This window comes from Gastrolobium bilobum, unplaced genomic scaffold, assembly GCF_033153095.1.
Source record: "Gastrolobium bilobum isolate Gb01-03AN ecotype WA unplaced genomic scaffold, APGP_CSIRO_Gbil_v1 utg24917, whole genome shotgun sequence".
Taxonomy (NCBI): domain Eukaryota; kingdom Viridiplantae; phylum Streptophyta; class Magnoliopsida; order Fabales; family Fabaceae; genus Gastrolobium; species Gastrolobium bilobum.
In genome coordinates, this window is record NW_026895125.1 from 1 (window position 1) to 139993 (window position 139993).

The 139993-nt window shown below is 34.9% G+C and overlaps 14 protein-coding genes and 2 non-coding genes across 36 annotated transcripts; 6 read left to right on the top strand and 10 right to left on the bottom strand.

Annotated features, from left to right (window-relative positions):
• The first annotated feature begins 14350 nt into the window (after positions 1-14350).
• On the top strand, positions 14351-16707 carry LOC133318093 (probable rRNA-processing protein EBP2 homolog). 2 transcript variants are annotated; one of them, XM_061520073.1, is made up of 2 exons: positions 14351-14632; positions 15565-16707. In XM_061520073.1, the coding sequence occupies exon 2, from the start codon at positions 15570-15572 to the stop codon at positions 16437-16439; it is 870 nt and encodes a 289-aa protein (XP_061376057.1). In that variant the 5' UTR covers positions 14351-14632; positions 15565-15569; the 3' UTR covers positions 16440-16707. The 2 variants fall into 2 exon arrangements, with proteins under 2 accessions (XP_061376057.1, XP_061376128.1); XM_061520144.1 differs by having other exon boundaries at positions 14351-14566.
• A 368-nt stretch (positions 16708-17075) lies between these two features.
• Positions 17076-21240, bottom strand: LOC133317793 (cysteine synthase-like). 5 transcript variants are annotated; one of them, XM_061519967.1, is made up of 11 exons: positions 21114-21240; positions 20692-20755; positions 20439-20548; positions 20278-20335; positions 19786-20049; positions 19579-19716; positions 19417-19468; positions 18654-18733; positions 18044-18095; positions 17823-17903; positions 17076-17416 (listed from the first exon to the last, which is right to left on the bottom strand). In XM_061519967.1, exons 2-11 carry the CDS (start codon positions 20728-20730, stop codon positions 17367-17369), a joined length of 924 nt encoding a protein of 307 aa, XP_061375951.1. In that variant the 5' UTR covers positions 20731-20755; positions 21114-21240; the 3' UTR covers positions 17076-17366. The 5 variants fall into 5 exon arrangements, with proteins under 5 accessions (XP_061375951.1, XP_061375821.1, XP_061375893.1 ...); XM_061519837.1 differs by having other exon boundaries at positions 18036-18095; XM_061519909.1 differs by having other exon boundaries at positions 18044-18110.
• A 672-nt stretch (positions 21241-21912) lies between these two features.
• Positions 21913-22073, top strand: LOC133284195 (U1 spliceosomal RNA). The gene has a single exon (XR_009747878.1). It is a non-coding gene; the product is annotated as a U1 spliceosomal RNA (small nuclear RNA).
• Positions 22074-24744: 2671 nt separating this feature from the next.
• LOC133283959 (cysteine synthase-like) lies at positions 24745-28808 on the bottom strand. Of its 3 annotated transcripts, none has more exons than XM_061480993.1 (10): positions 28684-28808; positions 28420-28529; positions 28258-28315; positions 27647-27910; positions 27430-27567; positions 27271-27322; positions 26396-26475; positions 25347-25406; positions 25124-25204; positions 24745-25008 (listed from the first exon to the last, which is right to left on the bottom strand). In XM_061480993.1, exons 1-10 carry the CDS (start codon positions 28720-28722, stop codon positions 24919-24921), a joined length of 972 nt encoding a protein of 323 aa, XP_061336977.1. In that variant the 5' UTR covers positions 28723-28808; the 3' UTR covers positions 24745-24918. The 3 variants fall into 3 exon arrangements, 2 of the variants coding, with proteins under 2 accessions (XP_061336977.1, XP_061336909.1); XM_061480925.1 differs by having other exon boundaries at positions 28243-28315; XR_009747856.1 differs by lacking the exons at positions 24745-25008; positions 25124-25204; positions 25347-25406 and adding an exon at positions 26747-27099 and having other exon boundaries at positions 26395-26475; positions 28243-28315.
• Positions 28809-31646: 2838 nt separating this feature from the next.
• Positions 31647-31805, bottom strand: LOC133284256 (U1 spliceosomal RNA). The gene has a single exon (XR_009747885.1). It is a non-coding gene; the product is annotated as a U1 spliceosomal RNA (small nuclear RNA).
• A 1717-nt stretch (positions 31806-33522) lies between these two features.
• On the bottom strand, positions 33523-38664 carry LOC133284114 (cysteine synthase-like). The gene is made up of 11 exons (XM_061481129.1): positions 38554-38664; positions 38046-38100; positions 37854-37963; positions 37508-37565; positions 36905-37168; positions 36681-36818; positions 36504-36555; positions 35453-35532; positions 34731-34790; positions 34499-34579; positions 33523-33935 (listed from the first exon to the last, which is right to left on the bottom strand). Exons 2-11 carry the CDS (start codon positions 38085-38087, stop codon positions 33843-33845), a joined length of 978 nt encoding a protein of 325 aa, XP_061337113.1. The 5' UTR covers positions 38088-38100; positions 38554-38664; the 3' UTR covers positions 33523-33842.
• An 11461-nt stretch (positions 38665-50125) lies between these two features.
• LOC133317114 (5'-3' exoribonuclease 4-like) lies at positions 50126-64862 on the top strand. Of its 3 annotated transcripts, none has more exons than XM_061519037.1 (22): positions 50126-50435; positions 50729-50831; positions 56420-56496; positions 56586-56777; positions 56955-57074; positions 57172-57234; positions 57322-57468; positions 57574-57738; positions 57938-58015; positions 58225-58311; positions 58424-58504; positions 58775-58870; positions 59407-59477; positions 61130-61258; positions 61335-61411; positions 61498-61538; positions 61629-61703; positions 62296-62447; positions 62542-62646; positions 62726-62805; positions 63059-63137; positions 63515-64862. In XM_061519037.1, the coding sequence occupies exons 1-22, from the start codon at positions 50229-50231 to the stop codon at positions 64131-64133; spliced, it is 2844 nt and encodes a 947-aa protein (XP_061375021.1). In that variant the 5' UTR covers positions 50126-50228; the 3' UTR covers positions 64134-64862. The 3 variants fall into 3 exon arrangements, with proteins under 3 accessions (XP_061375021.1, XP_061374957.1, XP_061375077.1); XM_061518973.1 differs by having other exon boundaries at positions 62726-62801; positions 63055-63137; XM_061519093.1 differs by lacking the exon at positions 50126-50435 and having other exon boundaries at positions 50770-50831; positions 56420-56777; positions 62726-62801; positions 63055-63137.
• A 4229-nt stretch (positions 64863-69091) lies between these two features.
• LOC133318500 (probable transcription factor At5g28040) lies at positions 69092-70548 on the bottom strand. The gene has a single exon (XM_061520530.1). The coding sequence runs from the start codon at positions 70447-70449 to the stop codon at positions 69295-69297; it is 1155 nt and encodes a 384-aa protein (XP_061376514.1). The 5' UTR covers positions 70450-70548; the 3' UTR covers positions 69092-69294.
• A 2708-nt stretch (positions 70549-73256) lies between these two features.
• LOC133317387 (probable transcription factor At3g04930) lies at positions 73257-74354 on the top strand. The gene has a single exon (XM_061519271.1). The coding sequence runs from the start codon at positions 73257-73259 to the stop codon at positions 74352-74354; it is 1098 nt and encodes a 365-aa protein (XP_061375255.1).
• On the bottom strand, positions 74348-76950 carry LOC133318296 (guanosine deaminase-like). 3 transcript variants are annotated; one of them, XM_061520316.1, is made up of 5 exons: positions 76778-76950; positions 76372-76431; positions 75985-76175; positions 75102-75206; positions 74348-74998 (listed from the first exon to the last, which is right to left on the bottom strand). In XM_061520316.1, exons 1-5 carry the CDS (start codon positions 76812-76814, stop codon positions 74810-74812), a joined length of 582 nt encoding a protein of 193 aa, XP_061376300.1. In that variant the 5' UTR covers positions 76815-76950; the 3' UTR covers positions 74348-74809. The 3 variants fall into 3 exon arrangements, with proteins under 3 accessions (XP_061376300.1, XP_061376353.1, XP_061376423.1); XM_061520369.1 differs by lacking the exon at positions 76778-76950 and adding an exon at positions 76575-76596 and having other exon boundaries at positions 76372-76422; XM_061520439.1 differs by lacking the exon at positions 76372-76431.
• A 2052-nt stretch (positions 76951-79002) lies between these two features.
• Positions 79003-80731, bottom strand: LOC133318216 (small ribosomal subunit protein eS24z). The gene is made up of 5 exons (XM_061520236.1): positions 80583-80731; positions 80443-80484; positions 80129-80299; positions 79378-79464; positions 79003-79281 (listed from the first exon to the last, which is right to left on the bottom strand). The coding sequence occupies exons 1-5, from the start codon at positions 80652-80654 to the stop codon at positions 79240-79242; spliced, it is 414 nt and encodes a 137-aa protein (XP_061376220.1). The 5' UTR covers positions 80655-80731; the 3' UTR covers positions 79003-79239.
• Positions 80732-89303: 8572 nt separating this feature from the next.
• Positions 89304-93034, bottom strand: LOC133318589 (probable serine/threonine-protein kinase WNK9). Of its 10 annotated transcripts, XM_061480782.1 has the most exons (9): positions 92719-93034; positions 92599-92636; positions 92125-92352; positions 91771-91991; positions 91196-91353; positions 90946-91111; positions 90682-90885; positions 89796-90579; positions 89304-89684 (listed from the first exon to the last, which is right to left on the bottom strand). In XM_061480782.1, exons 1-9 carry the CDS (start codon positions 92791-92793, stop codon positions 89501-89503), a joined length of 2058 nt encoding a protein of 685 aa, XP_061336766.1. In that variant the 5' UTR covers positions 92794-93034; the 3' UTR covers positions 89304-89500. The 10 variants fall into 10 exon arrangements, with proteins under 10 accessions (XP_061336766.1, XP_061336709.1, XP_061336595.1 ...); XM_061480725.1 differs by having other exon boundaries at positions 89306-90579; positions 90682-90759; positions 90928-91111; positions 92719-93021; XM_061480611.1 differs by having other exon boundaries at positions 89306-90579; positions 90682-90759; positions 90883-91111; positions 92719-93021.
• A 24990-nt stretch (positions 93035-118024) lies between these two features.
• On the top strand, positions 118025-123909 carry LOC133317303 (zeta-carotene desaturase, chloroplastic/chromoplastic). Its single transcript, XM_061519197.1, has 14 exons — positions 118025-118579; positions 119052-119176; positions 119622-119756; positions 119914-119986; positions 120125-120198; positions 120373-120477; positions 120814-121058; positions 121141-121228; positions 121330-121372; positions 121462-121618; positions 121754-121882; positions 122368-122440; positions 122777-122941; positions 123447-123909. The coding sequence occupies exons 1-14, from the start codon at positions 118423-118425 to the stop codon at positions 123609-123611; spliced, it is 1734 nt and encodes a 577-aa protein (XP_061375181.1). The 5' UTR covers positions 118025-118422; the 3' UTR covers positions 123612-123909.
• A 700-nt stretch (positions 123910-124609) lies between these two features.
• Positions 124610-127654, top strand: LOC133317468 (uncharacterized). Its single transcript, XM_061519359.1, has 8 exons — positions 124610-124666; positions 124768-124946; positions 125045-125154; positions 125567-125632; positions 125891-125973; positions 127004-127050; positions 127385-127463; positions 127565-127654. Exons 1-8 carry the CDS (start codon positions 124610-124612, stop codon positions 127652-127654), a joined length of 711 nt encoding a protein of 236 aa, XP_061375343.1.
• A 2156-nt stretch (positions 127655-129810) lies between these two features.
• On the bottom strand, positions 129811-130800 carry LOC133317540 (uncharacterized). The gene has a single exon (XM_061519426.1). The coding sequence runs from the start codon at positions 130798-130800 to the stop codon at positions 129811-129813; it is 990 nt and encodes a 329-aa protein (XP_061375410.1).
• A 2415-nt stretch (positions 130801-133215) lies between these two features.
• On the bottom strand, positions 133216-133620 carry LOC133317625 (respiratory burst oxidase homolog protein C-like). The gene has a single exon (XM_061519516.1). The coding sequence runs from the start codon at positions 133618-133620 to the stop codon at positions 133216-133218; it is 405 nt and encodes a 134-aa protein (XP_061375500.1).
• Positions 133621-139993: the final 6373 nt, after the last annotated feature.

Here is a 139993-nt window from a genome sequence, read left to right on the forward strand (position 1 = left end):
TGAGAACGGTGTTGCAAATTCTCAGAGAGAAATAGTTATATGCAAAGCCTTCTAAATGTGAATTTTGGCTTTCTCAAGTGCAATTTCTGGGTCACGTTATCTCTTCTGATGGAGTGGCGGTTGATCCTAGCAAGATAAAGGCAGTTGTTGATTGGGAGAGACCCAAGACAGTAACAGAAATAAGAAGTTTTCTGGGTTTGGCTGGTTATTACCGGAGATTCATTAAAGAATTTTCGGCCATGGTGTTGCCATTGACCCGTTTGACCCGAAAGGATACTCCATTTATTTGGACGCAGGAATGTGAAGAATGCTTCCAGAGCCTTAAGGAGAAGTTGACGACTGCTCCGGTGTTAGTACTTCCCGATCCGGAAGGTGAATTTGAGTTATACAGCGATGCTTCTAAAAAGGGACTGGGTTGTGTGCTGATGCAGAATAGGCGAGTGGTAGCGTATGCATCAAGGCAATTGAAATCGCATGAAGAAAATTATCTGACCCATGACCTTGAGCTTGCTGCAATTGTTTTTGGATTGAAACAGTGGAGGCATTTCTTGTATGGAATGCAATTTGCAGTATTCAACGATCACAAGAGTTTGAAATACTTGTTTGATCAAAAGGAGCTGAATATGAGACAACGACGGTGGACCGAGTTCCTAAAAGACTATGATTTTGAATTGAAATATCATCCTGGCAAGGCTAATGTTGTAGCTGATGCACTGAGCCGTAAATCTGTGAGCATATCAAGCATGATGATTAGAGATTATGATGTGATTGAGAGGTTCAGAGATATTCAATTATCTAAAATCTTTCCATGTAAAATTTGTGGCTTTGAAATCACAAGCATTGAGAATGAACTGATGACCAGAATTAGAGAAGCTCAACTGTAAAATGAAAGTGCTAAACGACTGAAAGGTCAGAGTGGTGTATCCTGTAATGATGAGGGTATACTATTATATCAGGGTCGTGTTGTTGTACTTAGGCAGTTGGCGGAGGAAGTAATGACAGAGGCTCATAAGGGTCATTTCACAGTTCATCCGGGAGCTACAAAGATGTATCAGGACCTAAAGATGAATTTCTGGTGGCCTGGTATGAAGAAAGATATTGCCGAATTTGTCTCTAAGTGTCTCATTTGTCAGAAGGTAAAGATTGAGCATCAAAAGCATTCTGGTATGTTGCAACCTCTAGATGTTCCTAAATAGAAATGGGAGAGTATCTCCATGGATTTCGTAGTGGGATTGCCGCGAACACAGTCTAGTTATGTTTCTATATGGGTGATTGTGGATAGATTGACAAAATCCGCACATTTTTTGCCAATTCGGGTAGATTTCTCTGCGGAGAGATTGGCTAGGCTCTATGTGAAGGAGATTGTGAGGCTTCATGGGGTGTCTGAGAGCATTGTTAGTGATCGGGACCCGAAGTTCACTTCTCGCTTCTGGGGAGCATTGCAGGAGGCTCTTGGCACTCAGTTGAGACTGAGCACTGCTTATCACCCACAGACGGATGGTCAGACTGAGAGGACCATTCAGACGTTGGAGGATATGCTGAGGGTTTGCACCCTGGAGCAGGGTACTGCATGGGATCGATATCTCCCGCTGGTTGAGTTTTCATATAATAATAGTTTCCATGCTAGTTTGGGTATGGCTCCCTACGAGGCCTTGTATGGTCGCAGGTGTAGGACACCTACTTGTTGGTCAGAGGTTGGAGACACAGAGCGGTTTGGATTGGATTTTGTTCAGGAGACTACTGAGCAGATCAAAATGATTAGGGATCGTCTGAAAAAGGCTCAGGATCGTCAGAAAAGTTACTATGATCTCAAGCATCGACCTCTAGAGTTTGAGGAGGGAGATCATGTATTTCTGAAGCTGTCACCGGTTACGGGTGTTGGACGAGCCCTTGGAGTGAGGAAGCTGAGTCCGAGATTTATTGGACCCTACCAGATTCTTCGTAGGGTGGGGCCGGTTGCCTACCAGCTTGCCCTACCTCCGCAATTGGCAAATTTGCATGATGTGTTTCATGTTTCTCAGCTGAGGAGATATGTAGCAGATCCTTCTCATGTGGTTCAACCCGATAATGTTGAGATCCGGGAGAATTTGAAGACTCCTATTGGGCCACTGAAGATACTTGAAAGAGATGAGAAGAAGCTGAGAAATAAATCTATTCCTATGGTGAAAGTCCAGTGGGAAGGAAGGACGCCTGAAGAGTCCACTTGGGAGCGGGAAGATGAGCTTCTCCGACAATATCCTGAGTTTAAGGACAGGTACGTTCTTGATTTTGCGGACCAAATCGCTAAAAGGTGGGGTGACTATAATAACCCTAACCTAAGTAATTAGCAAATTACATGTAATTAAATAATTAAGCATGTTTTAGTGAGTAAAATTAAGTATGAGGCTTAATTAAATAAATCTGAGTCACTTTGAAGTTAAAAAGTGTACTAAGTGAAAATTAAGGGGTATAAATAGGTACTGGCGAAAGTGCCCAAAATATAAAAATAAAATTATAAATATTCCTAGAATAATATTCCAGACTTTTGGGTAAAGTTTGGTAGTTAATGGAGTTGAATAGATAGACGAACCAATACCCACATGTTACCACTTAACTTATGTTAAGTGATAAGAAGCAAAAAGAGAACCCATTCCCCCCCCCATTTTCCCGTCGCCAGCACCAGAAAGAAGAAGAGAGGAAGAAGAAGGAAAGGAAGGAGAAGAGGGAGAGAGAACCTAGATGGAGCAATCCTTAACCGATTGGAGTGATTCAAAAGCCTAAACTACTCTAAATCTTCCCCTCTTTCGTAAACCTAGCTTTGTTTTGGGTGGGGAGCATTGTGGAGAGGGATATTGGCTCTCAAAAATTCGCCCATTTGGTGAAATTTGGGGTTTTGAGTGCTTCAACCTCCATTGAAGCTTGAGGAACCATCAATCCTTGGTTGTGTGACCATTGGTGGTAAGATTCTAACCCTTGAACCATGTTTTCTTGGAAATTTCATGATATAGGGTTTTGAATGAATAATGTTATGGGTTTTGTGAGAATTTGAGTAAATTGGCTATGTTGTGGTAGAATTGAGACTTAACACATGTTGAGAAAAATGCTAGGAATGTCATTTAATCAGTAAAAATGAGCCTAGTTAGTTAAATGACTATACTTGGTATATTGCAAGATTATCATGCTTGTTGAAGAGTTTTCTTGCAATTATGATCAATGGGTTGGCTTGGTTGATTGATGATTGGATCCTTGTGATGTCTAGGATTGAGACATTTGGACCAACCGTGAGTGATCAACCATTGGAGCAAACTATGGAGCTTGATTAGCTCCTTGGAATAGGTAAGCTCTTGCTAAGTTGGGATGTAGAGTTGTTGTGGTGTTAATGAGTATATATGAATATTCATTGTATAGTATGATTGATGCTATGGCACCTTGGTGTAGGTGTGTTACTTGTAAGTCATTGTTGAAACCAAAGTTGATTGGTTGCTGAACTGTTGGTGGTGAACAAAGGTTAAACGAAAGCTTTGAGGTAAGCCTTCGGACCTTGGGTGTAATTCCCTTGACTGTTCCACCAAGCACTGAAAGGGTAGAGGTTGTGATTGTGTATATAAATGCAATAAAATAGTGTAATGCTTTGTTATACGTATGTGTATGCATTTGGTGTGGCATAGGATGGTGTTTCCCTATGTTGGTATGTTGCATGACGATGCGTAAATCATACTTGGTAGTTAGCTGGCCAGTAGGACTATTTGCATCTGAGTTTCCTTAGGACAGCTTGAGAGCTCGAGGGATTTCTCCTGGAGATGTATTGCACTTTGCATAGATATGTATTTACTGCATTATTATTGTTATTGCTATTACACTGATATGGAACTGTGGGGTGGAGAGATGCTCCAAGGACCCCTGGTTTACTGGATATATTCGTATATCTCACCCCGTGTTGTGGGGACCCCCTTTCAGGTAAGGATGCTGCAGGAGCCTCTGGTGGCAGGTGGCCATATTTGGATTAGCATATGCATGAGGATCCTATATTTTGATATTATACATGTTGTTTTGGTAGCTCACATGTATAAGATTGTGATTCATAGACCACTGATAGATGTATGATTTGTATATTGGAATGGACTTAGCCTATGCTCATGCCTTTGGTCATCTCTTTTGTTGATGGGAGCCAAGGGAATGATCATAGTGTTTTGTAAGCTAAATTCTATGAATTGTAATGAACATGATTTGTAATTGATGAGTACTTTAAGTTTATTATATGTATGCTCATTAAGTATTGAATTGGTTGGGCTGAAAATCAATTAGGTACCTTTTGTTTAAATTGGGAAATGTTGAGAAAACAAATACATCTTGTCCGGTTGACCAATTTTCATACCCAATGTGATGGAATTGGACTTTGATGTCTCTATGGAAGTTGTAGACATTTCTCTTAGCTTTTCGTAGAGACCAAAATGGTGTAATTTGAGTGAGTATAACTCAAGTTATGAGTGGAAAACCATAGGTAGGTTAAATGACCTTGTTTTGAGTCACCCAGCCCTGTGGATGGCGCCTGGGGCGCCAGATTCACGCTTGGGGCCCCAACTTTCTATTTTCCCACGGTCTGAGCGTGGATCTCATGCTGCGGGCGCGGGGGTTCTGCAGGTTTCGCACCATTTTCTTAGAAAATGCATAACTTTGGCTACGGTGCTCCGATTTGAGCGCGGTTTGAACCCACGCGTAGCTAATGAAGAATCCTATAACATAGTAGAAGATGAGAATCATTTAAGGAGTTTAGAATTAATTTGATAATTAAAGTGATGAAGACATTTAACGACGTATTGTCAAGTAGAATGGAAATATAATATTAAGTTTAGTCCCACTATTCCGCGAAGTATATATAGTTATGATCACGCACTTGGTTATTTAAATCCGGCTTGTTTAAAAAGGAAAAATTTATCCGGTTTTCTAATTGAACCAATGTGATTGTAACTGCGCTTAATGCCGTACGCAATGATAACAATCCGGTTCTAGAACGTGGTGTTAGAACCAATATACCCTGCTGCAAGGAGTTCTTTGACCTGTTTCTCAATCTCTGATTTATGTTAATGAGTATATCGATAAGGTTTTACATTTACTGGTTTGGAGCCTTCGAGTAAGTGTATCGAGTGATCAATTCCCCTTGATGGAGACAGCCCTTTAGGAAGGGAGAAAACAACATTGAATTTCACAAGAATTTCCCAAATTTCCGAAGGTAAGGTCGATTTCAGAGTTAACAACTCAGAGGTTATGGAACCATCAGAAGAGTCAGTTTGAAGAATTGAACAGCATGGGGTCTTTTATCAGCATCCACTTGACCATGTATACTAACTGACTTACCATTAAAAAAAAAAACTCCATTGATAAATCTCGGTAGTCATGTGTAACTCTACCAAGGGACTCCAACCATGGCATACCAAGAATAATCTGAATTCCATGTAAATCCAAAATCCAAAGATCAACAGTGAACCTGTGATCTTGAATCTGAATTGGCACTTCCAAGCATTTCGCATCACAAAGAATAAAATTGCCATTACACGTCCATACCTTCATATGCTTCGTTTGAGTAATTGGCAAGCCCAACTGCACTGCCAATTGTCGTTGGATGAAATTATGCGAGCTTCCAGAATCAACCATCACACTGCATTGCTCATCCGCTACACAAGCTGCAAGCTGCAAACTGCATTAATATAGGCATCGGATTCATGGCCAAGGAATTCAAGGTCCCTTGCTGCAGTATCTCGTTATTGCCTTCACACTGCCACACAATCTCTTCTTCAGTATCTCCTTGTGTGTCATCAACATCACCAATCAATAACAACATATTTGATTTACACCTGTGATTCATGTTCCATTTTTCCTCACATGTGTAACATATGCCTAGTTCCCTTTTCATTTTCAATTCTTCAGGTGATAATCTTTTTATGGGCAGGGCTGATATGGGAGATGGTAATGCAGGTAAGGAAGTTTCTGATTTAGGTAGTTGTGGTTGGGAGTGAGACGAAGAAGAATTGTAAGGGGACTGGGTTGTGGGTTTGCGATTGTATGAAGAAAAAGAGGAACGTAAATCCTTATGATAAGCATCATAGGTAAAAGCCAGTTGGATAGCTAGATGTAATGTGGTTGGGTTGTGAAGCTGGATTGCTCTCCTCAACTCAACACTTAAACCTGGTTCATGAGAACTTCAAAATCACGAACATAATCTTCCAAGGTCCCTGTTTGACACAGTTTTGATAAAGACCCACGAAGATCCGTGTATGTGGCACCACAAAAACGTTGACGAACCGCTAGAGTAAAATCGTCCCACCTTTGCACTGTTCCATTGCGATGGATCCATTGAAACCATAAGGCAGCTACACCTTCCAGACGCAAACCAACGAGTTCCAATTTGAGTTCCTCCGGAACATGTTGGATATGAAAAAACATTTCAGATTTGAAGATCCACAGATGTGGGCTTTGACCATCAATTGTTGGAATCTCCATCTTGATCGATCGAATTGCGCTGTTCTTGAAAAGGATCCACACGTTGATGATTCGGATTGGGGTTATGGTTATTTGTGGAAGGGGATCCATTATTAGAATGGGTCGAAAGCTCACGGAGTCTTGTGTCAATAGCGTTGAATCGTCCCTCAAAGAAACTAGTTAGGCAAGCCTCCAAAGCATCAGTCATCTGATCGATGCGTTGATGGAGATCGTTGCGTGTTGCTGCCAATTCCTCCGCGACATCTTGCACCCTCATTGTTCTTAGGTTCATAACAATGGAAGCACCAATGTTAGGCTCTCACAGAAGAGAATGAATTGAATCACTGGAAAAGAGAATTTTATTATTATTCATTACCGCTTCCACCGTTACAATGTCTATGTATACATTCAATGTGTCTATTCACAATACACCCAAAAGCTACACGTGACTAGCCAACTACTAATGTAGCTTCCACACTTTTCTACATGTTACACCTAAGCAAAGTCTCTTAGCCAAGCTGGTGCATTCCTAGTGCGGTTTGACTTCTCACATGCAGTAGATGACTTTGCCTCAGCCGAACGTGTAACATATATAGTCTCACATTAGTTGTATGAGCAACTAATGTGGAGTTTATGAGGCATTGGGCGCTCCCACCCTTTGAGCTAGCTTTTGGGGTGGTGTATCCCAAAGTTCTTTACATAGTATCAGAGTCTCGTCGTCCCCCACTTTCTCCTGTGGAGTTTCTTAGCACAAGTAGGATGGGCTTGTTGCATCATCCACTCTTCAAGCACGTGAGCTCTTGTGTGAGGGGGCGTGTTGAGATATATAGTCCCACATTGGTTGTATGAGCAACTAATGTGGAGTTTATAAGGCCTTGGGCACTCCCACCCTTTGAGCTAGCTTTTGGGGTGGTGTATCCCAAGGTTCTTTACATGGTATCAGAGCCTCGTGTCCTGGGTTCGATCCTCGCCCCCCCACTTTCTCTTGTGGAGTTTCTTAGCACAGGTAGGTTGGGCCTGTTGCATTGTCCACTCTTCTAGCCCAATGGGCTCTCGTGTGAGGGGGCGTGTTGAGATATATAGTTCCATATTGGTTGTATGAGCAACGAATGTGGAGTTTATAAGGCCTTGGGCACCCCCACCCTTTGAGCTAGCTTTTGGGGTGGTGTATCTCAAGGTTCTTTACAAAAACCTTATAAAACTTGGGAAGCAAATGATATAAGGTAGTCGAAGTATATGTATATGGGATATACTATATTTACAAATTATACTATATATTTTCGGGAGAACATTCTTAACTGAGTTACTCCTCAAAGTATATACTGTATTTATAAATAAAAAATTTATAAATATAACTCTTCCTTATATATATTTATAAAAAAGTAGAATAATTATATTAATTAAAAAACTTTAACCAAATTAAAGAGAGACTTGAATAAAAAAAGATATAGGAGGTAAACAATAATAAAAAAAAGCGGGAAAAACAAGTGTTATGTCACAGGACTTTGAAGATTCTTCCTATTTATATCTCGTAATTCGTGTTTTCTATTTATTTATTATTTTTCAAAACAACAAAGTGCACCCTACCATTTGTTGTCTCTGTTGCACGATGAAAAATTGGTCCTGTAATAGGACATTTGACAAATCCGAAAAAACACATAGGTAATAAGCGATTCAAAGACAAACCAAATGACATATTTAAACTTTTTCTTTTTTACAAATAATAACTTATGTGCATTTTAAATGAAAAAGATAAAGTTTTAATTATAAAATATTTATCATATATTCTTTAATATAATTTATATATTTTTACGCATGTGTATTATATATATATATATATATATATATATATAGGTAGGATCGTTTGACACCGGTGTCAAATTTGAAGTTTGACATTTCATCTGAAAGTCGTTAGATCAAAAAAGTATATATATATATATATATATATATATATATATATATATATATATATATAATGGTGATAATTGAGGTTTGAACTTATGACCTCTTACAAACTACCAAAACCCCTTTATATTTGCATCGATCACAGTGGCTTTAAATTATATATATTAAACAACTAAAAATTACACAGATTTTAATCATTATTTTATTTGTATTTGACGAATGATAAATAAACTAAAACCATTAAATCCATTAAAAAATGTTAAACCCAAATTGATCAATAATTAAAATTAAACATAAAATTATTTGCTAAAAATAAAATTAATTTTTTTTAGTACATAGATTGAGAATGGTTGTATTTACAATCTCAAAGTTTATAAATTCTTACAATTAACTATATACTATGAGTATATATTGTCAAGCGGGTCCAGGGAAAGCCCATGGCGGGGGACCACCATCAACGGGTCAATGTTACACCAACCGTAGCAAGTGGATCCGACACCATGTCTCAACCCAAAACCTTAAGGCATTGGGTTCATGGGTCCATCCACTTATATACACTTCTCTTAGGCCATTACCAACCAATATGGGACTCATCACACTTGAATACTCCAACAATCTCTCCCTCAAGTGTGAAACCCAACATTGATACGCTTCCCCTCAACCGAGTACCCCAAGGCCCAAGTACTCAATCTGCCTCCTAGCCAATCACCAGGCTAGCTCGAGCCCAACCCAGCTCTGATACCACTTCCTCGGGGACTGCTTCAGGCCATACAGAGATTTATTCAGCTTGCAAACTAGCTCCTCTTTGCCTCTTGATATGAACCCCTTTGGTTGCTTCATGAAAATAACCTCCTCCAAATCACCATGAAGGAAAGTCGTCTTCACATCCAGCTGCTCCACCTCTATGTCATATGCAGCTGCTACAGACAAAATCAGTCTTATGGAATTTAACTTTGCAACAGGTGAAAATACCTCACCATAATCAACTCCTTCTGTCTGTGAATATCCCTTTGCAACCAATCGAGCCTTGTAGCGCTCAATCTCCCCATTGGCACAAACTTTCTTATTGAACACCCACTTGCAACCAATTGCTTTTCGGTCTGCAGGTAGATTCACCAAACTCCAAGTTTGATTTTTCATTAGAGATTTCATCTCTTATTTCATAGCTTCGTCCCACTGTTTGGCATCCTCCGAGCTCCTAGCTTTTCTTACGGTGCTCGGATCATCACTTGTAATACTAAATGCACAAACATCATCACTAGCACACATGATATAATTTTCAGGTGTATAACTTTCAGATGGTCTTCTTTCCCTCGTGGATCTCCTTAGCACTGGTGCTTCAACCTCAGCCTCAGTTTCAGAAAATTCATCCTCTACCTCGTTATATTCAACAGCTTCAGAATTCAAATTTTCCAATTCAACCCCTGAGTTTGTTGTATCCTCTTTCAAACCCACATCCAACTCTATTGTCTGAGACATTTCAGGAGCTTCAGGAAAAATTTGATTCAACTTACATTCCCTGAATACAACGTATCTGCTGTAAGTTACACTTCTAGTATCCGGGTTCCACAACTTATAACCTTTTACGCCATCCTTGTACCCAATAAAGATACACTTTTCAGATTTACTGTCAAGCTTGCTTCTTTTCTCCTTGGGTACATGCATATATGCTTCACACCCAAACACCCTAACATGAGATACGTCTGGCCTTTTTCCAAACAGTTCTTCATACGGAGTCTTCTCCTTCAAGGCCGATGTAGGAGATCTATTCTTCAGATAACAAGCAGTAGCCACTGCCTCAGCCCAAAACTCAGCTTCCAAGCTTGCACCGCTCAGCATACTCCGTGCTTTCTCCATGAGAGATCGATTCAACCTCTCTGCCACCCCATTCTGTTGAGGTGAGTAGGGCGTAGTCTTCTGTCTTACAATCTCATTGCTAGCACAAAACTGGTCAAATTTTGTTGAACAGAACTCCCCTCCATTGTCATTTCTCATCACCTTGATTTTTTGATCAAACTGATTTTCCACCAAAGCCTTGAACTCGCGGAATTTATCGAACACTTCATCCTTGCTACGTAAGAAATATAACCACACGTCTTGAAAAATCATCAGTACAAGAAACATAATACCTTGATTTTCCATGTGATGCTACAAGTGTGGGGCCAAACACGTCGCTGTGTATCAGGTTCAGAATCCCCTCAGCTCTTCCTCCAATGGAATCAAAAGATACCCGATTTTGCTTCCCTTGCAGGCAATGCTTGCAAAATCCAAACCCCATAGAGCAGCTCAGAATTCTATCCACCAACTTCTTTGATGTTAGAGTCTCTAGACCTTTTCCTCCAATATGCCCCAGCCTCCTACGCTATAACATAGCAGTGTCCTCCTCCGCCTGTTCTGAAACATAGCTTTCACCACTGAATACTGTGCTACCCAACAGTTTCCATAATTTACCATGACGCTCTCCTTATGCAATAACCAAAGCTCCTCTAGTCAGCTTGCAAGAATACTTGTCACTGCTAAAATTAATACCAGCATATGCCATATTACCAACGGAGATCAGATTTCTGATAAGCCCCGGAATATGCATCACACCCGACAGATTCTTGACTGTCCCGTCACCCATCTTCAGCTTTACCTTCCCACGCCCCACAATTGCATGAGTCGTATCATCTCCCACTCTAACTGTACCGCCAGAATATGATTCATAGGTGCAGAACCATTTCCTATGAGGTATCATATGAAACGATGCTCTTGTGTCAATAATCCAGTCATTACAGTCACTATAACTGTCAAATGCCATGTACAGGTCCCCTGTACTATCATCATCCCTCTTTGTACCCGAAGCAGAAGGTTGTGAATCATCCCGCTTCTCAGGACCTACGCTTTTACTTCTGCAATTCCTTCTCAGATGTCCAAGTTGTTTGCACCTCCAGCACCTCATTTAGATTTATCACGGGACTTTGATCGTCTCCTCGATCTTCCTCTGTGACCAGACTTTGATCTGTCACCACTCCTCCCTCTAGCAACCAGAGTCTCATTGCTGGTACCTTCAGAACCTACCCTTCTCATCTCCTCAGACAATAAGGCAGCAACAACTGTCTCGAACGACAGTTTATTAACACCAGTACCAATTGACACAATGATGTGCTCCCAAGAGTTGGGCAGTAAACACAACAAGGTGCAAGCTTTGTCTTCCTCATCCAGGTTGATGTCTATAGACGAAAGTTGTGCACAAAAAGTATTAAATTCATTTAAATGTGCAGAAAAGGAATCACCTTCGCTCATCCGTAGATTATACAGCCTTTTTTGCAGGAACAACTTGTTCACGAGTGACTTACTCTGATAGAGACCTCCCAGCTTCGTCCAGAGATCCTTCGCGGTCTTCTCAGAAGTTACGTTCACCAGAACGTTATCTTCCAGGCATAACCAGATCAGGCTTCGTGCCTTTTGATCGTCTCTGGTCCACGCCTTCAACTTCTTCGACTCGTCGTCACCTGACGTTTCATCACCGACAGGTTTCGTTGGTACCGATGGCTTATCATCTTCGATCACGTGCCACACGTCCTTGTCAAGGAGCAGAGCCTAAATCTTCATATTCCATAACTCGAACCCTTTTCCTCCGAACTTTTCAACCTCGACCCGTGATTGGCCAGTCGACATCCTCTCCAGATCAATTTCACAGTTTTCTCTATGCCAAGAAAAACCTCAAATCGCGAAACCCCAATCTGTCACAGGAACCCTGGTCGCAGAACCAAAGCTCTTGATACCACTGTCAAGCGGGTTCAGGGAAAGCCCGTGGCGGGGGACCACCACCAATGGGTCAATGCTACACCAACCGTAGCAAGTGGATCCAACACCATGTCTCTACCCAAAACCTTAAGGCATCGGGTTCATGGGTCCATCCACTTATATACACTTCTTTTAGCCCATTACCAACCAATGTGGGACTCATCACACTTGAATACTCCAACACATATTACTTATTAATATATATTACCCATAATATATAATATAGTTTGTAAGAGTTTGTAAATATAATCTATCCATATAAATTTGTTATTTTTACTTTGATAAAAATTATCTTTTCTCAATTTATATTTTATAATGTCTCATCACTTTTAGCAATAATTGGTCGATGCCAAAAATTCTCCGCTCTTCGTCACATCATTTCCATCGTCATGCGAAGTTAGTGTATATCGGGAGCAAAAAAAGTTCTGGCAAGATTAAGGTGAGATAAAAAGAGATAAGGTTTATAAGAGAGGAGAGAAAAAAATGATCTAGGTGTCAATTTTTTAATAAAAGAATCATAGTGATCCTGGACCATATTAAAAAATTTTCCTCATTGTTATGGCTGGCACTGCCACCAAAATTACCACATGACCACTCTCATAATTATTAAATTATATGTTTTTTATTTTAAAATACTTATTAATTAAAATCACTCTACATAAATTAACAATATTATTGAACAACTAAAATTTAAAAAATAATTAAATTTTTATTTTTGATTAAATTAGTCTTAATATTATTGAATATGTCAATTATTTCAACTAATACAATTTTTATAATATGAAATCATGTCTTTACTCTTTTGAATCACAAAGTGATCATGTTCTCTTTCAAGTTAAAAAAACTAAATATTTTTTTTTGAATTATTTAAGTAGTAAATAAATTAAAATCAAATTTTAAGCTATAAATATTTCGAAACAAATAAAATATTGTAAATTGATCTCATCAAAGCATCCTTAAATGCCTTATTTGCACCAAAGGAATCCACAAAGTTATAGACCAAATGTTGATCACGAACGGCTCTTGATTAAATGGTACACTTGTTCTCCATGTGATGTAAAAACATTATGAAATAATAACATTATCAAGCATACAAATACTAGCAAGTGTATTGCGCTGGGCTGGGTGTTAATATTTTCATTCAAATACCACTCATATAAAACAAAATAAACTTATGTAATCATTAAGATTCTCAAAGTATACTTTGTGTTATTTTGATTTTTACTTATTGAGAAATTTCCCATAAAATGTTTTTTTCAAAATATTTTGATTATTTTTTTGAACGAAAATAAGTTAATCCATACTTACAATACAAAATAATTATTTATCAAATTTAAAATTTAAAATGATACACAAAATTTAAAGTACTTCATGCAATGCATGAGGTAAAACAAAAGCGGGATATGTTTCTCATTAGACAATTTTATCTCATGCAATACATAAAAAAAAATAGATAGGACCCAATAAAAAGAAGAGAGAAAAATAAAAAATATGAATCACATCTATTTTTTGTGTATATCCATGAGACAATTTATCTCATAAAATATGAAAAAAGGTTCATTTTTTATGCACTCAGCCTAGATAAGTTATCTACATTGAATATAAAATAATGTCATTTTAGGACAAAAAACAAGGTATTTTTGTAATTATAATTTATTTCAAGATTATAATAGTCTTTTTCCTTATAATTTTTTAATTTTTCAACCCAAAATAACATCGTTTTAGGAGTGAATATAGATAACTTATCTACAATATTCACTGTAGAAACATTAAAGCTATGAAAAATATATGGGTTTTATTAATTTCATGTTAAAGGAGATAAGTTATCTCATGTCATAGAGATAAACTTGTGGGATCCGCAGCTGAAAAAAAAAAGTGACACAGTTATCGAAGAATATGTAGGAGGGTAAACTTATCACATGTAGCGTGAGAATAATTTTTCCCAAAATATATTTACCTAAAGCAAACTGTGTTAAATAATATAACCATACCACATTTGGGTTGGGTCACGGGTTTAGATTTGAGTCTTTTTTACTACTTTTCAATCCCGGCCCAATTCAGCAATTCTTTCCCCATCGGCCATCACCATCAGCAATTCTTTTTTACATTTAGTATTTGGAAGTAAGAAAATATAAACAAAAAAAAAAAAGAATTTTTTTTTATTGATATTAAAGTCCTAGAGTACCGCGTGAGTCGTCGATGCGCCTTTCGTTCTAAAACCTGTCTTTTAACCCTAAAACCCACTTTCCGATAGTTGCAGCTGTTTTAGGGTTTTAGGGTGTGGTTGGATTGGGAGTGTTGGTGGCAGAAAATCAAACGGTCTCATTTCGGATACGCAGCAAGGAGAGAAATTCTGTAGAAGCCTTGATAGAGTGTTACATGTTTTGATTTGCATCTCTTAGCTTCCGCCACACAGGTTACACTATTCACTATTCACCTTACTATTCAAAAAACAGCAACTCTTTTTGAACATTGAACTACGGTGAGTCGTGCTTCCAATCTCTGTTGCTCTTTCTTCTTCTCCTTTCCTTTTTTTGTTGTTGTAATTTATGTTTTATTTTCACGGGTAAAGCCATAGCCAAAAACTTTCTTGTTAAATCGTTGAAAAGCCTTTGTATTTACCATTCTGAACGAAGGATTAAGGTTGCTACTGTTCGATTTTTATTTTTATTTTTTCGTTTTTGTCATTGGCTTTAGGAGTCTAGATGAAAGTAAGTTTATGGTTTGTGAGCTATTTTTTTTTTTATTTTTTTTTGGTTGATGTTACTTAGTATTATATCATTTGTGTTTTTTTGTTTCTTCTGTGCAACTGCTATACCCTTCATGAACTATTACGGTTATCGCTCGTGCTTCTGAGATCCTTATCCTTCTCTTGTTAAAGGATATTCCGTAATAGTTCAGTTCTCATATGTTTGTTGCATTATAGGAGCGAGGTGAAAGCACATTAATTTTAATTAGAAAGGGCATCCTTTTTTTGGGTGCTAGGTTCCAGTTATTAGAAATTTTTGGACTGCTTTCATTACTTATATTTTATTTAAACATTGGGATTTTTGTATTGAAAGAAGAGAATTTTGAATTACTCTTTGTTAATCTGATATTATTTATTTCGTATTCTGCTTATAATTATGTTAATTTACATACTTTTTTTTTTCTCGTAAATGGTCCTTTTAAATTGTAAACCTAATACATTCAGGAAAACAAACATAGATTCTTGTGCTTTGTCTATTTATTTGGCTCATGTATCTTAAGTTACGATTCTGCTTCTCACCTTTTTGCCAAGGAGTTTTTGTCCCTTAATTGTTTGTTAATGAAGTTCTCTTTAACCCTTAAAAGAAAGAAAGAAAATGATAGTTGTAAATGCTAGGCTTCACTGTTTTTGTCTAAAATGAACTTTTTTTTTCAATATTTGTATAGGTTGAATGGAGGCACCTTTGGTAAATGATGATACAATGGTTGACAGTGAAGCTGAAGACCTGGGAGGGGAAATGTCACCATCTGACTCAGAATCTGAAGAAGATGTTAAATTAGCTGAACCGTCTAAAAATGCGGTATATAACAGAGATGCTTTATTAGATAAACTTGGAGACATCAGCTGGCCAGAGAATGTGCAATGGATACACAAACTATCCATTGATATTGATCAGGAGCAAGAAGTAGATGTCAATGATGACTTGGCACGCGAGCTTGCGTTTTACACACAGGCATTGGAGGGAACTAGGCAGGCATTTGAGAAACTTCAGTCAATGGGTCTCCCTTTCCTGAGGCCTGCAGACTATTATGCAGAAATGGCGAAGACAGATAACCACATGGAAAAGGTGAAAGGTCGGCTATTAGCAGAGAAGCGGAGGATGGAAGAGGCTGAAGAGAGAAGAAAGGCCAGGGAGGCAAAGAGATTGGCCAAAGAGATTCAAGCCCAGAAATTGAAAGAAAGGGCTAAGCAGAAAAAGGAGGATATCGAATCTGTTAAGAAATGGAGGAAGCAGAGGCAACAGAGTGGGTTTGCTGACAGTGCCAATGATGCAGATATTGGTCTGGACTTTGAGGATGGAAAAGTATTCGAGAGGTCAAAGGGGAAAAGGCCAGGAGTGTCTCCAGGTGATCGGTCAGGAGGGAAGGCAAAGCAAGCCTTTGGAAAAGGAAAGAAACAGAAGAAGAGAGATGTTAAGAATTCCAAATTTGGTTTTGGAGGCAAGAAGGGATTGAAGAAGCAGAATACAGCTGACACCAATTATGATTTTAGTGGTTTCAAGAAAGGCGCTGCCGCAGGAAATAAGAAGAGAAAGAGGTAAAATACAATCGTTGATTTGTTTTGTGAGGAAGCAATGTCATGGAATGTGCCAATGTTGGTGGTATCCTGGGAATTTTCATATAATATTTCAGTTCTACTTCCTAAAATGACTTATGGTAACTTCATAAGCTTTATCGACAATTATCAATTCTTATATATCTATTCCAACGCTTTTTTTTAAATGATCTGTTACTTTATGCTCTCCATCGCTAACGGGTATACGCTGTGGCTCTTTTGAGTCCAAGACAATGTAATGTAGGCATATATATCTGGAGTACTCTTTTGTTAATTTATTTTATCTTTTCAATTTCTTATACTTATTTTATCTGAATATACTGAAATTGGTGTGTGTCCAATAATGGTGGATTGAGCTCTCGCGATTAATTAAAGAGGCGAATCGGAGCAATAGTAAAACTGTTCTTTCATGACTAAAAGGTTATGAGTTCGATTCAGGAAACAGCCTGTTTGCAATTATGCAAGGGTAAGGCTGTATACAAGAATTTTTTCCACCCCACACTCGCTAGTCGGGTTTAACATGGAGTGTTTTTTTTTTTTTTTTTCCTTGAATGGTAAACTGGGTTGCATGTGTTTTCTTTCCCTTCAATCTGTCATTTTGTGCCACTAATTTAAACTAGGGATGTTAATTTCTTCGTGGACAACTTTGCAAGAACTGCTCCATTTGGAGCTTGAGTTTGTGAAAACACTACAAAGTACTCTTGACCGAAAAATGAAAAATCCACCATGACATCCCGTATGTATTTTGTTTCCTCTTCATTTTTTTATTAACACACCGTCATGATGTTCTGTCCAACGATTGTTGTCAAACATAATAATACTGTAACTTGTTTTGGTTGGGTAAAATTTGGAGAGCGCAGTAAATTTCAGATCTTAGTCAAATGTCATTTGTTCAGCTTCTTGCCTAATGGATTCAAACAATGGTGACGACAGATAACGCTCTCCGGAACTCGGAAATATCACCTGCACAGCAACACGAGTAAATGACATGATTTAGCATACAATTTTGATCACAACTTCAATTACAAACATCCAGAAGAGCAAAATATCAAGTTTGTATCCCATTGTATATAATAGTCACTCCAAGATGACATTATATCTCGCCAACAAAACAAATTATGATCATGAATCATGAAATAAACAAATTCCTCTACACACTTAGGGCCGCGAGCCTTCTCACTCACACTATTCACCGTTTCTCCTCTTTTGTGTTTCTTCACACACATATGTGATTACTACTTTTTTTTGGCAAAATTTTCAGTATGAATGAAATATGAAAAGGGAAAGCAAATTATCTGTAGTTTTAAGGCAAATAACATTATCAAGTTTGTTTTTTTTTTAATAAACTTATCAAAGATTAGAAACTCACAACAATGAGCTTTCCTGCATTTTCTTGTCTCTTCCCCAACTTTATTGCAGCTGCTGCTGCAGCTCCTGATGAAATTCCCATCTGCAAAAGAAGTAATAATATAATCAGCACAAAAAAAATAATTTGAATCCTTGGAATTAGATATCAATAGGAATAACTGTGTATAAACTAGTGTAAACCATTAAGAACAACCACAAATTATCATTTCCATACCAACAAACCTTCTTTCAAAGCAAGCAGCTTAGCAGTTTCTATAGCCTCTTCACTTGATATCTGCAGTTTACAAACCTTGTAGGTCTTAGCAGAATACCTTGTATCAGTAGCTTACAGAGAAAACATTTGTATATCTCGAATGGCGAATGATCTGTTTACAAATTATTTTGAATTTTTTTTACAAATTACACTATGTTCTCCCGAGAGAACATAGTGAAACTAGTGTTCTCTCGAAGAACATAGTGTAGTTTGTAAGAGTTTGTAAACAAAAGAGTAGTGTTCTTTGTAAATATAACTTGTCCAATGTCGAATACAGGTAAAGTTTGTATAAGAGATTTTAAAAAATAATGCCAGCCATTTTAAAATTACCCGGGATCTAAGTAAATTTTAAAAATATAATTTGAAATATTTGAAAAATCCACCGACTACAATTACTAAATATATTAATATTATTCCAGTACATTCACTGCAAAATAAAATAACAAATCATGAGGCTACACTTGGCCACAAAAAAAAAAAAAAGATGAAGAAGGAGACTCATTCTGAATAAAAGGAAATGACCAGTTTCTGGTTCAAAATTGAAAATTGAATGCCAATATATTAAGTGTAGAGAGCTACCTGAATAACTTCATCTAGTAGATTAACATCCAGTACGCTCGGAATGATACCATTACCAATCCCTTGGATTAGGTGATTGCCTTTGACATGTTTACGAATGTACAAAATAGTCAGTAAATAGTCACACATTATTGTGTAAGGTCTTATTATGGTTTAATGAACAATATTTTAGGATTTTGTATAGGGAAAAGTATGTATAATTTTGAAGGATGTAAAGTTGTGTCATTTTAAGAGAGAGAAAGAGATAGATAAAGGAGGAGAGAGAGTTGACAAAAAAAATAAAATTGTGGGTCCCACCTCTTTGTGAGAGTGAAAGGATGTAAGTTGTGTAATTTAAATGTATAGACACTTTTCCCTTTTGTATATGCCATCTAAATGAAAAACTCATTTTTTTACAATTCAACTATGAACAACATTTAGCAGCTAGATTAGGAGTAAAGTCAGTAATCCACAAGAGGACTCAGTCCAACGTTGAAAGATGAATTGCCATGTACTTTGAACAAAGAGCATTTTTGTTATTCTTGTAGTTCAGGAAAAAGTACCAGTTCCTTTTATTTTCTAATTTTCTACAAAAAGAAGAAAAAAAATTATATTTACAAATTTTTTGTTTACAAATTACACAATATACTATGAGTAATACATTCCAACACAGAGTGTACTACTCACATAGTATAATTTTTAAGAGTTTATAAAGTCTGTCCGGAAAAGAAATAACAATAGAAGAACAAAAAGAATCATCACTTATACATGATGGTAAAATCACCTGGCTGTCCTCCACTCAGGACTGCACTTTCAACTGGCTCTACACCATAAACCTAGGGTGAAAAAGAGCAACAGAAACCTCAAGTTAGCTTAAATATTAAGAAAACTTGGTTCCCTCATTCTCTCTTTTAGCCCAGAAAGCATGCATGGTAAGCATTTAAACCTTGATCTCAGGGTTTCTCTCCTTGAGGAAGCTCCCAGCACCCGTTATTGTACCCCCAGTTCCTATCCCTGCAACCAAAGCATCAACTTTCCCTCCCGAGTCTCTCCAAATCTCAGGGCCAGTGGTCTCATAATGAATCTATAAGGATGACCATTGTCAATGACAAAATAATAGGCTCAGTTATGATATTATGAATATAAAAAATACCTTTGGATTTGCAGGATTATCAATCTGCCGTAGCATATAACTCCCTGGAATCTTGGTTACTATCTCCTCTGCCTTCTGAAGCACCCCATTAGTTCCTTTGGCAGGGTCTGTCAGATACACCTCAGCTCCAAAGGCTCTAAGTACAATTTTTCTCTCAAGACTCACAGAAGCTGGCATAGCCACTATAACTTTATAGCCCTTCAATGCTGCTATGAATGCCATTCCAATTCCGGTGTTGCCACTTGTAGCCTCAACAAGAACACTCTTTTCATCCATTATCCAAAAAAGATTAAACTTGTTTAGTTAGATCATACATTCAACAATATGGACATCACAATAAGTGCTTGAAGAGTGTGCTCAACTTTAATATTTATGAGCAAGTAATAATGGCTAATCTGATTAACACATGCACATTGGATATGATGTAATGAAATGAAATTTGAATAAGATTTTGTTGAAATAAAAACCATGTGTAAACTTTAAACTACTGACCTTTCCAGGTGTAATGAGGCCTTTGTCCTCAGCATCTTTAATCATGCTAAATGCTAACCTGGGTACGAAAAAGAAGATTATCATTACAAATTCTCAAGTGGAAATCCTACTATTTTACATCTCCATGTAGCTCTAGTTTGTAAAATAAAGGAATTTCATGCCTATCTTTGATACTGGAGCAGGGTTGCATGGACTCTAGCTTAGCAGCTATGCGGGCTACACAACCATCCGCAATGTTGTTCAGATATACCATTGGGGTATTGCCTATTAACTGCACAAGGAAAAGGGAAGAAGATAATTGTTAATTTTTGATTTTTGTTAAGAGACAAAAATTACTTCAAGCATGGTAGAATAGCATAAGATGGTGAAGTAAAAGGTAGGATTAAAAAAAGTGATTATGACAAAATATATTACTTCAATCGCATCTTTCTTGATTGCACACTCTGGCTCCATGCTACTTACTATTGAATTTGAAGACCTGCAAGCCGAAAGAAGGAACTCTGGTTAAGAAAATAATTGAAAATGTGAGGAGACATTAAAGTAAGTGCAGAATAAGAATGACTAGCACTCCCCGGATTGGTTCCTTATGCAGTTTATAAACAACCCTATCAAAGTCTTTCAGAAAACAAAGGATTGGTTGTTGAATTCCTCTTGGCTTTAAAAGGAAAGCCAAGTACTTTTAGTTTTATAACCAAGGCCCACCAACATAAGAAAGCACCGTAACAGTTCCATTAGCCAATCATTTCCAGAAAGAGAAACAAAATAATTAAATGATTGGGCATATATGAACCAAAAACTCAATACAAGAAAAAGGGTAATTGGGAAACTAGAATTACCAAATGACAATAAAACCATAATCAAAGTGTTTAAGTAGAGTGGAAATAGTTGTCCATTAGAATATATTATCTTCATAACTTCATTTGAATGAGAGTGATCCTGGTTCTCAGAGGCCTGTGTTGTTTCAGATAAGGACTTATCTGAGTAGATAATAAGTGGTCATAATAAAAAGCCTCGTAGGAGTGTGGTAAGAGGTATTTAGCAAAATTAACATAACATTCTGTCTTGTCTTGGCTGTATCCGTAAGTTCCTAACTCTTCACTTGTTATAAAACCAGGAAGTTTCAGACTCCACAAAATAACTAAGTAGATCACCAATAGTTCGGCAATTTGGATGACCAAGAAGTCTTCTTATCCGAAAAAGGTTAACCATTTTGACTAAGTTACAGAACGAGAATGACACTGGAAAGAAATTAACGTTTTATGCAAGGAAAACAAAAAAAAAAAACAAAAAAGCTATATGCACACTGCACCATGAAACCAAAATCTGAGGAGTTGGTAAACAAAGTTGTAGTTTTTGTATTTATTTCCTTGGAGTTTTCTTTATATTTCATTAGCACAAACAAGAATCCAATCCGTACTTGAAAATTAATCCTGTTTTTTTTTTTTGTCTTGCATGAGTGAGAGCACCCTTTGTTACGTACGCGAACAAGACGGAATGAAATAGTGGACCATCAACGAAGTAATCACATACCAAAGCAAATATTAGGACAGATTAGTATTTGTCCCACACCGTTTAAGTTTAAAAGGAGAGAAAGAGTGTGTAACTATAAATACTTAGCGAAACCAACTGAAAAACATACTTACCTGGACGGGGTCAATGGGTGATCAAGAAGGCCTATGGCCTAGACTAGTGACCTCCATTGCACTGAGGAGGGGTGCTAGTTTAAGGTCTCCCCAAGTGGGAGAGCCTACGTCATAATTTGTTGCAGTGGGGGCTTGCGTTCGCGCAGCCCCTGCCAAATCTTAGTTCAAACTGTTAACTTCAAATGGAGGGAAACTTACGAAGTTTTAACTTTATTTTTCATTCTATTTAAGCCGACGCCAGTTTTGTCCTCGCTGTTCGATTTATCTTCCGAAATCCCCATTAGCCTTGCTAGTTAGTTGTCCAAATCGTAATCCTTCAGAAACAAGAACAGAAGCTTGGTTCGAAAGAGAAAAAAAACTTTTGATTGTTTAATTTCTGATGTGAAGGAGGAGGACCCCAAGTATCCACCAACAAAACAATGCACCAAGACAGTTCAACCTACCAATCTTTTCTGCATATAAAATAAAGAACTTTTGAGCCAAAACCGGAATAACCCAGAGCATGAAAAGACGGTGATTGGGAAAGTAGAATTACAAAGTAAAACTTCACTTGAGAATGTCTCCAATAACGGGATGCCAAGAGTGTTGAAACCCCGGAAATTCTCAAACAAAGGAATGAAGTTAACCAACTAATTCTGGGATTGAAATTAGGAAAATTATTGTCTCATTTCCTCTCACATAAAAAATTATATCATTTTTTTTTAACAGGTGATGAACCCCATCACATAATATATCTACAATAGAAGATACTAATCTCCAATAACATGAGAGAAATAGAATGCCCTTCAAATTATATTCAGTTTGTGTAACTATTTTTACACAATTTGAATTCAGCACGTTATGTATATCTTCTTAGCGAAAAGACATCATTGTAATATATATTATATTATTGGACTGATTTATCTTACCCGTTTCCTATTACAGCCACATTTCCAAACTTATTTTTTTTTCCATAAAACATGACTGCCCTTGGATCTTTGGGAAAAGTCATATATATAAGGGAAAAGGCACCACATCTTAATAAATTGGGGTTTGCATTTATCATTTAACATGACACAAAATTTCTTACTCACACAACATTTTGTGGGGCTCAGACTTTTTAAAACAAAAAAAGAAACTAGGCACGTAAAACGAATCTCTATAACATTACACACCCACTCTTCCTACAACATAACTCTTATAACCCTAATAAATTACATGCTTAATAACTGTAATGACATTACGAGAAATGCATTACAGTTATAATGAAAAGCAATCCATTAATAACGAGCATGAGAGGGAGAGGGTTCGGACTTGACATGTTCTTTTTATAATTTTCTATAGCATCATTTACACTGATCCTAACTTAAGGCTATATTTGATTGTAGTCTGTATTTTTTTTTTGTTAAAATTGTTTTGTAGAATAATTAGTGAAATATATATTTTTTGTGTTTTTTTTGCTTTGAAAGTTAAAAATCAAAACAAAAACAACTCAAATATGTTCTATAAATTTGATTCTAAAAACAAGAGACAATTACAATTTTTAAATTCTTTTTTACAAAACAATCTTATCAAACAGGATTTTTTATTTTTATTTTGAAAATCAAAAAACTATTTTTAAAAACCGTATTCAAACAAACCCATCTGGAACTTTTTTATCTTATATGGGCACTGAGCAATCAAGAAGTTCTGAAATTGGTGCCATACCACCGCTCAAATAATTTTATGGGAAAAACTATTCTTATGTCACATGACATAAGTTTTCTCTCCTACACACCTTTCGATAATTGTGTCACATTTTTTTTTTCTTTTAGTTTTCAGGTGGTGGAGCCCATTAGTTTGTCTCTATGACATGAGATAACTATCTCCTTTGACATGAGATTAATAAAACTCTAATTTTATATAGATTCACGTTTTTGCTTGTAGCCACATTTCTCAAGATATTCATAATGACGAGAACTTGCGTTTCTGTAGGTTACCAGGCGTTCTCTATAGTTCCTCTCATTTTCGGCTGAGGGCATGTTTGGTGCACAATATATAATATGGTGTATAGTACATAATAAAGTCTGATAGTATAAGATTTGATTAAATTTTAATATTATTCAACATTTGGTATGATATTATATAAGATAATATCTTTCAATATTTTAAAAATTAATATATTAATTTTTTTTAATATATTAATATTGAAATAATATATTAGTTCTTGAAAATTGTACTTGTAAGCAATATTAATACATCAACCTCTTATCAAGCTTAATCCCACCCTCTTAGGCCTGATTAAATTATACATCATTTTGATGTATTAAGGAGTTCTGCTGTATAAGCTTATACTATACGATGGTCACATCAAACAACTGAAAATGTCATAATGTATAGTATAAGCTTATACTATCAAATCTTATACATCACACCAAACAGGTCCTAGGACAACTTTGATAATACGCATTCAACTCAAAAATGTTGCCAAGTCACTTAGAAAACTAAGAAATTAAAGACCGGGCAATCATAAAAAAAAAAAAAAAAAAAAGTTGTGGAAGGAACTGATAATTACTAATTATGGATGATAAGCCGAACAAGCGTACTCAAGTTCTTCTACTTAAGCCTTCAAACAAGAGTCGTGATTGAAAAAAAATAGCATTGTTTATTAGTACACTTATTTTATTATACAGAATAGTAAATTCCTTTTGCTTAGATTAAAATCATGAGTGCACAATAACATAAACTGCCAGTGCTTTTGGATTTCTAACCCTAGGCTTCATTTGGATGAGCATACCAAAACAGCTTTTGAAATCCATATAAGCTATATTGGGCTTAATCATAAGCTAGACATTGTTGCTTCGGAAAATAAGCAGTTATCTGTTTTTATAATAAGGATTTATTAAAATCACATTTCTACACAAGCACTTTACAAAGTGTCTATCCCAAACGTTATTCAACTTATTTTAGAGCGCACTTATGACAGTAGGGCTTGCTTAACAAACAATTACTTAGTACTTATATAAGCCATTTGTTCATCTTAGTCAAATGTCATTTGTTCAGCTTCATGCCTAATGGATTCAAACAGCGGTGAAGATAAGTAACGCTCTCCATAACTGGGAAAAATCACCTGCACAACCATGATTGCATTGACATTAACTAATAATCTGCAATTTTATAAATTTGTAGACTATAGTTATCTTGTAATTCCTGTCTAATAAACTTATTGAGGATTTAAAACTTACAACAATGAGCTTTCCTGCATTTTCTGGTCTCTTCCCCAACTTAATTGCAGCTGCTGCTGCAGCTCCTGATGAAATTCCCATCTGCAAAAGAAGTATTCATATAGAAAAATAATAATTTGCACATTCACAATTATAAATGTACAAAGTTCATATTTGATTGGAATAACTGTATAGAAATTACTATAAAGACAATAACAAGAATCACAAATTATCTATAACATACCAGTAAACCTTCTTTCAAGGCAAGCAGCTTAGCAGTTTCTATAGCTTCTTCACTTGAAACCTGCAGTTCATGAAACCATGTTGGTCAAAACAGAATCCCATCTATTAGTAGCTAGAAGAGGGGATATTATGTACATTCCATAAAATCTCAAAATGTTTCAAGAATCAAAGATTCAGAATTATTCAGCTTGGCAGTCATTGCAGATCGATATAATAGTTAATACATGTCAAGATATGTAACTCAATTATTCACATAACAAATGCCAAAGACCAGATAGCATCCAAGAAAATGGAAAAACAAAGCTTTGTCAAGATTCCAACATGATAGCCAAAACTGACACAAGGACAAGCATGTAACATATTCAAAACAAATTCAAGTCTCAGATATGAGAAAGTGAAAACAATGAAGAGCTTTATTTAGGCTCGGCTCACTAAGAATATGTTCAACCGTGTGTCAGTTCAATAAGACAGAAAACCTATTTTCATGATTCAAGATCAGCTCATTCTATGCTCATGAATGAGCTACTCTGGCTAGATCACTCAAACCCAAATTCTATACCAAGAGGGTTCATAATGCTTAAACTTGAATTTTGTCCTGTTCAGTTATCAGAAAGAGAAGCAAATGATAAAATAATTATCTTCTGATTTTTCCTTGTATCTTTTGCTTAAGATGTTTAATTAATTAACAATCCGAAACCTTTTATGCACTTTCTTTGCATCATAAGGAATAGAAATATATTTCCCAAGGAGATAACAAACTGTATTATATCTTCAAAAAAATACCAGTCATTTGAAAATTGTTGGGCATATAACAATTCCATTAAAGAAAATACAATTTGAAAAATACATTCAATACAATTACTGAACAAATATTCACTTCCACTACTCCATATTGTTGAGTCATTCAAAGATAAATGAGACAGCTTTAAATATAATCTAAATAATATTAATCTAATGCTTCACTGCAAAACAAAAACAAATGGAAGGAAATGGCCGGTTTCAGGATCAAAATTGACAATCAAATGCCAATATATTAGTGTTGAGAGCTACCTGAATAACTTCATCTAGGAGATTAACATCCAGAATGGTGGGAATGATACCAGCACCAATCCCTTGAATTAGGTGCTTACCTTTGAGGTTTGCGCAAATGGAAAGAACAGTCAGTACACAGCCTCAAGTGGTTGAGTAAGGACTTACTCAAGATTAAAGAACAAAAATTTAAGAATTTATGTATGACATCTGGACGAAAAACACACTTTAACAATTCAAATGAATAACAACAATATTTAGGAGCTAGATCACAAGTAGAGTCAATAATGATCAACAGGTCCAGCTTCTAACTTCCAATAAATAGGGATCTATCCAGATGGGAAAACACTTGCAGATGTCTAATAGTGCTACCTGAATTTCGTTTGGAGCTATTATCATGAAATTGATATCAAGAAATGGAACATATCTCAAACAGTTTCCGAAGGATGTTCCATTAAGCAATTAGATATCAAGAACGCTTTTCTTGATATGGCCTACTTCAAGAAACAGTCTGCATGAAATAACCACCATACTTAGGCCTCCCATTGTTTTCTATTGTACAACCTAGTCATTGCTTATCTCTCGCGGAATCCAGAGCCATACTCCAGGTCTAAGCCAATTCAATGCATCTGCAAACATGAGCAGATAGCAGATTTTTTTACAAAGAGTCTTCCTGCAACAAGGTTTCATCGTCTTTGTTCCAATTTGGACTTGGTTCCAATTCTCTGTTCAGCACATATAACAAATTTGCTTCTATATATCTTGATACAGAGATGAAAATAATATAACAAGTAATTCTTGGATGTCTTGACTTCTAATACAGCCCAATACTTGTACAATGAAATAGCAATACAAGACTGAAGACCAGAAAGAAATACACACAAAGGTAAAATCACCTGGCTGTCCTCCATTTAGAACTGCACTTTCAGCTGGTTCTACACCATACACCTGGGGGGAAGCAATAGAAATATAATGGTTAGCATAAATAAAAAATAAGAAAACTTGATCCCACGTGCACTCTAAGCCCAGAAATTATGCATGGTAAACGAATCAACCTTAATATCCGGGTTTTTCTCCTTGAGGAAATTCCCAGTACCCGTTATTGTTCCCGCGGTTCCTATCCCTGCAACCAAAGCATCAATTTTCCCTCCCGAATCTTTCCAAATCTCAGGGCCAGTGGTCTCATAATGAATCTACAAGGATGACAAGTTAATCGACTGCGATTTTTCTCAACCCAGCAACTAAATTAGGAAATATGAATGATGAGGATACCTTTGGATTGGCATGATTTTCAAATTGGTGGAGCATATAACTACCAGGCGTCTTGGCTATTAGCTCTTCCGTTTTCTGAAAAATCCCATCAATTCCTTTGGCAGGGTCTGTCAGATATACCTCAGCTCCAAAGGCTAGCAGTACAATTCTTCTCTCAAGACTCACATAAGATGGCATAGCCACTAAAAGTTTATAGCCCTTTAATGCTGCTATACATGCCAATCCAATGCCGGTATTACCACTTGTAGCCTCAACAAGAACACTCTTTTCAACCATCATTCAAAAAGATTAAAGTTGTTTAGATCATAAATTCAACAATATGGACAACATAATAAGTGCCCGAAAAGGCTCACTTCAATATTATAAGCAGTAATATTGAAAAGTCTCAATAAAACATGCACAGTGACTATGATGAATGATTTATGGTATGGACTGAAAGAAGCAGTGAAGACACGGTTGAACTGTTGAAGGACATGTATTGAATAGGAATCTGAGTAACATAATTGTCCCAATAAAAGCCACGTGTATAGAAGTGCATGACTATATTTATATTATCACAGACCTGAGGGCACGAGAAGAATATGTACATATCTAACCTCAACATTACTAACCTTTCCAGGTGTAATAAGGCCTTTATTCTCAGCATCTTCAATCATACTCAAGGCTATCCTGAGTGAGAAAAGGAAGATTATCATTACAAATTCTTAAATGAAAATTCTTAAAACCTTACAGTTCCAGACAGCTCTAGTTTGTGAAATTAAGGAATCTCATGCCTATCCTTGACACTAGAGCCAGGTTGCATGTACTCTAGCTTAGCAGCAATACGGGCTACACACCCGTCCACAATGTTGTTCAGATATACCATTGGGGTATTCCCAATTAACTGCACAATGAATGGAAGAAGATAATTATTATTATCTATTTTTTTAAAACTAAACATAATGACAAAAAATACTGCAAGCATGGCAGAATAGCTAAGATGGTGAAGGTAGAAGGAGGGGCCAAAAAAGTAAGTGATTATGGCAAAAATATATTACTTCAGTGGCATCTTTCTTGATTGCACACTGAGGCTCCATGTTATCTACTCAACAAGACCTGCAAGCTGAACAAAGCGAAGGGTAAGAACTTAGTTGAAAATGACCGCGATATATATATATATATATAGATATATACACACTCTTCTTCTCGGAGAAAAGGCACCATTACATATTATATATATTGGACTGACTTATCTACACACGTCATTTAGTAGGGAGAAATTTTTTTTTTTCGAAAATCTTGATTTTCATAAATATAATTTTCACGTTCATAATATTCGAAAATTTAAAATTTAAAAAATGAAAATTCTAAAAAAAAAAAAAAAACTCGTAACAAATGCCTCTCAAGGGTGTCTTTTTTTTCTTTTTTCTTTTTTCATAAAACATCACTGCCCTTGAATCTCAGAAGGGGCACCGTCATATTTTACGGCTCTGTGAACATTAACAATCAAGACGTTCTGAAATAAATAATTATTTAATACAGATTTCACATGAAAGGCTGACATTTAAAACGACTTTATCTTACTCATTTTGTAAGGAAAAGCACTGTCTTGCAGAGAGAAGATTTGGAAAAGAAATAAATATAAAAAGAGAAAAAACAATATCAACGAGCAGCACAAGAAATCTCCTGTGCACTAACCAAAAGTTCCTGAAAAATAAGAAAAATAAACTTTAACATTTTAAGTTAAATTAATTTTTTACATGGTATTAAAGTCTCACTCATCGTAAATTATGAGATTAATTTTTCACCACGTCACACTTTCTAATAAAATTAAGTATGCATAAAGAGAAACAAACAAAAAATTGGGCTATATGATATTCACGTTTCAAGTCCAAAAAACTGTTACGTGATGAGGTATATTAGAGAATAATATAACATCATTAAAAAAACTCTCACCCAATACCTTAAGATTTTGGATTTAAATAGTTATTTATTACCTATACAATATCCACGTTTCAAGTCCAAAAAACTCTTAAGTGAGAGAATGTGTTAGAGAATAATATAAAATCACTCAAAAGTCTTACCCAATATCTTAAAGGGTGGCCCTTACAGGGTGGCGTTTGTTACGCGGAATATATTTCAAAACCGGGAAAGGATGGTAGGGAAAAAAACAATGCTACATTTGGTAGCAAAAAATGAAAAACTTTCCGGGCCAAATTTGTTTCCCGTATATTGCTTTTGTGTGAAAAGTTTTGTACGGTCTGTGAAGTGAAAGTTTCATCAAATAGGTGGAAATGTTTATTGCCCGGGGAGCAAAAAATAACCCGCGAATATGTGGACCAAATTGACCTTGTGTTTTGTACGATGTGTGAAGATATTGTGTTCACAAATCAGCAATACCAAATGAAAGCGTTTGCTCCGTCGGTGTAGTTGGTCACATCCTTGAAGATCTACTGTACCGTCCAAGCTTGCAGGTTCCCCTGTTTACCACATTAGAAGGTATACTGGTAGAATGTTGACATCTTGGCTGCATGCATAAAGCATCTTTCGAGGGTGGAAGCCGTATATGTTGTCTTTGTGTGTGTTTAATGTTTAGTTCACTTTGTTTAGAATGGGCTCTCCCATGACTAACAACAGGTTTGAATGGAAGTTGTACGTGTTATCTTTCTCTGTGTTAGTGTGTTCTGATTAGAGGTGGCAAAATGTGCGGTGCGCTCCATCCTTTCAAAAAATGAGTCAGCTGTGCTTTTGAAAGCCCGCCCCGTTTGGCGGGTTGGGTGAGTTGACCCGCCAATCCGAGCTTATTTTACATTAACTCGTCTTGGCCTGCCATTAACCCGCCAAAAAATGAGTCAGTCCGCCCCGTTTGACGAGTTGACCCGCCGAGCCGAGTCCGTTTTGACAGCTCTAGTTCTGATGCTTATGCTTCGAAGTTATAACTTAAAAATAAAAATAAAAAAGCCCAAAAATTCCTTCCATTCCGCGGGAAGCATTTTTTAAAGGCTTATTTTTTCATTTGCATTTTTCACCAAGAATCACACTCGCTAAAGGTGGGTTATGTATTCTTCAATGCATCTGCCTCACCCTAAATCAAGATCTGTTTCTTTGTCTTCAGAAACGTTTGTTACAATATTTGAATCAACAGGTAAATGTGGGATTATTTTGATAAAATAACTTCATATTTCCATTAACATTTCATAATCAACCAAACACAAACTCAATAAAATTAACCAAATATTTTTAGGAAATTATGGATCTATCAAACAGTTTTTTAGTAACATTCAAGAGAAAATATATTCCCACTATATTTCCAGAATTCGTGATTTTCGAATAATTAAAAAAATTTCTTCTATCAAATGCTCTCTAAAAATTTAGGTTGAATTGATTCTTTTTATTGTATGAAAGTCTTAAATGGAGTTATATTATTTTATAACGCACCCCTCAAACAAATCTTGTTTTTTAATCCGGAATTCGATTCTCAACCACAAACCAAAAACTGGAACTACTAAATATCCACCTTCAAATCAAAAACTGGAACTTCATATTTCCACACTACAAGGATAAGTTCATGTGAAGTTTTTGTATTCTTCGCGTTTATTTTCTCTTACTTTTTAGAGTAAATATTTTTTACGGTCTTCAGCAAATTTTATGTTGTCCATTTTAGTCCATAACAAATTAAAAGACTATTCATAATCTTTAAGAAAAGAAATGGACTAATGTGAATCTCTTTTAAAAATTTTAAGAACCACAATTTTAATTAAATAGATCTTACTTTGAATTTCTTAAAATCACGAATAACTTTTTCATTTGTAAAAAATTATAACAAAATAAATTTACTAATTTTTATTTATTGGCACAAGACAATTTTGTGTTATGTTTCACCAAATTGACAGCGACATGACAAGGAGTCTTCAATTTGTAGCATTAATAACAGATGAGTTTTTACATAAGATATGCACATTCCTCTCTCGACATAAACAAAACATGATTTTATCTTATAAAAAATTAAAAGATAGACTTGGCAGGGACCGCATTCATACAGTCCCCACTGCCATAAATTTTGACGTACAGTCTCCACAAGGGAGATGTTAGGCAAATGCACCTCTCAATGTGCAATGAAGGTCATCCACCTAGGCCATGAGCCTACCTGATCACCCATAGACCCCGTCCAGGTATGTAAGTATTAAATTGGGTCTTTCTTTCTTTTATATTGTCTCATCCTTCCTCATCTACAATAACACAATCGATGTGGTACAACAATTTTTAAAATTCTCACACTACAAGGATAAATGACACATGCTGGTGGCCTCTTTCATGACAGTGATGACAGTACTTGCTAGGCCTTTTATTGCAGAGAAAGTTTGGTTGAAAATATTCAAATTTATATCACCCATTTGCTCGATTTCCAAAGGCACTACGCATGAAATATTGAATGTATCTGTTGAATCTAAATATATTGAGTGTGCTTCACAATTTTTTTTTAACGAATGAAACAAACTGATGATACTGCGATCTCTGTTAAACAGACTTGCCATGAACCAACTGCTAAACTAGTATAAGCATCAAATCAAAGCTCAGTGCATTTATAAATGAAACTAAAAGTTATTCAAAAGTGAAAAAATTCAGGTCCCCGGCCACAAATTACACAAATTGTGACGTTGACTAACCCCTTTCCATGGGCAACTGAAGATCACAAAGTCCTCTCTTGATCACCCATAGACTACACGTTTGATTCATTTTTCATTATTGTATTGATGAAATATTGAATATAATTCACTAATATATAGCAAGAGTTTTGATGGTTATAGATAGATTGACGAAAATCAACTCTGGATCAGTTCTGGACATAAAGACAGATTAAAATCTCATAATGCATATTTTTTATTCTGATTGAAGGGCAGTTATGTGATATATATATATATATATAGAGAGAGAGAGAGAGATAAAGAGTGGTAGGATTCTTTGACATCGGTGTCAAATTTGAAATTTGACACCTCACAGCCGTTAGATCAAAAAAGATCAATGATGTCACATGCTTACAAATCAGAGTCATTGATCTTTTTTGATTTAACGACTCAGATGAGGTGTCAAAATTAAAATTTGACACCAGTGTCAAAAGATCCTACCTCATATATATATATAGGGGTAGGATATTCTTACACCGGTGTAAGAGTTAGAAGTCTTACACCCAATCTTGATCATTGATCCACTTGTATCTAATGGCTCACATTACTAAAAAATTTGAACCGTTAGATAAAAGTAGAATAAATGGACAAGATTAAGAGGTGTAACTTATACTGGTGTAAAATGATCCTGACCCATATATATATATATATATATATATATATATATATATATATATATATTGATAAGATTTCATTTGTTTAATGCCTTTATAAAATACAAAAATTTCACATAATAACAAGATTATATAAAATTTTAACCCAAAAGAATATTATGCTTCCTTAGAGAGAGAAATTCATATTCTAGGAGCATTCATTTTTTCTTGAAAGCATTCTAAGTATCTAACATCAATAATTCTTTGTCGTAATTTCAACTAGTGCAAACTTAATATTCTTTTCATCTTAATTCTAACCGCCCCGTTAGTTACTTTCAAACAATCTTGGCTTTAGTCCAATCAATTTTTTCTAATACAAAAAATAATTTTTATGTACTACATGAAAATAGACTTCAAATGCTTAAGGTAAATGAAGTCATCGCAAATTTTTATTACCATTCACAACCTAATTAAGTACCCTCCATAAAAAACCACTTCCCATTAAATCCCCTAGTAGCAGCGATTGAGATAAAGATAATCCTTATATACAGCACATATTTATAGGTGACTCGGATAAAATCTTCCAAAAAAAAAATGACTCTATAAATAGAATCCCCAAAATATGCAGCTAAAGAAGTTCCAAAAAATAATACAAGCAGACTCATAAAACCAGGATTTGACTAGTAAATGAAATTGGTACAGGAATCGATTCTTGGCGTCACTGACTATCAAATAGCTGAGAGTTCAAATATTCCAAAGCGCACCACTTCTGATATTATTATTGAATTTGAATTTAAAAGCAACACAAAAGCGTATTATGTTTCAGATGAATATTGAAAAAGCATATCTAAGTCATACACGGACTGCAACTCAAGATGCTACCATTCCCTCCAACTTCAAATTTAAGAAGCAAAAGACTCATATGCCTTTTATGTAAGTTCAGAGCTCGAAGACCATGTTATCTGCTTCTCGCTTCACGGATTCAAAGAGCACTGATGATAGATAACGTTCTCCAAAGCTCGGGAAAACCACCTATTCAGGTATCCAATGGGAGTGTTAGTGCTTAAATATGGTAAGTACAATAATCCTAAAGATATTGAATGGAATAAACTAATAATGCCAATTATGAACTCCAGGAGATTACTTCAAGAATATCAGATAAGTACTACTTATGACAAAGCTGGTACAGCACACAACTTACACAATCAACAAAGTTAAACCCAGGTCATGTTCAAAGGGGGCAAAACAAGAAATTATGCTGCATTTCCAGATTAATAAGACTACATTACTAGCATAGAACGTGTTAAAATCTAGAAAATATTTTTTTTTTTCAATCTAAACCTTAGAGTTATCAATCAAAAAAAACTGCAGTTAGAAAATCAAGTTGACTCAAATCAATAGCAAGCAAATGACATTTCAGATAGCTAATAGCAGAAAACAATTGATACCAAGATAAACCAAAGTAAAGCAGCAACTTTTCCAAAACTCTTTCCTCCTTATGCCACATAATCCTATTGATATTACATCTTAGCCAACTATAATAACTGCAGTCAGAGAAGAATATCTAATACCAGATAAACAGAACAAAAACTTACAACAATGAGTTTTCCAGCATTTTCTGGTCTCTTTGCAATCTTAATTGCAGCAGCGGCGGCAGCACCAGATGATATCCCCACCTGCAATGCATGTTCATCTTAGAAATAGAATATCATTAAAAACACTCCCTTTAACCTCCTCTCCCTTAAACATACAAAATGGACAGACAGTTCAAATCATGCTACTTACAAAAGATGATGCGTAAAACAGATATCTTTCAGATGAACTTACCAGCAAACCCTCTTTTAACGCAAGAAGTTTAGCAGTTTCAATAGCTTCTTCGCTAGAAATCTACATAAATAGGAAAAAAAAAGAGATACCATCTATTTAGTGTGTGGGATGTAGAACTAAAAAAGGTTATACAAATCATTGGCAAATCTTAAACAAATAAAACATTGTAAAAAATCAATTCAACCCAAAAGCTAAAGTTAGTGGATGAGGACTTTTTAATGGTTTATACTATTCTCTAACACGCTCCCTCACACGAGAGCTCATTGGGCTTAAAGGGTGGATAATGCATCAGGCCCAGCTTACCTGTGCTAAGAAATTCCACAAGAGAATGTGGGGGGAGGGGGCGGTGAGGATCGAACCTGTGACACCGAGGCTCTGATACCATGTAAAGAACTAATTCAACCCAAAAGCTTAAGTTGTTGGGTGAGGTTACATTAATGATTTTATATATCTTTAACAAATATGCTTCCTCATATGAAGTGAATTAACATACTTCAGTCCTTAATGATGATAGGAAGTACAAGCATTTTAATTTTATTGTGACTTTACCAAGTAGAGAGGGAAAAAAGATAATAGAAGAGATTGCATATTCATATGTTAACCAAAAGGACGGCTACTTGTTTTTTCGTATAATTTATTCTTGAAGGTAGTATATCAGATTATTGTATATAAAATATATTTATTCAAGCACAAATAAATCTATAAAAAATTTCATGCCTTACTTGGATAACTTCATCAAGTAAACCAACGTCCAAAACACCAGGGATGAACCCAGCACCAATTCCTTGGATCTTATGAGGGCCTTATACACATAAACAACCATGCATTTGTCAGGGGAATGATACACAAAAGGGGTAAGTCTCAACGCAACCATACAAAATAATGTATAAAATAATAGGTGAAAAACTATGCGCACAAAACAACTTTTTCTTTTTGTTGATAGGAGTGGAGCAAAGGTGAGAAGGAAAATAATATTCAGATACCATTTTGAACTCCAAGCAAACACAATCAGCAATAAGTAGCACACAGAACTCATGTTCATAAGTGCTTAGTGTGTACAAGCATACGTAATCATCATGGCAGTAACAGTCAATGACAGAACATACACGCCTTTAAATATAGGAAACTAGAAATCAAATCAGCAAGTGGTCATTTAAAAGAAAAATTCCAAAGTGTACATGGATTATCTATTATCTAAGTTTAAGAACCAATATAAGATCATTAGCATCCAATTGAAGCAAATTCAGAAAAATGCATTCTACTGATACATAATAGACCATATCATATGTACAAAAAAATAAAAGAAGAGACCCACCCAGGGCCTAGTAATTCCCCAAAAATGGTGAAACTGCTAACAATTGAAAATAATAAATACGTAAAGTGAATTATACTTGCGCAAAAGGCCTACAATCATTAAGTATAAATTTCAATTGCCTGATAACAAAACGTCAACTAAACTCTGTTGTCATATAACTGTGAGTATGCAAGCAACTTAAGTGCTAGGATTATTATTTTATTGAATCTGTATTATAAAGTAAATAGCATGATCAAAATATAAAAATAAGTTTAAATTCAACAAGAAATCAACATTATTTTCTTCTAGTTATGAGAAACCAAGTAAACTATTTAGCAAGATATATCGCTCAGTGTACCAACTACCAACTGTGACTAATGTTATAGGATTCTCCAAACAGCAGTCAAATCACCTAAATGTATTTGGGAATTAGAGACCTACGGTATGAATGAAACATATATATAAAAAAAAAGACTCACCAGGTTTCCCTCCAGACAATACTGGACTTTCAAGTGGTTCAATACCATATAGCTAAGGAAAAATGAAAAAACTTGTAAGCAAAACAAGGGGGAAATCAGAAAAATAAAACTGGCAAGAGAAAAAAGCCTAAAAATTTAAGTGGGGTAATAACATACTGTCAAAGTTAAAAGCCTAACCTTAATATCGGGGTTCTGCTCCTTCAGATATTTCCCAGTACCTGTTATTGTACCTCCAGTCCCTATCCCAGAAACAAAGGCATCAACTTTCCCGCCAGAGCCCTTCCAGATCTCTGGTCCGGTGGTTTCATAGTGAATCTAAGAAGAGGAGAAAGAAATTGAGTTAGAGAATTCTCTTCAACCAACTGATTCTTAAAAAAAAAGCACATTGACACAATTAACACCTTTGGGTTGGCTGGATTTTCAAACTGCTGAAGAACATAAGCATTGGGAGTCTTTGCCAGTATCTCTTCTGCCTTCTGAACAGCTCCTTTCATTCCTTTGGCTGGATCTGTGAGAACTAACTCGGCTCCAAAAGCACGAAGAATGATTCTTCTTTCTAGACTCATGGAAGCAGGCATGGTTATAATAAGTTTATAACCCTTAGCAGCAGCCATGAATGCCAAACCTATGCCAGTGTTTCCGCTGGTAGGCTCAATGAGGACACTCTACAAAATGAACAACAATTGACCTTATCAATTCATCACTTATTTTCTTCAACATCATTAGGAAACTTCCCAAGCACGCATTACTAAGTATGCTTGAAAGATGACAATGTATTGATAATCAAATGGCTAGGTATCACATAGAACCACTACTATGTTAACATGTTAAAAATTGAGAGCAACAGGATATAAGTCTCAGAACCAAAAAACATCCACTCATAATACAGCCTCAAATTTCACCAAAAGAATAAGCCGAAGGAAGCTTTAATGCAATATGAAGTGCAGGTGCATCGTAAATTCAAATATCCAAGAAGGAAAGGAAGATCGAAAACAAAAACTAACTTCACCCGGTGTAATGAGTCCCTTCTCCTCAGCATCTGCAATCATACTATATCCTATCCTGCAGCAAAGGGAAGAATTATATATTAACACGGAAACATTCAGAATAGATCTTATTGCATGAAATGGAATAGAGGCTTCGGCATCAAAAATACAACTTCTATACTGAAATTACAGGTTCCGTAATGCCAACTGAAATGGATCTCATAATCAAATCCAAGAAATTCAGCCACAGAGAAATCTCAACAATAACAAAAACACTACCAATCACACACACACATGCAGTCAAGCAGCAAATCAAGAGAATGGTCAGATGGCAATTTTTCTAAGAAAGAAGAAATCTGTATACCTGTCTTTGACACTGGAGCAAGGTTCCAACATTTCTAGCTTCGCTGCAATTCGAGCAACACAACCATCTACAACATGGTTGAGATATACCAATGGAGTTTTTCCAATCAACTGTGCATATCCAATTAAGTTAGAATGTTTCATCACTGAGACCAATAAAAAAAAAAAAAAAGTGGTGTTGAACATGACTTACTTCAGTTACATCTTTTGCAATGATTGACTTCTCTTCCGCCATTTTTAGCAAATCTCTGCAAAATCATAACTAAAACGGATAAAAATCCTAACAAATTAAATTATCAGAACTAGGATTGGTTGATTTGACTTATCCTCAAATTTCCCTTAAGAAATCATGTTATTGGGTTTATTAAAATATTCGTGTGAGAAAAAAAGGGCGAGGAACCGTAGAAACTAAAACCAGTATGCTAAATACGTTTTGAAAATATTACTAATTAACAAAACTATATAAGTCCTCTTCTGAAACGATCTAATGTTGAATTAAAGTTTTCACAAGAAACAAAGAAAAAGGAGATAAGCAGAATATAAACTTCAAAGCTTAAGAGAGTGAAAAAAATACTTCATAATCGATAAACAAATACAGGGAAAAGGTGCATCAAACTTATGTATCCAGAAGTGCTTATAAAGCAAGAGGAAATGATGAAGAAGATGAAGAAGAAATGTTGTTAAGTTGTTGAAAGGCTCACCAGTAGGGTATTCTCTTCTCCGAGCAATGCGTATAAGAGACGATAGCTTGAAAACAGAGAGAGTGTTGAAGGAAGGAGACGAGGCCAAACACGGAATATGCAATGTTCGTTTTCGTTATATGCTAAGGTTACGTTACTTTAGTTAACTTTTTTAATGGGGAAAATATCTGCACTTTAAAAGAAAAAATCTCTTTTTAAAAGTTACGCTCATTTTAATTAAAATTATTATTATTTATTTAATATTTAAATTAAAAAAATTCATCTTCTCTCACAATTATATTATTTTAATTATAATTCTATATTCTTTAAAAAAATAAATACTAATTGTTTATAATTTTGTATTCCGAATAATATATTGTTATAAAGAGGTAAAATAACATAATTTAGATCCTTCAAAAGAATAAATTATTTTCCCTTCATTTAATTATGATTTTTGTTATTTGAATTTTTAAAAAGTTTTATGTTTTAGTAAAAGTTAATAAAACGTTAATAAAGGTTAACAAATAAAGACTTATTAAAAAGATATCAGTGTTTTTTTAATTAAAATTATTATCGATGAGAAAAAATAAAAATTATATTTATTCAAATATTAAATAAATAATGATAATTTTAACTAAAATGACCTTAATTTTTAAAAATATTGATTTTTTCTTTTAAAGTATCGATATTTTTCCCTAATGAAAAACTTAATTAATGTTTTAGTAACGTAACTTTAATGTTTTTGTTTTTGTTTTCCCTGTTAATGTTTTATTAACTTTTTCTAAAATATAAAATTTTTCAAAAATTTAAATAAATTATAAGAATTTATAAAACAAAAAGTATAATTAAATGAAGAAAAAATAATTTGTCACCTAAGTTATGTCTTTGTTTCCCTGATAATTATATATTTTTGAGAATATATAATTATGATATTAAAATTAATTTTTTCTCTTTCTTCGTAAATTATATGCTAATGTGAAAAATAATAAAATATAATTTTAATATTATAACTATATACGTTTTGGAAAAACATAATTATAAGGGGTGAAAGGTAGATACAGACAAAACGTTTTCCTTGAAATGTTATATTTTATTTGAGTTTTAAAATGAGCTTTTAATTAATAACTATTAACAAGTAATGGCTTATTTAAAAATAATTTACCAAAAATATGTATATTTAAAAATATAATGATTTTATTTTAAAAAAATTAAATTATATAATCTAACTTCACAGTTTGACAAACAATAAAAACGTATAAAATATCGGTATTAAAAAAAAAACGTATAAAATACTCTAACCTGCATTCTAATACTTCCGAAAGACGATGAACGTTCACTGTTTTTCGGTCTATGTTCGTAATGATTATTCTATTCGGTTCTCACCGATTTCAATGTGATTCCGAATGTCTTAAAATAATATGTTCACGCAGTTCTGTTATACAAAACTCTAATAATTCTACTATATATACTTTAGAGTTTAGAGTAAATTTTTAATGCCGTGCTCTACAGATTAAGAGTGTCATTATAATAGTCTATTCAAATTTTATATTAGATTAGTCTTTCAAAAAAAAGTGTTACATCAATTAGTTTTAAGAAAATCATTAAATTAATTTCTCAAAATACAAAATAGTCCCAAAATCTATTTTAATAAAAAATAAAAATTATGATAAAAGAGAAAATTTTAATGGTTATTTTATATCTTCAAGCACTAATTTAATATATAAATAAATAATATGATGATATCCTAATATTTGTCAGACTCGTTTAATAACAATTTTTTATAAAACAAGTATAATAATATATTAACTATTAAAAGATCATTTTTTTACCAAAAAAAAAAACTTTTAAAAGATCATTTTACAATATTTTTTTTCTCTCTTTTCATTGTTTCCGTGTGAGTTGTTTCATTATTATATTCTTCAGAGAATACTGTTAAATTTCAAGCTAACAACTTAGGACATGTTTATATTTATTTAGAACTTGTATATTTTCTTAAATAAAAAATGTAATTTAATTAAAAATTTATATGTGAATTTTTTAAGATAATTGACTAAGTTTCCCAAAAAAAACGAAATTTATTTTTTTTAAAATTTGAAAAAAATAATTTCAAAATAGATTAAAAAAATATATTACAAAAATAATTCTTTTTACAAATTTGTTTGAAAAAATCCTTATTTTTAAGAAACAAAAATATTTTAAAAAACTCACTTAGTAAAAATTTTATCAATTATTTTAAGTACAAAATAAATTGGTACAAATACATCATTTAAACTAATCTTATAAAATCTTCATTATATTATTAGGAGTTTATATTTATAAATTTTTTATTTATAAATTACACTGTGTTCTTCGAAAAAACACTAAATTATATTATGTTCTTCTGAAATTACATAATTTAATTTAAAAAATTTATAAAAAAAATTATAAACCATCCTTCCCCTTCGAAAAAACACTAAATTATATTATGTTCTTTTGAAATTACATAATTTAATTTAAAAAAATTATAAACCATCCTTCCCCTTATATTATTGTCTAATCTAATATGTTATATGGAACAAAATTTATTCGTGAAAGTTGTGCCATGAATCATTATTGTTCCAAAGGTTTTGATGACTTCGAAATGACACACTATTGATTGACCCATTTAATAGTAAAGAAATCCTAGATCTTTGACAATCGTATCGTACACATCGAGGTTTTCACCCTCATGCACATAAGCATGCTTCTTTTCTTACCCTACACGTCATTTATTGTAGGTCACGCTGACTTGAGCGCCAGAGTATTCGTAGGAGCACCACCTTTTACTATCTTTCTTCTTCTTCTTTTATACATATCCACCTTTTACTTTCATTGCTCATCCAAGCGCATAGAATATGTAATCACCACCTAATTTAGATCATTGAAAGCTGCAAAAAAAAAAAATTAAATATTATTTTTTTAATAAATAACTATGTAAATATAGGCATTTTGAAACCATTTACGGAAATATACGTTGGAGGTTATGAATTTAAGAGAAACAAATTTAGAGGTGCTTGAAATATTACACCAAGAGATATTAAGTTTGGAATAATCAACAGTGTTACCTCCAACTTAGGAAACCCTAGATATAAGGCAAGTTATTGGGCTTCAGCCCATATGGACCCAAATAACTATGATTTCACCTATTGGACTTATATGTGAACATATTATTGGATTATATTATTAATATATCCAACAGTATAGCAGTCAAACACGTTCACATAAGACGTGATCCAGTGGAAAAAGGCACGCTCATGTGACGCGTGACCTAAGAGAAAGACACGCTCACATGGGTGTGACCAGGAGAGAGACACGCCCAGGGGCGTGACCTCCCTGGTCTACAAAACTATTAATGGCTTTCATGTATTGTATTTATCGAAATATTACAATATTCTCTTTATTTTTTTACTTTGCAAGTAAAGTAAATGAGTTTTGTCTCGGTTCTCAAATTTTTTTATAATAAAAAGTACTTTTAGTAAAAAAAAGTTGTAGCCTTTATGAGTACGAGGAAAAGTTGGGTAGGAATAGTTAAGATTGGCAACCATCATTAATGGCACTAGCCATGTCCTCTGCGACGTCCAACAACTCACTGCGACTTCCAACGCCTGATGCTATAGGTTAGGGAGTAGTGATGTGACACAGAGGAACCTGCATGCAGTGCAGAGAAGAGATGAATGTTGTTAAAGAATAATAAACATGTTGCTTGTCTTTATATTAAGGGAGGTCACGCCCATGTTGAGCGTGTCTCTTTCCTGGTCACTCCCCATGTAAGTGTGTCTCTCTCTACTGCTCACGTCCCATGTGGACGTGTTTGACTGTTATACTTGTGTAAATAATTTCAAAACGACTATATTTACGTAATTATTTATTAAAAAAAAATAATATTTAAATTTTTTTTGCCCATTGAAAGCTCTAGGTACAATCTCACTACTATAAGTCTAAATAAACACACCTAACAATTATTATAATATTTTTTCCTAAAAAAATAAACTTATATGATGAGTTATTTTTCTCATATTTTATTATTAAAATTTAAATTATATAACTCAAAATTTAAAATTAATACAAGTTATTTGGATATCTATATAACTAATTTATCTCATTCTTTTTTATAAGTCAATATCAAACATCATATTTAAATATTAAAAAGTTGAATTCAAGCCTATCTCAACTTTTTTTTCTATATAGTACATATTACGATTAACATATGAAAACAATCAAAATTATTAGTTCAATCAATAATTTTCTACAACCAAGTAAACGATCAGGTGAGATTTTTGAGAAAAAATATTTTACTTGTCATGAGAATTTTGAGAAAAAATAGTTTGATCTAACTTAAGATATAATTGTCCATTCAATTACAGGATGAAATATCCTTATTATATAATATTCCTCCATTCATTCCCACACATAACGTGCTCCCATTCTTGTGAAACTGAACTTTCACTGAATTAGAAAATATTGTGATACAAAAGTAAGTACAAAGGTGCAGCTACACAATATAAAGATACAAAGAGTACATGTGAACCTGCCACATTAGCAAGAACTAATAAACTAAAATAACAGAAACTCTAACTAAAAATAGCTTGATCAAAATTCAGTTACATAATGAAATATCACGTGCATGGGAACTAGGGAACTACATTCTACGCTATCCTGATTCTTGACTTGAAATCTTTTTTTATTTTTTCTGAATTATCATATTGTATTACCCCCCCAGTGGGACATTACAGATCAAGGAGTCCCAACTTGGAGATGTTAGAAGAGAAGGAAGGTTAGGGAAGAGCCTTTATAAAAACATATGCAAGTTGTGTTGCAAATGGAACTAGGATAAACGCAGAAAACCAGACTGTAATTTTTCTTGAGTGAAGTGACAATCCAGTTCTATATGTTTGGAGCGTTCATGGAACACTGGGTTGTGCACAAAGTAGATTGCAGATCTATTGTCGCAGAAAACTAATGCAGGTTTTTGAGAAGGAAGACGAAGATCATCAAGCAGAAAGTGAAGCCACTGTAGCTCACATGTAAGAGTAGCCAACACCCTATACTCAGTTTCATAAAAGCTACAAGAAATAGTGGATTGCCTTTTAGACTTTAATGAAATAAGAGAAGGACCACGGAAAACACAAAAACCAGTAATGGAATTTCGGGTGTATGAGCAATAAGCCTAATCAGAGTCTGCGAAGCCTGAATATGAGTAACTGGATAAAGCCCTTGAAATGGAACAAGTGTCACGTTAAGGATCTGTGATAGGGATCACGAATTCACGATCATGAGGGCTCATTGACACCACACACCCATTGCCAGAAATATGTTCCTAGTCTAGAGATATCGATAATAGGAATTGGTGATCTTGGGTAAGACTAGCACGACTCAGCTACTTGTATAGAGATGCAAGGTAGAGTCCTCGTGAGCTACAAATATGGAGATGTCTTAGCTGACTCGTGGGCGGACCTATTGAAGAATAGCTCGCACTGAATTGACCCACAAAGAGACACAAGGAAATCTCACAGATAGTATCAACATGTAATGTCTCTTATTATTTGGGTGTGTCTTTCCTTATGCCTGACGTTGTCATATAGACCTGTGCTTTTGAAGGCTTACTTTGATTATATATCTTGTCTACCTGAAACATGGAGACTCGTAGGTAGACTATTGGGCATATCCTAAGGAATCAAGACTAGTGTGACAAGCTGGAGGAATTCGTCAATCTCTGTGAGAGATTAGGTTATCCGTAGACTGGTGAAACCTGGATGACATTTACGAGACTCGAGAATCTATGCATAGTAGATGAGTCATGAGATGGACCGCTCTTTAGAGTTCGTAAATGAAGATTCCCTATTTTGGCAAAAGCTAACCCTAAACCGCAGGGGTTGATACGTTTTCCTTTACCTAGGTCAATGGGACGGATAACCGAGACAAAATGACAATTCACAGGTAACCAAATAGGTATAATATGTTGATCATTTGATGAACTCAACTAGCTCTAGGACAACAAAGCATTGTTAGTGCTATGTGTTGTCATTAGATGGATTGAGCCTAATGGACCCAAGCCTATTTATGTAAATGGTTCTGTTGGGCCTGATAGGTCACACACAAACACCTTAAGTTGTCTTAAATTCTAGCATATGTGATTTGAACCCAATAAGGGATAATGAGCCTAAGTTGGTAAAGCCCATATATTGGGTCAAGAGAGGGTAGGTGGCATCATAGGCTAAGTTGGACTTCATCTATGATGTAACCTAATTAATTTAAATGTTAAATTAATAAAATTAATTTGAATTCTAATTTTGAAATTTGAATTAAAATAATTTGAATTCTAATTTCGAATTTGAAATTTGAATTTGAATAAGATTAAGTTAAATTATAATTTTGAATTTAAAATTTGAATTTAAATATAGTCATTAAATTAGATTTAATGAAGATGGAAAAAATAAAGGAAACCAATCAATTAGATTGATTGACCAAAATGAAGGAAACCAATTAGTTAAATTAATTGGCTGAGGGATGATAAAGGAAGATGGATAACTGGATTTTCCTACAATATTGGGAGCTGCTCCCCTGTGATGGCTGAATTGTGGGCAATTTTGATAGGATTGCAAGTCGCTTGGAACAAAGGAGCCCGCAATCTGGTGGTAGAAAGTGACTCGAAAATTGCAATTGCTGCAATTAACAACCCCAAGGAGACAGAAACCATGGGTCAGATTATTAATAGCATTAGAGGATGGAAGAAGGAAGAGTGACAACTTCTCTTTAACCACGACATTAGGGAGAGAAATAGATGCGCTGACTGGCTGGCGAGTTACAATTGTGGAAGCATTGAAGAGATTACCATTTTGGAAGAAGCCCCTGCAGGGTTGGGCTCCTTGCTGTCCATGGATACCAGGGCCTTTTTTTCTTAGTTTTTTCTGTTTTTGGGGCTTGCCCCTCCTTTGTACTAAAAAAAATAAAAAATAAAAATTAATTGGCTGAAATTTGGGAAACCAATCAATTTGACTGATTGGATAAAATTAAGGAAATCAATTAATTAGATAAATTGGCTAAAATTGGGGAAACCATCCAATTAAATTAATTGAATAAAATTAATGAAACCAATTAATTAAATTAATTGACTGAAATTGAGAATATCATTCAATTGGATTGATTGGATAAAATTAAGAAAATTACCCAATAAGATTGAGATTTGACGAGGGCGCTGATTTGACCTAATCTTAGGTTAATGAGGCACCACATATATATAGCTCTTTTCTTCCTTAGTTTTGTAACTCTTCTTCTCTAATTTTCTCCATTGAAACTATAGCCAACACACACATCAGTGTGGCGACTGTCTCTTTCTCTTGGAATAACCAAATGCACTATCCAATCTTTGTTCTTCTCTTGAGTCTAGCAACCTCCATTGAAGGACATTGGGCATCCGAAGAAGCGTTCTTCTTTTACAAGAAAATAAGATGGTATGGATCTCCATCGGTGGATTTATATTCTTCAAGTCTGAAGATTTGATCAAGAACGCATTTGATCAGAAAAAGTTATCCGAATAAAGTTATCAACTTTAAATCCCTAACATGTCTATTGCATGATTCATGGGTTGGACATGATTGAGGGTGGACAAAGATTGCTTCTTCGGCACAATTTTTTTAATTTTTCCCTCATTTATATTCATGGCCTACAAAAGGATACTTTCATTTGGAACATTAGCAGATATAACAACATTGGGATTATGTAGTATAGGTTAATGAGGAAGATAACTATCATCAAGATATAAGTTGATCTCTGCATGAACAAAAATTGAAATAGATGGTGATGTAACAGTCATGAAAGAAAACTGATTTTCAAAGAAAGCAACATTTCGAGAGATAGTTAAGTGTTTGGTAGTGAGATCATATAAGATATATCCTTTGGTTCCTTCTTAGTAACTAAGAAAAACTACCTTTCCTACCCTTGGAGAGAATTTATGACCTTGGGAAGTCAGGGTGGTTGCCTAACAAAGGCAATCAAACACTTTGAGGTAAGACAAGTTGGATGATTTCTTATTAAGCATTTCATATGGGGTTTTGTTATCAAGGGCGGGAGTAGAGAGACGATTTATGAGATGTATAGAGTAGAGTATGGCATATGACCATAGAGGTTTGGGAAGGTTGGCTTGGAAAAGCAAGGCCCTTGCAACATGTAATATATATTGATGTTTTTTTTTCTATTACCCCATTTTGCTGGGGTGTTTTAACACAAGTGGTTTGGTGGATGATTCCCTTTGTAAGAAGGAACTCAAATATGAAGAATTCAGTCCCATTATCGGTTCTGATAGTTTGAAGTGTGATATCAAACTGATTTTCTATGTAAGCTACAAAATGTTGAATATTAGTCTTTTTTTCAAACTTGTTTTCATGGGTATAGCCTAAGTGAAAAGAGAGTAGTCGACCACCAAAGTAAGGATATACCGATGGCCATGAATTGAAGGAATGGCATACAATCACCAGACATCAGCATGCAAAAGAGCAAATATGTGATCAGAGTTAGTATTGCTTAGTGGGAAATGCAATTTTTGTTGTCTTGATAATTGGCAAACATCACATGGATATATTTGTTTAAAAGGAATGAAAGGAAACTTTACAGGCATATGTTTCAAAGAAGTATTTAAAATGTGACCTAAACATAAGTGCTATAATACAGAATCATCTTTGGTACAATGAATGGAATTACATTTAGAAAGAAATGGTTTACATTCTAATTTATTTTGAGAACTACAACTTGATTGATGAACATGTATATCCAATGAAATGGTTCACATCTCTGTATGCCTTAGCTGTAACAATTGTCTGTAGCGTGTGGTTTTGTCTAATGATACAAGAAAGATCATAGAAGGTTGGATGATAGGGTTGGTCATGTAAGAGCTTCATAACAGAGATTAAATTCGGTTTAAACTGCAGAACATAAAGAACATTATGCAAAATTAGTTCATGTGTAAGAGTCATTATCCCTTAATGATTTACTATAACTTTAGAACCATTTAGTAAGGTGATAAAAATAGGTGAGATTTTCTGAAATGGGGGAAAACTTGAACGAAAGAAGCATATGTTGTATGTGGCTCTAGCGTCCAAGATCCACCTTTCAAATATATTACTTGAGCATTGATTCACATCTGCATTTAAGGCAGCAGTAATGAGAACAAGATTGGTGGAATATGTTGCTTTTGTGCTAACTATTGATTGTTGTAGCATATTCATAATGGTGTCATATTACTCCCGAGAGAGTGCATGACTTTGTGAACTTGAATTATTTTCTTCATTGTTTGCTTCTCTAAAAGAAACATTTTGTTGATTTTCTTGAATAGCACAATTAGCAATGCATGAGTCTCTTGACTTGTATCCCGAAAGAAAGCCACGGAGATGAAAACATGTTTTAACCGTGTGATTATTTCTCACACAATGCGTACAAACTTTATTGTTTATACTAGTGTTTCTGCTACCAATGTGTTGTCCTCTTCCTCTTACAAATTTGTCTCTTTCTCTACCAGATCCAAAAAAAGCACAAGAATTATTGTTAGAGGCATTAAAGAAAAATTGTCCTTTTGCAAAATTAGCATGACAAGATTGAGTTGTCTTTCTTGTTGTATAACAAGAGAGAAGACTGTGTTAACACCAGGGAATGAATTCAACATCATCACTTGCAATTTAACATTAGCATACTGGTCATTGAGACCTTTTAGGAATCTAATGGTGTGATCCATCATGCTGTATTCTCTCATTGTTGTATAACCAACACAATTACAATAAGAAATAGGTTATTCTACCTATCTTTATTCTGTCTACCTTTGCCTACATCTCTCAATACCGTTAGATTACAATCTCATCCAACGATAGAGATTTATGGAATAAAATAATTTTTTTTCTCTTTCTCTCTTCTCACGGTCTTTCACACCCTTTCTTTCTCTTCCTCTTTCTCTCTATTGGATATACCATCATCGATTTTAATTTTGGTTTTGGTTTTGATTTCTAAAAAATAACAATGGATTGGTGGATGCAGTGGTGTCGTGTTCCAAGTTGAAAGACAGAGAACATATTTAAAGGCAAGATCCCTACATTTGTCTTGAATATGCCAACACTAAGTTCCGAACGAGAACCTACATAGCTTCGATTACATCCTCTTTTTTCAATTTGATTTGACTCTTTTGTAATCAACATTGACCATTTACCTCTTAGGACGGAAAAAAATCCCATTTTTCAAGAGAAGTTCATGACAAGGTTCAAAAAATATTTCCAATAACCTAAACAAGGAACAAATATTATATGGAAAATTTCAAATCTCCAAAATTCATTTTCATAATTCGTTTTATTGTCGAAAACCAGTAATTCCCTGTAATTCCAATCACCAACAAAATGAAGAAAATCCAATAGAGAGAAAGGATATAGGAGGCAATGAGGAGAAAGAGGAAAAAAATGTTTATTTTATTTCGCAAATCTCTACTATTGAATGAGATTGTAATCTAATAGTGTTGAGAGAGATAAACAAAGATAAGGGTAGGCAGAATAACCTATATCTTTCAAGAAATATCGTATCGTCAATGTTATACCCTAGTGATTAAATATCTCTAAGTAGGTTTTGAGATGAGATTAAATGGTGGATTGAAAATTAGTGAAAGAAAGAATGAAATTTTGAAATTTAAGTGAAAAACTGCATCAGGTGGCTCTCGCTCTAATCGGAAACTCGCTGTCAATCTCGCTGAAGCGAAATAGCCCTGATATATAAATATATGTGATTTTTTTCTTCTCTTTTATTTGAAAATTAACAAATTAGGTTTAAATTATATCGGAGAGGAGGAGGACATGATAAACGTAAATGAAAAATTTTCTCTCTCTCCTTATGTAGTGTAACTCATGCGATAGAGAATTAAATAAAAAGAAAATAGAAGTCGTGAAATTGTCTTTTACGAGACTGGGTACGTGTGTATATGCATAAGTAGATTTGTCAAATTTAAAAAAAAAAAAAAATTCTGAGAATAAGATGACCGAAAGAGGTTGAATGGAGATACCCTTCAGGTTATTAAAAAGAAAAAAAAAATTAAAGTTTTAAATTTAACTTATTTAACTAAGTCAATGTTTGAATGCCCTTTTTTATTCAATGAGTTGTCAATTAAGTCTTATTAACGTGTACCTAATTTATGAAAATTGCTTTACTAATACAGATGCACCGTAAATTTGGTGTATCTTCCATTCATATTGTGACACGTGTTTTATTTTTGTCAAATCAATAATAAATAATTTATTTTAAAATTAAGAGAAAAAATAATTCGATAAAATAAGTGAAATATACACCTAATTTTTAATACATCTGTAATAGCAAAATATTCTCCTAATTTATTGTTATCCGTAACAGCTTCAAAATAACATGATCATCTCTCACTAGTACAGTTCATTGGAAATAGGGTAAACCAAACCGTTCATGTCCAAGTATACAAGCTGTGCAACTCCATGCCAACAATGGGATTAGTTCTGAATGGGTAACATGGTAAATAGTGGCAGCCCCAAATTTAATGAGGTGGCACAAGAAGGGTATTATCGTCCATCAACAACTCGTCCCCGACAATCACCATTCTAAACTGCAGACTGTGTCACTAGTCCAAAACTTTCTTCCCTTAATTTTTTTTTTCGTCGTATCCGAACCGGTCGAACCGAGCCGAAACTATGGGAGTGCCTGCATTTTACCGGTGGCTCGCGGACCGGTACCCGCTCACGATCGCCGATGTAGTGGAGGAAGAGCCCACCGTCGGTGACGACGGCGTTCCGTTGCCTATTGATGTGTCTAAACCTAATCCCAATGGCATGGAGTTCGACAACTTGTACTTGGACATGAACGGTATGGTTCACCCTTGTTTTCACCCGGATGGCAAGGTAACTAACGTTCTTCGCTTCACATCTATTTTTCTTAATTTCCGTTTGGAAAGAAACTTAGAATCCCCCTCGTTATGCTGAACCTGAATGGAATAAGAACTTTTCTGAAATTTCTGTTTCAACTTCATGTTTGATTTTTTGCTACGAATTTTCATAATTCTTTTCGGTTTAGGTATTATATAGTGAACTGAAGTCATGTTCCATACTAGGTATTATATAGTTGGAGTTTCTGAGTTACACAGTAATTTTGGTAAAGTTACATTGCTATGGTTAATAAATCTTTTTAAATGCAGCCAGCACCTGCTACCTATGATGATGTATTCAAATCAATATTTGATTACATTGACCATATCTTTTCGTTGGTTCGTCCAAGGAAGCTTGTCTACCTTGCACTTGGTATGAATATGAATATATATGTACATGTACTTTTTTATTTTCATTGTTCTTTTGGATTGTAACATATTAACATTACTAAGTGTGGAGGTGTCAGATTCCTGATGTCAGATCGATCATGTCAGCTCCTTGAAGCTGTAAACCATAGGGGTTTTAGAGCTCCATGTCAAACCTAGAAATCACACTAAAGAAGTGTATCAACAATATAGTGCAAATCTGTTCGTAAAAGACTCAGATAAGTTTTCATTAAACAGAAAAGCCAATATGGCAAATCAAAACTTACATATATCCAATTTTTGGAGGGCTACATTTGTGTTAGAGTGGCTGGTTTGTATTTGACTATCTGTAGATCAAGTATCTCAGCTCTTAGCTTGGAGAGATGGCCATATTTGCTGAACTTACAACCACTAACCACGGGAGTGGAGAGACCCTTAGCATTACTCATGTGAGCCTTATCTAGTAAATCATGGATGTACTTGCCTTGGTAAAGTAATAGAGATCCATTGGAAAGGCATTTAACTTCAATACCCAAAAAGTATTCAAGAGCGCCAAGTTGTTTAAGAGCAAACACGGAACTGAGTTTAGTCATTAGTTGTTGGATGAGAGATAAAGAGGAACCAATGATGATGATATAATCTGCATAAACCAATAGATAGATGCAGTGGGAGTTGCCCTTATGAACAAAGAGAGAGGGATCACACTTGTTGGAGAGGAAGCCAAATTTGTGAAGAGTAGAGGTGAGTCATTCAATCCAGGCCTGAGGAGCCTGCTTAAAGCTATAATTGGCTTTTTGAAACTTACAAACCAAGGTTTTGATTGAAGATTCAAAGCTAGGAGGCTGGACCATATATGCTTCTTCCTTAAGTAGGACATTGAGGAAAGCATTATTCACATCAACCTGCTGAATAGGCCACCTTTGAGTGAGAGCCAAGGTAAGGATGATACAAATGGTGACAGGCTTAACAACAGGAGGAAAGGTTTTGATTGAAGATTCAAAGCTAGGAGGCTGGACCATATATGCTTCTTCCTTAAGTAGGACATTGAGGAAAGCATTATTCACATCAACCTGCTGAATAGGCCACCTTTGAGTGAGAGCCAAGGTAAGGATGATACAAATGGTGACAGGCTTAACAACAGGAGGAAAGGTTCTAGTGTAGTCAAAGTCGGGTTGCTGGTGAAACCTTTTGGCCACAAATTGCACCTTATACTTTTAAATAGTCCCATTAGGATTTTCCTTAACTTAAAACACTTACTTACAACCAATTGCATACCTGTTAGGAGGAAGAGAGACCTAGGACCAAGTGTTTTTGGCCACTAAGGCATCAAACTCAGCTTGCATTGCAACATGCCAGTGAGCAAGGAACAAAGGTTGCTTGACAATAGTTGGTTCAAGAGGGTAAAACGAGGTTTTACAATACGAGACTTGGAACAGGTTTGCATAGGGTGAATATACCGAGAGGTAGATAGGCAAGAGGAAGAAAGAACTAGAGATGAAGAAGGAGATTTAGATGCAATCATAGGGGAGTAGGAAGAAGAGGGAGGAGTCGATGAATTGAATAGGCCATGGGATCTAGAAGTAAACTAGAGTCAAACTTGCTTGAAGGAGAGGACAAAGAGGAAGAAGGACTAGAATAAAGAAGGGGAAGGGAAGCAAGAATAGGTGCGGGAGGTAAAGGAAAGGAAGTAGAAGAGGACACAAGTGTGATAGTGTGGAAACAAGTCATGTGAAAAGATCACCAAGGGAAAAGTTCGATGGAAATTATGAGCTGGTTCCCTGAACAGACAGTGGAAGATATGGAAGAAATTGTTGGGCAGAGGATGGAATCTAGGAATTAACAGAACTAGCACCAGAAGCCTGGACCAGAGAGGCTGAGGAAGAAGAGCCTATTTGAACAATAGTAATTGCAGGCCTCTTCTGAGTGGGATTGACCGAAAAAGCATAAAAAAATGGTGTGTGCTTTTTCTCATGCCTCACCTCATAAGCTAAAAGTAGATACTCAATTTCGTTGACAGTATATGGATTGATCCTACTATTGATGGAGATCATGAACACATCATATTTGTCCGTCAAGCCTTTGAGAATGACATCCAATTGCTCATCTGGAGCGACCAGAAAATCGATAGAAACTAGCGAATCCACAATCCCTTAGATGCGCAACAAGTACTTAGAGATAGATCAAGTACCTTTCTTTGTAGTGTGAAACTTTGATCTAAACTGACACACTACATGAGTTTGCGAGGTGAAGAAATTGTGGATCTCGTCCCAAATGGGTGCAACTAGCCACGTATGAGCAACAAGTCAAAGAGGGAAGAAAGGAGCCAAGGAAAAAACCCTAATTGAAAAAATTAGGGAAGAAAGGTAAGCTTTATTTTACCTGACCGTTGTCACGATCATATTTAGAGAAAAACCGAGGTGGAATCTCAGGATTGGCAATGAATCGGTGGAGCTGGTAACCTTTGGTCACGACCTCCATTTCTTGCTTTTAAAGGAGAAATTTCTTCACATCCAACCAAACAAACCGATATGGAATCATAAAAACTCGCCGGAGCAATTGAAGGTGACAACGGAGCCAGCGAGGAGACATGATTGTTAGAGAATATTATAAACCATTAAAAAGCCTTCACCTATTAGCTTAAGCTTTTGGGTTGAATTAGTTCTTTACATGGTATCAGAGCTTCGTGTCCCGTTTTCGATCCTCGCCGCCCCCCACTTTCTCTTGTGGAATTTTCTTAGCACAGGTAGGTGGGCCTGTGCATTGTCCAATGTCCACCCTTTAAGTCCAGTAGGCTCTCGTGTGAGGGGGCATATTAGAGAATATTATAAACCATTAAAAAGACCTCACCCATTAGCTTAAGCTTTTGGGTTAAATTGGTTCTTTACAATGATCACTAAGAGTTGGCGAGCCAGCCATGGCAGGGACCGGGTCAAGCTTTGGTACCACGTAGAAACCGAGATTCTGAGAGAAAATGAAACTGAAGAGAAAGGAAAATATCTGAACTAAAGAAATTGAATTTGATTGATTGTTCCATGAATGCGAGTTACATATTTATAGAACCAGTTCTCAATAACTTAACTGAATTCTATAACTGTGTAATTGAGTTCTAGCTAATTTTGTTGCAGTGAGCTTTCACTGAACGTGATTACTGTCACAGAGTCCCTCACAGCCACAATTGTATAGGTGTACTACAGCATCTCTTACATTGACAAACACAGAGTGGTTGATCAATTTTCATTGATTCACCCACTCTGAGTTTGTTTTTTATTAGGCTCTCTGTAGAGCACGTATCTCAGTGCTGAGCTTGGGTTTCCGTTAGTTCTCTAAACTGACAGCTGTCAATACCAGTAGAGTCAGTTGATACCTCTAACTATATATACATTGTAACAGATTCAGATCTCTTCAGAATATTGCTACAGATTCAGTTCCAGAATATTCCCTTTCTCTCAAATCTTCTACTGTAATCTTTCTTTCACTTTCCCTCACTTTCTGTTATGAGTCTAAGCCCTATAGCATTTGTAAAGAACCTTGGGATACACCACCCCAAAAGCTAGCTCAAGAAAGAATAAAGGGGATGAGGATTTCGAGTGGATCGAATACCTTTCCGAAGGGCAATGGGAGGAGTCTCTGATGGAGGATCCGGAGGAGAAGAGCCGACGGGAAAGGGCGATGAGTCATCAAGAGGCAAAGTCGGAGGAGGTGCAGGCTGACGACGCTGGTATGTGAGGAGAGGACGATCTGCAGGTATGGAGGTAATTGGTTGCTCCTCTGGAATAGGGTCACCTGCAGCTGGTAAAGACAAGTCAAGAAAAGGAACAGGGAGGACCTGATCAACTTGGGACACTGGAGACGGAGTAGAGTGAAAAGGCTGCTGATCAAGGAAAGTGACATCAGCAGAAACGATATAACGCTTGAGATCAGGAGAATAGCAACGATACCCTTTTTGAAAACGTGTATACCCAAGGAAAATACACTTGAAGGCCTTGGATGTCAACTTGTCTTTACCTGGAGTAAGATCATGAACAAAACAAGTACAGCCAAAAATATGTAAAGGCAGAGGATAAGAAGGTGCTCCGGAAAACAAAATACTGTGGGGAACATCATTATTTAGCACAGAAGAGGGCATGCGGTTGATAAGGAAACATGAGGTGATAATAGCATCTGCCCAAAAACGGAGTGGGACGTTTATATGAATGAGAAGGGTACGTGCAGTTTCAACTAGATGTCTATTTTTACGTTCAGCGACTCCATTTTGTTGTGGAGTGTGAGGACAGGTAGTCTGGTGTATCGTCCTTTGTGTATCCAGAAATTTAGAAAATTCAAGAGACACATACTCTTTTGCATTATCACTGCGCAAGATTTGAATAGAAGCACCAAATTGAGTTTTTATTTCTGCACAAAACTTTTGATAAATTGAAAATAACTCAGAACGATTTTTCATTAAATAAACTCAAGTGCAACGGGAGAAATCATCAATAAAGGTGACAAAATACTGAAAACCCAAAACAGACGTTGTTCGACTCGGACCCCAAATATTAGAATGAACAATAGAAAAAGGAGCATCAGCTCTTTTATTGACTCTATTAGCAAAGGAGGAGCGAGTGTGTTTTCCTTGCTGACAAGAATGACAGTTTAAAGACTTAAGATTGGATAAAAAGGGAACCATATGCTGAAGCTTGGAGAAGTTTGGATGACCCAGACGGCTGTGAATTAGCTCAGGAGACTCTGTGAGATAACAAGCTACTGGAGAAGGTGGTGCAATCAGATAGTAGAGACCTCGTGACTCAACGCCTGCTCCAATCGTCTTCCCCGTACCCGAATCCTGCATAGAAAAGGATTGTTTAGAGAAGGTAATAGTAAATGAAAGAGAATGAATCAACTGGCTAACAAAGATTAAATTAAAAGGAATGCCAGGTATATAATAAACTGAACTCAAAGTTAAAAGAGGAGTTGGTTTGGCTTCCCCAATTCCACGAGCAGGAGCTTTAGTGCCATCAGCAAGAGTGACAGGGGGTAGGTTATTAGAATAAGAAAGTGAAGTGAAGAGATCTTTATTGCTCAAACTGATGTTACGCCACCTTCAACTGGATTAGTAACTCTTTCAAGTGCCGACTATGAGGCACTTCTCAAGAAGGTTTCTTCTCAGCATCCTACTCAAGACACCAGGTTCTTCGTGGTGATAACGCGAAGGTCGCAGGTTCGTGACCTGCATGGGCCACCAGGTTCTTTATATGGTATCAGAGCCTCGCCGCCCCCCACTTTCTCTTGTGGCGTTTCTTAGCACAGGTAGACTGGGCCTGTTGCATTGTCCACTCTTCAAGCCCAATGGGCTCTCGTGTGTGGGGGCGTGTTGAGATATATAGTCCCACATTGGTTGTATGTGCAACTAATGTGGAGTTTATAAGGCCTTGGGCACTCCCACCCTTTGAGCTAGCTTTTGGGGTGGTGTATCCTAAGGTTCTTTACAGCATTTAAGTTTCAAACTACTTCTGTTTTTACTTTAAACCACTTTCCCATTTGATATGTATCTTTTCACATGTACTTTTCTTTCCCCTTGAGCTTTTGCCACTTGTTTCGTTACTTTTAAATTTTCAGATGGTGTTGCGCCAAGGGCCAAAATGAATCAGCAACGTTCTCGGCGCTTCCGAGCTGCAAAAGATGCAGCTGAGGCTGTAAGAATGTTTATATGTGCATGCTTACTAGGGTCTTTCTCTTTTTTATGGTGAAGTTTGAGTTACTATGCTTATGAGTGACATTATAGGAAGCTGAAGAGGAAAGGTTGAGGAAAGAATTTGAGTGTGAGGGAAAACTTTTGTCTTCTAAAGACAAGCCTGAGACTTCAGACTCAAATGTCATTACCCCTGGCACTCAATTTATGACAGCACTGTCAGTGGCTCTTCAATATTATATACAGACAAGATTGAACAACCATCCTGGCTGGCAGAAACTAAAGGTGCCATTGACACTATCTTATTCATTCTTTTGCCATTTGATCCCTTCAAAATTGGATGATTCCTTTCTTTTGGAGTAATCCCATTTATTTTCTTTTCCTTTATACATCTGGTTTTCATGATACTTTGTCTCTGTGTATTTATTTATGGGACTGCATTGGGTGATTAATTTTTTGAAGGTTATACTTTCTGATTCAAATGTGCACGGTGAGGGAGAACATAAAATAATGGAATACATCCGATTACAACGCAACGTTCCTGGTTTCAATCCAAATACTCAACATTGTTTGTATGGGTTGGTGAGTTTTTGTCCTACTTTGAATTTTCATCTTCTCTGTTTTTGGTGTCGTTATCCTTTGCTTAATTTAGTGTAGTATGATATGATCTTTAAACCAGGATGCTGATTTGATTATGCTTTCCTTAGCTACACATGAGGTTCACTTCTCAATATTGAGGGAGGTTAGTTTCCAATGAATTTTCCTGATGATATTGTTAGCTCATTAATCTTAATGGATGGTCTCAAATGATTAATTTCCTGGTGAACAGGTTATTACTTTACCTGGACAACAGGATAAGTGTTTTTTGTGTGGCCAAGTTGGCCATTTTGCGGCTGATTGTCATGGTAAGCCAGGCACTAAAGCTGAGGACTGCAATCCTGCTGATGATAACCCAATTCACAAAAAGAAATATCAGGTTGGAGGATTGGTATCCACAATGTTGATCTGAATCTTTATTTTTGTTTCTGTTTTTTATTAGTGTATTTATTTTTTATTTTTAAACTAATTCTAGTATTCACAGTTTCTTAATATCTGGGTGCTGCGTGAATATTTGCAATATGAATTGGAGATTCCCAACCCTCCTTTTGAGATTGACTTTGAACGAGTAGTGGATGATTTTGTATTTCTGTGCTTCTTTGTTGGCAATGACTTTCTTCCGCATATGCCAACATTAGAGATCAGGGAGGTAAGCATCTGGCCAGCACCATGTTACACTGAGCTGTACCTTGAAACAGAAAATATGGCATTGCTATCTGCTTCTTGTTACTATTTTTGGGATGTGGGATCTTAACATGCTTCTGTTATGCCCTTTTATCTCATTGCATACTTGTCTTTCTACCTAATTGTCAATGCTGTTCCCTTCAATAAACTTTCTACTATTTCAGGGGGCTATAAATTTATTGATGCATATGTATAGAAAGGAATTTACTGCCATGGGTGGTTATCTTACTGATGTGGGTGAGGTAAATTTCTTTCTTTCTTTCTTTTTTTTGATCATCCAACTAACTTGTGCTCATCTTTATGTTCATTAATATGTTATATGGTTGTGATATATTCTTGTACTCCAGCAATTATCTTTTCACTTCTACAGCTGCTTGTTTTGTGCTTTGGATATAACTCTTAAACATCGATCTGGAATTCCTTCTTTTTCAATTATCTTTATATCTCTTAGGTTTTCTTAGATAGAGTGGAACATTTCATCCAGTCTGTCGCTGTTCATGAAGATCAAATCTTTCAGAAACGAGTTCGGATTCAGCAGGTATTGTGCTTTCTAATTCATTTCATGAACTGAAATGCATGAACTATATGTTCCTTTAATATGCTTTCATAGGTTACTTCCTGATATATAATTCTTGTTATTGTATTTACAGGCTGCAGAATATAATGAAGAGATGAAAGCTAGGGCAAGAGGAGAAATGCCTGAAGAGCCACGAGCCTCATTTGTGGATAAGGTTCAATATTAAAATTTATTGCTAGAATATTCTCTGCATTTTTCTTGACTAAATTTAATACTTATGTTATTGACTTTCTACAGCATGTTTTGGAACTCCACCAGAATCACTTTTCTGTACTGTCAAAGTAATTCTACTGGTGTTCCCTAACATGCACTATGGGTAGCATGTCTGTGACAGCAAGCTAGGCCAATGTTGCATTAAATCCAATGACTTGAGCAATATATAAATCCTGACAAAATATGAAATGAGTGTTTGTTATTTTCTCAGGTTAAGCTAGGGGAGCCTGGATTCAAGGAAAGGTATTATGTTGAAAAGTTTGGTGTATCAAATCTGGAGGAGATTGATAAAATTAAGAAAGATACAGTAAGTTCTATCAATTTGTTTGACCAAAGACTATTCAACTTTATCGAAATTTTCGCTGTTCTTGGACTACATTATATGCTTATATATTTGGATCTAAACTTTCCTTTTATATATATCCTCATTTAAAATGGATAGAATACAAGCATATAAGATTTCTCCTTTTTCTTTTGAACTGATATCTTTGACAGTGTTTTGAACTCATGTTCTTACCTTCTGCCTGTGTTCCAAAGGAGGAAAGGGAGTCTGTTCATGCAGTCCCATCGGTTTCATATGGGTTAAGATCTGTTGATAGTAATGTAAATCAAATTCAATCTTACATGAAGGAATAACTTTTTATAGGACAAAGTTTTAACAAAATCCCACATTGGATTGGAAGTATGCATCATGTGAATTGTTAATATTAATAGATGGATTTGTTTATTCTGAATGTTTTGCTTGCTTGTGGCGATTATCCTACTCATCCTCATTGATTTCTGGCTATTGACAAAATACGTATTACATTAGAAGACAGCTCATTGTCATTGTTGTCCTTGTAGGTCTTGAAATATGTAGAAGGCCTTTGTTGGGTTTGCCGGTATTATTATAAGGGTGTCTGCTCATGGAAATGGTTAGTAACATTTTTTTATTTATTAATCATAGGTTATGTTTGCTTATCACTTCCTGGGTTTGTTTTCCGTGATTGACTTGGTAAGTTGGTATGTTTACAATTACATGCATGATGCACTGTTAGTAACAAGTTCTGGTGAACTACACTTTTAAACTCAATTTGAGAAACCAATAAGTTATCTCACTGTTGGTCTCTCAGAAGATCAAACTTGAACCTGTTGCAGGGGTAGAAACTAGAAAGCTGTTTGTCTGAATGTTTAATTGCCTTCATGGTTATTTCTTTGCTTAAAGATACCTAGGGCAATGGATGGTCATGTATTAAGATGATCTGTATATTATAATGCTTCACTTGAAGGATGATAACAACAAGGTTGTTAAGATTGATATCTTACTTAAGATTGGGAAGGGATAACAAAATCGTAAATCATGGTATCGACACAGATTGTAAGATCTTATATTTTTCATTTTAATTATGAGAAAATAATATTTATGCATATAAATACACGTGATTTAAGATTAACTTAAAAATAAAAATAAAGATGATAATTGCAAATTCTCTCAAAATGTAAAAGAAGGATTAAAAAAAATAAAAATAGAAAGAAGTAAGGAGAGAGAATAGTGGGAGTGAAATGGGAAAGAAAAAGACAACAAAATGCATCAGGGAATCAAATTACCAATTTACCAAATTATCATTTAAAAAACTTTTTATTCCTACCCTTACCCAAACGTGCAGCAACCTACTAAGAAAAACGAACTACAGAACTCAAATATTCTCAAATATTTATATTTTAATTTTAACTTTCTCTCTAATTTTTAACTTTCTCTCTCGTCTCTGTCTTCATCAGCTAAGCAATCCATTCTCACTCGTCTGAAAATTCGGTTCCCCTGAAATTCTCTTCAATCTCTCTCTCACTCCAGGATTAAACCTCTACTTTTGAATGCTTTCAACTTTCTTTATCGCATTTGAAAACTTCTTTATCAATTTCTATCTTTCTATATCATGGCACAGGGAACCTGTACAAAGGCAGAGAAGGTTCAGCCTGTTTAAAATGAGTGGGTCTTAGTGTCTTACTGAAAGAGTTGCTCATTTTTTTGGATTGTCCAGCATGGTGGGATTGAGCGAACCCACCATTTTTGCGATTCTGCGCAGCGATCCATAACGATCCTGTTCAAAGACGATTTTACAGACGATTTAAATTGGTTATGAAGACAAAATCGTGAAATCTTACGATATTGACAACAATGGATAACAAGGTGAAAAATAATGGGTCCATTACTTTTTTTCATAATTGTATAAAATTAATTGAGTATGACTTGATGAATGTCTTGGTCCACGTCTGTTCTTGTTTAAGCAAAAATTTCCGGGTCCAGCATCTTTCTATTCTGTCTGAACTCAATGCTACTCCTCAGGACTTCTAATTTTTGTTGTCCTAAAATGGTTGCTAGCAGGGACTTCTCATTGTGATTTCAGAAGCAATTTGACATAACATTATATAGACTGTATGCCTTGTTGACTGGGATATGGGCTTTGATGTTTGAGTTGCTGTAAAATAATTGGTAAAAGTTGCTAGGAGTGTCTCCTTCATTTTAGTTGAAATATCACCCATGACTATTGTTCAATCTGTTTAATATTGGTTTTTATTGTTTTTTCAGGTATTACCCATATCATTATGCTCCATTTGCTTCTGATTTTAAAAATCTACGTGATCTCGAAATAACTTTTTTCCCGGGAGAGCCATTTAAACCATTTGATCAACTCATGGGGACCCTACCTGCTTCAAGGTTTCTTCCCCTCTCCTGTCCCTATATCTATCATACCGTGCTTTCTATGCTGATACTTACTAATTTCTTGTTACAGTTCAAGTGCACTGCCTAAAAATTATAGGGATTTGATGAATGATCCTTCATCACCTATTTTTCACTTCTACCCTGCTGGTGAGATCACTTGTCTGTTAATTATTTATTCTGTTATGTTTTATTCATTTTCTTGTTCTGGTATTACATGGTTACCTTTTTGACAGATTTTGAGATTGATATGAATGGCAAACGATTTGCATGGCAGGTATTATAGTGTTTTTATGCGTCAAGAATGCTTTAGAATGAAGTGGGAGTTAAGGTTGATTTTTAAATTACTGTTGCGGGTGCTTTTCAGGGTGTTGCCAAGTTGCCATTTATTGATGAGAAGAAATTGCTTGCTGCCACAAGGAAGATTGAAGACACATTAACGGTCTGGAAAAGAATTTTTTATGCGTGTGTATGTTGGGGGGTGTTACTATATTTATGGCTAATAATAATACAGGATTTGTGGACCAAAATTGTCAGCCTTCAAATTGCACCAAAGAATAAACTGTATAATTAAACCTAGCAGCTCTTCTTGAATTCACTAGGAAATTTTTAATGTTTATATTATACTTTAGAATTATACGTCATTGTTTTTCTCCTGAGGTTATTTATTTATTTTACAAGTGCTCTTGAAATATGATCAGAGTTGCATTAAGGTGTGCCCAGCAGCTGGGCAGTAGGAAATGCAGCTGCAACTCTTGAAGTAGGAATTGTTGAAAGTTGATTGGCTGTATCGGTTTTTAAATAGATAGATTTGTTAAGTGTTAATAATCCTCTGTTGTATGTTTGCTACCCAATTGCTGGAGGATTTTTGCTTTAGATCTTTTTTACTCTTCAATAGATGTTTCAAATGGGTAGATAACTTTTAGATACATTATTTTACCAGAGTTGTTCATGTTTTACAGAAAATTAATTCATGAAAGCAGCTATCTCTTTGTTGTGTCTTTAGTGCTCAATTTCAGTTTTGTTATATCCAGGAGGAAGAACAGCTTCGGAACAGTGTGATGCTTGATTTGCTTTATGTCAACCGTGTGCATGATTTGGCTTCGCATATCTTATTGTATTACAAAGTTTGTAGTCAATCACCCCCACATGAAAGATGTGTTTGGCCAATTGACAAAAATGCTAGGTTGTTGAATATGTTTGTGGTCGTCACTAATCATTAATGAATTCCAGTATCTATTTAATAAGCTCATATGCTTGTTTTGTTTCTTTATTAGCAGTGGTGGGATGAATGGATATCTTTGGTTATGTGAAGGAAATGTTCTCAGCACTGTTGTATCTTCCCCCATCAATGGATGGCAAGATATTGAGTGTAACCAAGTCTTGTAAGTTTTGTCCTCTCCACCCACCTAATATTTTAAAATCTTTGGCAGTGAACTCATGTTGAGTGTCCTTGAATTTCAGAAATATTACATATCTTAATCCTCTTAGACATGGACATATTGCAAAACCTCCTGACGGTGTCGTAGTACCCAAGAAGGTTTGTATACTCATCTGACTTAAAAGGTTAATGGTTCTCCAGTGGATGGTGTTCCATGACTGTTATTTATTTATTTTCATACAGAACCAGATTCTTGAGTCAATAACTAGGCTCAAATAGTTGGCATGGACAGAATCATCTATGTTTGGACAAATTATTATGTTTTACTTTTTTGAATAGAAGTTGATACCTGCTGTTTCCTTCTTGGATCAAATACAGACTACACTTACTTTGACATTGTTGTTGTTTGCAGACAGTAAAAGCCATTGATATTAAACCTTATCCTTTACTATGGCATGAAGACAATGTTGGTCGGCGACTGCAAGGCAGAGAAAGGTGAGAATTTATTCCTTATGAGAATGTCAGGTTGCTGCAGTATATTTTTCATGTTCTAGCTGGCTGGGATTCAAACATACACTATTACAACTATGCCAAAACTGATGGTTAAGTGTAATGTTCCAAATGATTATGGTACCGTTATAACTCATTTCCATATGTTGACAAAAGTGTGCAAAGTGATTATTAATATTTGCTCCAAGTAATATGCATGTGTAAAATCTAGACAATCCATATAGAGGAGCTTGGAAAGTTCTCAATGGCTTTCAGAATTTCTTGATGCATGGAACCTGGTCTTCATTCTGTTGTGGGTGATAAGACATAAATACTTTGAATGATTACTTACCTTAATTTTCTGTATGTGATGCATCCGACAGGCCACAACTACCTGCAGCAATAGCTGGAATTCAGCTAGGAGAAGCAGCTCACCGTCTTGTCAAGAACACCCTTAACATTAAATTGAATAATACAACCCATTTGTTGGAGCAACCTCCAGTCCGTCATACAATGAACGGGCTCTCAGCTGGACCCTCTGGATATGGAAAATATTATGGTGAGATTACAAACGGTTATAATGGACAGTATAATCCCCATGGCATAATGACTGGACCTAGATATCCAATCTCATCTAACGGTGGAAAGGATGACAGGCAGAATTTTAGGATACGAGATAGGTCACAGCATCAAGAACAGTTCCACAACGTGAAGACAGGGTTCTCTGCTTTAACAATGGAGGAAGGAGTAAGACCTGGGTCTTCGAGGTTGCCAAATTCCAGACATACAACCAATTTACAACCCCAATTTGTGCAGAACATGGGTCCTCCAATACCACCAAAGTGGATCACTAAAGCGCCACCTATGAATGGAATGTATACTGGGCAGCAGGAAGCTACGTTGGGGGCAGCAGCTTATCATAAGCATACGAAGAAGGTTTACCAAGTTTACCAAGTAAAAACAGGTCAGCCCCAAGATACACCAGAATATGGGAATCAATAATGGTTGTTGTGGATTTTATTTGCCTTGTGTTTGAGGTGCCTTTGCTTCTCTCTGCCGGTTGCTCAAATTGGAGCTGTGCTCTCTATGGTCATCCTTGTTCAATAATTTATTATAGGGGCGCATTAATTAGATTGCCATTTGATATCCAATGCAATTGGAAGAGCAATGCTGTTCAAAGTTTTCTATGATACTAATGTGCAGTGAATGTGCTGCTCTGCTCTGCCCTGCCTTGAATAGACACGGAAAGGTGCAAGAGTGCTATAAGATATTTACAATTTTTCTTGCATTTCAAGTTTTAAACAAATACTCATGGAAATGGTATAGGCCATGGAGAATATCAGCTTGCGTGGTGTTAAAAACAATTTGCAGTCTAGGTATCAGCATAGGTGGTGTTTAGTTCCATGGCATGGAACTAGGTTATTGTGTTGTGTATGTAAAATCCTGTAGGGCTTAGCAGCTTTGCTTAACCAGTTAATCTGTATATACCTGATGTGCATAGAATGTTGAATATTTGTCTGGGATTGTTATTCCCAGCATCTGTATGTTGCATAGGATATGAAAGTTATTATGTGGAGTCGGCTGCTCGTGACTAGTGAAACAATTATTAGGTTGATGAACAAGAAAGGGACTTGGGGAGGGTGAGTTGACTTTAAAGCATATTTTCCAGGTTGGTAACAGATTCTTGTAACTGCTAACGGTTTCCTATATAAGCATCTAATTATTAGGAACGAAGCCAGCTTTGATTGAGCCTAATTACTTCATGGTTTACGATCTTAAAAATTAAGCTGAATAGTGTGATTCATTTGTGTGTGTGTGTGTGTGTGTTTGTGCGGGGGCAGCAGAATAAAAGGCTTATTTGATTCAATCGTACTGCATAATACTTTAAAGTGGGTTCTGAGTGAGTTATTTCAAAATGAAAAATCAAGCATAGACTAAAATTATTATTTTTTATACATTCATAATAATTTATGCAATAACAACAATTATAAATATAGCCAGATAAAAAAATTATAAAGATAACAGCACATAATTTATCCCAAATCAACGTCATACAGTAATATATTTTTTTATTAAATAATAATAAAATTTGATTTAATAATAAACAAGTAAATAAATAAGTCAACAGTTTTAATATTTTGATGTGTGTGATCCGTATAATATGGTCAGGTTTACCTTTAAAATCATTTTCAGCTAAATCATCCAGTATAAAAATCAAATTAATGTACGATGCAGTTCAATTTTGTATTCGATTTTCATTTAAATTTTTGAACACCTCTAGTAATTATATAAGCTTTGTCTGCTGTTTGGCCCCAAAGGCCTCTCTTTGTCAACGCTTTACTTAAATTTTAAAACGTGGTTTTATGTACCCAAAAAAAAAAAACGTGGTTTTTAAAAAAAGAAAAGAAAGAGAGACAAAGAAGATGTTGGGTTGGATTTGGATTCTTTTGTGTTTAACAATAGTTACGTGGTCATAACATTTGATTTTAATCACTGATTAATGATGAAATAAAAAAATATATATAATTTTTAAATAAATAATTATAATCAAATAATATAATCATTCTTAAACATAAGAGGATATAAATTGTATTTGACTTTGACGTGCTCTTCCGAATGTACTATTTGTGTTTGGGACGGGACTGGATAAATAGATGAGGTGGGCGAAATTGTATTGATTTAAATCTCATGGGGCGTTTTGGTAGACCATTTTTTTTTTCTAGGGAATCCCGGTTCCAACAATATATTTGGAAAGTAAATTTCTCATATATCTCAATTCTATGTTTGGTTGATTATCAATGATTTCTAGGAATATAGACTGATTTTATAAAACTAACCTTTTATGAATTTTTGAATTTTTTTTTCTAAAATGCCATAAAAGTGTCAAAATGTGACGTTGGGGTCACCGAGAGAAGCGACATGAAACGGAAAGGAACCTAGTAAGAAGGCTTTGTGAAAGGGAATAGAGAAACCCACGATTTTGTAAAGCAGAGTAAGCTAGGGCTTTATCAAGAGAAGGTATTTTAGTCATTAAAATATTAAAGCAAAGTTATTTATGTCTTATCAATTATATAAAAAAATTTCCTAGGAATTCAAGAATACCACCCATCGATGGTATTATTTCTGTTCCGGATGGCCCAATGAGAGTTTGGCCCAACGGTCAGGGCCCAACCCCATCAAACATCCACGTCAGCCCTACCAATTGGGGGGGGGGGGGAGAGAATTTATTGTGGTCCGGGACCACCATTTTTTAGGTGGTCTCTTAGTGTGAATGGAAGGGTAAAATTGGAAAAGAAGAAAAATAGCAGAGGTAAAATGGGAAAGAAAAAATTAGTGTTGTGAGAGGGAGCACCAAATCATTAGGTGGTTCCGGAGCATATTAAATATTTCCACTGGGGGGATGCGCACCTCCCAACATGGCAACTCCCCCCAAGGATAAACACCGGAGTGTCCTACCTTGGGACTGTAACCCCCAAATGCAGTCGCCCGAATGCCATAAGGGGAAACTGCCCCTTGTGTCTCATGCTGACACCACCAGAAAGCGCAACGCTGCTACAATGGCAGCGCCTGTCACACCCAACACTGCTATCTGTAGTAAGTCCCAAAGAGGGTTGACCTTCTCCCCACCAACCTACATCGGATGCGCACAACCCTCCTTTATAAAGAGCCCCGGGGGGACACCATGAAAGGGATTATGTATCATGATATTGCCTATTAACTTTAAGTCTTATTATCATTTACCTATCCATTGTTGATTGCTTGCCTGCACTTGGCACAATACCTCTTAGCCTAGTCTGTACCTAAACTAAGAGTATTATCTATACAGTGATTCATCCCTAAAGGAAACATAGTGGACTTATAGATCTTAATGATACAATTTCATAAGATTCTTATTCACAATTTTAATTTGCATAATTTTATTAAAAATTCGTGTACTAAGATTCTCAATGTGAGTTTTCCTTCTACTAAATGACTTATAGTTTATATCGAAAGTACCGCTGAACTTCTATGATAGTGTGAAGTTCACTGTTCAACTCAATCATTCCAAGGAAAAAAATTGTATACATTTACGTGTGTGGTCCATATTTTACTTTCTTTTCTTTTTGAATAACCTCACATGAGCTTCATATATTTTTTATTTGTGTAAGAAATAAAATTATTTCCTACATATGACAAATATTAATCCTATTATACAATTTGTTTTGCTAGAATCTTATTTGCCATGTGATTGACACTGTCATTAATATATTTTTCGAATTTCAAATTTGGAGGTTGAAATGGTGGTGAAACATTGGGTATCGGATAAACTAATCATTGAACAAATCAGAATGAGAGATAAATAACCTTTGTTTCAACCCTTTCCCCTGCCTCCCTCCTTTTAATTTTCACCCCCTTTTCGGTGGAAAGGCAGAAATGTACTGCACATTAAAACTCTACCAGAATCAACTAGTAACAAATAACTGACAGGCCACAGCAATGGACCCCCGCAAAAGATAAAATAAAATAAATGACAGCAGGAATTTCCCCTAATTGCAATTCAAATAAATAAATAAAAAACAACTTTAAGGGGTGTTTGTTTCAAGTTTTTGAAGAGGATTACCGGTAATCCTTCTTTGGTAAATGTAATTACCACGTTTGGTAGAAGGAATAAATTACGATTCCCGGATATCCAAGGATTACTGGTAATTTGATTTATAAAGAAAAGTCACTGTTCAGATTACCAAAAATAATATGGTAATTCGGAATACCAATCAGAATACCAAGTAAAGGGAAAGCACAACAATAAATTTTGAGACAAAAATATCCCAATACACATAAAAATCTAGACCCAATCTATCAATTACAAAAGTAAAAATAGTGTGGGGTTATTTTTGTAAAATAACTCGTATTCCAAGTCATATTTCGTTCTAAACCAAATATGGAATCAGTAATTTTTACCCAATATTCCCGGTAATATTTTGACGAACCAAACACCTTTTTCGTAAGATTCCAAGTAAACTCAATTTCTACTGTATTCCCATTAATCATGATTCCCGATCACCAAAAAATTTCTCTTGTAGCAAATAATTTTCAATACCTGCAGTATGAACAGAAAAATCACAATTGATCGCACTCATAATACTAGCTGATACAGCCTTCTTAAATATGACAGTATCAGATGTTGAAGTTTAGAAAATGCCATTGCGGTCATACTCAAGAGTACAAAATAAAGCCAAAATACAAAAACTCATAAAGTACAAAACCCAAAGGCAAGCGGTGATAGCAAGGGACGTTTGGAGGGAAAAAAAAAATTTACTAGAAAAATGTAATTACTAGAAATATAGTGAGAAATGAAGTTTGGTAAGAAAATTAAAAAAAAAAGTTGTTTGGTTGGCCAAAAATTGACCAAAGAAATTGGATAGAATTTTATAAGTCTATATTTGATTGAAGATAAAATATTGATGGGTAAATGGGTTAAAATTATCAAATTAACCCCTTTTTAATTTTTGAATGTCAATAGAAATAGATCTTTCTTTCAACGTGTTCCGTCATCCATATCTCTGTCTTTCCTACCAACATAGTCTCAGATTACATTTGGATGAGGGAAATTTTGAGATGAGGGGCATTTCAGTCTACAATATCGTGCCAATTTTTTCACTTCCCTAGTCTTCTGAGGTGGTATTTGCAAACAGTATTTTTAACATCAATTTACACACAACTTGAGTTTGCATCGGTAATAAGGTTGCCTAGTTTTATTTTTCTTAACCCTCTACCAAACATGGTATTAATAATATCTAACTCTCACTTATCCATCCATCCCATCAGAAACCATCTACCAAACGCCACCTAATTGTAAAAATAAAGCAACTTCTCCTTTTGTAAGAATATTCACTCACAATTGCTTATTTTACAACACATCAAAATACAATCCCGTTCATCGTGTACCGATTCATTGCATTCTATATGTACATACATGTACAAGAAAATCATAATTCAAAGAAGGGGAAAATTCTACAGGAGACTTAAAAGTTAGAACATTTTATTGAACAACTGTTGTATGCGATCATCAAAAGCTAAAAGCTCAAGAAAATCACTAGCTGTTTAGCTAACCTATCTATCAACCATTGATAAAGTAAAACCAAAAACTATCAACAAAACTAAAAGCTGTGTTATACATTTTGTGTCATCTTCCAGCATCAACTGATCGCAACTCCTCCAGAGTAACCTTGATCTCATCCTGGGCCAGTTTCAAACGCTTGGAATACACTTCCAGCTCCAAAATCTGTTGCTTCCTCCACTTGTCATCATCTACAACCACTTCCCCAATCCCCAAAGTCAATAAATTCGACGGCATGGGAATGGGATTCAATACTCCAAACCCTCTTCCCATGGCACTACTCACCAACTCCTTCAACACTGGCGACAAACAACTTCTCACCTTCTCTTCAATCAAACCCTGTATGTTATTGCTATAACTACTTTTGTAATTATTGGTATTATTATTGTTATGATTGTAATTATCATCATCATTATTATTATTGCATATACAATTATTATCTTTGTTCAACGCTGAACCATCATTCTTCTTCTCCTCCGTTTTCATCCCCGATCGAGACCGTGACCGCTTCCGCGGCGGGGTTTTCTTCTCCGTCGTCGCCTCATTCTTCCACGACATTGAATTACCGAAATTACGGTTAGGGTTAGAGTGAGGCTTGATTTCGTCGTCATCTTCGACGGCACCGGCGACTGGAACCGTGTTGCTCCAGATCTTGCGCGAGATTTCGAATGTAGCTTGATCGTGAGGGCTCTTGAAGGAAAACTCCTTGCCGGAGCTGATTTTGTCGATAACGTTGCGGTACTTCTTCTTCAATCTCCGCAGCTTCTCGACGAGCTGGTTCTTGTTGAAACCGAGCTGAAGCTTTGACTTGATTTGATCGTAGAACAGAGCGGTGTCGTTGTGGTGCGAGGATCCTCGTTGTGCCGTGTACTCCAGGAACCCCTGCAACAGCCCGATCTCGTCCTCGTCCGTCCAAAGACGCTGGAACAGTCTTCGCGAATCGTCCAACGCCTTCTTCTCTTCGATTTGCTCCGTCCGCTGCCGTTTTGGCTCAGAGGAGTCGGCGACGACAATTGTGGCCATCGGAATCGACGCGTTTTCGCCGTTTGAGACGGCGGACCAGGGCACCGCGAGGGCGGAAGCAGAAGGTTCGGTTTGTTGGTCGTCTTCTGGTTCCCCTAAATCGTCGTCGTCGTCGTCTTCCTCCTCCTCCTCTAGAGTTTCGTCGTCGTCGTCGAGATCTTCTTCGGGGAAAATTGCATCGTTTGGCTCGGATGCCATGAGAGAGAGAGAGAGGGGGTTGAAGAAGCAAGGGGAGCTGGTTAGTTAGGCTAAGCGCGTGGCCAGTGCTCACGGGATTTGGTTTGTTATTGGAGTCACTTCACTTGGTTGGAAATTGGAATAACTTGAGAATGAGAATGAGAATATGAAAGGGTGGTTTAGCCGTTTAGGTGGTGGACCAACTTACCTAAACCAAACAAGTTGCCACACATGAAATTTTTATTTAATTCAAATAAATAAAGCTATAATAAAGTTAGGGTTTTATTAGTATTATGTAACATAATGTAAGTGTTGTTTCCAACTCTCACATCAAAAGAGAGAGAGAAAGTGGAATGATGAAAGAGAAAAAAAAATATGTGGACTCCACTTCTTTAATGTGTGTGTAGAAAAGTGAAGTTATATTATGTTAAATGATAAACATAAAACCCATAAACTTATTTAAAATATATAAGAAGTGCTTAGACTTAATTGAAACACAATTTACTTTCACTTGTTGCAGGATTTGGGCTATAGAAGTCAAAATAGAGATTGTGTCAAGTACGTATATTTATCCTATCCAGCTGGCAGTTGAAACTTGAAACCTTGGAACTTCTTTCTGATTTTATATTTGTTCCGGTGGTAAAAAACTTTAATCCATCGATATCTTTTTTATTAAAAATAATTTATTTTGAAGATTTAAAGATAAATAATTTTTTTTCCCTTTTATTAAAAGGGAATATCGAATTCGATGATTCCCATGCATTAAAGTTTTTTTCACTCCCCACTATGAGCTCATTTTTAATACAAGAGTAATATGTATTACTAATGTTATTCATCTTCTTACACTTGTATTTAAGATAATATTTCTCTTTTTTTTATATCATCAATCAGTATTGGTATTTAATTTTTATTGGAGAGATATATAGAGAATGAAGTATTGTAGGAATTTATCCCCACTACTGACGTGTTCTATTCCACCTAATCACTTATTTAACTATTATTATTTAAGGTATACACAAGTGGACTTTTAAAAAAATGTTATTGACGCACTTACATATGATTTAAAAAAAAAGCATTAGATTACCAAAAAAAAAAAAAAGCATTAAACAAAAAAGAAACTTTTAATTTTTAATATCTGAAATGCTATATTTTGTATGAAATATTTATTTACTCTTTACTAAGTATCATTAATATGACTCGTCGACTAATTATCCATTTTTTAAAAGTCAACTTCTAGATTCAACGTAAAACTCGACCATAAAAGTTGTTGGGTGAGTCTCGATTTTGAGTTCTAAATAACAGGGAAACTGATTTTGGAGAGTCAGAAAAAATAAAATAAAAAATGTGTATGCAAAAACCGTTGTAAAAATATCCAACGGTTGTAAAGGAGTTGAGGAAGGGGGAAGGATATTCCACTCCGAAACGCTTTAAAAGGATATTCCATCGCCTAAAAGGATTTTTTTTTTCTTGTATAACATTTTTTTTTTAATCCAACGGTTGTAAAATATAAGGCATCAGATTATTTTTTCTTATTATAATATTTTCATTTGAAAGTTAGGGGATGGAATACCTGCTCTAGATTTGTTTTTGTTTTTTTGTTAGGTTTTACTTCACAAATCACAATGGATAATAAAATTTTTCTTCTCTGTTTCAAGGAAATGGTATTCCATCTTTGTTGCTCAATTCTCGTTCTTCTTTAGGACCCGTTTAGATGAGCTTTTTTTTAGTCAGAAATTACTTTTTTTTCCAAAAAAAAAACACTTTTATTTTAAGGTGCATTTGGATGCTACTTCTAAAAAAAGCAGAAGTCATAAAAAAAATCAAAAACTTACTTTTTTCAGAAGCTAACAATTTTAGCTTCTCAAAAAAGTAAAAGTCAAAAGCTAATTTTTTTTTTTCAAAAAACAAATATGTTTTTAAAAATCTAAATAGTTTTAACTTTAATAAAAAGCACTTTTAAAATAAGTAGGGCATAAAAGTAACTTTTTTTTAAAGGCAATCCAAACGCATTCTTAATCTCAATCAGTATCTTCTTTTTGGACAAATCTTCGATCTAAAATTACGACCATTTACCGAAAAAATAAATAAATAAATTACGATGAATGTACAGCAAGATGCGATATCACACCAATCCACGAGATAAAAAAAATTTGTAGTAAGCATTTAGGATAAAATGCTGGTTGCACATCACTTGGTTTCTCATATTTATCACATCAGTGAGGTTACAGAATTTAACTTTTTGAACATAAGAGGTTACAGAATTTGAATAAAAAGGGAGTGAATATTTTCACATGGAAATTTCGCATGACCTGGTTGGAGAGAAGATCTCATCAGTTGATTTGTAAATCAACTATCACAATTTTTAATGAACAAATTTGTGAAGTAAAAAATATCAAATTAATTGCTTATAGTTGATTTAAGAATGAATGATTGAGATCTTTTACACAATCAGGTTAGTTAAAAAAAAAACATAAAAGTTCTAATAGGATCAAACATAATCAAATGATAGAAACATGATCAAAGTACGTGCTACTAATATTACTGTTATTATTTTAGGCAGAAATGACTGCCTTGGTTTAACAACTAATATTCAAAACGAAATCATAGTAAGTATTGTTTTTGTAATAAGTCAAGCTCTATTTTCTTGTATTTTATCTGAATTTGAAATTTATGGATGTGCATTTATAATGAGATAGTTTTATTTTTTCTCTCTCTCTCTCTCTCTTTATAATTGTGGGGATTATAGGAATGCATTCTATTCATAGTAAATGCACAACTACCATCAACGAACAAACAGTTGGTTTGATACTCTAATAGAGCGAAAAAAGATGTCTGGTGTCTCCTTAAAAATGCTTTCGCCGTTGGTTTCTTGGATCTTGTCGCCCTCCTCCTCTTCCTCCTCCTCATCAGAAGAAGAAAGCCTTGACATTATCACTGACGAATCAGACTATGAAAACGATAATATAATCGAGAACGACAAAGTGGAAGATGACGAGAAAGACCATAACGACAATGCAGAAGACGACGAGAATGACCATTTTCTCAGTTCCTGCGATGTCCATGACACCATTCCTCTTGCGCTCCCCGTTCCCAATGGCTCCCCCGCCGTGACGGTGGCCTTCCCCGGGGCCATCACCGCCACCCCTATGGTAACACGCTCAAAACGACAGCGCACCACCAACTATTCTGGCACCGTGAGACAATATCAGAGGCTATGGACGAAGGATGACGAAATGGAACTGTTGAAGGGATATCTGGATTACATCAACCAGAACCGAAGAGCAACCACCTCTCTCCAAAATGATGTAGCTTCGTTGTACGATCACTTGAAGCCCAAACTGAACGTGGATTTCAACAGGAACCAGCTTGTTGAGAAGCTGCGTAGGTTAAAGAGAAAACACAAGATGGCTTTGGACAAAGGCAAGGAGGTTCCTTTCAAAAACCTCCACGAACAGACTATTTTCGAAATTTCCCACAGGATTTGGGGCAATGACATAGACACAGATTGTTTGAATGGTGATGAATCACCCATTCCTGAAAGTCATGTTAAGGTGAAGACTGAACAAGTTGACAATTGTGATGAAATAGACAATAGGGTGCCAAAGCGGTCGCGGTTAAGCACAGATGATTTGAACAGAACAAATGACCAGAACAATGGTGATACAGATACTACTAGTAGCATACAGGGCTTCATTGAAGAAACTATGACGTCCTGTTTCTCACCATTGCTGAAGGAACTGTTGGATGATGCACGGGAAGGGACACTTGGCGAGTTAGCACCGATCCCAATGCCATTATGCCCTGGGGAAGAAGGCAATGAGCAAAGGAGAAAGCGTAGGATTTTGGAGCTGGAGGTGTATTTGAATAGGTTGGAGTTGTTGCAGGATCAGATCAAGGCTAGGTTAGAGGAGCTGCGGTCTAGCTGAGGATGATTGAGGTTTTTTATTCTACTCAAAAACCTACCCAGATGTGCAGAAATAGATGGTGGTTTCTTCCATACATATATTGCAATGATCTGTAGCATGAAAGAGTAGAATAGCTCTAGCACTGCAGACATGAAATCTAATTATATATGAATGAGAAACTTGGATTCTTTTGCTGTTTTGCACGATGGGCTTGTCATTTGTAGATTCATTGCAGTGAGTATCAGCTCAGCTGCCTCCTCCTCTGGCTTGAACTAGCTTTCCCTCCTGTGCAACTCCCAAACAATCAATCAGAATATTCATAAATTTGATGTATCAATAATCATTTGCAACGAACAGCAGCATAAGAGCACATAAATTTTATTTTTCTTGAATTCACGAATACATTTATAATAAGAAACTGAATTTTCATGAACATTTATAACTTGCATTCACTTTTAAAAAGACTATTCGAGCAATCAGTACAGAGGAAACTTGGCCTTTGTCTTCTCAAATACTTGTTCTGCAATTACAGCACCAGTACCATCGGCCTTTTTAATCTCCAAGTGGGCCTTTTGATAAAAACCAGTGCCCCTTAGTGCATCGGCAATAAAATCATCAAATCCAATTGCTATTGCAGCTTCTGCTTCAGCACCATAAACCAATCTCTGTTTGGACATGAACACAACAAAAAATGTGATAAATTTAATAAAAAATAGAGAAACGTGGGCATGAGGAGAAAATTAGGGGGGGTGGGGGTGGAAGGCTAACCTTAACTCTTGAAAGATGAATTGCACCAAAGCACATTGGACAAGGCTCACAAGAAGCATAGATTTCACAGTCAGCAAGGTCAATTTTATTCAGCTTTTGACAAGCCTACAGATAACGTCCGATCATATATGAGATCCAGAATGCTGTATATTTAAGAAAATAAGTACAAAAGGATATAGTTTGGGAAATATAAAGATGGTTTCCGCATCTTACCAAATATATATATATATATATGGTTTCTATCTTTCTGTACAAAAAAAATTAGGTCAACTTAACAGAGATTTCATACATATAGACTAAGCAATATATACGTGGATGAAGGGAGTCAAATGAATGTTTTTAATGTTAGACCAAACAAAATTAAATTTTAGCAACTTCAACTCACATCCAATCTCTGCAATTTATCGTTAAATGGTGTTTTCCAAAACTCCCAGAGTTTGAGGTCCAAATCTGTCTGAGACAGCAAATAATAGGTGATGGCAAGTAACAATTAAAGAATGCTCAAACTCCAGGTTATTTGGTTTGATACTTTGATTGAGAAATGGAAATAAGCGCCAATTTTTTATTGGCGTAACATGCCAGGTTATACAGATCCAGGTGTCATGATGCCTGTTTAAACAGTTTTAAGCCACAACTAAGAATGTAGGAAGAGACAAATAAATAAAGAAAAACTAACCAAACAACTTATCAAAAAGAGTATAATCAACCCTTCACTTAATCTGTCTCAATGATTGGAAACCAGTGGCAGGATATGTACAAGTTACAACTCAAAAACCTCTTTGTTTTAATAAGCTATCCATTCTGGAGGGCATGTGATCGGCCTCAGATTTCACAAATCAACAAGAAAATTCTTAATGGAAAAAATAATAATTATTAATTTAACCTCTCTTATGGCAGTAACCTCAGCATGAGCAGTGGGATCAGTGTTTCTTAAAACCATGTTATGACAGCTCACAACTACTTCATCATTTCGAACAACAACTGCACCAAATGGGCCACCATCGCCACATTCGACCCCTTTATATGCTTCTTCGACTGCTTTTGTTAGGAATTTGTGGTCTCTATCCTGTACAGCTGGTATAACAAGAGAAAATGACACCAATAAGGTAATTTACATAAGAATATGTCTGGTACTAAGCAAGCACATACACTTCTTCTGTGAGTTAAGAGTTATCAATTTAGGAAAATCACTGAAATAAATATTGTAGTTCCGTAATTCAGAAACCACTATTCAGGAGGTGCATCAAACCCTCTGAATCATAATTCATACCTTCTTGATGACCAGGGAATGCTGAAGCAACAGCAATAGTTCCATCTTTAGCTCCTAACACTATAACAAAAGCCAGGTAAAAGAAATTATCAAACAATCAGGTTCTTCCAGCGATAGAAGCAAAATAAACAAAATGCATCACATTTTAATAGCTGCTCTGATCTCTTTTTATTCAGATTTTTACTTCCTTTATTAATGTTAACATTCAATCTGGTTTTCATCCATAATCAAAGCACGATCTGTTTTTGACTCCATAGTGCAAGTAACAGTATTACATTGAATTGCATAGTTGAATTGAACACACTAATAACGACAATAATTGAAGAGGGTCAGTTTCGGCATGAAAACATTAACCACAAGGGAAACCGAACTAGAAGCAAAAGTGATGATTTATCAAGAAATTTACCATTAGGAGTAGCAGTAGTAGCAGCAGCATCCTCCATGATGGTATCAGAATTAAAAGAATAAGAGGACAAGGAGGGGATTTAGAGAATGGGTATCGTATTGGAGGAACTGGAACTGGAACTGGTGGAAAGTAAATAGGATATAGAAAAGAGAAGGCGAGAGAAATGAACCACGAAATTCCCTTGAAAAGACAAGACAACACAATATGAAGTTTGTGAGAAATGGATCACGCAAGTACACAGCTGTCAAAATTAACCTCAACTTTTTCATGTCTTTTTTTTGGAATAACCCAACCGGGCAGAACAAAAAAATACTACTTGTCTACTTCAATGGACCCAGTAGCCAAACCCGTTTTCATTTCTGTCCTGAGTTACATAACGAGTCTTTTTTCGTTTTTTAGTGGCAAATAATAAACGGTGTATAATTCTTTTTTGAATTCATTACCAAATATTTTTATTATTAATTTACTATCACTCTAATATAATTATGTATTTCGAGAAGTATATTAAAAGTTTTTTTTTTTTTTCAGAAATTTTTTAAAGATTGTAGGCTGAATAATGGGATTCAACGGTAATTAGAGTAGTAGTATTTCTCTCTTCAAAAACTTTTCAGGAATTATTAGATAAATAGTGAGATCCAATAATGATTAGAGTGATAGTAGATTGGTAGCAAGAACATCCTACCTCTTCTTTTACATTGTTAACTTTTTTAAACTCATTTGTTATTTTTTACATGATAGTGGAAACAATAGCAAATAATTAATTTTGCTTGAAAAATATTTCATGCTTTTATTGGTCCACAAATTCATTAGGTTGAAGCGATGGACACTTGTAAGGAACTAATATATGCTAATAATTTTACCAATGAGGAAAATATAAGTATGATGTTGCTGGAAAAAGAGAACACTTCCTACAGACCCTCCGAACAATATGGGGTCCGAACTTTTTGAAGCAAAAATAAAAATAAAAACTAAGGCACCCAAAACGAATCTCTATAACATTAGACAATCACTTTTTCTATAATATAACTCTTATAAAACTCTTTGTTTATAACATGGAATATCTCCTATCTTGCAACATGAAAGGTTTAAAGCCCAATCAACAATGTCAACAATGGCATTTAAACTATGGTTCCATGAAAATGATTTTTAATTATGCTATTAAGAAAAATAAATAGTATATGTCCACTATATAATAAATAACACCAAGTAAAATAGCTTATCCTCTTGATTTTAGGGTGAAAATACCAAATTAAATAGCTTATCTTCTTTCTTTTTTTTGGTAGATTGAAGGGCTAAAAAATGATATTCTTTATTTCCCCATATTCACGAAGAAATTTGTCAAAAGAATAACTTCCTACGATTTTGATTACATCCTTTTACATATTAATTGGAGAGAGTTTGCTATGCGAAAGATGGCCTGAAATTGATTTTTTATAAAAACAACATGTTTTAATTTTCAAGTAAATGGAGAGAATCCAAATCCCAATTTTCAAATGAGGAATTAATACAAATGATTTCTCATAAAAACACCCGTCAAATTTCTTAAGGCCATTCTTAGCCCCAACATTGTTAACTGAAAGTACTCAAAATACCCATCAAGACATGCATATGTTTAAGAATGCAACGTCAACCATGTACTGTTTGAAGAGAAGCGCCAAACAAATTTTGAAAAAAATTCTTATAACGAATTTTATTTTTTTTATAATGAAAAAAAAATCAAAAGCTAAAAACTCATAGAAAGAGTTTTTTTTTTAAACTCTTAGCAGCTTTCCTTAAATTATATATTTTTTAAATAGCCATAAATATAAATATATATATAGAGAGAGAGAGAAGGGGGGATCTTTTCTTGAGATGTGTGTTTTTAAATAACTTTAAACTAAATTTTTTATATAATCACAAAACAGCTTTAAAAAAGCTTTTTTTTTAAACTTTAACGTAAAAGTAGCTTCTAACTTAAAAATAGAGGAAATCCAAACATGCTCCAAGAGGGAACCATACAACACGACCATCTCACCCTGTAAAATATTTATAGAACGTATTAAAACCATGGGTGCAATAACGCTCATCATATTCAATGTCGATACAGTTCATGCATAGAATACCTTTAACACGGTTCAACATAGTTTACTCTTCAAAATCAGTTGCAGTCAAAGATTTCTATAGGAAGATTATTATCAGCTACGCCTATGAAAGTATGATAAATTTCTACGAGGAATTTAAAATCCTTTCGGAACAAATAAATGACGTTCTACTAATATTTGAAAACAAATGGAAGTGTTCAACCGAATTCTCAAAATTGCTCACTGCTTGCACTCAATCACAAGTTATAACTGAACATAAATTAAAGTATGATCAACACTTACTGCAAGACATTTCATTCTAGGAAGCTATCAGAAAATAAAATAGCCATTGGAAAATACCAATAGCAATAGAACTTTAAAATCAGAACAGGATGTCTCAACTCATTTCTTTTTCCCAGCCTTGGCAGCATCTGAAGCCTTGGTCTGCAAAAATAACAAATACCAGAGGTTATTCTTTTATAAAACAAGAATGATACAAGAGGTAAACAATCGTCAACAAGACACAACTGATTGTATTACCTTCTTTACTCCACGAATCTTCTTAGCTCTATTCTTTCTCTCCTTCATTTGCTTCCTTGACTTTTCTACCTTAGTATCAAGTCCATTCTGAAATAGAGAGAAGATATTTTAGTTTTGATCACACAAAACAAAGCACCCTAGGCTTAGACGGAAATAGCTAAAAGAAATGAAAATAAACAGTTCTAATTCTCAAATATGATAAATAACAAAGGCATACATGACAAGATATAATAACAATAATAAAGATGGGAAGATTCAGCTACTAGATTCACAGGCAAAATGTGCTGCCGACAATAATTTTTGTAAGTAGAAAGTAGTGAAGGTGCAATTAATCATATACAACATTGAAAGGAACTATTAGCCCCTACAAACTATTCCGAGGATATCATGGCAGTATTTAAGATGTTTAGCAGTCACCATCCCCAACTACAGAGCACTTCAAAATTTGTCAGAAAACTTAACAAATTCTGATATGCACACTCATTCAAATCAATTTTCCTAAAAGACTATGATGTTACAGCTTATAACAACATAAGAAACATGTATTTTAATCACTAGCAATTGCAACTGCTCCAATCCAACGACCCCTCCTCTCCCCAAAAAAAACACAGAAGGGAAAGTAATTGGAAAAATAGGAGCAATGATACTATAAGAACTAAGAAGTGCTATAGTATTTTAAATAAAGATCATCCAATAAAAAAGGGGAAAAAAAGTTACGAATAAAATCACACTAGAAGATGAGTCAGCTCACCCTGATAAGCCTGTACTTGGGCTCGAACTTCTTTGCATTCTCAACAGAATCATAAATCAAACCAAAACCAGTTGACTTGCCACCTCCAAAATGAGTTCGGAACTTGAAGACAAATACAGCGTTAGTGTCCTTCACCTCATACATTCTTGCCAGTTTTTCCTTTAGCTCCGCCTTCATGCCAAAACACAACAAAATAATAACGCGAGGTAATGTAATTTTCAACCAATAGCAAATCATAAATCTAATTTTCAGCTGCTAAAGTAAGAAATTATCAATTACGGGATTTCAGAAATTAAAAAAAAAAAAAAAAGTACCTTGGAAACGTTAGCCCTCCCTGGATGAAGGACATCAATGATCTGCATCACACAATAAACAGAATTCAGATCGGTTAATCAGTTAAAATCTGTTAGTTCACGAGAAAAAAAAAAGAGTGTGTGGAAAATAGAGAACTCACGAATTGCTTTCTGGAGAGAAGTCTATTAGTCATAAACTTTCGGGTTCGAATGGTGACAGCCTTGTCCGCCATGTTGTTCACCGCCGGCTATTCAACAACGGATAATGGCAATGCACCTCAAATCGACAGCGTAGGGGAGAACTAAGAAAAATGGAGAACCCAGTTTTAACAAGAAACCCTAGCGTCGGTCACGTGTCATGCTCATTAGGCACGTGACGTATCCTCTTCTATGTCGAAAGTGATTGATTGGGCTGGCCCAAGTGTGAGCCCGTCTGTTTATAGAGAGCTACTTCCTTTGTTTTGCCCACATTCTATCAAGAGAACTGTTTTGAGGTATGGACTCGTTGGATATTCAGGTTTGAGGTATGGATGGGTTAAATTAAGACAACGAAAAACTAAAAAACGAAGAGAATGAATTGGAAAATGAAAATAAATAAATAAAAATTGAAAGATCTTTTTAAAATGAAAAAAAATTAATGGATTTCAATTTATTCATAAAAGATCTTCTTAATACTAAAAAAAGATAGTATAAAATGAAAATAAATGCATTAAATATATTAATCAAAATGTAAAAGGCATCACATAAATTATTTTCCTAATACATAATAAAATGGGTTTAATAAAAAATGGAAAAAAAATCTCCTACAACAGATGATAAATGTATTTCCTGTAATTTCCATAATGGCATCACTTTTGGGTTTAAAAAAATATATAGAGAATTTAAAAAAAATTACTTTTCACTTATAATATGAATTTGGAAAAAGTGTGTATCATTTTAAAGGATGTAAAGTTGTGTCATTTTAAGTGAGAGAAAGAGATAGATAAAGGAGGAAGGAGAGTTGACAAAAAAATATAAATGTGTTGGTCTCACCTCTTTGTGAGAGTAAAATAACACAAATTATGTCGTTTAAAAGTACAAACACTTTTCCCTATGAATTTTACTAAAATATTCTGTATTTTTTTTTAAAACCTCAATATGACGTTGTTTTGAAGTAGGAGAAAATGCTTTTATTTGCTATTGCAGAAGAAATGTTAATCCCATTAGAAATATATTAAGAAAAAAGTATTTCTCTAGTCACTGGAAATAAAGTTATCTCCAATGAGCTCAAAACGACGTCGTTTTGAGGTTATAAGATTAAAAAATTATAATGATAAAGACTAAAATAACCCTGCAATATATTATAATTACAAAAACACATTGATTTTCGTTCCAAAACGACGTCATTTTGAGTTCACTGGAGATAACTTATCTCCATTGACCGGAGAAATCCTTTACCCATATATTAAATATATCTAAAACAAAGAAAAAGTAATTAAAAGTTTGTAAATTATTTAAAAGTGCGATTTGATTCAATTTGGTTTGTAAAAATTAAATATGATAAGTGAACAAATTAAATTTCAAAAAAATAAAAAAAAAGTGAATTTGTTAGAACTAATTTTTTTCAATATATTCATATAACATCTTCTTAACACCTAATAAATAAAATACTAAATAAAACGCACACTAAATGTATTCAAAACATTAGGTTTGCCCTCCTCTAATGTGTACAGTATAGTCACTGTTTGTTACGTTCCAATCTTCTTCTTTTTTTTTTTTTTTATAGAAAGTTACGTTCCAATCTTTCTTTCTTTTTATAACAATAAGGGGCATAGCCCCAAACAAAAACCAACAGAAAACATTGGGAGGACGAAGGGTGGGGAATTCATTGAGCCAGCATATGATGCCATTTTATTTTATTTTTGGCAGGGGGTGTTCGGGAAGGGGGAAATTTTTGGAGAAAGTGATACTGATAATTCTATGGATTTTATTTTTCTCGTGTTGTATGAGAAAAATTTGTGGAGAGAAAAATTAAACTCTAATTCTATTTACTTACATTTAGTATAAGTTTTTTGAATATTTTTTCAAAATTTTGATTTCTCTGAAATTTTGTTTTCTCTGAAATTTTGTTTTGTGTATGATTTTTCTTCCAAAATGTCATTAAAGAATACCACTAAAAAGATAGTATTCTTGGAATTTTGGGAAAATTTTACATTTTTTTTATACAAAATTCTAGTAATATTTTAAAAGAATGTTATATTTATAAACTTTTTGTTTACAAACTACACTATGTTTGAACGGTCATACTTCAATCAAGAATGTATGACCGCTCAGACTTAATCATACTTCAATTAAGGGTATATGACCAGTCACACTACACTATGTCTGACCGGTCATACTTCAATCAAGAATGTATGACTGGTCAGACTTAGTCATACTTCAATCAAGAGTATATGACCGGTCAAACTCAGTGTAATCTGTAAAAAAAAGTTTGTAAACAGATCTTTCCTCATATTTTAAACTATTAAACAGTTTTTTGGTAATATTCTGGAAAATTAACTTTTTCACCATATTCTTAAAATTTAGGATTTCCGAACAATAAAAAATTTATCCTCTACCAAACTCTCATTGAATGTCGTGTTATGTTAACAGTTTTAATCAACAATAGCTGCCAAGAACATCATTCTATGGCTCCTATAGTTTCAAAGATCAGACAATTCTTAGAGGGACTGGCATACGGTTGTGTCCCATACCTTGCGGGAAGGCAACATATTAGTTGATTGGAGTGGAGCCTATTCTAAAACTTTTGATTATTGGAATATTCATATACCGGAGCATCCTCCATCAGTTTGCAGAGAAATCTTAAGTAGAGACCCATGGGAGTTTGTAGTACAAGATTTTGTAGGTTTTAGCCACCGGCGGACCTGTATTGGTGCAAGTGTGTGTAAGTGCACACACAAATTTTTGAAAAAAAAAAGTATATTTTGATTCTTCAACAAAAATTAAAATTAGAGGATCCAATTTAATCTCTTAAAAAAAGTCGACTCTCGGTCCCTCTGAATTCCAAAATAGACCCGATTAGTCGAAATCGTAGTTCCTCTGAAATTCAAAGAAGACCTACATTAGTTACTCAAAAAGACTAACATTGGTCTATTTTAAAATTCAGAGGGATCACGAGTCAATTTGTTTTTAAGGGATTAAATTGGGTCCCGTGATTTTTGTTGAGAACCCAAAAGATACTTTATTTTTGTAGTAAGTTCAAGTTTTCTTTTCTTTTCTTTTTTTGTTTATATTATTTTATTTTGTAACACATTTAAAACTTTCTTTTAAAAAAAATTCGGGTGCATTGCTATCGAACCCCCCATCCCTAAATGTGCAGACATAAATAAACTTGCTTGGGTCCGCCACTGGTTCTAGCTTTGCTGTTTTTTCCTTGTATCCCAAAAAAAAAAAAAAAAAAGTTAACGCTGTTCCGTTCAAATAAATAGACGGAAAAAAAAACTACCAAAAAAAATATAGATGAAAAAGTTATGAATAAGGTTGATAAACGTTATTTTTAGGACAATAAATTGATAAAGAGTATATTCTTTAGAGTCCGAAATATAATTTTATCTTATAGCATAAGTTAAAAAATATATAATTTAACCCCCAAGGGTAGCTCAGTTGGCAGCTGAGCTCCCAAGGGATTGCTTGGTGCAGGGATCAAACCCTGCCTCAAGCAGTTTCTTGGAAAATCTTTGGGGGCCAGAGGATAAGCCAAAAATCTTCGGTTGGGGATTAGTCTCGTCCTTTCTCCGGTTGCGAAGCTTAGTGCACCACTGTTACAATGAGGGGCTAGCCCAAACGGGCCGTACCCCGAGGGCATGGTGCCCGGAGAAGGTTGAATGGGGATACCTCCTGACAATGTACCAAAAAAAAAAAATATATATATATATATATATATAATTTAATAACTATTTAATTAAAGGGGTGACGTTTTTTCCCGTATTTCTTTCTATTTAAAAATCATCCAGATTATAATAAGTGTTATAAAATAGAGGGAAAGAGATAGGGGAGAGACACAAAGACAAATAGTAGAGAAGACAAAGGGGACATAATTCTAATTCTAATTTTCATTAGCTTCATGTATATGTATAATGTATAGGGGCAGAATATACTTATCACCAAAAAAGTTTATCACAAAATTAATAATTTATTAATAAATGCGACCAAATAATTTCCAATAAATTATACCGTTAGATTGACGGAAATCAACGGTAATTAGGTTGGTTGTAAACTTTTTTAGTGATAAATATATCTTTTCTCTAATGTATATATAGGGTGTATATATAGGGATATGAACGAGGAATAATTAAACTTAAAGTCACCATTAGTGTAGTGGTTACAAGGTATATCAAGAGTCATGAGTTACATTTTTAGTTACCATTAATATAGGGGTTACAAGATATATCAACAGTCATGAGAAACCAAATAGTCATTCACATGAATATTTTAGGGACAACGATCAGAATATCACACTATTCACAAAAAATTACCTGAATGTCATGGACCAGAATTTTTTTTTTTTCAAAATGTCACGTCACCTAACTCGCTACAACACCTGACGAGTTACGTGTGGACACGTGGCAGCAGGTTCATGGCTACGTAAGCTGCTACACAATGTAGTGAGATTACATGGCAGACAACGTGTCAAACTCGCTATGCTGCATAGCATGTTACATGTCAACTTGGCGTGTTATATGTCTAGCATGTGTTAAACTCGTTACGCTGCATAACATGTTACGTGTCAGCCTTTCTGACGCGTGGCCGTACATGCTATGCTCGGTAGCATATTATGTGTAGGTAGCCCAGCAATCCAGCATTTTTAGTCTAATAAATTCATCATTTCCCCCCATTTCTTGCATCATTTATGGTCTAATAAATTATAGGATAATTTTAATTATTGAATTTTGTATTTTGAAATAAAATGATTTAAGGAAAATTAATATTGGTTTTAATGTTTTAGTTTTAAATAATTTATGTTAGAGAAATTAATTTAGGACTGTTAATTAAATTTAATTTATGTGTCTTAATTAATTTAATTTAATGCAAGAGTGTTAATTAATTTGATTTAATTTAGTTTATGTTAAGTTAAATTATTTTTAACTGTTAAGTACAAAGAGAGGTAGAGGTAGACTGAGACTTACCTAGGTAAATGTAGTTAAACAAGATTTAATGGAGTGAGATATAGATTGACGGATAATGTGTCTTAGGACGGAATGGATAAAAGCTACAAGTAGGGTGGAAGGTTAAACCTGTTGTTATTTCTATGTTTCAGATGATCCATTTTTAGTACTTTTTCTCTTCAACCCCTCTCTATTTCTTTTCCCCTTCTTATCTTTTATCTTATTTACCCTTTTCCCAAAAAATTTATTTATTTATTTTTTATTTATTTATTTTATTCTATTGTTATTTATTTATTTTATTTTTCTCTTATCTATCATTAGATTTATCTACCACCGACCCCAATTAACTTGGATTAAATGTGTTGTTGATGTTGATGAAGTAATTTAATTTACTTTAGTAGTGTTAATGAATTAAATTAAATTTATGTTTGTTAATTAATTTAGTTTAATTTTTTCTATATTAGTTTAAATTATTTTAGAACTATTAATTAATTATTTTTAGGAGTATTAATTAATTTCTTTTAATTTAGTTTATGTTAAGTTAATTTTTTTTGAATTGTTAAGTAATTTAATTTAATTTACGAGTGTTAATGAATTAAATTAAATTTATGTTTGTTAATTAATTAAGTTTTTTTTTATCTATATTAATTTAAATAATTTTAGAACTATTATTAATTACTTTTAAGAGTAATAATTAATTTAATTTAATTTAGTTTATGTTAAGTAATTTAATTTAATTTAATTTAGGAGTGTTAATGAATTAAATTAAATTTATGTCTGTTAATTAATTTAGTTTAATTTATTAGACTAAAAAGGTTGGACTGCTGAACTACTTACACATAATATGTTATGCAACACAGCATGTATGACCACGTGTCAGAAAAGCTGACACGTAACATGCTATGCAATAGAGCGAGTTTGACACGTGTTAGACACGTAACATGCTATGCAGCATAGTGAGTTTACACGTAACACGCCAAATTGTTACGTAACATGCTATGCAGCATAGTGAGTTTGACATACTGTCTGCCACGTAATCTCGCTGCACTTTGCAATGACTTAAGTGACCATGAACCTGTTGCCACGTATCCGCACCTAACTTGTTAGGTGTTGTAGCAAGTTAGGTGACGTGACATTTTGAAGAAAAAAAATTTCAATCCGTGACATTCAGGTAATTTTTTATGAATAGTGTGACATTGTGATCATTGTCCCAATATTTTACAACAATAAGGATATTTTTCCTTTTAATTCATCTTCCCCTTCTTTCCTTATTTTCACCAAAATAATTAAATATTGTTTTCCTTATATTGAGAAATAATTTCCTAATTATTTCTAATTGAAAAACCGCACCAAATTACATACACAATAATTGAATTTGTTTTGGTTCAGTGTAATACTTTTTTAATCTAGTGATTTTTTATTAAAAAATGACATTGAACTTTTTTTTTTCTTTCCATGAATCAATCAAATAAGAAATTAACTTAAAGTTTTAATAGAAATGACATTAAAACAATGTATTTACTTAAAACTTATAGAAACGACATTAAAATAAAATATAATTTAAAAGAGTGCATATGATTTATAAGTGTGGTACGATACATTTTGGTCGTAAAAATCAGATATAAAAATTAAAAAATTAGCTTAATTTGTGAGTTTATGAAAATCTCAGGTTAGTCGGAGGTTCAACATAGAATGTAGATTGAAATCCGCAATTCCATTTATTATTCAACAACTAAATCAATGAAGCTAATTAGAAAATTAGCTTAATTAACTAAAGAGAGTTCACTTTTTTAAAAGCTTGAGTTTCCAATAAAGTCGTCATATAAATTTTTCTATTGTTATAAAAGAAAGAGTAATCATAAGAAAAGGCGAAATTTTCAAGAGTTTGAGACAATTTTTTATCATAATAAAATGCACATTGTACATTGGAGATTCGCATTTTTAATTTTTTTTCCAATAATTTTCAAACTAATAAAATCAATTGACCATTAGCTAATATTGTTAATACATTTTTTTAATAAGAGTAAATATTCAAATTTGACGATGCCCGCTTTAGTCCCTAGCAAATAAAAAGGTCCATCGTGATTTCTAAGAAATTCAAAGTGAACCCATTTAGTTAAAATCGTGGTCCCTTACAAATTCAAAAAAGATCCATATTAGTTCCTCAAAATGACTAAAATGAGTCCATTTTGAATTTTTTAGGGACTACAATAAACCTTTTTATTTGTTAGGGACTAAAGCGGACATCGTAAAATTTGTTAAGGACTAAAAAAAGGTATTTACTCTTTTAATAACTATGCATGAAAAATATTTTTAAATCCCTGTCTCGTCATAATATTATCTGATTAAAAAACTGTAACTTACATTGATTCCACAATCACACGGTTTCTCAAGTCGCTGGTTCTTTAGAAGTCAGATTAATCAATTGAGTATATGACTTTTCATAAACACAGAAAAATCAGAAACTTCATGAGAAATTTTTAATTTTTTTTTCCATAAAGTCAGTTAATGAGGTCACTAAGTGGACCAATCCTTAATAATTATGTTAATGATTTTAATCCGTAACTAGCTTAGACATGAAATTTGATTCTTTTGGTGGGCCATTCTTTCTTCATCTTATTCTGGCTATCTTTTTTGGTCCAATTAATTGATTGCCTTCGGAAAACAACCCCATCATCCATGATTGAGAAAAAAGCAGAGGGCCTCCGTGAAGCAGAGCTAAAAGGTTCAATAAGTATCCCATTGATTCGACAATGTCCAGTCAGAAAACTGACATGCCAAATAATTTATGTATCAAAAGAAACAATAATTGATTTGCCTTGTCAACGTACCTTCAGCTTCAGCCCCATCCCTTCCCAATTATCATGCTCATGCATATAAATATAATCAATTGAGTTCCCTCCATCTGTAATCATATGACGCAACCAGTGCGAAAAATGTAACACAACCTATTGAGTTTTTGCTTTGTCCATAAACAGCTAAACTGGACTAGCACCCACACGGCCACACAGCATTTGAATTTTGACTATGCTCTCAGTTTTGGTATAATATAATCTTAAATGCTATGATATGACTACCGTAACCAATTGATGAATATCCACGCGCTTTACTTGGGCCCCGCTACCTATGATTTAAGCTTTCATTTGACCTAGTTGCTATTCTCAATTATTGCACATCTATTCACGGCTAAGAAAAAAAGGGAGAGTGATCATTTTGTCATGTCTTGGCAAAAAAATTTATCAAACTGTCACTGTCACGTCAACAGTAAATTTTGTCAAAATATCATGCGACATATTTCACTACACTGTGCAGCGAAATATGTTTGCATATAATTCGCTACACTATGTAGCGAATTTCTGCCTACTTGACACGTGTCATTTTTGCTGACTGTGCAGCCTAACATGACATATTTGGCTACACTGTGTAACGAATTATATGCAAACATATTTAACTACACAATATAACGAAATATGGGGCGTGGCATTTTGATAAAATCTAGCCACTCTGGTAAAAAAATTTGCCTAACATGCAAAATGTTCATTGTTCCAGAAAAAAAAAATAAAGCAAGCAACTAAACACGCCTTATTCCTAGTCATTTCAAAACTTTGTTTCATAACGTATGAGATAGAATAAACTTGGACAAATTTACATGGACTTCACCGAACGTTATCTTGGTAACTTACACGCCTCAATCATCAAATTCACGATCATTAATATACGTTAACCAAAAATCTGATTTTTATTTTTTAAATAAATTATCACTGCAGTGTATGTTGATGCTTTTTTTTGGGGGGAATAGGATTATAGCTAGTAGTAGTTTTCCTTAGTAGAAATTCCTAGGAAAAAGGGTGGGCAGGATGTAGAAATCAGATAGTCTCTATAAGGTGGATTTATATATATAATCTACAAAAGAATCCAATGAGTGCCTCAGAAAATTATAAATCAAAAGCATCAACTGGGAGGGAAACTGTCCTGTGCAGAGAGGGTGGAAGCAAGGAGCCTGTGTAAAAACTCTTTGCAGTAATCATAACTTCTCCAGGGGATGATTGCATCGCCTCACAATTTTGGTCCCTTTGGGTGTCCAAATTGGGGCTGCTCTTATGGACACGAGGATGGTTACTTGAATCATAGTTCCAGTTGTTAGTAACGGGTTTCAAGTGAATCCCATTGTTGCCTCCTTTTAATGTTTCTGTCAGTGAAGGTGGCTTAACTTCATCTTCTGTTTTGTGCTCTCTGTCACTACAATATGAAGATTTAGCTGTTAGCCCAAACTGTTGATCCTTGAGTTCCCTTAACTCCATTTGGTATCTTGCTTTGAGCCATCGCAATTCCTTTTGGATCTCTTTCTCACGGTCATCCGCAAAGTCAGTATACAACGCACCGATAGCAGAAAAATCATGGTTCCCTGACAAATTTCTTAAGGAATTTGCTGCTTCGTCGGGGGAGAACTTGTTTTCCCGAACATCCAGTCCTTTATCTTCAGCTGATACTGATTTACCTAATTGTTCATAATGTTCATCAGAATGGCTTAGATCAGACTCTACCGGACTCAGTTCACGACTTTCATGCTGAATCCATATCTCCTGAAACTGCAAGCAATCTGATTGGCTTGATATGTTTTGACCCTCTCTAACATGATTGTCATACTCCTCAGATTGGAACGTAATCTCCTCAAACCGCCCATGCATTGAAGCACATCCATGCCTACAACACTCGAGAAGTTGCAAGTTCTTGCTACTTGGATTATGTGAAAGAAAATCTAGAAGAGAGCCACTAGAAGTGTGATTAGACACACAATTGTGACATAAACCTTGAATTGCAAAACGGGGAGTTTCATCAATTCCTGGTCCTGGCCTCCATTCAGGTACCAAGGAAGCAATTTCCCCATCTATCATATCTGCTATTCTGGTAACATCCTGATCAGTAATGTCGAGTTCTGCAACCATTTCAGTTGCCACACTTATTGCTGTGTCCATTTCTATGTCAAATGGGAAATAAATATTTCGAATGCGACCTGTAATATACAATTTAGTCAGATTATTAAACTTAAATTCCTAAATGAAGTGTACAGATAACAGGTATAAAGTACAGAGATAATAAAAAGTGGCATCCCAACCTTCTTTATCAGCAATTCTTAGTCTCAAAAAGATGCCACCATCATCTTTCCTCTTGCCCTTGATGCTTATGTCAACATCTTCAGAGGGCTCGTCATCATGATACTCAAAAAGTTCGATTCCACTAGGTTCAATCTCAGCTGGATGAGAACACCAGTCTCCTTCGTACCCAAAGCCATTTGAGTATTCATTACTGAAGTTACTATAGCTTCGATGGAGATCCAAGAATGGCTGTCTGATGAGAGGACCAAAGTCATCCAATTCCCCACTGTCTACGGGTCTCAAATCATATTCATAATCATCAATTCGAAGAAACGGGTCATCTAGAAGCTCGTTTGCAGTAAGCCTTAGAGACACTGTGGCCAAGCATTTCTCAACAAATTGTCGCACTTCTGGATCCTTCACTTTATACAAAGCATCTGGCTTTTTCCCCTGCAGATAGAAAATGCCAACGGAATCTCGTCACTACAGAAACATCACTTGTCAAAAAGATAGAGAGAAAGAGAGCAAACTTACAGAAATAACTTTCTTGTAGATTTGAGCCGGATGAGTGCATTCACTATATGGATATTCAAATGTGACCATCTCCAATATGCACATCCCAAAGGAATATATGTCAACTAATTCATTATATGCCTCTTCATATACTTCGGGGGCCATGAACTCAGGTGTTCCTGTGAAAACAGAAGCACAACAGATGAAGTCTAACTAGTATCACTGACCCTTGTCCAACTATAATGAAAGCATTAGTAGTGCAGGAAATATCACAGTTTCTGATGATATCACCAAATCATTTTAAAAAAAGGCACCAAGCGAACTAATTGCCATTGGCGTTTGAACTGGCTAACATCATTTCTAGGAATAAATCTTTGGTACTACTGTTGTACCAAAAATTCAGTGTATCCCACCAATGAAAATATTACATGTCAGCTAAAATACTTTTTTTTCTGTTAAATTTTCTCTCTCTCATCTGATGTGTAAGACTCTTATTCATGGGATGCACTGAATCTAGGTACAGCAGTAGTACCAAAGATTTATTCCATTTCTAGATAGCTTGTTATATGAAATTTACTGAAATGAAACTAACAGACCTACACAATGAGCAGCATGGGATTTCCGGAGAATTGCTGCCAGGCCAAGATCTCCAATCTTTACTTCCCCTTGGTTTCCATTGATAAAAATGTTATCACATTTGAGATCTCTATGGATCACAGGCGGGTCAAGGCTATGAAGATAGAGAAGTCCACTCAGGATCTGTCTACACCAATGCTTCACTGCTCTGATGTTAACTCTCTTGTGCTTTTGCCTATACCTATTTGACAATTAAAACAAGAGAAAATCTGAAAGAAAAAGAAATAGCACAAGATCTAAAATGCACAAAAAGTATAATGAACAGATATAATGTAGAAGGAGGAAAAATAGTAGGAACTCCAAAAAGAACTTACTGTCTAAGTGTACCAGATGTGAACATTTCAGTCACGAAGTTGATATTCCTATTTGCAGTATCTACCCAAGAGGTGTAAAATTTCATAATGTTTCTGTGCTTCAATGTTTTCAGGAGATGAATTTCACAGTAAAGCCTCTCAAGATCTTCAGGGCTTTGTAGAAAATCATAGAGCTTGACCTGGTTCCAAGCAACTTCAATCCCTTGATACTCATCGAATGCTCTATATCTGCATCAATTGAGAAGCCAAACCATCAAAAAGTTGAAAATGAAAAAAAAAAAAAAAAAAAAAAAACTATCAGATGCCCATTTCAACAAACTCAAAGAAAAACAAAGAGAAACTCAAATTCCGAGGAAATGAGTACTTGCCCAGATAAACAATCAACTGAAAGAACCAAAAAGACTTGGAATTTTAGAAAAATAAGAAACGGGTATCATAAAGGAATAGGATGAGTTTGTTGTATTGTAATCATACACTGTCTTTGAAGCTCCTTTGCCAAGGATTTCATTGTACTGCAAAACACAAGGAAAACATCATCAAAGTGAGGTGGGTGAGGGAGAAGGAGAGATGAAGAGAGAAAGATGATGGGTGTACTCTGCCATATCTGCCAGTTGGATCAACTTCAACAAACTCAGAGTCATCTGGTTCAAGGAGTGTGACCCCATTCATCCTCTGGAATTTGCTTCACTTGTTGCTCTCTTTTCTTTTGTTTTTCCTATGATTAGAGATTTCTCCTTATTTCCCTTCCTCTTTTGTTCTGACACACAAACAGAAACCGAAAAGAGAGGAAGAAAGGGAAATAATAAATATTTCTCAAAAAATAATACTTTTTTCCGCAACCTTTCAAAGAGATTTTTTTTTATTATATAAAAAATAGAAAAAATTATGAAATAATTCACGAGAAAGGGAATAAAATGGAGAGAGAAAGAAAGTTAAGGCAAAAACTTTGAAAGTGTGGCTGTGCCACATTTCTGAGGAGATATAAACAGAGCCACCCACCCCATGACGGAACACGACAACTAGACACAGAGAGGAGAGAGAGAATCATCCTCTTAAACTAAGTAAAGCCCTGTGTTAAAATCGGATTCGTTTAAGGTGGTGTTTCTTTCAAGACATAAGATAAATTCACTTTCATAGAAATATTATTTTTAATAAATTTAAAACTAAAATTTGATTAGTATTTAATACGTTTAAAAATATTTTTTAATTTGATAAAAATTAGTAGAATTGAAAATTAACAATTGGGTTGGTTTTAAGATAACAAGAAAATAACATAATCACCTCACCTCTTTTATTGCCGAAATAAAAAATACGCAAAATATAGACATGTTATTCTCTTGCAAATCAATAATACTACGAAATATTATTTTAAAGTTTATACCAGATATACAATGTCATATTTCTAATCGAACACACAGATATTAATTTACAATTTATTAGTCTGATCGCAATTGAACCGTAGTCAAACAGTGATAATTAAATATATTTATGGTATTCATTAGTATATTAAATAATATTTTAATATAATATCACAAGAAATTAAATTAAATTAAAATCAACATAAAAATATATGTCTTATAAAATAAGAAAAATTAATAATACGAGACTAAATAATAACAAGTTGAATATTTATAGTTTGACATTATCTTTTATGGAAGAAGTTATACTTACTACATTTTTTATTAATACTTGTTACTACTAAATCTTAACCGTTGATTTCCACCAATCTAACAATTATAATTTATTAAGTCACACTTATTGATTAATTATTAATTCTAATAAATTATAACTGTTAGATTGACGGCAATTAATGGTTAAGATTGAGTAGTAACAAGTAGTTAGAAAAAAAAAGTAGTAAGTATAATCTCTCTCATCTTTTATTTGACTAAAAAACAATATAAATAGTTTTCTATTAAAATTAGCTTTTTTTATCGGTTTTAGACCATTTCGACGGATTTTCTGCAAATTTTTCATTCTTCTAAATTTTTAAATCAAACAAACGGTAAACCGAAACAATTGATCGAGTCAAAAAATTTCGTCGTCATACGAAGGTACAAAGTCACAACTCACAACTCACAACTCACAACTAGTAATTTAAATCTATGAGTTCAATCACATTTGAATTATAATTTAATTATAGGGTTTAAAATTTTTTTAGATATTTTTATCTAATTTCATCAAAAAACACATATAAAAATGTGTAAGATCCATATTTTTTTTTCTTATTTTCATATACATTTATATAGATTCCGCATATTTTTTTAACATATTTTGATGAATATTATATAAAATTATTTAAAGTATCTTTTGAAACTTTAAATTCTTAATTATAGATGCAACCAATTGAGTAAGTAGGATGTTAAATAATAACAACCGGATCCGTACGACCCATGAGACCGATATGCACGCTTCTGATTACTGCCTCCAAAAAATTTGTCCTTTTTTTCTATTTATGTTAAAATGAAGGATTTAATTTTTTTATATTATAAGAGAAAAAATTATTTTCTATTTATATATAAAAGTAGTGGGATTTATATATATATATAGACCAGGATAAACTTACACCGGTGTAAGAATAATAAGTCTTACACCAAATCTTAACCGTTAAGTTTTGTGCATCTAATGGTTAAGATTTATTGGATCTAACTCATTAATTAATTATTAGTTTTCAATAAATCTTAGATGCACGGAAATCAACGGTTAAGATGTAGTATAAGATTTATTAGAAATCAACGGTTAAGATGTAGTATAAGATTTATTATTCTTACGCCGCGTAAGTTGATCTCATCCCTCTATATATATATATGGAGAGAGATCATTCGACTCCAGAGTAAGATTACTCTTCATCCTAGCCATTGATTTCCGTAATAAAACTTTATATATATATGTAGGGTTTGCATTTGTCATTTAACATGACACAATAAATTTTTCTACACACACAACATTTTGTGGGGCCCGCACTTTTTGAAGAAAAAAGAAAAAAAGAAAATTACAGCACGCAAAACGAATCTCTATGACATTACAAAATCACTTTTCCTAACACATAACTCTTATAAAACTCACACACACATATATATATATATATATGTATATATATACATATATGTATATATACATATATGTATATACACATAAGGGAAGGATTTTTTTACAAATTTTTTTTATAAATTTTTGCAAATTACACTATGTACTCCTGGGAGAATATAGTGTAACTCAGTGTTCTTCTAAGAGAACATAGTGTAGTTTGTAAACAAAATTTTTGTAAATATAACCCTCCTATATATATATAGGATATATTTACAACCTATTTTCGTTTACAACTTCTTACAACAATATCTTAACCTTTGATTTCCACCAATCAACGGTTAAGATTTTCGCAAATCAAATTTATTAATTAATTCTTAATTCACAATAAATGACAATCGTTTATTGGCGAAAATCAACGGTTAAGATATGGTTGTAAGAGTTTGTAAACTATTTGGGTTGTAAATATAACCCTTTCCTATATATATATATATATATATATATATATATATATATATATATATATGGATATGTTATTCTACCTATTATTTTTTCTGCCTATCTTTGCCTACCACTCTCCAACACTGTTAGATCAGAATCTCAAGAAGAGAGAGAAAGATAAATGTTAGTTAAGATTATGATCTAATGGTGTTTTAGAGTGGTAGACAAAGGTAAATAGAAAAAATGGTAGGTAGAATAACATATTCCATATATATATATATATACATACGTGGCTTATCGTTTCTCAAGCTGATTGAGATAATTTTATCTTCGGCTACTAAATCATAATCGTACAAAGATGGATCAATGGTGATAAAGGAAGAGAGAGAAAAAAGGAATCATAACCATTCAAAGGTGAATCAATTAATATAAGGAAATAAGTAAACAAAACGACGTAGTTTTGGAGTGGCTAGAGATAAACTTATCTCAAGTTGCCAAAGAAATATTTTTCATATATATATATATATATATATATATATATATATATATATAGATTATTCTATCTACTCTTATTTTGCCTACCTTTTGCCTACCCCTTTCAACACCGTTAGATTACAATCTCATCCAACGGTGGATATCTACGAAATAAAATAAATATTTTTTCTTCTTTCTTTCTTCTCACTTCCTCCGACACCCTTTCTCTCTCCTCCCCTTTCTCTCTATACCAAGACATACCATTGATTCATTAGTTAAAAGATCTTAACTAAAAGTATATGTACATTGATTCATTATTCCCTTAAATATGACTAATAATCACAGTCCTGTCACGGGCTAAGATAAAAGAATGGCGTAGGCTTCGATGATCAAGTTACAACATCTCGTAAGTCGATTTTATATATTCACTGCTTAATTGCAAATAATTCAGCCATCGCAGTAGACGCGATGCCCAAATAACCACAGCAACTTATTAATTCCCTGAATCTGTCCGCCAAAAAAGCATTAGAGTATTTTTCTGGTTTCCTCCCACATACTCGATCAATGAAAAAACGAAAAATACATATCATTGATGACTATCATTTGAAAAAAATCAGACTGTTTTCCCTTCCTATATTCGTAGACATTCCTTTACAAGGATCGCATTGAAAGATTTTTCAAATCAGGCTGTGTATGATTTTTCAAAGCGATCCCTAATTGGATACTTTTATTTTTCTCTTATAATATAAATCGCAAGCATAGAGATAGAGTTGTGGACAGTGAGGAGCAAGGGGTTTTTTTCGAATGATGATCCTCGATAATATGTGTTTTTTGTTCTTTCTTTAATTGAGTATGTGTTTTTCGTTTTGGAGGAAGTGATTTTCATCCCCAAAATTATATGGTCGTCGATATAGAGAAAGGAGAGGAGAGAGAAAGAGTGTGGGAGGAAGTGAGAAGAAAGAAAGAAGAAGAAATGTTTATTTTATTCCACAGATATCCACCGTTGGATGAGATTGTAATCTAACGGTGTTGAAAGGATTAGGCAAAGGTAGACAGAATAAGAGTAGGTAGAACAAAAAGGTTATCTTACGTCATACATCAATAGAATTTCGTGCCATTTTTTCTTTTCTTTTTTTTACATTGAACCCCACATATTTATTTTACCCACATGAGAGTACTATCTCATATAACATGAGATTAGTAAACCCATATATATATATAGGGTTTAGTGTGTGTCATTCAAAAAGACACAAGTCGTGTCCTTTTAGTGATTTACACAGAGTACGACCGGTCGTACTCTGTGTAATTCTGAAAAGTTACTTTTTTTCACTTTACACGTCAGCGATGTGACTGGGGAGAGAGAAAAAAGAGCAACTTTTCAAATTTACACACAGTACGACCGGCCGTACTCTGTGTAAGTCACTAAAAGAACACAACTTGTGTCATTCAAAAGGATATTTCTTTTTCCCATATATATATATGTGGGATTTGCATTTGTCATTTAACATGACACAACAAATTTTTCGACACACACAACATTTTGTGGGGCCCACACTGTTTGAAGAAAAAAAAAAAAGAAATTACGGCACGCAAAACGAATCTCTATAACATTACACAATCGTTTTTCCTACAACATAACTCTTATAAAATCCGATATATATAGGGTTTAGTGTGTGTCATTTAAAAGGACACAAGTTGTGTCCTTTTAGTGACTTACACAGAGTATGACCAGTCATACTATGTGTAATTCTGAAAAGTTATTTTTTTTTCACTTTACACGTCAACTATGTGACTGAGGAGAGAGAGAAAAAAAACTTTTCAGATTTACACAAAGTATGACCGGTCATACTTTGTGTAAATCATCTAAAAGGACACAACATGTGTCCTTTTAAATGATAGTTTTTTTTCCATATATATATATATATATATATATATATATATATATATATATATATGCACTACAAATATCCTAATGAAAAAATGGCACCAACGCGGCAACGCTTGCCATTTTAACTTTTATGACATACGTTAGGAGCAAGTTATATTCACAAACTTTTTTGTTTACAAACTACACTATCTTCTCCCGGAAGAACACTAGTTACACTATCTTCTCCCAGGAGAAGATAGTGTAATTTGTAAAAAATTATACAAAAAATTTGTAAACGGATCCTTCCCCCATACGTTATATTCTCATGACTCATCTTAATATTGTGGGCTATCTTCCAATTATTAATTATTACATAAATAAATAATAAATAAAGTTTGATTACAATAATTGTTCGATTAAATTCTATTTAAAGATGTAATAATGCACAATAGTGTATTTACGTAAATAAATTTTATAGCATTCAAATAAAATCTTTGAAATTTATGTACAAAGTTGTAGTCAATTCATAATAAATAAATTCGTAAATTTTCTAATGCACAATATTTTTTTAATTTCAAAAATAATAATATGATTTACGAATTGACTACAACTTTGTACATAAATTTCAAAGATTTTATATAAACAAATTTATTTTGCTAGGTTCATTTGACCAGCTACGTTGAATATATATGTTGATATATATACATGAATGGGAATTTTATACATTTGCTTGCATATTTTATATTCCAATTTCTTGGAAAGTTAGTACATGATTTTGGCCTCTTTCACCAGATTCAAATGAATTTTCTTCCAAAGCCATGAAATATATTAGAAAATGTTATCAAAACAGTTCACAACAAATTCATGTGAGCAACGTGATTTTTCTCCTTATACGTCTCATTTGAACTTATATTATTAATTTAAAATACGTTGAGTGGTTTGGTAAATAATTTTATATTGATTTTTTTTCACTATAAGAAGGATTTCAAAAGATGTCATGCATGAATTGATCTTTCATATATGTTTGTATGATCAACATGAGCTCAACTCGATGCGATGCTTCTATGTATTGTTGTCCCAAATAAATAAGCTTCGCCCAATAAAATTTTCAAAAATAGAATATTGAGCTTTTAATGTGAAGGAAATTAGAAATTTCGTTAATTGGTTTAGAAGCAAAGATGGGAATAGGCTATTCAACTTGTGGGACTCGTGGCTTGCCCTATATCTATTTACTGAATAAATTAAATTAAGACTTCTTTCAAAAACTTATTTAACTAAAAAAATAAAAGATTTTAAGCTATCTAAAAAACCAGGGCAGACCAATGGAGGGATGAGCATTAGCGGTTGTTCCTCTCTAATTTTTTTATATCTTATTTTATGTATAAAATAAGATTTTTTAATAATAATAAGTTATTAATACTAATAGTTAGCCCCTCCTTAAAAAATATTTATAATAATTAGTATTTTCTATTAGTTTTAATAATATTGATAATTTTAACATTTTATTTTTGCCCTCTATTATAAAAAATCCTGATCCGCCACTACTAAAAAGTCTTTTAAGTCTGACGGTTCAATCAACTGGAACAGTGACCAAAGTGCCATTGTTGGCCAAAACAATTATCAGAATGCCACGCCAACAGTAAATTTTGCCAAAATGCCACGTGGCATATTTCGCTACACTGTGTAGCGAAATATGTGTGCAAATAATTCGCTACACAGTGTAGCGAAATATGCCACGTCAGACTGCTCATAACCAAAAAACCCCATGTGTCAAATTGAAGAAATTCGTTACATAGGGTAGCGAATTTCTATAATTTTGACACGTGGCATTTTTGGTTCTGACGTGGCATATTTCGCTATACTGTGTAGCGAATTATTTGCACACATATTTCGCTACACAGTGTAACGAAATATGACACCTGGCATTTTGGCAAAATTTACTGTTGGCGTGGCAGTCTGGTAATTTTTTTAGCCAACAATGGCAAAATGGTCACTGTTCCCAATCAACTCATCTAAGTAAATACAAATAATATATTACATTAAATTTATATTATATATAGAAATTAAATATTTACGGACCTATTTAATGGCTTAGACTTATTAGTTTATACAAAGGCTTAGATCCATTAACTTATTCAGAGATGATTTTTTTTGGTTTTCTTAATGGCCTTAATTACAAAAGAAGACATTTAACTAAGTTTTTCAGGTGATGCTAAACTTTTTAAAAATCCACTTTAGGACTTAAAAAAAGCATATGTTAAATAAATAAAATAGGCTTAGGCTTTGAGAAATAAGTAAGTATGTTCAGGTAAGATCCGACCTCATTGGTTTTGTTTTTTTGTTTTTTTGAGGGGGCACTCTAGAAATTACTAAAATACTAAAGATTAAAAGAAACATAGATATTTACAAAAAAGAAAAAAAGAAAATAGATGGTTTTGATATGTGTTTGACCTATTTTGTCATTCTTCACAAGAATTATGTATAGAGAAATGATCCGTTTACAATTTTTTTAATAAATTACATTAAGTATGACCAGTTATATACTCTTGATTAATGTACGATCGGTCAGACATAGTATAATTTATAAACAAAAAATTTGTAAATATAACTTTTCCTTTATTTATATATCTAAAGTTGAATAAACTTATTTAAGCCCTTCAAAAGACCACGTCCCTTGATTAAAAATTTCGATCTCCCCTACCATGATTGAATATATAATCATAAAGTTGTTTTTGCAGAGTTTTCCACCTTCAGGTTATGCATATCCCTCTGTTTGAAAATGACAGCAAATGCCTCCTCCCTTATCTCCTACTTTGTAGAAACTTTTGTCTTATTGAATTTCCAACACCACCTTCTTTAATATCAAATCAATAACATCTTTAACATCATACATTCATACTTAGCTTAATTTTTTAAAGGGCAACTTGAACTGGGCCACTCTCGTCTCTTTTTATTTTCCGCACAAGCCCAAAAACTTAGTTTAAGATGATTTTATTTTTTTTATTCAATCAATTCAATCCTATTTGAACAATATTATTTTTTTCCGTTTCTAGAACTTCCGAAATAAACTTTTTTGCCACTTAAATTAATGGTTATTGATAGATGGTTTTATTTAATTTTTTTCGTAAGCTTGTTTTTTGACCCACTTTCGTCAATCTTCTTTACTAGTGGGGCGTTCTTTTCATAATATATGCACGATGGTTATGATTATCATGATGTAAAACATTTTAAGGTTCCAAGTTTGACTTCTCCTCGTGGATTCCGTAAGTGCCGTACACTTAAGAGTCAAAAATAAACAAAAGAAGCATAACCCCGTTTTGGGGCCAAAACACTCAATAAAACAAGGGATAAATAAGAGTTATGTTGTAGAAAAAATAATTTAGTCATGTTAAGATATGACAAAACAAAATTATTCAATAGTTTATAAAAAAAAAAAATCATTGAACAAAATGTCTCATCTTATTTTATTATTATTATTATTATTTTGTCTTTTACTATTGCATGATAGAAATTTTCTTCATGTAACATGACAAAATAAAGAACCTAAAACAAAAGGGGTAAAAACAAAAAAGTATTGGCCATTGGGGTTTACAATTATTAAGAGATTAGAACCTAATCTGGCGTACAAAACCAATTTATTGACTCATTTTTATTTTTTTTTGGTATTCAATTTATTGACTCATTTTTCTTGGCAGATTAGTTATCTTCGCCAAAACCAAGCACTGATAAACAACTATTTTTTAGAAGATTCCGATAAACACAACTAGTTTGAGATGTGTAGCCATCATATAATGACGAAGATCACAAGATATTAATCAGGTATATATACAGCTCTCACGGTGATTTTCACTGAGCGTGGTTTTTTTACCATTATAATCTTTTATTAATAATTAATTATCAAATTGATCCTTATTATAAATTATTTCAAAAATTTAACCTCCCCAACAAACATAACACCGATCTGCCCTGTTTGACCGTTAACCACCAAGCCTACCCGGGTACACCCCTCCCTACCCGGGTATTTTTTGCCTACCCAGGTGTACCCGAGTAGAGTTCTTCAATCTGGAAAAATGTTTGAATTATTTGCCCGGGTAGAGAGGGGTGTACCTGGGTAAATCTCTGTGAAAAACCCCAAATGAAATAAAACTCAAGAGACTAAAATGAAATCCCATTGAACTCAAGAGACTGCTACATAGCAACTCCTATAGCACTTGTAAGTTTACTTACATTAACAATCATCACCAGGAATTCTAACAGAACCCGGAAACTGACACCAGGTCTTGGATGCAAAATGAAGCAAGAGGAGGCAGAATAATGCATGGCCTCTGTCGAATAGGTTCAGAAATTCACACATCCAATGACAAGAAGCGATACCTGTTCAAAAACTGCAACAAACTAGATTAGGAAAAAATTGTATGAGGAACAAGTACAAGAGCAGTAAAGTTGAAAGGTACCCTTTTCTCAGAAGCATTCATTCAAAACCAAACTTGCAAAGAAATCAAAAAAAAGTTTAGAACTTTCAACCAACCCAAGATTTGAAAAAACCATAGCAAATGGTAGGTGACAATATCGTGGGAAGATGGGATACAAAAATTAACATAAGATGAAGATAAGGAGGAGAAACCGGTTTTGTAAATTGTATTATGTTGGCTGCTGCAGAGATCTAGGAGGGGTTTTGGGGTTTCTGGTGGAGATTTACTCGGGTACACCCCTATGTACCCGGGTAAATAATTCAACTATTTTATCAGATTCAAGAACTATACTCGGGTATCCCCATCCCTACCCGAGTAGGCAAAAAATTTCAAAAAATACCCAGGTAGGGAGGGGTGTACCCGGGTAGACTTGGTGGTCAACGGTCAAACAGGGGCAGATTGGTGTTATGTTTGTTGGAGAGGTTAAATTTTCGAAATAGTTTATAATGAAGGTCAATTTGGTAATTAATTATTAATAAAAGGTTATAAAGGTAAAAAAGTCGGCTAATAGTACATAGATAGCAATCCTCCATCATATCATGCATCTCTCGCATTTGTCTTTGCATTACTTTTATTGTAGTCTCAAAGCGTGCAAGTCGACTCTCAGATTGTGCAAGCTAAACCTTAATGCTTGTGATCAAAATTATCAACGGGAAAAATTCCATTCAAATTTTTAACAGAAAAAAATTCCGTTGTTATTTTCAACGGAAAAAAGACAAAAATTTTGTTGCAATTTTTGACGGAAAAGATTCCGAAGAAAGTTTCAACGGAAAAAAAATCTGTTACAATTTTTGAAAGAAAAGATTCCATTGAAAATTTCGAAGGAAAAAAAAAATCTATTGAAATTTTCGGCACTAATAAGTCGTTGACTCTCATGAGTCATTTAGGAATACACTTTGCACCCACATAAAATGGTCAAAGTAAAAAATCATGCAAGCCCACCCAGCCGCTTCATAAATTTATAATTGTCTTCACCGCTCTAGTCAGAGAATTTTTGGGGTTGCAGAAACGTGGAAATTTCATTTCTCTATCTCTAACTTAAATAAATACTTGAAAGATGATGATGTCTGGGACTGTTGCGTTTGTTGTTGCTTTATTCTACTCAGATCACGATTATATATGTTGATAATTGTATATCACTTATGTTGCCTTTATTTTCGTTTATTGCATTTTTTATATTGTTTAAATTTACTATTGAGAGCTTCCAGCAGGTCTGCGCTTAGGAGATCTTGTTCCTCATCGGGCTTTGGCGTGTGTGCCATTTATACAATGAAGTATGTTAAGGCCTGATTAATTTTTTTTGAAGCTTATTTCAATAAAGATTACAGAGATTGTTTAGCAACATATTTACGTATTTTCAGTTACATTATCATGTGAGTACATTTAAGTATAATTTTTGTATACTCGTAACTTCGCCCGCTTCTTCACCACTTCAAGTTGTGGATAGTCACTACTTGCATTCTCATGTGAATGTTTCAATATGTATGCACAACACCATAAAAAATTATAAACGATAGAATTCTTGCATAACAGAAATTTAGGGATTTTCATAATACTTGTGATTACTTGAGGCCTTGAGCAGAATTCTGTTGCAATTTTTGACGAAAAAGATTTTTTGAAAGTTTCGACGAAAAAAATCCGTTGCAGTTTTCGACGGAAAAAATTCAGTTTGAATTTTTAACGGAAAAAATTCCGTTGCAATTATCAACAGAATTTGTTGCCCGACAATTAAAACAAATTATATCAAAAAACTTCAACGAAATTTAATTTCCGTCAAAACTTTTGACGGAATTTATTTTTCATCGAAAATTTCTGTCTCTAACCTTAATGGAAATTTTTGTTGTGTCTATTTCCAAAGGAATTGAATTTTCGTAAAATATTCTGTTACTATTTTTGACGAAATATTTTTCGTTGATAAATTCCGTCGATAATAGAGATTTTTCTAGTAGAGGAAATTGAAAATATCAATTTTCTTAATTCTTATATAAAACCTGAAACAAAAATTATTTTTAAAATGAAAGGAGAAAATAAAATATGAGTTATATTCATCTCATTTTACATGAGAGAAATAATATTTCTACACACACAAAAGAGGGGTGGGTCCCACCACTCTTTTTTTCTCTCTCCTCTTATTATTGGGTCCCACTTGTAATTTTATTTCTACAACATGGGATAACTTTACAACATAAGAAAAATATTTCCCATAAAATATATCACTAAACAAGCATGAAATTAATTTGTAGAACATTTTTGGAAACAAATTAGTAATGATTTCCATTTTTTAGTAACTTACATTCCTTACTTCTGATAAGTATATTAGTAAGGTTGCTGATAAACCGATCTAATTTAATTTTCAGAAACTGTAAGTAAATAGGTTAATCACTATTATTTTTTTTGAAAATCTCAAAAAATTCCTCCTACCAAACATGATACCCCCATAAGCTCCTAATCCACAATCCTACAACTAAGGGTGTTAACGGGTCGAATTGAGTCGAGCTTTGGTTTAAAAGGCTAATCCTGTATTTAAATGTGTCAGCATGACCAAGCCTGTAACCTGTTATAAACATAATTATCGGCCTTACAGAAAATAAAAACTTGGTTTAGCTTGTTTAAAAAAAATAACACAACAAAAATTTATCCAAACAGAATTTATAATCAACAACACTAGTAATTCCATAAATATTCATAATTTCAATGTATATCTAAACAACATAATATAGAATAAAATCATTCAAAAATTCTGTTTAACCAACAAAATGAAGTGAAATGGATTGACAAGAAAAAGAGGGCTATTACAAATAATATAAAAAAAAAAATACTGGGTCAGCCTGAGAGGTAGTGGTGTTAACGGGCCGAGTCGAGCCGAGCTTTGGTCTTAAAAGGCTAAGCCTGTGTTTATATGTGTCAGTCTGATCAAGCTTGTTACTTGTTATAAATATAACTATCGGCCTGTGGCCTGACTTATATACAAAAAATAAAAGACTTGTTTAGTCTGTTAAAAAATAAAATAAGACAACATAAATTTATCCAAACAGAATATACAATCAACAACACTAATAATTTCCTAAATATTCATAAATTCAATTTATATCCTAACAACATAATATAGAACAAAATCATTCAAAATGTCTGTTTAACCAATAAAATGGAGTGAAATGGATTGAGGAGAAAGAGAGGGTTATTACAGGTAGTATAAAAAATAAAAAAATAATAGACTAGGACAGCCTGAGAGGCTTTAAGGTCGAGCTTTTGAATTGGAGCCTGAGGCCTTTTTATTAAACGAGCTTTTATACAAGTTCAAGCCTGTGCCAACAACCAATTTTAGATATGTAAGCTCAGGCCTTCACGAACCGAGCCAAAGGCCCCTGACCTGTTTAACACCCCTACTGAGAGGTTCTAAGGCCGAACTTTTGAATTGGAGCCTGAAGCCTTTTGTTAAACGAGTTTTTATACAAGTTCAAGTCTGGTGCCAACAACCAATTTTAGACATATAAGCTCAGGCCTTCACGAGCCGAGCCAAAGATCCCTGAAAGACCCCTGGTTCATTTAGCACCCTTACAACCCATTACCCTAACTTATGTTGGCACGCAATCCCTCATCCTTAATCTACATTTCCGCACGCCTCGCAATTTGTTCAGCTATCTATTGCGTGTCAGTATAGTTTGCTAGACTAATGACAAAAATTTTATATATTTTTGTACTTTTTTTTTTATGCTTAGCTTCATAAAAAAAAATACAAACAAAAGCACTGAAAATGTAATTTTGAATTCAGATTTTAAATCAAAATGAATAGGATGTAAAAAATAAAATAAAAATTAATGAGATAAGATAGGATGATCATCCCACCCCCACAAAAAAAAAAAAAAAAAAAAAACACAGCCAATCTATCTAACTTTACTATCACCCATTCACCCTTATAACCTTTGTATCTTGCCTCTAAATTTGTACGAATGATCTCGAATATAAATTGATCACGTGTGCTGTATGGAAGTTGGGGTACATTCATTGTCAACAACAGCACATGCACGCGTAAGTGGGATCCTATATTCCTCTCCACCCAATGCTTTGATTTATATATATATCTAACCTAATTAAACACCTTTAACCCCTTTAGTCAAGTACCCAACATTAATATGTTGTTTTAATGCTTTAACCTCAGAAAAATAAAATAAAAAATCAATCCCTTTAGTTTGTTTGGTGGTGGAATTTTTTATTTTCTTTTTTCTGCTTTCGGCCTAAAATGAAAAAAAGAGGGAAGTACACAGTAATTGGTCTGGGGAGGAAATTTTAATCGAACCAAATTAATCATTTTCCATTTTTTTTTCAAACGTTTGGTTTGGTTTCTATTAGAAAACCAAATTGGTTGCTTCTGGCTTTTTAGATTTTAACTCATAACCATTATATTGGAAGTGTAACTAAAATGGTCACGATTTATGTTGTTTATAGACAAATCAAGATGACAGATTAGAGGAAAAGAGGAAGAGAAAAAAATAATTGTTAATTTATGTATTAACGAGTGAAATTTATATCACATGACCACTCAAATGAAACAAAACCAATTCTCAATTAAAATACTAAATAATTCGAACCTTAATTGAATTTAGAATGAACTTATTGAATGAAAAAAAGAAGCAAAACATAACCCTCTATTTTCTTTTTCCTTTTTTTCTCATGAAAAGTAATTATTTGAAATCGGTAGTTGATTGAGCACCACACAAAGCTAAATGGCACAACTGATAGAATACAACATTAACATTGTCCAGACAAACACAGGTTTATGGAAACATGCATCATCAATTAAGGAGAAAACTATTGACGGAGTAATAGAACAAAACTGAAACTACAAGGCCTTATCTCTTCGAATCTGGGTTGAGAGAATGAGAGGGGCTTCAAGAAAGTGTTGAGAAAATATAATATAAAATCATAGAGAACTCATAACCTAACATCTTGAGCTATTAGGGGAGATAGTTTCGTAATTGTTCAATATAAATAATGATTGGTGATGGGTCACAGACTCACCGAGGTGGTGAAAAGTGGCGCTAGAAAGTGAGATCGTAAGTTCAGGAGAATGCATGTGTGAAAATGAAGAACAACGTTAATAAGGGTATACATGTGTGTGTGTGTAAAAGTTAATGATTTAGGTTTATCATTTTTGGTTTAAAGTTGGAGATGAACACAATTAAACTACATATTTTCCAATCCCGTTTTGCCCAAAATTTCTTCCTGCAATAGGACAACTTTCAACAACTATATCCCTAATACCAAATAGTTAGGTTCAACACTCAATCAGAATAAGGCTCGTACGTAACCAACCCCGAACAACCTCTTCTACACATTAATATTGTTTAAATTGGTATCATTAAACAAAAAAACAAGAAATTCAAAACATGCTATACAGTTTGACATGTGCTTGAGTTGGTTCAAAGAGAATATATCAACATGAGCTCTGACAAGGCTTTGACTAGCCCCCACAGCCAGAAATTAATCAGGCTTAATGTTATTTGCTAAGATTATAATTATTTTTACAAGTTGTTAGGCAGTTAAATATATGTAGATAGCGTTATTTAATCTGTTACAAGATAACAAGAAAAGAAAAGAAAAATGAAAATCAGCGTCAAAATTATCGTCTAGCAGAACCCTTTTTTCCAAGTACTTCTTCTCGAGTAAAGCTAAATTATATAGCAATATCTATAGAATTGAATAAGTCATGGTTCGTAGCTATAGTTGGAATTGAAATCCGAGCCACCGTTTCTGCTGCCAAACCCATCGTTTTGGGGTTTGATTTTCAAATTCTAGTGTGTGTATATATATATCAATGGTCTGTTCAAACAAACAACTCAAGATTTCGTCTTGGTGTTAATAAAATTGGATCTGTTCGATTGGTTGAACAAAAAATGGGACCATCAACCATTAGATCCGTCATGTATGCAAGTCAATCAAGAATTGATGAATCATCCCTAAATCGATTCAACCGGTATCAGTTATTTGGGTTGAACCGCTATGTGAAAATTGATATAAAATATTTGGGAGGGTTATATTTACAAACTTTTAATTTGAAAAAAATTTATAAACCAATCTTGCTCCTAAAATATTTACCTCAAATAAAATGCGGAGACTTCGACTCAGTATTTGGTGATAGTAGTTGTGAGTGACAACTACTACTAATTCATTGCAATATATATATATATATATATATATATATATATATATATATATATATATATGTTAGTTTTAATTATTATATTTATTATTTTATAATTTTAATTCAATCAGTTTAACCATGATCCATGAATTCAATAAGTGATTCATTAATCCGATATTCCAATTAAACCAATGATGGGTCCGGGTCTAATAATACAGATCATAAGTAATCCACAACCTCAAATTTCATATAAAGATCAATAAAAAAAATAAAAAAGGAAAGAGGGCGGTGAAAAATTAGCTACAGAAAGCGTGTGCACATGAGATGCTTTACAAGTCAGCGAATGCGTCCCAGTCCCAGACCCAAAGATGACACAAAAGAACAGAGATTAGTAACACCACGCGATTTGTTTAGCAAAAAGATTAGGACACACTCTCACGTGCACCCATTCACAAAATCACTAAAAGGAGGCATGTGTTGGGAAAACTCGATTCCCTCAGATCGGCTAAGCAGCCTTTGTGCGGAAGTCAATCAACAAGATCCTGGTCTCGAATCTCGGCAATACCTCGGCCCGAACTTCACCAGGTCAGGCAGCGCAGCGGAAAAATCAAAACAAAAACAGGAGAGAGAGAAGAAGAACACAACCAGATTTAACGTGGGAAAACCTTCTCCAATGAAGAAGTAAAAACCCACGGGATCTAGTCCAGATCAAAAATCTACTATGAAAATAATGGTTACAAATAATCAAATACACCAATGTGGTGGTTAACTCAACCTCTCCAACAATGGTGATAATCAAACTACCCTAGAGGTGTTTCACTCAAACTCTCTCTAGAGATTTCTCAAATGCAAAGCATAAAGCTTTACTCAAACAATCAAACAATTTTTCTCTCAAATCTGACCTTAGCCTCCACCCACAACTAATGAGTATATATAGAGGAGGTGGAAATTAGGGTTAGGGATTTTAGGAAACCCCTCAAATGGGCTTGGGCTTAGTATTGAAGGAGGAAGCCCAACAAATCTCCCCCTCCGACTTCAATGCGTCGGCTTCAGCATCAACCCGGCTCCTTCACAGCAGTCTTCAAATTTTCTTGCTGGAACTGGCTTTGTCATCATGTCGAACCAATTTTGGTCAGTGTGCACCTTGACGAGTTCGAGCTCACCACCTTCCACCACATCCCGGATCCAGTGATACCTCACATCAATATGCTTAGTGCGGGAGTGATAGGTCGAATTCTTCGCAAGATGGATTGCGCTTTGATTGTCACAACCCAGCTCGTACTTGTCTTGATCATGGCCAACTTCCATGAGGAACTTCTTCATCCACAGCATCTCTTTGCTTGCCTCAGTAGCGGCAATGTACTCAGCCTCAGTTGTCGATAGTGCAACACATTTCTGAAGTCTTGATTGCCAAGAGACAGCTCCTCCGGCAAATCTCATCATGTATCCCGTCGTCGATTTCCTCGAGTCAAAATCTCCCCCTAAATCAGAATCCGAGTAGCCTTGCAACTCGGCTTTGCCTTCTCCAAATCGGAGACATAAGTCGGTCGTACCTCGGTAGGGGTGTTCGCGGTCTGGATTGGATCGGTTTTGAAGCAAAAAACCATCTGATCCAATTCCTTCGGTTTGGTCATTACATCATCCGATCGGTTTGAATTTTTTTTCAAATCCGATCCAATTTTTTTCGGTTTGGATTGGATCGGTTTTCGATTTTTTGAAAAGCCAAAAAAATAAAACTTAAAAGAATTATTTTTAAAAAAGTGACGATGTTTCAAAACATTTCAAAATTCAAACAGTTATCAGAATTGGTTCACATGTCTTGTACATCAGTTAAAGGCTCAAAGATTATGTCACAGCCACACAAAATCAAAGATTATGTGAAACGGTTATCAGAATTGGTTCACATGGATTAGAAGCAGAAGAACTGCAGAGAACGCGAGAGATCTTAAAAACGTTATGTCACAGCCACACAAAATAAAAGGCGATTGTTTGAAACCAACAAAAAATGAAGGAAAATATTATTGCTTCATCACACGAATAACGGGAAGAAATTTAGAAATCTGCTTTGCTATACCTTTATCATGCCCTTGATGCAAATAAAATCAAGTGTTATAGTACCTTTGTTATATGTTTATTTGGCTGTTTAACGGAAGAGACAAACGTTGATTTTTGAGAAGAAAGAGATATGCTACTGGTGCCAGAGCGTGAGTGACTGAGAAGAGTGAGAGACTAAGAGGACGACAAGAGTGAGTTTGGATGGATTAGGTTTAGAACTTTGGGTGGGTTTAAAACTGATGGGCTAACGCACGAGTGGGTTTAAAACTTTGGGCCGGCTATTATTTGGGATAGGTAATAGGTATAATTTGGTAAAAAAAAGTTTGGATTGGATCGGTTTTCAACATCAAAACCGAAAACCGATCCAATCCAGTAATTTTTTTCGGTTTTTTTCGGTTTTCGATTTTTCGGTTTTCGGTTTTTCGGTTCGGTTTTTGCGGTTTAAATCGGTTTGGATCGGTTTATGAACACCCTTATACCTCGGAGGTACTTGAAGATCCACTTCACTGCTTCCCAGTGCTCTTTGCCGGGGTTTGACAAATACCGGCTTACCATTCCAACAGCATACGCCAAGTCGGGTCTAGTGCAAACCATTGCATACATCAAGCTTCATCCCGGATCTCATCATCAACTCGAATCTCAATGTCTTGGTCATCTTCAGCTTGTTGCTGGTCATCAATTTCTTCATTCTCTTGATTTTCTCCCCCTGCTTCAGCTCGGACAGGAGGAATGGATTCTTCACGTCTGACAGTAACCCGGACTTTGGGCTTCGAGATGTCATGAATGTTCTCATGCTCATGAAAGATCACATCTCGACTTCTCACGATCTTCTTATTGATTGGATCCCAAAGTCGGAACCCGAACTCACATCTCGGCGAACCAAGATAAATGCATTATTTAGTCTTTGCATCAAGTTTGGCCCTTTCATCTTTAGGGATATGCACGAAAGCTCGGCATCCTAACACTTTCAGTTGATTGTAGGCCGCTTTCCGACCTGTCCAGACTTCTTCTGGAATTTCTCCTTCAAGTGGCCGTGATGGTGAGAGGTTGATCAAGTCAACAGCTGTTTTGACGGCTTCTCCCCAGAATGATTTCAGTAACCCGACATTGGATATCATGCTTCGTACCTTCTCTTCAATTGTTCTGTTCATCCTTTCAGCCAGTCCATTCAGCTGAGGTGTCTTGGGGGGCGTCTTCTCAAGTCGAATCCCGGCCGCTCTGCAGTATGCATCAAATGGGCCGCAATACTCACCACCATTATCAGATCGGACCACCTTCAATTTCTTGCCAGTCTCCCTTTCAACCATAACATGGAATTCTTTAAAGAATTGGAGTACTTGGTCTTTAGACTTCAACAAATATACCCACACTTTGCGGGAATGATCATCAATAAATGAAACAAAATACTGATCTCCTCCAAGAGATTTCTCCGACATGGAGCAAACATCAGTATGGACGAGGTCAAGAATATTCCTTCGTCTTCTTGGTTGATTCGGTCTCGCAAAGGAAACCCGGTGCTGTTTTCCAGCTAGGCAGTGCGTGCAACTCTCCAACGCTTGGCCTTTCAACCCGGTCAATAATCCTTTCTTGTTCAGGATCTGTAGCCCTTTCTCGCTCATGTGGCCGAGGCGCTTGTGCCATAGCTCCAAGCTAGGTTCATCTCGAACAGAATTGGCTTCTCCGCCATTGATCTTTCCTTGCATCACGTACAAGGAGCCTTCTTTCTTACCTCGGGCCACGACCAAGTTTCCCTTGGCCAACTTCCATCTCACACTACCGAAGTAGTTCACTAACCCGGCATCATCAAGTTTGCCTACCGAGATTAGGTTCAAACGCATGTCAGGAACATGCCTCACATCTTTCAACACAAGTCGGCATCCGACATCCGTGGTCAGAGTTACATCACCGACACCAACAATCTTGCTGGTCACTTGATTTCCCATCTTCACGACTCCAAAATCACCGCCTCGATAAGAGGAGAAAAAACCTTTGTGTGGAGTAACGTGGAAGGAGGCACCAGAGTCAACAATCCAGGTGCAGTCATCATATGCAACATTCAAATAATTATCCTCACTAAGGAGGAATATCTCGGCATCCGGGTTGGCAGCCACCGCAGTGGTGCTCTTGTCTTCCCTCTTCTTGGGAATAATCTGATCCGGCTTCACAGAGCCGTTCTTCTCGTCATTTTGCAGGGTTCAGCAGTCTGGCTTCTTATGGCCTGTCTTTCCACAGTAAAAGCACTTCAACTCATATTTCGGCTTTGACCGACCTCTGGACTTGTCTCGTCTATCACGACCTCTACCCTGGCTTTTGCTTCTACCCCGGAAGTCAGATTTTCCTTTGTTCTCAGCAATATTGGCCTCAGACGTACTCGACGTACCTCGTTCTCTTCTCCTAGATTCTTCGCCCAAGAGGCTGTCTGTCACGACATCCATCTTCAATTTTCCATCTGGAGTCGAGTTATTCAGGGTCACCACCAGAGTATCCCAGCTTTCTGGCAGCGAGCTCAACAGCAGCAATGCCTGCAATTCTTCATCAATTTTCATATCAGCCTTTGACAGCTGATTCACAATACCTTTGTAGGTGTTCAGGTGTTCAATCATGCTCATGCCGTCCTTGTATTCAAGCTTAACAAGTCGGCGAACCAGGTGTGCTTTGTTCCTGGGAGTCTTCTTCTGAATCATGGAGTCTAATTTCGTCCACAACTCATACGCGTTTGTGAATTCAGACACGTGCTCAAAGAGGCTTTTATCAATATATTTCCTGATCGTGGCTACCGCCTTTCGACTCAGGATCTCCCACTCCTTATCTGTCTTGCCTGCTGGTCTCTCATCAAGGATATTGGGCTCATGCAAATCTTTGCAGTAGAGATGATCTTCCATCATCGGTCTCCAATATGTGAAATTGTCTGCGGTCAACTTGAACATATCTCCATCATGAGTTATGTCACTGGTCTCCATCTCGTCTCCTTCAGAACTCGTCGAACTCGGGCTCTGATACCACTGTTGGGAAAACTCGGTTCCCTCAGATCGGCTAAGCAGCCTTTGTGCGGAAGTCAATCAACAAGATCCTGATCTCGGATCTCGGCAATACCTCGGCCCGAACTTCACCAGGTCAGGCAGCGCAGCGAAAAAATCAAAACAAAAACAGGAGAGAGAGAAGAAGAACACAACCAGATTTAACGTGGGAAAACCTTCTCCAATGAAGAAGTAAAAACCCACGGGACCTAGTCCAGATCAGAAATCCACTATGAAAATAATAGTTACAAATAATCAAATACACCAATGTGGTGGTTAACTCAACCTCTCCAACAATGGTGATAATCAAACTACCCTAGAGGTGTTTCACTCAAACTCTCTCTAGAGATCTCTCAAATGCAAAGCATAAAGCTTTACTCAAACAATCAAACAATTTTTCTCTCAAATTTGTTCTCTCAAATCTGACCTTAGCCTCCACCCACAACTAATGAGTATATATAGAGGAGGTGAAAATTAGGGTTAGAATTTTTAGGAAACCACTCAAATAGACTTGGACTTAGTATTGAAGGAGGAAGCCCAACAACATGTACTAAAAAAACCTTGTTTGCTTCTTCCCCAGCCGTGTACGCGGTACGTACGTTTAGCTTTTATCTATTTCAAAAGCAGAGTCTTCTTCCCTTGTTTGTTTGGTCTATGTTTAAGTGTGTGTGCCATTGTGCAAATGCCATTGGGGTCCCCAGAAAGTTGGGTTAGGCAATTGGTGGCTAGCAATCACACACACTATCGTTAATTCACCCAGCTAAGCTTGTCTTTAATATTTTGGAACATCGAAAGCGTATGACATCATCCCATTAAATTTTCTCAAAAAGCTTTCGTAGGCCTAGTGGCTAGCTACGTTATAATTATTATTAAAATTTCATTGCGTTATTTAATGCAAACGATAAGGATGAGGATCCTTTTTAACTGGTTCTCTCTCTCTTTCTTTCTTTTTTTCCCGAAGTGGCTTAGTTCGATGATGTTGAAAACTCCTTTTCTTTTTTTTCAACGGAAATGCCCTTTTAATTAGTAAGTGCAAGCTCACTGCTCACGTAATGCGACCTAACATCCTAGGATGTATACATACTATAAAAAGTTTTCAACTTACAAAAAAAAAAAAAGTTTTCATTACAATTGTCACATCACATTTCACTTTTTTCTTTTAAAAAATTATTTTATATTTTTACTTTATCTATTTTTATTAACTTTTTATTTATTTCATTTATGCTCTCTTACTTTTCTTATTTTCAACCTTTCAATATTTATTTTTCTACAAATATTTTTCTAAAATTTTTAAGCAAATCGCAATGAAAATTGCATTAATTTTGTAAATTAAAAAAGTACATATTTTAATACATATATTGATCTTAAATAAAGAAAAATGTTTTTCCACCAAAAAAAAGAGAAAACTATTTTTTAGTTTCATAATTACATTTTTTTAATCTTATTCTTACAACTTCTAATAAAATATGATTAGAATAATATTAGTTTAATTTAAATTTTATAATTTTAATGATCAATTTTATTCATACTACTGATTTTAACATAAGATGGATTGAAGTTTATAATATATATATATTTTTTTTGAAGTTTATTTATTTATTTTTTTATATTTATTGATTCACATTTGAATGGTTATGATTCCTTTTTTTTCTCTCTTCTTTTATCACCATTGATTCACTTTTGTACGGTTATGATTTAGTGACTGGACAAATGTTTATATCCACTGACTTGACACTCATGAAACCCATATATATATGTATATATATATATATATACATATATATATATATATATATATAGGTAAAATCATTTCTGCAGCCGCTTTACGTACATCAACGACATGTGTATGGTTATGGTTTCTCACATTTAATGCTTTCATCCTTTGTATGGTTATGATATCCCGCATTTAATGCCTTAGAGTATATATATGGCAAGTATTTGATTGCTGCATGTACAACAGTTGTAGAAATATAAATCTCACACATATATATATATATATATATATATATATATATATATATATATATATATATAAGATACCAAATTGAATATAAATCTTATATAATACATGATGAGATAATTTAAATTTGATTTAATTTTTAAATTTTAATATAGGTTAAATTATTTCGTTAAATTAAATAATAATTTTTTTTAGTAAAGCAACTAAAATATAGTTAAGTTTGAGTGTTACAAGTTTTTTTTTTTAAATATTTCTGCTAAATAAGTTATTTGCATTTACTATCAAAACAACGTCATTTTGGGATTGTAATATTAAAAAATTATAATTATAAAGACTATAATAATCCTGAGATAAATTAAAATTACAAAAATACCGTGATTTATGTCCTAAAACGACGTCGTATTGGACTTACTACAGAAAAAACGAACCTTTTTTTTATACATTGAGTGTTACAAGTTAATTAAACTAATAGTTGTAAATGTTTAGTTTTATCTAACCATCAAAGTTTAAGGAAAACTTAAATGAATTGTGAAATAAAATTATATTAATTTATTTTTTACTGTATTGATTCTTATGCATTTCGTCCCATCTTAATCATCATATTATTCGAATTATTCAAAATATTTCAGAACAATGCAAGCCAAATTTTAATAAAAGTGATCATAAATGTTTTTCTTTCTAAAAATCCTGTAAATGATTTTCAATTATTCATTTGACTAGTGTAAAAAATATATATTCTTTGATTTTTAAATGGAAAATTCATCTAATAAAATTCTTTATTAATATAGAGTTTATTTTAATTTTTGCGTTATCAATCAACATTGGGCCTCTGGCCCCGGCAAGACGGTGCTCATTTTGAGCTTCTGCGACACAGTACAAAATCTATTTGCAATTGGGTGATGCAACCCACGGGTCAGCTATTAAACTTATATGCCTCTTTCTTTGAAAAACGGTGAATTTTATTCTTACTGTAGTTTCCTCTTTTGGCAAGCAACCTAACTAAATGTAAGAAATAAATGAACAAATATTGAAATCCATTGATTTCTTCCTAGGATAGATTGATAAAGACTCGTTAAGGATCAAGAGCAACTTGAAATACCTATGAAGCAAGGTCTTAGGGCCTTTGAATTGCCAATCGCATTAAAACTGGGCCTAAACTTTGTATTAGTTCTCCACTTACGGCGATGGTTAGTTGCTATTGAAGATTCCATAGATTTGTGGGATTTCGACCCAAGAATCCGCTCTTCGTCCATTCTGATCTACGTGTTAGGTTACACTTTTGTATTGCATGGTTTGGGGCCCTTTACTTTTGGGCCTTTATTGTGTTTTCTGCTCTAACATTACAATGGACTCAAAAATAAAAATGGTATGGTCGTAACTAGGGTGAAATTCGGCCGGGGCCGGCCTTTGATCTATGTCAATCCAGACTTAACTTAGTATATTTTATAATTGAGCTTGGGTCTTGAAAAAGCTTATTTAGTAAAATGACCGTAGATTCACTTTCACAAGGCCTGACCTATAAGCCTACAGGTCGACCTATATTGTATTATTTTTTTTAAATAAAATAAAATAAAATAAGTATGCTTCGAAGAAAAAATAAAAAATATAAATTTAATCAATTGTAATTATTTATAACTTAATTATATTCAATTATGTTTTAATAGAAATCTGACTTTATTTCTTACGTAGGAGGAACCAATATCTCAGCATGTTAGATTGTGTATATGAATATATTAAAAGATTTTTAGGAGATGTTATACTTACTACAATCATCATGATGTGTTTGTTGGATTCATGTAGTTATTTTAATTTATATAGTATGGATTTGTTTGTTGGATATGATGAAATATATGTTATTTAGTTGGAGCATTTTGTTTTTGAAAGTGACTTAATTACAGATTGTATGAGTTTTGTTGGGATTCATGATTCTGTTTGGACGTTGAAATTATGATTTCTGGTTTAACAACAGAATTTGAGTATTTTGTAGAGTTGATTCATGGTTCTGCTTGGAAGTAAAAAATTAATATGCTAACGGGCTAGGTCAGACCATTTGTTTTTTTTTTTTATAAACGGACAAGTCAGGCTAACAATTAGACTCGTATTAGGCTTGGGCCAGGCCAAATTAATTTTTTTTTGATGTAGACTTAAACTTTTCTGGACAAAACTTGTCTCAGCTCAGCCCACTTTTATTCATAGTCCTAACTCTTGATACCGGATTTGGAAATAATTTTTTTTCTTAAATAATTTTTTTTTTAATAAAAGAAGTCGTTTAGAAAAAAAATTTGAAAAGATTTTTTAAGACGGTACAGCACTTGCCATAGGTGGATAAAAGATTAGGATACCAGTAGTTGACAACTTGACACGTAACGCAGATTACAATAACAAGGAGGAATTAAAAAAAGGACGAAGTTTGGTAAGTGTCAAAGTGAGTCTCTCTCTCTCTCTCTCTCTCTCCACCCTCCACTGTCGAGTGTCGAAAACAACAAGCAACGACCAACGAAATTTGTTGGTCCATTATCTGTCGCTAATGGCAGTGGCACCTCCATTTTCGATTAATACATAGACGACTAGGTAGATTAGGAAACATATTCAATTCCATTTATTTATAGTAATAATTCAATTCCAATATTCCGTGCGGTCACAACTCACAAGCTCTAATCCCCTCACTACAGGACAAATTTACCAATCCCAGCATCTCCTCCATCCTACGTAGCCAGATACCATACCATCCTCCTAATACGGTTCACTCTCCAATTTATGTTGTTTCTTTCTTATACATAAGCACACCCTCATAGTTCTTTGTCCCTTTTCCAACGAAGTCGCTTGTTCTTTTTCTTTGTCCGATTATGGCTTCGTTGATTCATTGTCCGGCAACTTCCCTCTCCGGAACTCGAGGACACTCTGTTAGGTTCTTTGTCCCCAGCAGTAGCCGTTTTACCAAGATGCACAAGTGTCGGGTTCGTTGCTCTTTGGATACTAATGTTTCCGACATGAGTATTAACGGTTAGTAATCCTTTCTCTTTGCTGATTTTCATTTCTTTCCTGCAATAATTGGTACTCTGTGTGCGGTGAAACTTGTGGAATTTTGTAAATTATTTGGACTTCAAATTCAATTTTGGATCCTACACTTCCCCTTTGCAGTATCTTATTCTTTTATATTTTATTTATGTATTTTTTGGGGAGTGTTGGAAGATTAAGAAAATTAAAAGCTTAGTAAGGACTAAGTAACATAATTTCTGGTATCTAAGGTCAAGGGGCTGTAACTGTAATCTTGTGCCGCATGTAATTTTGACATGAATTGTTAGTGGTTCTCTGTGGTTTCTGCTGGGTGAGAACTGGTTTGTGCAAGATGGTATTCAGGTTCCATACTGGGGGGAAGTCCTGTGATTTTATGCATCTGATTGTACATTTTTATCAAGTTTAGGCATTATTTCTTAAACTGTAAGTTTGACAAATGAGATGGTTCACCTGCCAGCGCCAAAAGGGCTGTTTCCTCCAGAACCTGAACATTATCGAGGACCAAAGCTGAAAGTGGCTATTATTGGAGCTGGGCTTGCGGGCATGTCAACTGCAGTAGAACTCTTGGATCAAGGGCACGAGGTTTAGCTCCTTCTCTATCTGTCTCTTTGTCTTAATGGTCTACTGATATATCATAATATTTTTAAGTTGGATTGTATGGTATATCGAAATGGATCCTCTCATGTGTAATTTAACATTATCATATGTCATGTGGGAGGATCTTAACTATTAATAATTAAATCAACGGTGATAATTGTGTAACTTTCTATCATTATATTTTTTTTCTCTCCTCCCTTATCACCATTAACTTACCCATGTATGGTTATGATTGCCCCACATGACATGGTTATATTAATTAGCACATGAGAGGATCCACTCCCATGGTATATAAGTTATTTTTTTAAGCAGAGGGGAGTGGATTCTTTGATTACTTTTTTGTAATCGTGGTGTGGAATGCGTTAGGATATGATGTTCAAGCTAATGTATTGAATTTATTATGTTTTGTTCAAAATTTTATCTCATTCAGGTTGATATATATGAGTCGAGGTCTTTTATTGGTGGCAAAGTTGGTTCTTTTGTTGATAAACGTGGAAATCACATTGAAATGGGACTGCATGTTTTCTTTGGTTGCTACAGCAATCTTTTCCGATTGATGAAAAAGGTATTACTTGCAGTCATAACATGATGCATGCTCTTCTTCATCTTTAGAACCTGTATTTTTTTGGTCATGAAACTTGTACTATTGACTTTACTTGATGTGTCAATTTTCATTGTATTGGTCCATCTAATAACTTTTACTTCATCTATGCTTGGACTAGGTGGGTGCAAATAACAATCTACTTGTGAAGGATCACACTCACACTTTTGTAAACAAAGGGGGTCAAATTGGAGGTATGTTTTGGGCTGCAATACTTTGCTCTGTTTTTGTTCATTTTTCTTGTTGTTTTTCACATTCAATGAGAGTGCCACAATTTATGAAAAGATAACGGTTTCATGATGCATTGTCTATAACTTAGTTTTCCAGTGCAGAACTAGATTTTCGCTTCCCGGTTGGGGCACCATTACACGGGATAAGGGCCTTCTTGTCCACAAATCAGCTTAAGGTAATAATCACATTGTGTATTCTATAACCATGTTTGCTTAGATTGCTTGACTTGCTCTCCAGTATTTTACAGAACTAGAAAATAATATAATTGTATACCCAAAAAAGTATATATTGTTCATTAGCCTCAATTGGACTTTCTAGACACCTAACTTCACATATTGTTTATGAACAGACCTATGATAAGGCTAGAAATGCTGTGGCTCTTGCACTGAGTCCAGTTGTCAAAGCTCTTGTTGATCCAGATGGTGCATTGAGGGACATAAGGAATTTGGATAGTGTAAGAGGATATGCTATTTTCGTATTATTTTTGGTCTGTATTTCCAAATGATGTTTCCTGTTTATTTGTCTTCTCAGCTTTATATATGAGCTACTTCCACCTGTTCCTACACATTTGCATGCCCATCCACACAGCACACATGCACATGCACACACATACAAAAGGAGTAAGTGGGAAGAGTCTTTCAGCTTTGGGCTGTATACCAAATGAAATAAAATACCAATACTTGCCCTCTTTTCTATGTTTATTGTTTCACTTTGTAATGACTGTGTTTGCCAATGTTCTGTCGTAATCGTCAAATTCTGTTTCTTTAACCGTTAAACACATTTCTTACAGATTAGCTTTTCCGACTGGTTTTTATCCAAAGGTGGCACACGCATGAGTATTCAAAAATTGTGGGATCCGGTTGCCTATGCCCTTGGGTTCATTGACTGTGATAATATCAGTGCCCGTTGTATGCTCACCATATTTGCATTGTTTGCCACGAAGACTGAGGCTTCCCTTTTACGAATGTTGAAGGGTTCACCAGATGTTTACTTGAGTGGCCCTATCCGGAAGTACATCACAGATAGAGGGGGCAGGTATGGTTTTAGATATGAGAATTTTTCCATCTTGACTACCCAAATTTATTCCTATTTAGATTCTCATTCTTTGCTGGAACAGGTTCCATCTTAGGTGGGGATGCAGAGAAATACTTTACGATAAATCTGCTGATGGAAGCACTTATGTTAGAGGACTTTCCATGTCAAAGGTGATGAGCTTTATGTGTTCTGTTTTGAAATCTTTACATGCTTGGTTTTAATTTAAGTGACATTCCCAAATTCTTATATAGTTAGTACCTTATCAATTCAGGCTACCGCCAAGAAAATTGTGAAAGCTGATGCTTATGTTGCTGGTTAGTAGTTTATACCCATCCTTGGTTTTTGTATTGATTCCATATTGGCTACAATCCAAAGTCTCAAACTGTCATTGACTTGATATCAGCTTGTGATGTCCCTGGAATTAAAAGATTACTTCCATCTGAGTGGAGGGAAGAGGAGTTTTTCAATAACATATATGAACTAGTTGGAGTTCCTGTGGTCACAGTGCAACTCAGATTCAATGGTTGGGTTACAGAGTTGCAGGATCTAGAAAAGTCAAGGTAATTCTCTGAATTTTAGGGCTTATACAGAAACTATAAAGTGAGATACTTTGGTTTTAAGAATGAGGAGTGATATATTTTCTGTTGATTGTTATTGTTCAACTTCTTTATGAACCCTTACTTTGTGGGTGGCAGGCAGCTGAGGAAAGCTATTGGATTAGATAACCTTCTCTATACTCCCGATGCTGATTTTTCTTGCTTTGCAGACCTTGCACTTACATCTCCTGAAGATTATTACATTGAGGGACAAGGATCGTTGCTCCAGTAAGTATTTGTGTGTATCTACAGTCACACTTCTAAATTCTCTCTCTCGTTCATGATTTTTTTTTTGAGAGTAAATTTCAAGAGAGATTTCTGTGAATTATTTGGGTGTTTTTGCTCTTAGCAAACGCATATTTATATACATTGAAAAATAGAGAATTGGAGTATTTTCTTAGATCCTAATGTTCCCAATGCTTCATGTATCCCTATTTTTTATAAAGCTATAATATCTACTGTTATCATTTCCATTTTCCAACAGTTTATGCATGAAATCATGCATGACTAAGCATGTTTTGCAGTGGATGAAACAGCATCATCAATTCATCGTACAACTTATATCTGTTATTGGTGAATGCACCAGCTTTAGCGGTTCTAATTTCTTATACCAAGTCTAACTTCACTTGGGATTAAAATTCGGTCATCAGCATTCATATAATATTTGATTTTGTATTTACCTTCTAAGCATGTAATGTTATTTCATCTGTCAGATGTGTTCTGACGCCAGGAGATCCATACATGCCCTTACCAAATGATGAAATTATTGCAAGGGTAGCAAAACAGGTAGGTTAGAAAAAGTTCATTTCTCTTACTCTATTTCATGACCTTTTCATTGTTGATTTAGTAGTGACATGAAAAATGTTCATCTAAAACAACGAGCTTATTCACATGCTTTTGGTTTTAGTAGCTGGAGCGTGTTTGTTGTGTGTCGAGTTGTTTTGTTATTTCAGCATTCAGTGTCATATGATATATTAATAGTAAATGCTTGATAAATGTTTTCACTGAAATATCGTAGTATGGGATCATTTTATGTCTCACAAAAGTCAGTTTTGGTGTTTTAATTCAATGGTAATTATTCATTTCAATTGCCATTGCATTGATTTTAAAAATCTTTATCAGGTTTTAGCACTGTTCCCATCATCTCAAGGTTTAGAAGTGACTTGGTCATCTGTTGTTAAAATTGGCCAATCTCTCTACCGCGAGGGACCTGGTAAAGATCCGTTTAGACCTGATCAAAAGACACCAGTGAAGAATTTCTTTCTTGCTGGCTCTTACACAAAGCAGGTAAGTTCAAATACTCTGCACCTTCTTGACTTGCGTTATACTTGTGCTTTTCTTATGCATACAAGATATACCCCTCAAAATTGCATGCTATCAAGATTTTTTGTGGCTAAAATGTATGAGTTCCTATATAGGAGTCAGTTAATCTTTAAGTCTTATGGAGGTTCCTGCCTCCTGGGCTTCTAGTATGACACATGAAAAGATTTTAGAAAATGAAGGAGCACTTTTTTTTTTTTACTCTAACAATAAGTCCTGGATTGTATTTTTTACTATGCTTGTCAACATCTTTATCAAACTTAACCAGTATTCTAGTCGTAGTGTATGGGGCATGAAAAAAAAACTCCCCGTTAAATCCCAACTTGCTGTTACAATTATTGCTGTGTTTGTCCAACTATTGCTGTATTTTTCTCTCCAGTTTCACAGCATTTGTGATATCTAAATTTCATTGATATTGCTGACTTATATTAATTTTATCTGCTTGCACCGCTGAAACATTTAATTTGTTCAGGATTATATAGACAGCATGGAAGGTGCAACCTTGTCTGGCAGGCAAGCTTCGGCCTATATCTGCGATGCCGGAGAAACATTGGTGGCATTGCGGAAGGAACTTGAAGCTGAGTTTAAAGACGACCTTAAAATTGCAAATACTAAAGATGAATTGAGTCTAGTATGAGAGAAATTTCAAGATAATTTGTCACGTTTGCATGCAGTAAGCTTGTTGTTTATGCATGTAACATTTTATATTGTATATTCAATCGAAAAGTAATTACAGAATTGGTAGTCTCGCGGCAAGTAGTGTTGTTTATAGTTGTGAAATCTGGTCTCTATAAATTGCAATTCCTATCCCGACATTCTTGACGCTGTAATTGTTTCTCTTGGACTGAAATTTAGCACTAAAATAATTTGAGTTAATGCCCTCCAGTAACTGATCACTGTACAAGAGAATTCATATATGTTGTAAGAATACCTTTTTCGTTCCATTATACATAATTCAATTCTCATTGTAAGTATGTGTGACCTTCTGTGGAGGGTGCAATATGGCTGCGATTTGCTATACCTTTATGAGTATCATATTTGTTGTGTAAAAAATAATTTTATCTTTTGTACACGTATAAAAATGTGTGGGGTTCATCTGAAGTAATGTGAAAGCAAGAGAGAGAAAGAAAATATGGGTATTATATACTTTTATGTATGTGTAAGAGATAAAATTATTTCTTACAATATGATAATCCCTTTATTAATAGCTGGTTTTTCAATAAATGTTTGTAAGTATATTAAATATGACCAATTGCCACTAAATATTTTGACAAATCACCTTCAGTAGTGATACTTATCGTTTGAAGTGTCCCAGGGTAAAACTTTTTTGTTCTTTACCACGGAGTATGTTATTTCATTCGTGCTCTAGGGTTTTTTTTTTGCATGCCGAATGAAATGAATCTGTCACTTGGGCTGTAAAATCTTAGACCAACTTTACCGGCCCAAGGCCCTTTCACTCGTACACCCGCACGTGCATGAAGTAGACTGTGTAAAGTGTGTCTGTGTGTGTGTGAGTGAGGGAGGCTTAGCCACACAACTAATTATGCGAGTGTATGTATTGTGGTCCATGCTGGTGGTGAATTGAAACACAAACAACCTTTGTGAAACAAAATCTAAATGAAGGGGTCGTAGGAAATGGCAACAATATGCTGGTTCAGTGGAAAACCTCCTCCACTACCTTTACACTACCAGGTATAGATAGAGAGATAGAGAGAGAGAGGTGAATTCAGATTTTCAAAGTTAACTGATGCTTCTCTGAATCTCTGATTGAGCTTATGACGTTGCACTTGCAGTTGGGAAGGTTTCACGGCATGCAATACCGATGCTGCTCAAACAGTAATACACCCAATAGCAGAAAGACTAATACAAGTTTTAACAGAAAAAGAGAAACCGAAACCCCTCAGATATTGAAAATAGCAGTGAGCGGAGTGACGGAGCTCTTGAGGCTTTTCTCTCCTTCCAATCAAACAAGGTGTCTATGCAAATTGCCATGGCAATCCACAATCTTCTTTACTTATCATCAACATATCTATTACTTGTTGAGTCCCACTCTCGCTTATTAATGTGCAGCGTTTTGAGTGGAGATATTGAGAAACAGAGAGATGAATTTTCAGTTTCTAGCGTCGATGATGTTCTAATGATCATCAAATCTGATTATGAGAACGCTTATTTTGTTACAGGTGCCCCCCCCCCCCCCCCCTCTTCCCTTTTTTACTAATGCTCCCTAATTTAGTATCTTTTTGCTAGTACTTTTTAATTTCCATTTTTTTTTTATTTCTATATGAGATAGGATATTGACACTAACAATGTCACAGCGAGTTTATTTTACCGTTAGATCGATTATGATGATCCAACGGTTTTGATTTAATTTTCTAAAAACTTCTTTCTTCTACTCATATTTAATAGTTTATATTTATTTCCACTTTTGTATGATTATGATTTGGATTTTCAAATCTTTCAACATAATCAATTTAAAATAGACTACTAGTCACATTGATAGTATCTATAATAGCATGCAGGAATGAATAGAAAAATTATAGCATTTACGGCTAAAATTAACGGACCCATTTCTCACTTATGTTTGACAACTAGGGAACTTCACTTCTTCAATTTATGCCCCAAACTGTATTTTTGAAGACCCAACTATTAAATTTCGCGGTAAGAATCACAGCTTTTACCAATATGGTACTCTTTCTGTTGTGCTTGGCTTCTCGTCTCTTCTTGTACATTTCATCGGCAGCTTGATCAGCAACCTAAGTTACACATTGCTGTCACACACTCACTCTCTCTCTCTGCTGTTTTCAAATCTTTAAAAGCTTACAGGAACTAACTGAAAAAAAAAAAAAAATATTGAAGAAAAAACCATCACTTTGAAAATGTGTCAATCAACTGAAGCTATAATGCATGGTCATACAGGTAGGGAGTTATATGCGCGCAACTTGAAATTGCTTGTTCCCTTCTTTGACTGTGCGTCAATTAGACTACAAAAGATTGAGAAGGTAGATTTTCTTTGTAAATTAACATTTTATATTAGTTGTAAAACCATAAGTAGTACCTACATGAGACGGGCTATCCAATATTAATAGACTGGTCAATGTGAAACATGCAGCCTTGATTGTGTCTCCGATGGAACTCTTGTCTAAGGGTTCTCTTTTGTGGAAAAGAAAAGTGCTCTCTTTTTGGATCTTTCTCATTAAAACCATTTAGTCACTAGACTTGTTTAGATTATACGTAAAAGTTAGTTAAAGAAGACTCTAATTGGAAGTTATCTAATTCAATCTGAGAAAACATTTTATTTTCCTTTGTTTCTAAGGCTGAGCTTCTTTTAGTAAAACCTGGAGCAATGTACAACTTGGGGGAAGAGGGAACATGGGACTTGGAATCAGACTATTGCCATGGGGTACTTCTTTTTAGTGTTTGGACTTTTTCTATTCCATAGTTTTATGGAGAAAATGATCAAGTTTTAGAGACGTAAAAAGACTTGTTTTGAACCGAGTTTGAAGGTCCATATTAAGAGAGTTATCAGTTTAAGTTGTCTCAGTGCAGCCTATTATTGAACCAGAAACTTTGATTGTCAGAAAATCTTGACAATTGAAATTTTAATTTAGTTCCACTTACCTGTGATTCTGTGACGGTCAGTATTCATTATCTAATCCAAAGGTGTTAATTTCAAACCGAAACCTATGGTCTAGATAATACCCATTTGGGGTGGGGTTTGGACCCTTAATAAAGATCTGTTTCTTTTTTATCGTAAGGGCCCATTTTTCTTCTTGTTATGTTAGTTCCTATCATGTCTTGCTCGTTAGTATAGCTGGTAATCTCAGGCCTCTGTCAATGTAAACCCTAAACACCTTATCACATTGGACTTTTAAAAGATAAAGAGTTGGAAGGTTTATCATTCTTCTTATTTAGTGTTTATAAAATTTCTTTTTATTAGTCTCTGGATCTACCTACAGCTGAAAGGAAATTAACTGTCAACTTAAAAGATACAGCTTCATGCTTCACTCATTATATAAATCCATAATGCAGGATGTTGATTCTGAAACAAATTTTGTGCTGGCAACTTGGAAATTAAGGTGCTTACCCTGATCCTTATGTGTGTTAATGTAACATCCAAATTTCTTTTTTCAAAATGCTTCTAAAAGCAGTATGGTATAATTCCATTATAGAAATAATACAGTGATGTTTCTGAGTATACATAAAATTTCTATATATGGCACCGTTTTCCCTTTAACACAAACAAATAGTTTTGCACTAAAAGGATCCCCAAAGAGTTGCTGCATCACTGATAATCAGGAAATAATGCTTAAGCAGATATTTAAGATTACATGCCTGGTCCCAAGTCCATGTCATCATCACTATTAAAATTCTCAATTTCTTTGTTGATCTTTTTTGGGGTCTGATATGCAGGACCAATTTAAAGCTTCCTTGGAGGCCTCTGATTTCTATTGATGGAAGCACATATTATGAATTGAATGAAGATTTCAAAGTCAGAATCAAAATGCATCTTTGTCTCTCTGCTGTATGCTTTTGCACTGATTGATGTGATTTGAGATCCATATTAACTAGTGGTTGCAACATTTTTGACAGATTGTTAGGCATGTGGAGAGTTGGAATGTTTCTGCACTTGAAGCAGTTTTGCAGATTTTCGCCTTTAAGTTTGAAAACTCGGGTGGTTGAATGTTATTAAGTTTCATTCACATGTCACACTTTATTGGCAGTTGACGACGGGCATCACCGGGTAAAATTAAGTAACGTGTATTTCATGAAAGCCCTAATGATTCTTACATTATGTAGTTGTTAAAGATGCAATTGACACCGATCAATTTTTCATAATATCTGGTATATTTTTTCTCTAGGCGTATGTATAACTAGGGGTACTTGGAGATTATTTATTTTCTAGGAGTATTACTGGTGCTTTAGTTGGGAGAAACATCAAGTGTTTATCAGTAGATCAAAATGTAGCATGAAGAATTCAAAGAACTTCTGCACTAAAACGAGAGAATTGCATGATTCGAAATACTAGTTTTTCTACTTTTTGCTTGTAAGGAAAAAATGCATTAAAATTATGAAATGGGTCTAGAGTCATCCAACAAGTAAATAGCCATTTGCCATTATGTTGCCCTCTCTGTACTTCCTTGTAGTCTGTAAGAAGCATGGCGTAATCCATATTATCTGTTGAAAGATCAGTTTTCATCATTTGTATCAAAAGAAGTGTGTCCGTTTCTACAATGATGGGCTGAGATTAAATTGCAAAGCAAGTCTTAGAGCATCTCCAGACCATAATGTTCAGCGCCATAATGCTGTTAGCACAACCAATTTTTCTATTGCACCCCATCAATTTCAGGACTACCTTTGTTTTAAAGCTTGAAATGAACCTTCAGGGCCGGTTTGGATGGCATTTTTCTTCTTCAAAAGCTGCTTTTTTTAAGGGAAAAAACACTTTTCGAAAAAAGTCTATTTGGATGTCTGCTTTTTAAAAAAGCAGAAGTTGTAAAAAAAGTCAAAAAATTACTTTTTTCAGAAGTTAAAAATTTTAACTTCTAAAAAAAGTAGAAGTCAAAAGCCAAATATTTTTTTTCAAAAATCAAATATTTTTTAAAAATCTAAGTAGCTATAACTTTTATAGAAAGTGCTTTTAAAATAAGGAAGTCATAAAAAAGATTTTTTTTACAAGTCAAATACAAACGAGCCATTAGTGGACTTGGTATGAGTAGATGCTTAATAGACCATCTTCTAGGTGTGTTTATGAATTATGAAGACTTTGTGGTTACTTTTTAGCCAAGAAATAATCCAGATATCAATAGAGACTCCAAGGAATTCAGGCCAGGATAGAAGTCATGTGAAAGTTGGTTTATTTGAATTCATTTAGCACTGAAGATTGACCGATTTGGTATCGCAAAATGTGACTTTACCGTTTCAACAAACCAGACTATTATGGTATGGGCCTCCCTCACATGCTAAATTCATTACACACAAATTTTGAAACCCAAGATTGCTTTAATATTAGAAAATGGTAGGAGCAAATAAAGCAGCTCTTGCCGCAGAGAATCTAGAAAGCTATGTTTACCTTTCTATCTGTTTTCTGCGTTCTATGATGGCTAAGGGGGTCTATGAGTCTGACACTGCTATGTGGTATTATTGATCCGGGGAATCCAAGGTGGAATGACACTGGTCTGTGGGTGCCTGGTTGCAATTTTGCTTTGCCTTAAACTTTAAAGTTTATAGTAAACGATCTTCTGACCTTTGTATAGGAGCCTTACATGATTCATGAATGTGACTTCTGAATTGGGTTTCTGAGAAGTTAGAAGCCAACCCGCGAGGGGAAACCCAAGCAATGTCCACCATCAAAATATTGTGATTATCGTTCACACTAAACTCATCCAATATCCATGTAAAATTGCAGTCACAAAATAGCACATACACATATCAAGTTAAACGTACAACGATTTTATCCTTCTGTGGATGCAATCATCAGTACATTGTTATAAAACTCATTATTTTCATTATAACGTACGCGTTACCATAAAGTACCACTATTTTGTTCAGGGGGCAAGAAATCAATATCCTCTATTTAATTGTTAAAACCGTATTTATTTTATTTCTACAACTTGAAGAGATACTTGTGATAAATAATTTTCGCAACATAAATAGCTTGTACAAGAGAGAAACTTGAGTGTGCAAGTCAATTATCAACAAGAAAGTGCACTCCAATCCAGAGCAGAGCAATTCAAACTTGAAATCTTATGGACACGATGGTTTCATTAATTGAAACACAGAAAGAGTTGAAAATTAATCACAAACGAAATCATGATTAGTGCAAATGAACAATGAACTCAGTTCCAAAATTTCAAATTATAATCTCTCCTCCAAGCATAGAGCAACAAAGAGAATCCACCATCACTACCACACGACCTGGTGGATGAAGAGCACGAGCTCCTCCCACCGTCACTGCTCTCCTCCGCCCACTGCAACACGCCAGAGCTCGACGGCGACAATGATATGATCGAAGATGCCATAGTGGATCCCAACAAGCTCTTCCTCATCAACCTCTTCTCTGGACCGACCATTTCCGGCCACACGGTGCCATCACCTACTTGAAACACAAAAACACCATGACAGTTGCCATCATTACTATTAACCACCCAACTCAACACATCCCAGTAGAACTCTACTTCAACACCATCAATGAAGATTCTCTCGTTCCCTCTGAACTTCCATTCCAGCCTTTTAACGACCAAGCAAACTTCCCCATCCACTTTCACTCTCAGCACATCCCCATTGCATTCAATCTCTATTTTGTGTTTGGAACCCAAGAAGTCACCCCTTGATGCGTAACTCATGCTTCCAAACACATGTTCTCTCCTTGATAGTAGAGCCTGATCACCGGGTTGGTGGTGTCTAGTAAGTGGCGTGAGAAGATCACCCAGAGAGAATTCAAGCCTTCCATTGCACCAGATTGCAAGGTAGAAGCATGACTCTGGCTCAGCCGAGTTCTGACAAAACTCTGCTCCAGCAAAGTCCCAGTAAAGCTTGATTTTCTTGGAATGTTTGAGGGTCCGGGTCAGGTAGATGGATTTGGATCTTGGTCGTGTTGGTAAGAATGAGAAAGTTGATGGCTTGAGATGTATGGTGATGGAGAAGGTGTTTGGGGCGTAAATGGTTAAGGAGTGAGAGACAAGAGTTCTGGACCAGCTGAGGGTGAGGTACGTGGGGGAGTTGCAAAGTTGAGTTTGGTATATACATGTTACCAGATTCTGGGGCAATTGGGTGCTGCTGCTTGACCTTGATGGAGTGTTGGGTTGGCTGAAACAACCTCGGATCATGTTTGTTTGTGTTTGTTTCTCAGACCATATATGTAGTTAATGGTCAGTTAACTTGATTTTCTTTTGGTTTGGATGAGAGGTAAGAGTTACAGGGAGAGGGGAGAATTGTGTGTTATGGCTTTATGTGCTAAGTGGAAAGTGAACTTGCGAGCATGGAGTTGTTAAATTTTGGATTTGTGTTCAATGTTTAAGGTTATTTTGGAGGGTAGTTAACTCTGAGATGTTGGCAAAAGTATAGAACTTTTGCATCTTTTAATGATGAGAACACAAGGATTCGTTGATAGTGAGAGAGAGAAACGAGGCTTCTATCAGTACAATCATAAACACCCGTTGCTAAAATGCCTTTCGCATACAGTTCAATGTTGGCTTCCTTGATTTGCGCCTTTGACAAGGCTTGAAAAGCATTCTGTATGCTAGTGAGCTGGGTTGCACTCGGAGTCTAGTACTTTCCAAGTCATTCCAATTAAACAATGAAGAGATACAATTATCAATTATATATCATGTCCCTTTTTATATCTTTTGATGGTTACCCTCTAGTCATAAATCCTATACATAACGCTTGAACTTTGAATTTCAGATGCATTAAAAAATCATGGTAGAAGTACTGACTCTCCACATTATCCAGTTTTCTATTCGACAGCTAATATGTAAATTAGAACATAAAATTTATATTTTCTTTTCATTCATGTTGGCCTCCTGCTTTATTCTACTTCTCCATATCACTAAATTTGATTAATATATCCTTTTATTTGTGTAAGACGTTTATCCATTCTTTTTGCTTTAGTTCAATAAAGTTAATGTCTTACTTCATTATTTGGAAGATGAATAGGAGAATTGTAAAGCTTTTTTACCACTATAGTATTTTTTTAATAATTAATTACCAAATTGACTCTATTTATAAACTATTTCAAAAATTTAACCTCTCCAGAAAACATAACACAAATCTGTCCCTGTTTGACCGTTGACCATGAAGCCTACCCGAGTACACCCCTACCTACCCGGGTATATTTTGAAATTTTTTACCTATCCGGGTATATTTCTTGAATCTGGAAAAAAATGTTTGAATTATTTACCCGGATAAAGAGGGGTGTACCCGGGTAAATAATCCAATAGGTAGTGCCAAGGAAAACCAATTACAAATAAGCTTCCCATTTTTTAAAGAAACAAAAAAACTAAGATTCTTGAAGACAAAACAGAAGCAATCAAAGCACAAAGTTCCAAAGTAAGAACGAGTATACAGCAGAATATGAATCAAATACAAGGAAACAGTGACCAATGAATAAGACCCTAACATGTCAATCATAATCTTGGAAATAAATCAACCTCAGAAACAGAATCTAATATGAATATGAATTTCGTATGAGATCACCTTGTATGGTTCCCGATAAAGTACAAGCATCAAAAGCAAAAGTATAACCATAAAATATTTAATCATAGTTGATTCGGGAATTCGGAAGAACAGAATTTTCACACAAAATTTTCAGTCCCATCCCAGTTTACCTTTTTCGCCAAGCTCACAAAATCATTGAGAAAGTAAAGAGTACACGCGTAGAACAACTACATACACACAAACAAGATGAAATAAGCGAAAACATTCTACTAGCCTTCTTGGAATTTCTCAGAAACCAAACTAAGGCACGGTACATGTAGAAAGTAAAAATTGCAAAAAAAAGTATGATTATTTACCCAGGTACACCCCTCCCTACCCCAGGTAAATAATTCAAACATTTTTCCAGATTCAAGAAATATACCCGGGTAGGGAGGGATGTATCCGGGTAGGTAAAAAATTTCAAAATATACCCGGGTAGGTAGGGGTGTACTCGGGTAGGCTTCATGATCAAAGTTCAAACAAGAGCAGATTGGTGTTATATTTTCTGGAGAAGTTAAATTTTTGAAATAATTTATAAATAGAGTTAATTTGATAATTAATTATTAAAAAAAAGTTATAGTGTTCAAAAAGCCAGAATTGTAAGCTTTTAATAATGTCTAATGTTTTTCAGTTTCTTTTTCTTAGGAAATAATATCTCATTGTCTTCCTCTTATATCATCAAATCAAAACTGATAGGGTTGACCATATGACAAACCAGACCAGAACAGGGTAGGGAGAAGAGAGAAAAATCAAAGGGAAGAAAGAGCACATTCTCATCTACGATTAATAATCAGATCTGCAGTTGATAATAATAATTTGAATGAAACCATATCTTGAACTTTTTAAAGTCTAAATGAAGTGAATACCCTCAACAAAAGGAACAAACAATTCAATTCTTTATAACCATAGCAAATGAAAATGTACACAAATTAAAATGACAGAAAAATAAATAAAATAAAGGTAAAACAACCAGGTAAAAAATAAAATAAAATAAAAAATAAAACTAAACAAAGAAAGATATGAATAACAATTAATAATGAAAATATTCAAGGAGGAGAAGAACGTGTTGCCAATTCACGTTGAGCAGCCTTCATAAGCAAGCTATGTTTATCAAGAGCAACAATGATGGGAGAGCCACCTATCCCACGAGCAACGGCGTGCATAATATCCTTCATTAAGGACTTGAACTCCTTCAGAACGAGTGCACCCTTTCGATCTTCATCAAACCTCTTGAATATCAATTCCAACACGCTATCAATGTCTTGCTGTGGCTGTGATTCGGAACCTAAAGACAAAAGCATTCCTAACCCACCACGGATTTCGTCACGCGAAAGCTTCCCATCGCCATTCTGATCTACCATTGCAAACCATTCTCTCACGAAACAATCAAACGTAGCTGTGTCATCCACGAACTCCGTTACGGTTGAACTGTTCACTACCGCTACACTCATTTTAATTTGGAACACAAATTGAATTTTCGTTACTTGGTTAAGGTCCGAGGAGATAATATAGCGGCTCGTAGGTTCTTGTCTTCAAGACAAGTTTTATATATAAAGTAACGGTTACCCAAAGTTCACGTTTCCAATGGTTGATTAGCCATTATTTTAGAGCACTAAATCAACGAGAGGGATTCTTTTCCCCGCATCGAAGGGCATGATGCCATGTGACAACAGAATATACCGTTAGACTGGGTGAAAATATCAGTAACTGCACACAGACCCCTCTCTCTTTTTTTTTTATAGGAAAAACTTCATTTTCACTCTCATTGCGGTGTTCTGACTTATCATTTAACCCGTAGTTTTAAATTTATCACTTAGAATTATTGTGCTGAAATAATTTATCATTTAACCTCCTATGGTTTCAAATTTTCACTTAAACTTCTTGTGGTTACAAAAATTTTCACTTGAACTCCTTGTGATTTAAAAAATAACATTTTAAAAACATATTTAAAATAAATTTTCTCTCTTTTTTATTTTATATCTTTATCTAATGCATTTAGGGTTTGAAAAATATTTTAAGTTATTTATGCTGAAATTAATTTATAAATTATCTTACTTTTCTTATTTTAAAAATATATTCGAAATTAAAAAAATATTTAAGATAATATTAAAAAAATATTATTTATGATAAATTAAATATGTATTAACAAAATAAGATATTTACTTTCTTTAAATAGATAAAATAAAAATATTGATTTGAATTTATTTTCTTGATAAAAATAAGTGGATTTTTTTATATTTTATTTTTATTTTCTAAACCTTAAATGCATTAGGTGAGGATATGAAATAAAAAAGAGAAGAAATTTATTTTCCTCTTATTTATTTTTAAAAAATTTTATTTTTGTAACAAGGGGTCTAATGAAAATATTTTTAACCACAAGAAGTCTAAGTGAAAATTTGAAACCACGGGAGGTTAAATGATAAATTATTTAAGCACAATGAGTCTAAGTGATAAGTTTTTTTTTTGAAAAGCAAACAGGAAACATAAAAACAAAAAAAGAAACTAGGAACACCTCCTAGACCAAACTACTCCTACATAGTCCCTTTCAAGTTTGTCACGACAACCAGAAGGAGGCGAGTCAAACTCTTGTAAAGACCAATCAAAGGAGTAGGCAAAAGAGGCCATCCAATCGACAACCTCATTCCCTTCCCTATGAATATGGGAAATTCTAACCCTCCAATTCCAATCCAGCATATTCCTTATGCGCAAGACCAAGTTAGAGGCTGGATGATGAGAGCTGCACCCTTCTCTTATGAAAAACTGGGCTACTAAGGAATCACCTTCAAGCCAGACAAAACGGAAACCTTTCCTCCATGCAATCTCAAGCCCAAGGAGACAACCCCAAAGTTCTGCTAACAAAACATTACCACAGCCAAGATTTTTACAAAAGCCAACAAGCCACCTTCCACTAGCATTCCTAAATACACCCCCACAAGCAGAAGCTTCTCCATTATTCATACTTGACCCATCCACATTGAGCTTAACCCAAGGGTCCGAAGGAAAAACCCAAGAAACTAATTTCTCTTTATTCGAGTTAGTCTCAAGACCAGCAACCCGAAGCGTGTTTTCTGACCAAGAAAAATCTTCACCATAGACCATAGCAGCTCTAAAAGTGCCATAAGCAGGAACAGAAGATCCCTGAAATTTTTTCTTATTCCTAGCTTGCCAAATGAAACAGGAAATGATACCAAACAGAAGAGGCCATGATGGAAAATTGGACCAATTACGATCCTCAGAGATATTGGACAACACCCATTGCTGAAGATTAAGAGAGAAAAAATCCTCCCAAGCCTCTCGCTTAACTGCAATCTCCCACACTTTTTTTGCTGCAATACAATCTCTAACCGCATGTAAGGAAGTTTCCGTAAAACAATTGCAGATGACATATATCTGAACCCGCCATGTGCCGTCTGCAACGCCTTTCATTTGTCAAAATTTTATCTCCTAACAACAGCCAAAGGAACGTACGAATCCGTTCAGGTCCATGCCACTGCCAAACGCGATTCCAAGGTAAATTGGTAGATTCCTCGTTACCCCTGGATATGGCCATATAAGCGGACTTCAGCGAAAAACTCCCATCAGATGTCCTTGTCCACAAAATTCGGTCATGACCATTAACATCCGAAGGAGGAAGGATGTTATTAATACGAGCATTGACGTGATCGGGAAGACTATGCTGGAAAGCCCCCCACATCCAACTTCCGGAGGATGAGACAAGATCAGAGACCATTAGCTGATGATTTATCTGAGAGGGATCAGAAATAGCAGCATAGGATGAGAGTGCACCACAACCCGGAACCCACGGGTCATCCCAAAAATGAGTAGAATTTCCATTACCTAGCAAAATTCTGGAATGCTGTAATATCACAGGCCAAGACGAAACAATTGCTTTCCAAAGAAATGAGCTATTCCGAGTAGCAGAAATATTAGGAACCAAATCAGACTGAACTTTATACTTGCTCTTTAAAACTCTAGCCCAAAGCGCGTCTGGATTAGAAAGGATTCAATAACCAATTTTCATAATAAAAGCCCTGTTAACTTCCTTCATTTTCCTCAGACCCAGCCCTCCATGATCTTTATCCATGCACAACTGATCCCACGCAACCAGATGAGGACGAGTAGATGCTCTATTGGAACCCCACAAAAACCTCCTAATATGTTTCTCAATATCATTGCAGATTCCGAGAGGAACAACAGAAACTTGCATTGTGTAGGCTGGAATAGCTGAGAGAACAGCTTTCGAAAGTGTAATTCTTCCTGCTAGAGAAAGACTGGTGTGGTTCCAGGCATTAATCCTAGATTGAACTCGATCGAGGATATGACTGAAAGCCGCCCTCCCAACTCTGCGATGATGAAGAGGAATACCCAAATACTTTCCAAGATCCACCGTCCTTGAGAAGCCCAACTCACCACTAAGTTCCTCTGCCAAAATATGATTCACATTGTGGGAGAAGAGAATTTTTGTTTTTTCATGGTTAACCTTTTGCCCAGAAGAAAGACAAAAATCATCTAGCACCTTGGAAATGGTTTGGGCCTGATCAAAGGATGCATCCGCACAAAGAATAAGATCATCCGCAAAAAATAGGTGAGAAATGGGAGGAGCATTTCTCCTCAACATGATCGGCTTCCAGCACTTTTGCCTAACTGCATGGGAAATGAGATGACCAAGTCGCTCCATACAAAGAATAAATAAATATGGGGACAAAGGGTCACCCTGTCTAAGCCCCCTGGATGGGAAAAACTCCTGAGTTGTAGAACCATTCCAAAGAACATTCATCGAACAAGAAGAAACACACCACATAACAAGATTAATGAGATTTGGGGGAGTCCCACATCCTGAAGAGTATCTCGGAGAAAGTCCCAGCTAATTCTGTCATAAGCTTTCTCCAGATCCACCTTAATCATCATCCAACCTTTGGCGCCTTTCTTTGACCTCATAGAGTGAATAATTTCCTGAGCAATAATTACATTATCTGTCCCTTGCCTTCCTTTGATGAAACTACACTGGTTAGGCATAACAATTTTATCCATCTACAATTTCAAACGGTTAGCAATAAGCTTAGTAATAGTCTTATAAATAACATTACAAAGGCTAATAGGCCGGAAATCTTTAAGGGATTGAGGTGAAGTTATCTTCGGGATCAGGCAAATAAGAGTTTGATTAATATTCCGAACTTTTTGGGGATTATTAAACACATCTTTCACCAGATCACAAACAGAGCTTCCTACAGTATCCCATTGAGATTGGAAAAATAGACTATGAAGACCGTCCACCCCTGGAGCTTTGTGAGGTCCCATGGAAAAAACTGTACTCCTAATCTCCTCATTCGAAGGAATGCTACCAATATGAATGTTGTGCTCTTGCACAAGGTGAGGAAAATAGCCTCTAATTGGAAGCCCAGGTCTAGCAGTATTATCCTCTTTAAACAAATTACGATAATACTCCACCGCCATATTCATCAGAATAGAGGGATCACCAATCCAATCACCTGCATCATTTTTCAGAGCATCAATACGATTTCTCCTCCTCCTAGCAGCTGTAGTAGAATGGAAGAATTTCGTATTCCGGTCACCATATTTCAACCAGCTAGCCCTAGACCGCTGAAACCAAGTAAGATCCTCCCGAATATAAATGAGATTCAACTGACGCCAAAGATCTTTCTGCAGAATTTCTAGAGCATGGCAAGGATGGTGACTAAGACTACGGTCAATACCCCTTAGTCTCGCCTGAAGATTATTCTTAAGCTTGGCATCTTCCCTAAAGCACTCCCTATGCCAGTGAGAAGCATTCGATCGAAAAGTTTCACTAGCTGTGCCCCAACCTGTACTCCCATTCCAACACTCCTGCACTAGGCCAGGGAAATCCTCATGAGTGAGCCAGGCTGCCAGAAATCTAAATGGACGGCTCCCTCCAGGATGGTGAGGAGAAGGACCCTCCCAGAGAAGAAGAGGTCTATGATCCGAGCAGTAGCAGGGAAGATGAGTCACAACCCTGTCAGGAAAGGACAATTGCCACTGCTCATTCGCACAAACTCTATCAAGACGTTCCTTCAATCTGCCTCTATGCCAAGTGAAAGTAGGCCCCTGATGACCCAAGTCTTCCAGATTGCAGTTCATAATACAATTTTGGAAATCATAAATACTCCTCCAATCAGGCGGGCCACCTCCCTCCTTTTCTGCTGCATGCAAATAAGAATTGAAATCTCCCAAAATGCACCAAGCCTCCGAGGATTGCTGTTGTAACCTTCCTAGAGCATCCCACAGAGACACCCTCTCAAGACGCCGCGGACTGGCATAAACAAAAGTAACAGCTTCCTCCTTCCTCCTATTACGCCAAAAAAAATTTTAAATGGATAAACTGACGATGAGACTCTAAAATCTGAATCTGAGCTTCATCATCATTCCATAACACCCACAGACCACCAGAAAAACCTTGAGGATGAGCCATAACATGCTTTTGAAAGCCAAAGCCTTTCACCACCTTCTGAGCACGGTCAGCTCCGATACGAGTTTCAAGCAAAGCCATAACTTGAATATTAAAACGACGAGACAAGTCCCTAATAAGGGGAGAAAAACCCTTTTTTTCGGCCCCCCTGCAATTCCAAACACACACACTCATCAAAAAACCACAAAAAATAATGAGAAAGGATGAAAAACACCCTGTCATTAGACTTTGGGGAGATCAAAACTATCCCGCATCACCGAGGGTACATCAGCAGGTCTCAAACTAGCATTCGAAGCCTCAACATCCTTCGAGCTGGAAAGAGTAACCGGACTCTTGTTGTCATGCGTTATTATGGAAATATCAACCCCATCCTCCCTTTTACCGGAATCTGAGGGAGTTACCACATGTGGAGGAGATGATGTAGAAGGGAGAACAAGAGGCTTTCTGCCATTAATGTCCATTGCTGAAATTTTTTTTGCCGAGCTCGAAGCAATGAACGGCTTAGCCCTTTGCTTAAAACTCTTTGGGACAATAGATAAGGCAACTACCTTTTTATTCCTGTTAATTTCATCACGTAACTCTTTCTTTTTTTTTCCATTTTGCGACAAAGTAGAAGACTTGGAAACAGTAGCCTCTTGTGGTCGAGACAAAATCCTTTCTTCTACCTGAGGAATAACAGTACCTTTTTGAACAACTGGCATAAGCTCAGGGCCACTTAGATTTTGATTTGGCATAGAGGGTCCTACCAAATTTGTAACTGTATTTGAGCTAGGGAGAATAGCTGCTGAAAGATGACGTTTATCACGAGGAAAATTCGAAATCTTATTATTTAAACCCTTTTTCAAATCAGCACTAGCGGTTACCTTAGAGGGGCCATGCTTATCATTAATGATTTGAATATTCTCATAATTAACATCATGATTATCATTAACTTCGTCAGAAATAACTGAAAATCTTGATCCAGCCGTTGAAGACGCCACCTTTGAAGCTCCAGAACCGTTATTTTTTGCATTAATCATTGTAGCCGATTTAATTCCCACATGATTATCGGGTTTCTGCTGCTTGATTTTAGCTGGACGTGAAACAAAATGATTTATTCCTTGAGCATTAATTCTCCTTTGGCCAGTTGTAACGGATGACCCCTGATTCCCGGCTGCATTGATTGCGGTAGCATTGATTGCGGCAGCATTGATTGCGGCAGTCTCCATGGTAGCTTTTGCCTTCCTTCCCCGTTGACTCCTTTGGACAATCATCCAAGAACCAAAAGCTTCACCTTCTGCCATCTCACGCCTGACACCATTGTTAACAACCTCTGCACGAACATCCTTTTGGTGAGAATGACTATCGGTTGACACCGAAACCGAAGAACAAGTGTCACG

What these genes read in the sequence shown, in the direction of transcription:
- LOC133317387 (XM_061519271.1), top strand. Translation starts at nt 73,257, where the DNA reads ATGTCTGGTGTCTCCTTAAAAATGCTTTCGCCGTTGGTTTCTTGGATC.
- LOC133318093 (XM_061520073.1), top strand. Translation starts at nt 15,570, where the DNA reads ATGGAGGCACCTTTGGTAAATGATGATACAATGGTTGACAGTGAAGCT.
- LOC133318216 (XM_061520236.1), bottom strand. Translation starts at nt 80,654, where the DNA reads ATGGCGGACAAGGCTGTCACCATTCGAACCCGAAAGTTTATGACTAAT. An exon ending in TTCTCTCCAGAAAGCAATTC is followed by an intron (nt 80,485 to 80,582) that starts GTGAGTTCTCTA and finishes TGTGTGATGCAG; the next exon opens with ATCATTGATGTCCTTCATCC. An exon ending in AGATTCGTGGAGTAAAGAAG is followed by an intron (nt 79,282 to 79,377) that starts GTAATACAATCA and finishes TTATTTTTGCAG; the next exon opens with ACCAAGGCTTCAGATGCTGC.
- LOC133317114 (XM_061519037.1), top strand. Translation starts at nt 50,229, where the DNA reads ATGGGAGTGCCTGCATTTTACCGGTGGCTCGCGGACCGGTACCCGCTC. An exon ending in AACGAGTTCGGATTCAGCAG is followed by an intron (nt 58,312 to 58,423) that starts GTATTGTGCTTT and finishes TTGTATTTACAG; the next exon opens with GCTGCAGAATATAATGAAGA. An exon ending in ATAAAATTAAGAAAGATACA is followed by an intron (nt 58,871 to 59,406) that starts GTAAGTTCTATC and finishes TTGTCCTTGTAG; the next exon opens with GTCTTGAAATATGTAGAAGG.
- LOC133283959 (XM_061480925.1), bottom strand. Translation starts at nt 28,722, where the DNA reads ATGGAGCCTCAGTGTGCAATCAAGAAAGATGCCACTGAA. An exon ending in TCAAGAAAGATGCCACTGAA is followed by an intron (nt 28,530 to 28,683) that starts GTAATATATTTT and finishes TTCATTGTGCAG; the next exon opens with TTAATTGGGAATACCCCAAT. An exon ending in AAAATCATGCCAATCCAAAG is followed by an intron (nt 27,568 to 27,646) that starts GTATCCTCATCA and finishes TCATCCTTGTAG; the next exon opens with ATTCATTATGAGACCACTGG.
- LOC133317540 (XM_061519426.1), bottom strand. Translation starts at nt 130,800, where the DNA reads ATGATCCGAGGTTGTTTCAGCCAACCCAACACTCCATCAAGGTCAAGC.
- LOC133318589 (XM_061520638.1), bottom strand. Translation starts at nt 92,793, where the DNA reads ATGAATGGGGTCACACTCCTTGAACCAGATGACTCTGAGTTTGTTGAA. An exon ending in AAAGGAGCTTCAAAGACAGT is followed by an intron (nt 92,353 to 92,598) that starts GTATGATTACAA and finishes CAATTGATGCAG; the next exon opens with ATATAGAGCATTCGATGAGT. An exon ending in AAGAATTGCTGATAAAGAAG is followed by an intron (nt 90,580 to 90,681) that starts GTTGGGATGCCA and finishes TGTATATTACAG; the next exon opens with GTCGCATTCGAAATATTTAT.
- LOC133318296 (XM_061520316.1), bottom strand. Translation starts at nt 76,814, where the DNA reads ATGGAGGATGCTGCTGCTACTACTGCTACTCCTAATG. An exon ending in TACTACTGCTACTCCTAATG is followed by an intron (nt 76,432 to 76,777) that starts GTAAATTTCTTG and finishes CTTTTGTTATAG; the next exon opens with TGTTAGGAGCTAAAGATGGA. An exon ending in ATTCCCTGGTCATCAAGAAG is followed by an intron (nt 76,176 to 76,371) that starts GTATGAATTATG and finishes TTGTTATACCAG; the next exon opens with CTGTACAGGATAGAGACCAC.
- LOC133284114 (XM_061481129.1), bottom strand. Translation starts at nt 38,087, where the DNA reads ATGGCGGAAGAGAAGTCAATCATTGCAAAAGATGTAACTGAA. An exon ending in TTGCAAAAGATGTAACTGAA is followed by an intron (nt 37,964 to 38,045) that starts GTAAGTCATGTT and finishes GGATATGCACAG; the next exon opens with TTGATTGGAAAAACTCCATT. An exon ending in GACTCATTACACCGGGTGAA is followed by an intron (nt 37,169 to 37,507) that starts GTTAGTTTTTGT and finishes TTCATTTTGTAG; the next exon opens with AGTGTCCTCATTGAGCCTAC.
- LOC133317468 (XM_061519359.1), top strand. Translation starts at nt 124,610, where the DNA reads ATGGCAACAATATGCTGGTTCAGTGGAAAACCTCCTCCACTACCTTTA. An exon ending in TCTCCTTCCAATCAAACAAG is followed by an intron (nt 124,947 to 125,044) that starts GTGTCTATGCAA and finishes ATTAATGTGCAG; the next exon opens with CGTTTTGAGTGGAGATATTG. An exon ending in GACTACAAAAGATTGAGAAG is followed by an intron (nt 125,974 to 127,003) that starts GTAGATTTTCTT and finishes TCCATAATGCAG; the next exon opens with GATGTTGATTCTGAAACAAA.
- LOC133317793 (XM_061519716.1), bottom strand. Translation starts at nt 20,730, where the DNA reads ATGGAGCCAGAGTGTGCAATCAAGAAAGATGCGATTGAA. An exon ending in TCAAGAAAGATGCGATTGAA is followed by an intron (nt 20,549 to 20,691) that starts GTAATATATTTT and finishes TTCCTTGTGCAG; the next exon opens with TTAATAGGCAATACCCCAAT. An exon ending in ATGCAGGAAAGCTCATTGTT is followed by an intron (nt 17,417 to 17,822) that starts GTGAGTTTCTAA and finishes GTTGCTGTGCAG; the next exon opens with GTGATATTTCCGAGTTCCGG.
- LOC133318500 (XM_061520530.1), bottom strand. Translation starts at nt 70,449, where the DNA reads ATGGCATCCGAGCCAAACGATGCAATTTTCCCCGAAGAAGATCTCGAC.
- LOC133317625 (XM_061519516.1), bottom strand. Translation starts at nt 133,620, where the DNA reads ATGAGTGTAGCGGTAGTGAACAGTTCAACCGTAACGGAGTTCGTGGAT.
- LOC133317303 (XM_061519197.1), top strand. Translation starts at nt 118,423, where the DNA reads ATGGCTTCGTTGATTCATTGTCCGGCAACTTCCCTCTCCGGAACTCGA. An exon ending in ATCACAGATAGAGGGGGCAG is followed by an intron (nt 121,059 to 121,140) that starts GTATGGTTTTAG and finishes TTGCTGGAACAG; the next exon opens with GTTCCATCTTAGGTGGGGAT. An exon ending in GGACAAGGATCGTTGCTCCA is followed by an intron (nt 121,883 to 122,367) that starts GTAAGTATTTGT and finishes TTCATCTGTCAG; the next exon opens with ATGTGTTCTGACGCCAGGAG.